The sequence below is a fragment of the Dipodomys merriami genome, unplaced genomic scaffold, assembly GCF_024711535.1.
Source record: "Dipodomys merriami isolate MVZ:Mamm:240054 unplaced genomic scaffold, mDipMer1.0.p SCAF_92, whole genome shotgun sequence".
Lineage (NCBI taxonomy): Eukaryota > Metazoa > Chordata > Mammalia > Rodentia > Heteromyidae > Dipodomys > Dipodomys merriami.
Window position 1 is genome coordinate 1,245,110 of NW_027206535.1, and position 139,888 is coordinate 1,384,997.

General features: G+C 46.8%; 5 protein-coding genes and 1 long non-coding RNA gene across 17 annotated transcripts; 3 read left to right on the forward strand and 3 right to left on the reverse strand.

Annotated features, from left to right (window-relative positions):
- The first annotated feature begins 1,036 nt into the window (after positions 1-1,036).
- Positions 1,037-10,006, forward strand: LOC138821535 (zinc finger protein 687-like). 2 transcript variants are annotated; one of them, XM_070013861.1, is made up of 9 exons: positions 1,037-1,202; positions 4,399-6,512; positions 6,661-6,839; positions 7,188-7,364; positions 7,467-7,629; positions 7,775-8,101; positions 8,196-8,308; positions 8,457-8,589; positions 8,725-10,006. In XM_070013861.1, exons 2-9 carry the CDS (start codon positions 4,416-4,418, stop codon positions 9,220-9,222), a joined length of 3,687 nt encoding a protein of 1,228 aa, XP_069869962.1. In that variant the 5' UTR covers positions 1,037-1,202; positions 4,399-4,415; the 3' UTR covers positions 9,223-10,006. The 2 variants fall into 2 exon arrangements, with proteins under 2 accessions (XP_069869962.1, XP_069869963.1); XM_070013862.1 differs by having other exon boundaries at positions 1,037-1,160.
- Positions 10,007-10,091: 85 nt separating this feature from the next.
- Positions 10,092-50,953, reverse strand: LOC138821537 (phosphatidylinositol 4-kinase beta). Of its 8 annotated transcripts, XM_070013864.1 has the most exons (14): positions 50,566-50,931; positions 49,479-49,676; positions 35,587-36,523; positions 30,375-30,419; positions 27,618-27,845; positions 25,969-26,196; positions 23,105-23,214; positions 22,183-22,287; positions 21,912-22,035; positions 18,271-18,536; positions 12,661-12,793; positions 12,023-12,143; positions 11,373-11,435; positions 10,092-10,981 (listed from the first exon to the last, which is right to left on the reverse strand). In XM_070013864.1, the coding sequence occupies exons 2-14, from the start codon at positions 49,481-49,483 to the stop codon at positions 10,800-10,802; spliced, it is 2,547 nt and encodes an 848-aa protein (XP_069869965.1). In that variant the 5' UTR covers positions 49,484-49,676; positions 50,566-50,931; the 3' UTR covers positions 10,092-10,799. The 8 variants fall into 8 exon arrangements, with proteins under 8 accessions (XP_069869965.1, XP_069869966.1, XP_069869967.1 ...); XM_070013865.1 differs by lacking the exon at positions 49,479-49,676; XM_070013866.1 differs by lacking the exon at positions 30,375-30,419 and having other exon boundaries at positions 50,566-50,930.
- A 112-nt stretch (positions 50,954-51,065) lies between these two features.
- On the forward strand, positions 51,066-100,322 carry LOC138821495 (uncharacterized). Of its 3 annotated transcripts, XR_011370161.1 has the most exons (5): positions 51,066-51,151; positions 51,412-51,505; positions 66,931-67,088; positions 69,693-70,269; positions 99,821-100,322. It is a non-coding gene; the product is annotated as an uncharacterized lncRNA (long non-coding RNA). The 3 variants fall into 3 exon arrangements; XR_011370160.1 differs by having other exon boundaries at positions 51,096-51,505; XR_011370162.1 differs by lacking the exon at positions 99,821-100,322 and adding an exon at positions 77,592-78,724 and having other exon boundaries at positions 51,096-51,505.
- Positions 61,456-69,922, reverse strand: LOC138821493 (DNA-binding protein RFX5-like). 2 transcript variants are annotated; one of them, XM_070013783.1, is made up of 11 exons: positions 69,731-69,922; positions 68,671-68,747; positions 68,546-68,576; positions 68,342-68,375; positions 67,838-67,920; positions 67,248-67,367; positions 66,961-67,084; positions 66,742-66,819; positions 66,096-66,297; positions 64,869-64,969; positions 61,456-64,532 (listed from the first exon to the last, which is right to left on the reverse strand). In XM_070013783.1, exons 1-11 carry the CDS (start codon positions 69,865-69,867, stop codon positions 63,525-63,527), a joined length of 1,995 nt encoding a protein of 664 aa, XP_069869884.1. In that variant the 5' UTR covers positions 69,868-69,922; the 3' UTR covers positions 61,456-63,524. The 2 variants fall into 2 exon arrangements, with proteins under 2 accessions (XP_069869884.1, XP_069869882.1); XM_070013781.1 differs by lacking the exon at positions 68,546-68,576 and having other exon boundaries at positions 68,613-68,747; positions 69,731-69,921.
- LOC138821494 (methanethiol oxidase) lies at positions 91,567-101,501 on the reverse strand. The gene is made up of 12 exons (XM_070013784.1): positions 101,393-101,501; positions 98,368-98,424; positions 98,103-98,215; positions 97,690-97,875; positions 96,483-96,603; positions 94,554-94,736; positions 94,145-94,323; positions 92,926-93,004; positions 92,718-92,839; positions 92,359-92,451; positions 92,086-92,204; positions 91,567-91,971 (listed from the first exon to the last, which is right to left on the reverse strand). The coding sequence occupies exons 1-12, from the start codon at positions 101,394-101,396 to the stop codon at positions 91,809-91,811; spliced, it is 1,419 nt and encodes a 472-aa protein (XP_069869885.1). The 5' UTR covers positions 101,397-101,501; the 3' UTR covers positions 91,567-91,808.
- Positions 101,502-129,931: 28,430 nt separating this feature from the next.
- LOC138821462 (proteasome subunit beta type-4) lies at positions 129,932-132,544 on the forward strand. The gene is made up of 7 exons (XM_070013709.1): positions 129,932-130,107; positions 130,252-130,458; positions 130,759-130,905; positions 131,089-131,170; positions 131,703-131,819; positions 132,196-132,284; positions 132,423-132,544. Exons 1-7 carry the CDS (start codon positions 129,968-129,970, stop codon positions 132,433-132,435), a joined length of 795 nt encoding a protein of 264 aa, XP_069869810.1. The 5' UTR covers positions 129,932-129,967; the 3' UTR covers positions 132,436-132,544.
- Positions 132,545-139,888: the final 7,344 nt, after the last annotated feature.

Here is a 139,888-nt window from a genome sequence, read left to right on the forward strand (position 1 = left end):
GGGCGGCGGGCTGCGGAGGAGCGGGTGAGTCCACGGCGAGCGCCAGGCGGCACGCTGGAACCGCAGACGGACCTGCGAATGCGTGCGGGCTAGGGGGCGGCGCTGGCCGGCGCGTCATCTTACGGTAGCCCCGCCCCCGCCCCGCCCCAGGGGGCGGGGCCACGCAGCGCGGGAAAGCTCAACGCGGATCGCAGCCTCTCATTCGTGCTGGAGGAGGGGGGTAAGAGAGCTCATAAATGGAAGTGCATGTGGGGTCCCAGCCTTCCCGGGCTTAGGAGGCGCATCGGTAAGCGTTCTCTAGATCCCTTTGGAAATGGTCCAGGCCACGTCACCTCCCCAACTTCCGGTCCGCAAAGCTGGTCCTCGCTCCAGATCCCGGTTCTTTCCACACTCCACCCCAAGCCCGGTCCAAGGTCTAAGGCAAAGGCAAGGAGCTGCCCTGCCGGAGGAGCTAACCTTCCCAGATTTTAAAACGATTCAGAGGGAAGGACGCGAGGCGTTGGTCAGCCGGATGACGTAATACTTGGGGTGGCGTCTCACTTAGGGACTACTGCACAGCTTCGCGGACATGGAGGCTTAGCTTGAGGAAAAAGGCATACACAGGCCCAAGCATCTAGGTTCCACCTGGAGTCGCTGAGGTTCTCAGAGCTCACCACCCAGAAGCGAAGAGTTCCTTAAATTTGCATAAGTGAACCACTGCTCCCAGCTTCGAGCGGCCAATAGGAGTCAGGCTCAGGAGGACACGCACCTGGCTAGTCACCCCTCCCGTCGGAAAGCCGAGAATCTGGCTGGCTTCTTCTTGAGCGACAGATCTGGCGCCCAATCGCTTTTGAGATGCTCAGAGAGGGCAGGTGGATTCTGGAGCAGCCAATGGGAAGAGGGTTCTTCAGAAGGCCTAGGCCTCTGGCCCAATGAGAATAGGAGGACTGTGCAGGGCTAGTTCCGAACGGCAGTACTTAAGACCAACCCAGCGCGGAGATGGGAAGGGCGTAGAAATGAGTGACGGAGATACTAGCCAATGGCGAGTATGAAAGCGGGCAGCACTGTCCAGGAGCGCGGAGGGAGCCGAGGGAGAGAGGAGGCCGAACCGGAGAGAAGCAGGAAGTAGCGGTGGCCGCGGGGAGGGCGGCGGCGACGGCAGTGGTGGCGGCTGCAGCAAGGTAGAAACCGTCGGGTCTCAGCCTGCACTGGGAACGGAGCAAGTAAGCGTGCCTGGGGTAAATACCCGCCCTTGGCTCCGCCCCCTGGGGGGGCGGGTAAATGCCCCCGCCCCTCCCCCACTTGGCCCAACTACACCCCCCCCCTCCGCGCTGCCCCCCTGGGGCGTCTTCTAGGAAGGCCCCGACACCGCCTTCAGCACCTGGGGCGGATGGTCCAAACTCTCAGCTTGTTGCAAGCAGTCCCTAGCCAGGTAAATGTGGAAGGAGGGCCAGGGACCCCCAAGTCCCGGCGCCCCACAGTCGTAGAGGCAATGAAGTGCAGTCCGGGGACTGCGGGCTGCGGGATGTCGCGACCTAAAATGGTGTCCGTGCCCGGGGATGGGGGCGGGGGAGCCGCGCCGGGCTCGCGCCGAGCCTGCATCCCAACTGGGCGCGGGGGAGCGCCGGGCCCGGCCGCTCTCGGGCTCGCGCCGCGGGGAGGGGGGCCCGCCGCGCGCCGGCATCACTCCGCAGTTTCTAGAACCCCCGGGTGTCCGCGCTCGGAGGGGAGGGGACGCGGTCTGAGTTGGGACAGACCCCCGTCCGGAGAGCTGAGAGTCACGCAGGGACGGCCCCCTCCCCCTTTCCCACTTTCCCGGGTGTCCCCCCCCGACTCTCTCCCCCCCCCAACTCTCAACTCCCGGGTAGTTGAGAGCCCGAGGTGCTGCGCCGCAGCTCCCGCAGGGCCTGGCCTGGCCGAGGCCCGGCTTTCACTTTGCGGCCAGTGGAAAAAGAAATGCCGCACGCCTCAGTTTCCCCGTTCGCTTTTATTCCCTCCCCCCCTCCGGTGCATCCCGTCCCCTCCTCACACCCCCAGACTTGCTCTTCGCGCCAGCCCTCGGCAGATGGCAGAGACTTAATTCCGCCCGCTGCCCAGCTTGGCCGCAGTAATCGCCCCCGGCCAGGCGCCCGCCCGGCCCCTTGCCCTTTGCGCAGCAGGCCTTGGCCCCGGGCAAAGGGCATCGGAGCCCCCACCCAACCCAACCCCCCGTCTGTTCACCCCTAACTCTTTAAGCCCCTTCTCCGTTGGCTTTTGAGGAACACCGGGAGAAGGGGGCGGGCGAGGCGGGAGCCCTGGAGACCAGCCACAGCAGCCGCAGAAAGGCCTGCGCTGTGGAGTTGGGGAGCCTCCGCTGGTTGGACGGCTGTTTGCTCCAGGTGGCGACGGGATGACCTCTAAGTCACTTGCACGCTAGAGAGGCAGATGGTTAGTAAAGGCAAGTTCGCAGGTGTTTTCTCATAGTGACCACCGGCCTGTGCTCCACCAACCCCCTTTGCTGGGGGCCAGAGTGGAAGATAGCTCAGGACTCTCCCTGGGGGGAGGGACCCAAGCAAAGGAGGGCCCTAGCGATTGATCAAGGCAAAAGCAAGCTCTTTGTTTAAACCCAGAGTCTGCAGAATTAAGTGTGTGTGTTTGGGGGGGGGGGAGAGAAGGGGGCAGGGTGCAAGGCACACTCCCCTTTCTTCCTGTAGTTGGTACCCATCTCCCCAACCCCCTCCTTGGTTTGAGCAATGCCAGCTGCCACCTGCTGGGACTATCTCCAGTTACAGTCTGAAGGCTGGAAAGAGGTGAGAAAATTGGCCCTGGGAAATTGCTCACACCCTGGACAAGGACTGTGTAAGGATGGACTTGTTCAGTTACTTCTTTCTAGATACAGAAACTCTTATGGGAGGAGGTACTCTGAGCTGGCCTCCTTGTTGATTAAGTGCCCCATAAGTTCGTGTGTGTGTGTGTGTGTGTGTGTGTGTGTGTGTGTGTGTGTGTTTACACTGGGCCAGGTAGGGAGTTGAGTTAGACTTCTTAGACTCTTGTTGCCAATGGAAGATAGAGTTTGATTTAGGAGGATAGACTTGGGGTAAGTAGTTCAGAGCAGAAATGACAGGGGAAGGGAACTAGCTTTCCCCATCATGGCAGTTGTGCTGGATATTCTTATACCCTGGAGTTTTAGCCCTGAGAGAGCAAGCTGGGGAGGAGAGAGGAGGCACTCTGGGGAAGGTAGGTGAGCAAGCAGCAGGTGTTTGTGACAGGAGAGGAGCCGGGGCCCTTTGTGACCAGGCTGCTGTCACCATTTCCCCCTCTCTGTCTTTCTTCTCTTTGTTTCTTTTTGTTCCTGTATAGCATTCTTTCTATCTTCATCTTCCTGGGTCTTTTTCTCCCTACTAAGATAAATCTTGGGATGGCTCTGGTGGCCACATGTGTCCACCCTTGACCTTACATGACCCTTGACTCTTGTCTCTGACCCCAGCCCTAGTGTGTCCAATGGGTGTTCCTTTCCAGCTCCTCTTTGGCCTCACATGTACTTGTTTGGCTCAGCTGTAATAATAGATTGTATCCTGATTTTCATATTCACAAGTTCATGTGCTTAGAATAACCTTGTGATATATCATTTGTCCCCTCTTTCAGACAGTACAAGTCAGACAGGGAAATAGCTTGCTTATGGAGTGGCCTTGTGAGAAAACTAAAGTGGAAAAATATCCCAGGTCTTGGCTTTAGTCACTGCATTTTGTATAGATGTCTTTTCAAATCTCTGTGAACACCAAATCCATGAAGAGAGTGCATTTATCCCTTGCTGATACAAATAAATCCTTAGACATCGAGCATCGTTTCCATCTTTCTCCTTAATAATACCGGTGACTAATGGTTTTCTGTGCTGAGCACAGGAGGGATGAGCTAGTTCAACCAAGTTGCTCACTGATCTCCCTCCACCCCTGTATCTTTCTTTCTTTCTTTTCTTTTCTTTTCTTTTGCCAGTTGTAGAGCTTAAACTCAGGGCCTGGGCACTATCCCTGAGCTATTTTGCTCAAAAGTGAGCACTCTATTACATTGAGCCACAACTTCACTTCCAGTGTTCTGGTGGTTTATTAGAGCTAAGAGTCTCATGGACTTTCCTGCCCACGCTGGCTTTGAACCTCTATTCTCAGGTCTCAGCCTCCTGCGTAGTTAGGATTACAGGTGTGAGCCACTTGTGCCTGGCATCTTCTATGTATTTCTGAGACTCTTCCTCTGTTTTCTCTGTTGGTCCTATGTGCCCACCCACTCACTTGATTTAGGGTTTGGCACCCAAAGCCCTCTAGGATCCTATGGTATGGTGAAGGTGTATCAAGAGGGAGGGGCTAAGTTTGGAGATCCTGAAGGCAGAGGTGTAAGGTCTCTATTCCAGGCATCTCAGTTTCTCCTTTCTCCTCTTGTTTTCATCAGGTCTGGGGCCTGACGATATGGGGGACATGAAGACCCCTGATTTTGATGACCTTCTTGCTGCCTTTGATATCCCTGATATTGATGCGAATGAAGCCATCCATTCTGGATCTGAAGAAAATGAGGGGCCGGGGGGCTCAGGGAAGCCAGGACCCAATGTAGGAAGTGAAGCTGAAGGTGCACCAGCAGCAGCTCTTGAAGATAACTCTGAAGTTCCAGCCTCTGACCACGGCCTGCCACCACAGGACACTTCTACCGTCAGCGTCATTGTCAAGAACACAGTGTGTCCTGAGCAGCCTGAGACTCTGGCTGGGGGTTCAGGAGAGGAAGAGATCCCACCTGGGGAGGCCACTAAGGAAGGGACTGTGGGGCCTTGTCTAATGCAAAATGGATTTGGTGGGCCTGAGCCATCCCTCCCAGAAACCCCCAACTCTCCAGCTCCTCCCACTGGGGATAGCTGGAAAGAAAAAACTTTGGAAGGCAAAGCTCCCTTGGATCTCTTTGCTCATTTTGGACCGGAACCAGGCGAGCACCCGGATCCCCTGCCTCCTGCACCTTCACCCTCTCAGGCTGGGGCCATGAGCCCACCTCCGTTCCCCTCTTCCTTTGAGCTAGCCCCAGAGAATAGCCCAGTCCTGGTGCCCCTTAATTCTTCCCCACCACCACTAGGGACCTTGAAACAGGAAAGCTGCAGCCCTAGTCATTCCCAGGGCCTAGCCCAGAGGGGCTATAGCGCCAAGGACACAGATGTCCCTTCCAGCACCTCACCTCCTCAGGTTGCTGGGGTGTCCTTCTTTAAGCAGTCTCCAGGGCATCAGAGCCCACCTGCTTCCCCTAAAGTTCCCAGCTGTAAGCCCTTGAAGGAAGAAGATGAGGAGCCAGTGGAAAAATCACCCCCAAGAAGTCCGCAGAGCCCCTCCAGCGGCGCTGATGCTGCAGACGAGGACAGCAATGACTCCCCTGCCTCCTCCAACTCTTCTAGGCCCCTTAAAGTGCGGATCAAGACCATTAAAACATCCTGTGGCAATATCACAAGAACCGTAACCAGGATCCCCTCAGACCCTGATCCTCCTGTCCCCTTGGCTGAAGGGGCCTTCCTGGCTGAAGCTAGCCTACTGAAGTTGTCCCCTGTAGCCCCAAACGCTGAGGGTCCAAAGGTGGTGAGTGTACAGTTGGGTGATGGCACTAGGCTAAAAGGCACTGTGTTGCCCGTGGCCACCATCCAGAACGCCAGCACTGCCATGCTCATGGCAGCTAGCGTGGCTCGAAAAGCTGTGGTTTTGCCTGGGGGGACTGCCACCAGCCCTAAGATGATTAAGAATGTGCTAGGCCTGGTGCCCCAAGCTCTGCCCAAGGTTGATTTGCGGGCAGGGCTGGGAACAGGGGGACAGAAGTTAAATGGTGCCTCTGTGATGATGGTGCAGCCTTCAAAGCCTGTTCCTGCTCCAGGCCCGGCAAGTGGCACGGTGATCTCACGGACTCAGTCCAGCCTAGTGGAAGCCTTCAACAAAATCCTCAACAGCAAGAACCTGCTGCCGGCCTACCGACCAAACCTGAGTCCACCAGCCGAGGCTGGACTGGCCTTGCCGCCGACAGGCTACCGCTGCCTCGAGTGTGGGGATGCCTTCTCATTGGAGAAGAGCCTGGCACGGCACTATGACCGCCGGAGCATGCGCATTGAGGTCACCTGCAACCACTGTGCCCGCCGTCTGGTCTTCTTCAACAAATGCAGCTTACTCTTACACGCACGCGAGCACAAGGACAAGGGGCTTGTCATGCAGTGCTCGCATTTAGTCATGAGGCCTGTAGCCCTCGATCAGATGGTGGGGCAGCCGGATATCACACCCCTGCTGCCTGTGGCTGTGCCGTCTGTCCCTGGACCTCTGGCCCTGCCCATCTTCGGCAAGGGTGAGGGGGCCATCACCGCCGCTGCCATTGCTGCCATTGCCACTGAAGCCCCTGTGCTGCCACTCTCCACAGAGCCGCCTGTTGTCCCTGCCACCTCCACTTACACATGCTTTCGCTGTCTGGAGTGCAAGGAGCAGTGCCGGGACAAGGCTGGCATGGCAGCCCATTTCCAGCAGCTGGGGCCCCCCGCCCCCGGGGCCACCAGCAACGTGAGTTGCCTTTCCCAGCCCTCCTCTGGGGTAGGGGACAGCCATACACCGAAGATAGGCTCTAGGAAGGCATTGGGGGCTTGGTCGGGAGACGTGACGGAGATTAGGGCACCCTTACCAATTTAACCTTGCTTAATCCCCTCCACAGGTGTGCCCCTCCTGCCCCATGATGCTCCCCAACCGCTGCAGCTTCAGTGCCCATCAACGCACGCATAAGAACCGGCCCCCCCACGTCTGTCCCGAGTGTGGAGGCAACTTCCTGCAAGCCAATTTTCAAACCCACCTGCAGGAGGCCTGTCTGCACTTTTCTCGCCGTGTCGGATACAGGTACCTTGTGCCCCTCGCCCCCCTGTACAGCTTCAGGGCCTCTTGTCTCAGCAGCAGCCTTTTAGATGACCTCAAGCAAAGTCCACCTCTCTATCCCTCCAGCTCTGCTAGCTGTCAGACTCAGCCCTGTGACATCATCGCCTGCCTTCAGGCATTCCCCTTGGGGATCCCCAGGGGAGAGCAGGGGACTGGGTCTCTAGCTCTTCCCTTTCTACTTTGTTCATGCTCCACTGCTGAGTCGAACCCTTTCTTGGAGTCCACCCCGGCCTAGGCGATTAAGTATGGGGTGGGGGTACGGGCTTCGGAGTGGCCCTGCCTCATCACGGCGCCTTCCGCTTCCTCCACCAGGTGCCCTAGCTGCGCAGTGGTGTTTGGAGGTGTGAACTCCATCAAGTCTCATGTCCAGGCATCGCACTGCGAAGTTTTCCACAAGTGCCCCATCTGCCCCATGGCCTTCAAGTCTGGACCCAGCGCCCATGCCCACCTTTACTCCCAGCATCCCAGCTTCCTCATGCAGCAAGCCAAGTGAGACCTGGGGAGAAAGCCTAGGGAAGAGGGGTGGGTGGGAGGGCGGGACGGGAGCAGAGCTCCCATCCTGATGTCCGCACTGTCCCTTCTGCCCCACAGGCTGATCTACAAGTGCGCCATGTGTGACACAGTCTTTACTCACAAACCCCTCCTTTCTGCCCACTTCGACCAGCACCTGATGCCCCAGCGCGTCAGTGTTTTTAAATGCCCATCTTGTCCATTGCTCTTTGCCCAAAAACGGACCATGCTGGACCATCTCAAGGTATAGGCTCCAAGAGCCAGGGGATAATGGATGCTTGGCCGGGTTGGTTGACATAGGCCATGTCTGCCATGTCTGCACAGCCTTCCAGCTGGCAAAGCCAGTCCCTCCTTTCCCATAACAGCCGCTTGCTTTGTGTCTTTCACAGAACACCCATCCGTCTGGACGGGGTGGGGAGGATACCGCTGGGAAAGGGGGTGGAGGTGCCCTTCTCATTCCCAAGACTGAGCCCGAGGAGCTGGCTGTGACTGGGGAAGGGGCAGCCCCTGCTACTGAGGAGTCTTCATCTTCCGAAGAAGAGCCGCCCAGCTCCCCCTCGCCCCCTCGCCCCACCAAACGGCCCAGGCGGGAACTGGGAAGCAAAGGTGTCAAAGGTGGGGGTGGGGGACCTGGAGGCTGGACCTGTGGCCTTTGTCACTCCTGGTTCCCTGAGCGTGACGAGTACGTGGCTCACATGAAGAAGGAGCATGGCAAGGTGAGTGGACCCCGGCTGGGCTGGGCTGGGCCAGGCAGCCCGTGGTTGGCTCCTGAAGCCTGGCTCTGAAATCTCTCACCCTCCGCTCTCCTAGTCAGTGAAAAAGTTCCCCTGTCGCCTGTGTGAGCGCTCCTTCTGCTCTGCCCCCAGCCTGAGGCGCCATGTCAGGGTCAATCACGAGGGAATCAAGCGAGTTTACCCATGCAGGTAACCTTTGCTTCCCACTCCTTTTCCCACCCAAGAACCCAGAGTACCTTCCTGCCTGCCTCTTCCTTGAGGAGGCCCCCCTCAGGTGCTGGGCCTTGGCCTTCGAGCTGTACGTGTGGTGCTATTCTGTCCTCTCCCCTCGTTCTAGGTATTGCACAGAGGGAAAGCGCACCTTCAGCAGTCGCCTGATCCTGGAGAAACACGTCCAGGTCCGGCACGGCCTGCCCCTTGGGGTCCAGTCAGGGAGTACCATGGCTCGAGGTTCTGGTGCCAGAGCCCAGGTAGGCAGAGGCCCCGTATATATTGAGACCACGGAGTGGGAGACTGGCAGGTGCAGACCCTGGTCTCTGCAAGCCAGGGTGAGGGGACCAGAGTGAGGTTGGTGGTAACGCCCAGTGTCTCCCATTCTTCTCCAGGGACCAGGAAGGAAGCGCCGCCAGTCTTCTGACTCCTGCAGTGAGGAGCCTGACAGCACAACACCGCCAGCCAAGTCCCCCAGGGGTGGCCCCGCGTCAGGTGGCCACGGCCCACTCCGCTATAGGAGCAGCGGCTCAGTGGAGCAAAGCGTCGTGGTGGGATTGAGGGTGGATGGTGGAGCCCAGCAGTGCCTGGACTGTGGCTTGTGCTTTGCCTCCCCAGGCTCCCTGAGCCGGCATCGATTCATCAGCCACAAGAAGAAACGGGGTGTGGGTAGAGCCAGTGCCCTGGGGCTGGAGGATGGGGAGGAAGAGGCTGCTCCCCCAACAAGGTCTGACCTAGAGAGTGGAGACTCACTCCTGCCTGCTCCTGGAGGCCCACTCACCTGTAAGGTCTGTGGCAAGAGCTGTGATAGTCCGCTCAACCTCAAGACCCATTTCCGCACGCATGGCATGGCGTTCATCAGGGCTCGGCAGGGGGGCAGTGGGGAGAACTAGGCCCCAGGCTGGGACTGACCAGCCCTTCCCTCTCCTCCCCCCCCCCTCCCCCAGGCAAGGAGCCTGGGTTTCACTGCTGCTGCCACCCAGTCCCTGGGCTGGGGAATTTGTTTAACATTCACATTTTGTTCAGTTTCTCCAAATCCTGAAGGAAAAAAGCTTTTGAGGATTATAGTGATTTATAACCTCCCCTCCCTCGGGTTTGGCCCTGGGGTCCTAGTCAAATGAGCCTTCCATTCCTCCTTTCTGAACTCAACACTAATTATGTTCCTGCTGCAGACCCTCAGTGTGTGGCTGAGGATGGGGGATGGGACCTTGGTAAAGTCTGCGATCAGGCACAGGAAGGACTGATGCGGGGGGCTGGGGGCGGGGTGGGGGCTGGCCACAGCCTTCCACCATTCCTTCAGGGCAGACTAGGATCTTGCTCTCCTGGCCAGGTCCTGCCCCAGCACCCTGGCACTCACGCCCCCACCCTGCAGTGCCTTTTACTTCTTTTTTCCCCCAGAAGTTCAGCGGGGAGGTTGGTGGGGATGAGTCCTGTCAAAGGGGGCCCAGGGAGAGGAGGAGACAGGCTCTCAGGAATCCTTTATTCTTGTAATAATACTAACAGTGGGAGAAAACAGGAGGGAGAAAACCAGACCATTAAAACTGCTCGTGGTTTAATCCCCACTCAGGTTGCTCTTTGTATATGACTTGGACAATGGACTTGACCGGGAGGGGGTGAGAGAGGCGGAGCGGGGCAGTCCCTCCTCCCTCCTCCCTCCTCCGCAGGGAAGAGCAAGCGTTCCACCTGCGCTGTGCTGTGTGCCGCCTTTTGTATCTTGGATGTAGTCCCCACCCCCCCAAGAAGAGAACAACTCAGATAGGACACAGGTGGCTAACTAAGGACTTTATTTCAGACAAAAATTAAAAATAAAAAATCGAGAGCCATTTCCCTGGTGTAAGGAAGGTATGAGGGGAAGGAATTCCTCATGGCTAGGCCAATCCCCTCAATATGCTGGAGGGATTGTGGTAATTCCCTTCCTCGCCGCCATGACAGGGAAGCTCAGCAACTTCAGGAACCTATGTCAGAGCCCACCTACCAAGGGGAACTCTGGCTGGGGGTCAAGTCCCTGAAGAGGAGAGTTGGGCAGCAGCATGGCCAAAGGCCAACTATAGGATCAAATCCTAAGTACCAAGAACCCACTCTTCTCCCTTTGCTGGGGCCCAGAAAAGATTAAAGATGGCCTGTGGAAAAGAGCCTCAGATCCTATCCTGGTGAGAAGAAAGGCCCTGGCGCCCCTCATTCGTCCTCTGTTCTCTGGAGGGCAGTGATCCTGGAGTCTTGTCAGGTGGTAATACTGACACCGCAGGGCGCATAGGAACCCCGGCAGGTCTGGACCCCTTGGCTGGCTCTCCCACCCCTTGGCAAGCTCTCACGGTTACCACATGATCCTTTGTATTTCTTGCCTTCTATTTCCCTTGGGTGGATGGTTGGGTAGGTGGGATTTCATGGTTTGGGGTTTCTTCGACAAGGGCCCTCCCGGGGAGGGCGCCATAGATGCCCCCCACTACTGCTGGGCCTGAGAAGGAGAGTGTCACATGATGCCGTTGGTGAGGTACTGGAAGCCATCATAGAGTTTGGTGGTGATAGACCGCATACTGCCATCCACCATCTGCTCTACCAACAGCTGGAGCTGCTCCTCAGTCATGCTCATGTGGAATCTCTCTTTAAGGTTGCGAATGGTGCTGGAGCCGTGGAAGCAAGGCAGCTGAGAGCCTGGGGGTCGGGGGACAGGGATCACAGATGGATAGAGGGAAAGTCAAGAGCGGCCACCACCAGGAATGCAGTCAGGGGTATCTTGAAGTACCTCTGCCCTCCCTTTCCCAAAGGTCCGCGGTGTGGGTGCTACTGCACTGGTGCAGAGAGCAGCAGTTGGTGGGCGCCCTTGTCTGGAGCCCATCACCCCATACTCCTTAGCCCCTCTGCATGTGAGGGCATATGGGCAGAGGAGGGATGGGAGCCCACACCATCTCTCCCCCAGTAAGGAGAGTTGAGGGAGCAGAGGCTTAGGGCCCATGGGGAAGGAAGGCTGGGAAGAGGCTCTGGAAATGGGCCCTGCACACTTATCTGGTTGCAGGACTCTGTCTACGCTATGTCTGACACTCACAGATGACCTGGGCCACCGTCATCACGGGGCCAGACGGGGATGCTCCTGAGCAACGGCGACAACCTGTGGGGTAGGGGTGTGGAGGGGAGGAGACTGGCAGTTCAGATCTGGTGTACATCTGAAGCCTTGGGAGGAAGAGGAGGAGGGCCTAGAGAAGCGGGTAGAAGAGGGCATCCTGATCAAACAACTACAGGTGTGAAGGCAACCAGGAAGTTGAATCATAAAGATGAAAAGGAGAAACTCGGGGCAGGACAGGTGAGTAGTATGAAAAGGCAGGTTGCATACCAGGGTGGCTGGGCTAGGGCAATGAGAGGTCAAAGTAGAATGGGAGGAATCTGAATTGGCAAAATGATGCAGGAGCGGGAGCCAAATGTCCAGTGCTAGACTGGGTGGTCAGAAGGACCAGAAACTCGGACTGCTCTCCCTGAGGGTGCCTAAGAAGTCCTTTCTGCTGTCTCCTTCCTCCCACCCGAGACCCAGCTCTGCCAAGGTTCTAAAGGAAAAACAGAGCACTGGATCAGAGCCAGAAATCCTCCGGTTAACCTTGAATTTTACAGTGGAATCAACTTTCTGGAAGTCCTAAACTTCAAGGGCCCCAACCTGAGTGGAATCCTGAGGCGCCCTGGGACCTGAGCCCTCCCTAGCCGCACCTTGTTGCATGATCTCCACGATCTGCACCACCTTATCCATGTGTTTGCGAGCGGCGATCAGCCCTTGCAGCATCAGCATCTTGTAGTAGTTGAACATGTCACCATTCAGGCCACCCATTACCTGGGAAGGGAAAGTCGTGTGAACAAACATGCTTCTGGTAGGTATGGACCTTGTCCCAAGGGCCTTCAGCACTACTTCCTCAGCTAGGTGCTGGCGGCTCACGCCTGTAATCCTAGCTACCCAGGAGGCTGAGATCTGAGAATTGCAAAGCCAGTCCAGGCAGGAGAGTCCATGAGACTCTTATTTGTAATTCACCACCAGAAAACCAGAAGTGGAACTGTGGTTCAAAGTGGTAGAGTGCTAGCCTTGAGCAGAAAAGCTCAGGGAGAGAGCCCAAGCCCTGAGTTCAAGCCTCATGATGGACCAAAAAATAAAGAACTAGTTCTCGGAGCAACCATGCCAACTCTTATTTCCTCATTCCCCTACAAGGGCAGGAAGCTCCCAGGAAATCTTGCCTCATCCTGACTTACTGTCATTTCTGTTCTGTTCCTCCCAAATCTCAGGGAGATCCACCAGTTCTCTTCCCATGAGAGAGAAAGACAGTGATCCTGGAGGCACAGCCTCCTTTCTGACTCACATCCACAAACTCTGTGGTCAGCTTAAAGGCTGATGTTTCAAAGCCCAGGTTTCGGGGTGAGCTGGACAGGATGAAGCCAAAGTCGATGTGGATGATGTGGCCTTCTGCATCAAGAAGGATGTTCCCATTGTGCCTGAGGAAGGAGAGGAGACACAGTAAACCTAAGGCTGGGACTTTAAGATGCAATACACTGGCCATGGGCTAACAGGCAGGGGAGTACTCATCCATGTTACCTTCCTGCCTGTAACTGGCTCCAAAGTTAGTGGTGGAAAGAAAGGAAGTGTAAAAAGAACCACTAAAGGCGGTGGGATCTGAAATTGGGATTAATAAAAAATAGTTTAAGATTATCCCAGTTTCCCAGAAATCATATATCTAGCACCCTGACTGAACCAGATCTAGTAGCAAGTCCTGAAGCAAAGGCCTCTGAGTTCCAGCCAGCTATCACAGACATTACTTTGCTAAGTGTGTGGCCTCCACACAGGACAGATTTACCTATGTTTTGTTTGTAATCCCTATCAGCCTACTGCAGAAGAAGCTCCATCAAAAGGGACCAATAATTAGAGGCAAGGAGGCTCAGTGTGTTTAAATGTAAAACAGTATAGGCATTTCAAGCAGTAAGCTCTAAATCACTTAGGTTAAAAACTCAGGAGCCAAGCCTTACAGGCCATCTGTAGGGAAAGAAGAGTTAAAGGGAGATAAATCCCAGGTCTTTGTGATTCCCACATGAACGGCCAGTGGAAAGAACAATTAACATGCTAAGCATGTAAGGCCTGGCCTATTCAGTATAACCAATCTCCTCACTGTCAATAGAGGCTTTGTTAGTCTGAGAGCTGTGTCAGAAGGCTACCTTCTGGAGTTGATCTGCCAAAAGAGGAGGGGGGTGGTAGAAGGAGAACAAGGCCTACCTGAGTCCTTCCCCCCGCAAGTTAATTTTTTTGTCCAAGGTTCCAAGACTAAGGAGAGACAGAAGATTGACACTCTACCACTTATCTATCTGTGTGTGTGTGTGTGTGTGTTCCAAGACTAAGGAGAGACAGAAGATTGACACTCTACCACGTGTGTGTGTGTGTGTGTGTGTGTGTGTGTGTGTGTGTGTGTGTGTGTGTGTGTGTGTGTGTGTGTGTGTGTGTGTGTGTGTGTGTGTGTGTGTGTGTGTGTGTGTGTGTGTGTGTGTGTGTGTGTGTGTGTGGTGTGTATAGCTAATTGGAGATAAGTCTCACAGACTTTCCTGCCCAGGCTGGCTTCAAACCATGATCCTCAGATCTCAGCCTCCTCAGATGCTAGGATTACAGGTGTGATTCAGTGGTATATGCTTGCTAGGCAGATGCTCTACCTCTTGAGCTGTGCATCCAGCTTTTTTGTTTTTTTGGCCAGTCCTGGGGCTTCAACTTAGGGCCTTGGCTCTGTCTCCGAGTGTCTCTATGCTCAAGGCTGGGACTCTACCACTTGAGCCACAGTGCCACTTCCAGCCCTTTCTATTTAGGTGAATACTGAGGACTTGAACCCAGGGCTTCATGCATGCTAGACAAGCACTCTACCACTAAGTCACACTCTCAGCACTTGCATAGGTTATTTTTGAGATGGGTCTTACTTTGAGCTTGGACTTAGTCGCCTAGGTTGTGATCCTCCTACTTGTGCCTTCACATCCATTGGTTTAGATGAGTCTTGCGAACTTTTATGCTCAGGTTAGCCTCAAACCATGACCCTCCCACCTCTATTTCAAATAGCTAGGATTATAGGTTTGTACCACCATACCTGGCTGGTCTCTCAGCATGTATTTTTCACAAATTGAAGCCTAGAGTTGATCAACTCCAATAATTTTTTTCCTCAGCTTTGTGGTGCCTAACCAAGAATAGTCCTACGCGTGTGTGTATGTGTGTGTGTGTGTGTGTGTGTGTGTGCGTGTGTGTGTGTTGGTTCTGGGGCATGAACTCATGGCCTGGGAGCTGCCCTTGAACTTTTGTGCTCAAGGCTAGCGCTCTACTACTTGAGCCATCGCTCCACTCCTTCCTTTTTGGTATTTAATTGGAGATAAGTCTCTTGGGTTTGTCTGCGCAGGCTTACTTCAAACTGTGATCCTCAGATCTCAGCCTCCTAAGTTGCTAGGGTTAATTATAGTTATGAGCCACTAGCACCCAGCTTGCTTTTTTTTTTTTTTTGCTAGTCCTGGGGCTTGAACTCAGGGCTTGGGTACTATGCCTGAGCTCTTCAGCTCAAAGCAAGTACTCTACCATTTGAGCCACAGGGCCATTTCTGGTTTTCTGGTGGTTAATTGGAGATAAAAGAGTCTCATGGACTTTCCTGCCCAGGCAGTCTTTGAACTGCGATCCTCAGCTCGTAGGCTCCTGAGTAGCTAGGATTACAGGTGTGAGCCACCAGCGCCCGGCTCCTCAGCTTGCTTATTGAGCTAGGGGCTCAAGACATAACACTAAGCTGCCGTGAAGTCAGCCTAGGCAAGAAAGTCTGTGAAACTCTTATCTCCAGTAAACTCAAAAAAGCTAGAAATGGCACTGTGGTTCCAGTGGTAGAGTACATGCCTTGAACAAAAGCAACAGCACCCAGGCCCTGAGTTCAAGCCCCAGGCTCAGAAAAAGAAAAAAATAAAAAAAGGACATAGTCCTATTATTGAGTTGGTGGCTCAGGACATAACCCTAGCTACCCAGGAGGCTGAGACCTAAGGACTGTTGTTCAAAGCCAACATGCATGGAAAAACGTATGCGATTCCATCTCCACTTAACCAGCAAAAAAAGCCAGAGTTAGAGTCATGGCTTAAGTGGTAGAATACCAATTGTGAGCAAATGAGCCGAACAAGAGCATAAAGTACTAAGTTCAAGATTGGGAATCTGCTAAATAAAAAAAGTTATTGAGTTTACTCAGTTGCCTGGCTCTTCTTCCCCAAAGGATAGACTTTCACCTTCCAAACACTTAAGAAAATCCCTTGAGGCCTGACTAATGCCAGTTTCTTTGACTCCATTTACTCAACCCTGGTGCTAAGTCCTAGGCTCTCTAGGCACTGGATTCAAAATCCTGACATTTCAGGGTCAGTTTAAAACTGAAATTGGATCTGGATCCCTGTCATCTTAGACTAATAACAACTCAAAATGGATCAAAGACCTCAATGTAAGACCTGAAACCTTGAAACTAGTATAGGAAGGAGCAGGAGAAACATTAGAATTTACTGGCATAGATAGGAACTTCTTTAGTAGAATTCCAGGGACTCAGAAAATTGGAGAGAATTGACATTGCATCAGGCTAAAGTTTCTGTACAGCAAAGGACATAGTAACTAAGCTAAAAAGACAAACTACACAATGGGCTATACATCTGACAAGGGCCTGATATCCAGAATATACAAAGAGCTCCAGGAACTAAATTCCCTCAAAATCAAAACTCCAACTAATGGGCAAGGTGCTAAATACACACTGTCAGAAGTAAGAATGGTCAATACACAGGAGGAAATGTTTATAATGTCTGGCCATAAAGGAAATGAAGACAGGCGTCAGTGGCTTACACTTGTAATCCCAGCTACAGGACGCTGAGATCGCGGTTCAAAACCAGCCTGGGGGGGCTGGGATGTAGCTCAGTGGCAAAGCGCTTGCCTAGCAAGTGCAACGTCCTGGGTTCGATCCCCAGTACCAAAAAAAGAAAAGACAAAAAAAAAAAACAAAAAAAAAAAACAGCCTGGGGAGGAAAGTCTGTGAGACTCTTCTCTAATTAACCACCAGAAAATGGGAAGTGGCACTGTAGCTCAAAGTGGCGGAGCACTGGCCTTGACTGAAAGAGATCAGGGACAATGCCCAGGCCCTGAGTTCAAGCCCCACAAGTGACAAAAACAGAATATGTGAATAGCAACAAATACTAGTGGGATATGGGGGAAAAGGGAAACGAAACCCTAATATCCTGGGCTGGGAAGGTGGCTCACTGGTAGAGTGCTTGCCTTACATACATGAAGGCCTTGGTTCAATTCCTCAGTACCACATAAGCAGAAAAAGCGGGAAGTGGCACTGTGGCTCAAGTGGAAGGGTACTAGCCTTGAGCTGAAGAGCTGAAGGGGGCAGTACCCAGGCCCAGAGTTCAGGCCCCACGACTGACCAAAAAGAAAAAGAAACCCTAATATCCTGTTGGGAATATAAACTACTGCAACTACTTTACAGCGATTTGGAGGGTCCTCAAAAATAAATAAATAACTAAATATAGAACTATTCTATGATCCAGCAATACCACTCTAGGGTATCTACTCAGTATTAGAAGTCAAGGTTTCATAAAGACACTTGCATATTCGTGTTTATTGCTATACTATAGCCAAATTATGGAGACAACCCTGATGTCTGACAATGGATGAGAGGATTAAGAAAATGTGGTATATATACACAGCAGAATTTTTCTTTTTCCTTTTTGGCAGTCATGGGCCTTGAACTCTGGGTCTGGGCGCTGTCTCTCAGCTCTTCAGCTCAAGGCTAGTGCTCTACTGCTTGAGCTGCAGCGCGACTTCCAGCTTTTTCTGCTTATATGGTGCTGAGGAATTGAGCCCAGGGCCTCATGCATGCAAGGCAAGCACTCTACCACTGAGCCACCTTCCCAGCCCCATACAGTAAAATTTATAACATCTATTAGGAATGAAATTGATTTATAAAATGCTTTGTTAAATGGCAACTCCTTTGTACAACTACTTTTAAAGATGATAATTTATTTTAAAAGAAAAGATAATACTGCGTCATTCACAGGGAAATGGATAGCCCTCAAAAAAAAAAATATGTAAAGTGAAATAAGTTAGGCTCCGAGAGATAAATGGTACAAATGGTACATGTTTTCTTTCACTTGAGGAGGTGAGATCTAAATTATAAACAAATGAAAACTTATGCTAGTTACACACACACACACACACACACACACACACACACACACACACACACACACACACAAGGTTATACTCAGGAAGATTCTAATGGTATGACTCTTCTGAACAATTAACAAATGGTTTAACAAATGAATACCAGGAACCTTAAACATGTTTTGTTGGGAAGTAGGACAGATAAATAGAGAAAGGAAAGGTGGGCAGATGGTCATTATATTCAATATACACATGTAAAATGGAATTACATAATTTAAGGTATAGGTGGGATTGGAAGGGGGGGGGAGAACAATGGAATGGGGACATTGACCAAGATGCACTATATTCATAATCTGACTTGTTGAAATTAAACTCCTTTGTACAATTTCTTGAAAAAAAAAGAAAGAAAATACATTTGTCTCTCTAAAAAAAAAAAAAAAAATTTTTTTTTCAGCCAGTAGCCGGGCACTTGGTGGCTCACGCCTGTAATTCTAACTAATCAGGAGGCTGAGATCTGAGGATCATGATTCAAAGCCAGCCAGGGCAGAAAAGTCTGTGAGACTTTTTATCTCCAATAAACCACTAGAAAACCAGAAGTGGCGCTGTGGCTCAAGCGGTAGAGCGCTCGCCTTGAGCTGAAGAGTGCAGGAACAGTGTCCAAGCCAAGTTTAAGCCCCACGACCGACAAAAACAAAAAAAAGTTTGTTCATCAATTGTTGACTGCAATTGAAGGGACAGAGGGGTCCCAGGAAAGATTAAGATGAAGGGAGAAGCCACTCACCTGTCTTTGACTTGCAGCAGGTAGCAGACCAAGCAGTAGCCAGCACAACTTTGCACAAAATTGCGCTGGGCACTGAGGAACGCCTCAGTGGTGTAACTGCCATGCTCTTGTAGGAAGTAATCAAGCAAGGAAAGCTGGGACTGTTTTTTCACTTGGTGGATGGAAACAGCATTGACCACTGGTTCAATCATGCCACTGTCGGCCGAAATCACAAGAATCTTGTATGGCTTGATCCAAAGGGGCACTCGCTCCTGTTCCCAAATGGACTGTGAGGAGACACAAAAGTACCGAGACTCTCAGCTCTCTCTAAGCCAGAAAAGCAAGCTGTATCTCCCTCCCCTCTTTCCTAACTTTCTTTCCTTTGTCACTTTGGATTCTAGGCCATCAAGTGAGTGGTCTACTGAGGGCCGGAAGCTTCGAAAGAAAGACAAGGGCTTCTCAAAGGCAGGAAACTACATGTAGAGAAATGCAAGAAAAGCTTTCATATAGATAGAAAGTCCAGAAAATACCTATCATCTTATACACAGGGAGGTTGGTACTATCATTAAACAAAACAGGAACCAGATATGGTAGGACATGCCTGTAATCCAGCATTTGGGAGGAAGAGGCAGGAAAATACTCAGTTTGAGGTCAATCTAGACCAAATGATTAGAGCTTGAATAAATAAACAAAATAAAAATCCAGCCAGTCGTCAGTGGCTCATGCCTGTAATCCTAGCTACTCAGGAGGCTGAGATCTGAGGATCGCGGTTCAAAGCCAGCCCAGGCAGGAAAGTCTGTGAGACTCTTATCTCCAATAACCACTAGAAAACCGGAAGTGATGATGTGGCTCATGCGGTAGAGCACTAGCCTTGAGCTGAAGAGCTGAGGGACAGCGCCCAAGCCCAGAGTTCAAGCCCCATGACTTCCAAAAAGGAAAAAAAAAAAATCCAGGTATGGTGCCTCCCAGCTTCTTGGGAGGTAGAGATCAGGAGGATGGTAGACTAAAACCAGCCCAGGTAAAATGTTAGTGAGACCCCATTTCAACAAAAAAGTTGAAGGGACGTGAAGGGAAGGGACGTGAAGGGTAAACAAAAGGAGGAGGCTGCAATGCTTGGTAAGAAATGTACACATTATCCTGCCCATGTAATTGTAACCCCTCTGTACAGTATGTTCACAAATAAAATAAAATTAAAAAAAAAAAAAGTTGGACATGGTGGAATGTGGATGTCATCCCAGCTATAAAGGAAGCTATTGGTATGAGGATTAAGGTTAAAGGCCAGCTTTGGGTGAAACCTAAAAGGTACTTGGGGGGGTTCGGGGGGGAGGAAGGCAACTCAGGTCTCAAACTCTTGCTTTGCTTTTTTCACTTAAGGCTGGTGTTCTACCACTTGAACCATACCTCCACTTGTGGCTTTGTGCTGGTTAATTGGAGATAAGAGTCTCAATTACTTTTCTGACCTGGCTGGCTTTGAACTGTCATCTTCAGATCTCAGCCTCCTGAGCTATATATTTACCCTGGGCTCCAGGAAGAACAATAAGCATCTTGTGATAAAAAGCAAAGTGCCTCTCAAGCAGGCAATGCCGGCTTCTAATCATCTTTTTTTTTTTTTTTTTTTTTTGGGGGGTCCGGTCTTGGGGCCTGAACTCTGGGCCTGGGCGCTGTCCCTCAGCTCTTCAGCTCAAGGCTAGCACTCTGCCACATGAGCCACAGTGCCACTTCCAGCTTTTTTCTTTTTGCTTATGTGGTGCTGAGAAATCGAACCCAGGGCCTCATGTATGCAAGGCAAGCACTCTACCACTGAGCCACCTTCCCAGCCCTCTTCTAATCATCTTGAAGAGAGAAGACAGACTACTAGACTTTAGAGAAAAATACTAAATTAATGGTTAATCAAATACCTGTGACTTGGTTCTGCTTTAACTATGCTGACCTTTTTACTCCCTGCTCCAATTCTTCCTATTTAACATGAGATAACAATCTCTGCATGTGTGCATGTGTACACACGCGCACACACACACACACACCAAGACAGATGAAGATATACTAAGTGCTGTCTTCCTCTGTCTCTCATGTAATACATCTCTGCTCTCTATCTCTTTATAATAGCTCTCTATCTCATGTTTGGTATATGTCTCTTTATTTGGTGTATGAGGGTAAGTGGCTGGACTTAATGTGGGACTCCGTGACTCTAGGCATGGAGTTCAAAACACTTGGTTTCAAAACCTCTTGAGACCCTGTCTAAAAACTTACTAAAGCAAAAAGGGATGAAGGAGTGGCAGAGCAACCACTTAAGAAGTATGATGTTCTCGGGCTGGGAAGGTGGATCAGTGGTAGAGTGCTTGCCTTGCATGCATGAGGCCCTTATGCATCCTCAGCACCACATAAGCAAAAAGAAAAAAGCCAGAAGTGGTGCTGTGGCTCAAGTGGTAGAGCTCTAGCCTTGAGCTGAAGAGCTGAGGGACAGCGCCCAGGCCCAGAGTTCAGGCCCCAAGACTGTAAACCCCCCCCCTTAAAAAAAAGAAGTATGATGTTCTGAGATCAAAACTACAGGATCATAAAAGACAGAAAAGGATTTAGGGTTAGAAAATGAACATGTTTAAGCTTGGCATAATAACACATGCCTAAGAGCCCAGCCCTAAGTAGGCTGAGGCAGGAGAATCTCAAGTTTTAGGCCGGCCTGGGTTATATAGCAAGAGTCTTTCTCAACAGAAAAAGAAGAAAAAAAGATAATAATTTAAAGAACTATATTAAACAGGTGAATCTGCTTGTAAGTGACCAAGTGATTCATGGGAATCAGGAAATCAATTTCTCCACACTGGAACCCACCACCCATTTCAGAAGTTCTGATTTTAAGGGCAAAGCCCCTGTCTTCAGTGGTCAGAAAAGGGTAGTGCAATTTACAAAAGCACCAGGAGAGGCCGCCATAGAACTATTATGGTTTCTCAGGAAACTGACCTAGGAGAAAGACAATTTGCTTTTTAGTCTGTTTCTAGTTGAGACCTGGGCAGAAGCTGGTCCCCAGTAAATGTGGGGACTAGAAGTTTGTCAAGTGCCAAGGCTTTGAGTTTAATCCTCAGTATAAGAAGAAAAAAAGAGTTGGGCGAGCTGGGCACCGGTGGCTCACGCCTAGCTACTCAGGAGGCTGAGATCTGAGGATCACAGTTCAAAGCCAGCCCGGGCAGGAAACTCCATGAGACTCTTATCTCCAATAAGCCTCTAGAAAACCGGAAGTGGCACTGTGGCTTAAGCAGTAGAGCGCTTGCCTTGAGCTGAAGAGCGCAGGGACAGTGCCCAGGCCCAGAGTTCAACCCCCACGACTGACCAAAAAAAAAAAAAAAAAGAATTGGGCGCTGGTGGCTCACACCTGTAATCCTAGCTACTCAGGAGGCTGAGATCTGAGAATCGTGGTTCAAAATCAGCCATGCAGGAAAGTCCCTGAGACTCTTATCTCCAATAAACCACTCAGAAAACCAGAAGTGGCGCAGTAGCTAAAGTGGCAGAGCACTAGCCTTGAGCTGAAGAGTTGAAGGACAGTGTTCAAGCCTAGAGTTCAAGCCCCATGACTGACAAGAAGAAGAAGAGGAGGAGGGGGTGGGGGGAAAGAGGATCTATGTGGTCATTCAGGTGGGCTCGAGTTGGGCTGAGGCCCTTCTTTTCCTTACCTGCAGTTGCTTCAACACCTGGAAGGCCAGCAGTTCCTGCCGAAGGTCATCCCCACACTTGACAATGACTGACAGGAGCCGCCAATTGGGGAGATGGCCATAGGGGGAGCCTTCTCTGATCCGCCTGTGAAGAAAGAAGAAAGAAAGTATCACTGGATAGAGTGAGGACTCAGGCTGCCTGGAAGTCTGATGGACCTTTTGGAGGCTGATAGGTTCCTGAAACCGCTTAGGAATTCTGAGAGTAGAGAGACCACTCCTTACTCCCACTCACCGTACTTTTTCCTGCCAAGGCTCTTTGAGGGCAACGGCAGAAGGGTCTTCTGGGTCTCGTTTGAAGGCTGTGGGGGTATGAGCTAGCTGTTCTGAAAGGCGCCGTCTAGTAGGAAGAAAACACATTTGTTTAGAGAAGTTACCCCAGAGCTTCAGGCCCTGTCTACGCTGGCATTCTCTGCACTAGTCCTGGACTCTAAGCACATAGATAGAAACCTATGCTGAGAGAGAGAGAGATGCATGGAAGGAAAAGCTTAATCTGCAGCACCATTTTGCTAACTTGGGCACTAGTGGCTCATGCTGGTAATCTTAGCTATTCAGGAGGCTGAGACCTGGAGGATCATGATTTGAAACTAGCCAAGGCAGAAAAATCTGTGAGATTCCATCTCTACTTGACCAGAGACCCTGAGTTGAAACACAGTTACTGGAAATAAAATAAAAATTTGGGGTATCTGGTCCTCTCTATTCCCCTACCCAAATATTGATTTAGAATGGATGTGACTCCAGAATCTCCTCCCTCCCACCTGATTCTGAGGTCCCACTTTGGGACCTCACTTTTTTTGTGTGTTGTTGGCTTCATTTACTTTTGGTGGTGGTGTTAAAGACAAACCTGGGGCCTTGCACATGTTAGACAAGCAGTCTATCACTGTGCCAGACTCCCACTTTGAGAAACACTGCTTGAATTCCTTTCTTGGCTATTCCCGCCCTTTAGAGTCCCTCTTAACATTTCATTTCTTCCTGTAGCTGTTTCAGTACTGTCTCAGCCTTCTTCAGTAATGTCTTCGCTGCCCTAAGTCAGGTGGCCTCAGGACAAGGACAAAGTAGAGAAAAGAGAAAGACAGGCTGAAAGACAAGAGAGGAAGGGGACGAAGCGGTGGCTTAGGAAGGGATAAAAAAGGAGGCGCGATGTGATCTGGCCATACCGGATATCCCCTGCTGCAATGAACACAGGTTCCTTGCTCTCCTGGCTGGTGATGCTGTCCACGGAGAACTGGGAGATGTTGTCACAGCTGTTGGTGTGCACTTCAGGGAGCTGGGGAGAGCAGGGGAGTGCTGGTCAGAGGTACTAAGCATAGAGCTCTGTCACTCTGCCTGCCATCACCACGGCATGTTCACCCCTCCCTTCCAGACTGTTGAGTAAGCCTCCCATGGTTCCGTGCCATTCTAACCACTTGCAGCTTGAGCTGCCTGGGCATGCTCATGGACCCCACAGCAGTGTTTCTCAAAGTGTGAACTACCTGTCTCAGAACTGACAGAGCAGCTTGCTGGAATGCATAATTCTAGGTCCTGCCATCCATCTGAATTAGCATGACTGAGAATGAAAATTGGAAGTCTGAATTTTTCAAAAGTTCTCCAGAGACTCCCAACATACTAAAGTTTGCAAACCACTGCCAAAGATCATAACCTGAATTCTCAGCCTCATCTTGAGTGAGAGGCCCTCAAGGTTAAGGGTTCATTCTTCCCTGTGGTTTAGAATTCTTCTAGACTAGGTTTCTCTGAGCAGTTCAATCTAAACCGATCTTATCCCCTCACTTCTCTCTTTACTCCACTGTTACCTAATGTACACCACCTTATACATATATCTTCTGTAATTTTTCTTCTTAAATATCTATGTCTAATTTCTCTACCTGAATTGAAAACTCAAACACAGAGATTTAGAGATTCGTGTGTGTATGTATGTGCACTGGTCCTAAGGTCTGAATTCAGGGCCTGGGCACTGTCCCTGAACTTTTTTGCTCAAGGCTGGTGCTCTACCACTTAAGCCACAGTTGCACTTCTGGCTTTTTGCTGGTTAATTGGAGATAAGCTTTTCATGGATTTTCCTGCCCAGGATGGCTTCCAAGCATGATCTGCAGATCTCAGCTTCTGGAGTAGCAAGGATTAGAGCCACTGGCAACCAGCTAAGGCCCTGTATAAAATCCTGCTCTGGTTCCCTATAATCCAGAATAAAATTTAAGTTTCCACAGCTAACAAGATCCTCCCTATACCATGACTCATGGCAACCTTCCTACACCATGATTCACAGCAACCTCTCCAGCCTCCTTACTCAGGGATTCTCACCTCACTCCCACAGCATGCAAATTTTCTTTCAGTTTTTTTTTTTTTGGTCGGCCGTGGGGCTCGAACTCTGGGCCTGGGCACTGTCCCTCGGCTCTTCAGTTCAAGGCGAGCGCTCTACCACTTGAGCTACAGCGCCACTTCCGGTTTTCTGGTGGTTTATTAGAGATAGGAGTCTCACGGTCTCTCCTGCCCGGGCTGGCTTTGAACCGCGATCCTCAGATCTCAGCCTCCTGAGTAGCTAGGATTACAGGTATGAGCCACCAGCGCCCGGCTTCTTTCAGTTCTTATCAGGGGCCAGGTACTGTCTTATCTTCCAGTCTTTGTATACAGGTCCTTTGTCCCAAAGCTTTTTTTTTGTCTGTAGTGGGGCCTGAACTCTCTACCACTTGAGCCACAGCACCACTTCCCGCGTTTTCTGCTTATGTGTGCTGAGGAATTGAACCCAGGGTCTCATGCATACAAGGCGAGCACTCTACCACTGAGCCACCTTCCCAGCCCCATGCCCCAAAGCTTTGTCCAGCTAATTCCTACCATGCTTCATGCATCACCAAGAGATCACTTCCTCTAGCTAATTTTTTTTGTTGTTGCTGGTGGTGGTCATGGGGCTTGAACTCAGGGCCTCTGCACTGTCCTTGAGCTCTTTTGCTAAAAGCTAGCGTTCTACCACTTGAGCCACAGTACCAGTTCTAGTTTTCTGGTTAGTTAACTGGAGATAAGAGTCTCATGGACTTTCCTGCCCAGGCTATCTTTCAACTATGATCCTCAGATCTCAGCCTCCTGAGTGGCTAGGAATACAGGTATGAGCCACTAGCGCTAAGTCTTCTAGGAAATCTTTTGACTCCAAATAAAGGACTATCTTCACCCTTGGATGGTCCTGTAATGTCCCATCTTCTGCACTGTCTTGTTCTCTCTCCTACTAGGTCATAAACTTCTTGAAGGTAGAGACCAAGTCTTTTTTTTTTTTTTTGCCAGTCCTGAGGTTTAATTCTGGGCCTGGGTGCTGTCCCTGAGCTTCTTTGTGCTCAAGGCTAGAGCTCTGCCACTTGAGCCATAGCACCACTTCCAGCTTTTTCTAAGTAGTTTACTGGAGGTAAGAGTCTTACGGATATTACTGCCCAGGCTGGCTTCAAACTGCAATCCTCAGATCTCAGCCTCCTGAGTAGCTAGCATTACAGGCGTGAGCCACCAACTTACTTAGCAGAGGCCAAGTCTTATTCACTGGCACATAGCACTCAGGTGTGGCACACAGAAATTCCTTCAGTATTTTTTTTTTTTTTTGAGACAAAGTGGTCTTGCTATGAAGCCCAAACTGGCCTTAAATTCATGATCTTCCTGCCTCAGCTTTCTGCATGCTGGGATTACAGGCATGTGCCACCATGTCCAATATAAAAAATACTTTGTGAAAGAAAGCATGGCTTGCCAGTATATGCTAGCTTAAAACAGCTTTATTTAGCAAGTGTTCAATAAATAAGTTCATGAAATTTCTCACTCTCCTGAGTCTACAAGTTCTTCCTTATCTTTAACTTGAATTCTTTCTTCAGGAGAACAAGCTCCACATGAATCTAACCCAGATCAGCTGCTCAGAGATTGTCCCTCTCACATCTATACCACTCATTTGGGCTCTTGGCTCCCCCACCAGGGAGGAGACTGTCTGATCTCCAATGTCTTGAAAGCTCCTGAAGAACAGGGGATGTGCCCTGGTATCACCACCGTGGAGCTCCCTCACCTCGACTTGTAGCTCGCCTATGTCATCCACTGACCAGGCTTCGTCGTCATTGTCATAGTTGGGCACGGTGCTGAAGCTGCCAGCCCGCTGCTCATGGGTGATACCACATTCAGGCAGATTCTCTACAGATCGTGTGCTCCGAATTCTGTTCTCGGGGATCCGGGCAGGGACACTGGTAGTGTCGAAGTTTTCACATTCAAGGACTTCCACATAGATCAGGTAGGGAGCCTAGTGGAGGAGGTAAGAACAGTATTTGCAACTTACCTCTACCACCACTTTTCTTTTTTTTTTTTTTTGTCAGTTGTGGAGCCTGAACTCTGGGTCTGGGCACGGTCCCTCAGCTCTTCAGCTCAAGGCTAGCACTCTACCACTTGAGCCACAGTGCCACTTCCAGCTTTTTTTCTTATGTGGTGCTGAGGAATTGAACCCAGGGCCTCATGCATGCAAGGCAAACACTACCACTGAGCCACCTTCCCAGCCCTCTTTCTTTTTTTGTTGGTCATGGGGTCTGGGTGCTGTCGCTGAGCTCTTTTGCTCAAGGCTAGTGCTCTATCACTTTAAGCCACAGCTTATTTAGTGGTTATTTAGTGGTTAACTGGAGATAAGACTCTCACACACTTTCCTGCCTGGGCTGGCTTCGAACCCGTGTCCTCAGATCTCAGCCCCCAGAGTTGCTTGGATTACAGGTGTGAGCTACCAGCACCATTAATGCCTGGCTTCTATCACCACGTCCTAAATCTCAATTCTGTTAACACAGTTCTTCCCATTGCCCCTTCCTAACTCTAAGCCTCATCTACCTTCATACATGAACACCATAGTAAGGCAGGAACTTGTCATATATGATCACCTATATAAAGTATTTGGGTGATGCTGGGAAGGTGGCTCAGTGGTAGAGCGCTTGCCTTGCATGCCTGAGGCCCTGGGTTCGATTCCTCAGCACCACATAAGCAAAAAGAAATAAAGTATTTGGGTGAGAGGAAAAAAAAAAAAAACAAGCTTTCCAGCTGGGCTTCAAATGACCTGATTTTGCAATTGGACCAAACTATTCCAACTAGAAATTACAACTGTGGGCCTGTCCTAAAGACAGGGCCCTAGAAGCTGCTGGGGACGTAAAGATGGGACAAAACTTGGCACAGTCCCAAGAAGGACTCTAATCTTTAATACTACCTATGAAAGAAGAATTGGAATGATGTAGTCATTCTAATCAGCACATTCAGTTACTTTTCTCCAGTGATGGGCATCCTTTTTTCCTCTCTGCCTACACTGTTCAGAAAACGTCTTAGAAACAAAACATTTCTCTACCTTCATAGTAGCTGTATCTAGATAGCCTGAGAGCTTCAGAAGAACTGAGGAAGAACTATCAAAATGAAGGTAAGGAAAGGGTGGAGAGTGCTTCTTCTAAGATATAGTTAAGAGGGAAGCTGAAAGATTAGGCTTGATGGCTCAGAAAAGCAAAGTCTAAGAAATAAGGAAGGAGGGCTCTCAGCATCACAACAGTGACGGAATACAGTCATGGTTGACACATGTACCATGAACTATGAAGGGCATCTAAGATGTTGGTAGGCCATTCTTGGGGCATATACATAAACTTTAGCAATCATGGGTGAACAGTGAAATCAGTGATAAGGTCTGAGTCAGAATCTACCTACCTTGTCCTTGGAATTGAGGACAACAGCCTGTGTGTGGGGCACGCGGACCACGTGGTGGTCAAAGCCAGCGGTGGGTAGCCAGACTCGGGCAGGGAGCTTATGGTTGAGCAGGGAGAGCTCTGAGATCAGCCGCTGGGTTTTCTGCTCTTTGGTGGGGAGAGTGGCCAGCCGTTTGCCAATTGCCATTAGGGACTTGATGAATTCTCGCTCAGGAGCCAGTCGGACAGGCTATTGAGAAGATTAAGACAAAAAAAAAAAAAAAAGATGGGTTAAAACAACAACAACAACAACAACAAACCCAACAGATATTGAAAAAAGTAGCCCACCCTCTTCAATGACTCCTGGCCAAGTAGACCAGGGCCTCTAGTATCTAGAGAATTCTGGGGAAGGAGCTAACCCAACCCTCTCGGCTTGAATTGAGAACAAGTAGAGCATTCCTTCTTTGCAGTTTTACTCCTTGGAAAATCCAAGGGATATACACTCCTTGTCTGTTAAACTTGAGGTCCTCAAGGACTGTCCTAAGGCTTTAAGACAGGCAAGGGGACAACAGGTCCTCAGAGAGAAGTACGCCTTCACTCGTCTCAGGATAGGATTGTCTCCTCATCTGAGTCCTTGGTCTGGATCCCTGTTGAAGGGCTTTGTCAGGGCCCACAAATTAGGAAAGAAAGCTCCACATCTATATTCTCCTTCCAAAGAAGGAAGGTGTTCTTCATCCAAGTGACTTTAGGTGCCTTCCATGGTACTCCACAACCATCCCACATTCTCTTAACACGAGATCAATGCACATGCACAGGATGAGAAAACTACATTAATGAGGGAATGGTGAAGGAGAAAAGAAAAAGCAGAGGGAGGGAGGAATGGATAAATGAATGGAGAAAACAGTGGCCTATTTTTAGTCTTGATGGCCCTGAAGACTGTCTCTAGTAATTCCTCCTTGGGTCCTCCTCCCCTACCTCTCAGCAACTAGGCTCCCATTTTAGCTCCCTATTGTGAGGCTGCTTATGCTAAGCACTTCAGTCATCCCCCGAAAGGGCAAAGTCAGTCTGAGAAGACAGGATGGGGAAAAAGTTGGACTTAGCTAGACATGAAGAAGGGCTCTGTAGTCCAAGTTCTTCTATTCCAAGGGGCATTTTATCAAGATAGCCACTCAACTTCCCAACCTATCTCCCCTCAGCTACATAAGCAAAATATCTCCTCCTTTTACAGGAATAGCATTGTACTCACCAGACTTTTCTTTCTCTTTCTGGATGTGCCTTGCTTACTTTTCTGATAGAGATTTTCTACCTTAACTGCGGGGCGGGTAAGGGACTTCTTTTGAAAACTGAGCAGTATACCATGTCCACTTGTGTATATAGGACAGAGCCAGGGTAGTGGAAAGAAACAGCAACTCTGTCAGCCTCTCATGACAGGAAAAGAGGGGCTGGCAGTAAGCAATGAAAGAGTGTCAGAATTAGAAATTTAGGGGATAGGGAGAAGAGAGATAAAGAAAGATAATAGTAGTGGACTTCTTTGAACCCTGGAAATATCCTGGGGGCTTAGTAGAAAAGACTGAAGCCTTGGGTTCAAGCCTCACACAAAGACAGAAAGAGACAGAGAGCAAGAGAGGGAAGGAGAAAGAGAGAGAACTATCTGAAATATCTGAGCCTTCATCCATCCATTCAGGTGGCAACCAGTCACCATCCCAAGGACCTTCCAGCCCAACTAATTCATAGCCATCTCATATTATAAAGGGCAGAATTCCTTTCCATTCTCAAATCAGCATTTGAGATGGGGGCCTCTATGTTACATGAGTATGTCAGAAATGTGACCCCTAAGTTACAGCAACATGTTTGGAAATGTGACCCCTAAGTTACAGGACAACGTTGGAAATGTGACCCCAGGCCTCTAGAGAGAGGCTCTGCCACATGGGAGGAGATAACAATCATGACTGAAAGGGGAGCAGCACAGAACATTGAAAACTGATTGGGTAGACAAATAAAATAGAAAAAAAAATAGAAAAATAAAATAGAAAAAAAAATTTTTTTAAATAGAAAAAAATCATTTAAACTCCCAGAGGGTCCAGCATTTCCTCTCACGTCTTTATCCAGCAATAAGGTCCAAGACACTGTGGGTCTAGAGGGTCAGGAGTTAGTCCAGAGGGAATAAGAAAGGAGAATGGGGATTAAAGAATACCCTGGGCAGTAAACTGGGAAAAGGGAAGAATTCAGACCTGGAAGAAATGTGGTGAAAGTTAAAAAGGAACACCAGTTGTGGGGAAGTAAAAAAAACAAAAAACAAAAACAAAACCTTCTTCCGGTCAGGTCCTGTTTGCTTTTGGAGTTGCTCCCAAGCAGCACAGGGTCTACCATTTAGAAGACTGGCTGAATACTCTGTGGTCCAATGACGGAAGCCATGGGGAAGAGTTCTGGGTGGGAGCAATAAGACCCAGGGGGTTCTGCCAAGCAGTCTTTGGCTCTAATCCAGGAGTGATTTCTACCTCTTTCCCAGCTGTTTGTTCCCGAGACCCAGGAGCTGGCATGGAACAGCACAGCATCCAGCCCAGCTGTCTCTGAGAGAAGGATCAACCCAGCCTGTCTGCCTGGGCTCCTGTAGATGCCTACAGGTCTGGGAGGGCTGAAAGGGAGAAGCCTATCTCCCAGGAATTAAAGGGGTCTTTGAACTCTAGCCTCTGCCTGGAGGCTCAGAAGACCTGGGACGGAGAGGAAATGCGGCCATGGGGGGAGCCTGCCACCCCAGTCCCAGTCTGGCCCCACTTACGGAACTGAATGAATTATCAATACTCTCGGTGCTGGAGGAGAGCTCCTGGGAAAGGGCCAGAGGGCAAAGGGAGGAAGAGGGGGCAGGGAGGGAAGGGAAAGAGACAAAGGCAAAGAATTTAGCTCCAACTTGGACCATAACTACTTCTCTTGTGCTGTTCTAATTTAGTGAAAGACACATAAACCCAGAAATCCCACTTGCCCAATTCCAGACATTTGTGGGATGTTGAAAGGACAGTTCAGAACTCCAGTCAAAAAGGCCGAAGAGACAAGGCAGCCTCTCCTTTTTACTTTATTCTTATCTATTCTTGCCTAAATGAGTCTTATTTTGGGGACTAAACCCTAAAGTCAGGCCCTTTTGGCAGTAACTATACTGCTAAGCTTCCCTGTTCTTCCTCTATAGTTACTCACGTGCTCTCAGCCAACCCCTTCTTCATGAAGATCACTGAGAGGAGACTGGACTCCATAAGCAGCATGACCCCATACTAGAATTCTTTTGAAATCTCAGGAAGAGCTAAACTTTCTTTGCCAAGTACATTTACCTCTTCTCCAATCAGCTTCTGGATCACCCTGGGAAGCCTAATCCCAACTTGAGCCTATGTGCCAAGGGCATACAAGACCCATGAACATAGAGGCTCTGGGTTGGATGCTAGAGGAAGTAAGACTAGCTCAATTTTACATCCATCAAACCTTCTAAAGCTTCCTGACAGGCTATTTCACTTGACATTGGGCATATTACAAGTTTTTCTTACTTAAATTGGACACTTTTACCTAAATTCACTGGAGAAAGCTGATTATTAGCTGGGCAGTAGCTGTCCTAGTCCTAGCCCAGGGGTACAATCTAAGCATCACCCCATTCCTGTTTCTTAGCTGGTATCAGTGAACAAAACTGAGGACAGGGATGGTACGTGAACTCTCATTCAGTAGTTCTGCAGTAGCACTCAAAGTGCAGGGCCATCTTGGGTTCTGTCCAACAAGGTCTACCAGGGAAGGGTGCAGGGGTAGTACATGCACACAAACGGCAGGAGGAGGGGGGCCTGGACAGAAAAGGCAAAGTCCTGAAAGCTCCCAGGGCAAGAAACCCATGGACACTGAGATTTAGTCTACAACCAGCATCTCAAGTATCAGCTTAATTCAGGTTCATGTTTTAAATTCTATTCTAACTGGAGGTCCTATAGTTGGGATTTGACTTGGAAAATTTGGGTTGAAGAGCGTTTGTAGGGAAAAGCCACACCTGGAAACACTCTCCTAAGGCAACAACTCTTCTACTTCAGTAGAAGTGTGAGAGAGCATGCAGGCAGTGAAGGTACCAGAATTGATGACAACATCAACATAGTAGTTCAATTTCTACACTTGATCTGTCTAGAGAAGGAACAGCAGGCAGGACATTGGCTCTATGAGCAATGCTCTGGCCGATTCTCTCACAGAAAGGTCTCAGTGGACTCATTAATAGCCTTACGGGGAAGGAGGTATAGTATGAGCTGGCCCTCTCCTCCTACTCCCTAGGCTTGAGTCACTCATACTGAGTCAGCTGCAGGGAATAAAGCTGAGGCCAAGAAGCTGACATCACACCATATCAGGCTGGAAGGCCCACTGGGCCTCTAGTGTGACATGCAGCAGATTTCTCTGTACAAAGGTTGCACTCCTGAAAAGACAAAATTGATCTGGTGTCCTTATGCGGGAAAGGGCGGAGGTGGTGCCTAAACCACTCCCTGCAACCCCACTTTATGCCAAAATATTTGTCATTTGGCTACAAATGGAAAGGAAGGCTGCCTGAACAGAGAGCCCCGAAGTGGCTGATTAAAAAAACTGCTTTAAAGAGGCAAGTTTGAAGGAGAATAGTGGGAAATGGGAGAGCTCAGTACTAGAGACGTCTCATCGTGTGTGGGAAGAGTGTAATCAAAGATTCCTCAGGAAGGAAAGAAAATGGAACCCTCTGTGAGATCTAGGCAGAAAAGAGCTGAGCAGGGAGACTCCAGCCTAGAAGAAAAGTAGAGCAGCTCTTCCCTCTTCACTGTGCTGCCACCCGAGTCGCAGGAGCAACCTACTGTGGTAGAAGCACAGGATGAAACTCAGGACCCAAAAGGAGAGCAGACATGGAGAGCATGGCACCAGGGCTCACCGAGAGACTCTACTTTCCTGAAAGTCTACTCAGGCTTCAGAAAATTCTATGCTTTGTGGGCTGGGAAGGTGGCTCAGTGGTAGAGCATTTGCCTTGCATGCATGAAGCTCTGGGTTCGATTCCTCAGCACCACATAAGCAGAAAAAAACAAAAGCCGGAAGTGGCGCTGTGGCTCAAGTAGTAGAGTGCTAGCCTTGAGCTGAAGAGCTAAGGGACAGCGCCCATGCCCAGAGTTCAGGCCCCATGACAGGACCAAAAAAAAAAAAGAAAACCAACAAAAAAAGGAAATTCTATGCTTCGTGTTTGTAATGGCTATGAGCAGAAAACTTTTCAAGAGTCACAAACTAACCTCCCTATATCCATGGTTTTCATATCACCTTATCAGTTACTACAGGGAGGAACAGTATTTTGTCCTCTATTTTCTGCTGTCTTTTCAACAGGGTTTGTTTTTGTACACTGTACAAGGTCAGTTGTTGGTGAATGAATGTTGCATGACAGGGGAGAAAAGTAAAAGAAGGAAAACCAGTTCTTTGGTATCTAGAGGACAAAGGTCTTGGTATAGATATCCTCAAAATGGAAAAAGGGTTTGGGAGAGACCCCAAAGGAAGACTCCAGTGCTTACAAGCCTGGTGATATTCACATTTCTGTCTCTCTTATACTCTCCTATTTCCTGAAGAGCCATAGTGGATTCAGGTGTCTCATTCTGCCAATATCAGACAATCCAGGAGGGCCTAGAGACTTGTAATCTTCATCTTTTCCTGGACAAGGAGCTGGGTTGGGGAAGAGTGGCAGCCAGTTGCAGAACCCTCCCCTAGAGCTTTTTTTTTTTTGCTGGTCCTGGGGCTTGAACCCAGGGCCTGGGTGCTGTCCCAGAGCCTCTTTGTGCTCAAGGCTAATGCTTTACCATTTGAGCCACAGTGCCACTTCTGGCTTTTTCTGAGTAGTTTCTTGGAGATCAGAGTCTCATGGACTTTTCTGCCAGGCAGACTTTGAACCGTGATCCTCAGATCTCCACCTCCTGAGTAGCTAGGATTACAGATGTGAGCCACTAGCACCTGGCTGGCCCCAGAGCTTTAAATACTCAGAGAATACCTGCCTGTCATCCATAATCCTGGAGCAGACGTTAGAGGTAAAGAAGAGGAACCCCAGCCCAGCAGAGGGCAAGAGAAAGCCTATGGCCTAAAGGTTTCTTAAGATTTCTGGTCCTAAAATGAGGACTAAAAAATGGATATAGCAAAAAGTCACACCTGACAAGAGGCACCAAGGAACTCACTTCTAGTTGCTCACATTCATTCTGCCACAGGCTTAAAATCTTGGATGAGACAGTTATCAAACACTATGTGCTATTAGATCCACCAGAATCTAGATTTTTCTTGCTCTGCAACATTCTTCCTTCATGGATCCTGGATTCAGCTGCTAATCTCAAACAGAAATGAAAAAGAGCCACCCATTGTGGTTCCTGAAACAGCTTGGGCTTTGTCTGTGCATGGATATGAAAGGGTAGATAGCTATAGCCGGGTCTTTCTTCCCCAATGGCCTCTGACAGCTGGGATCTAAGCAAGTAGATGGTGAGAAATAATGAAGGCAGCTCAGTTGAATGATTATGAAGACAAGATGTGGGTTTGGGTCCTGGTCTGATATTTACCAGTTGAGACACATTGGGGAAATTAACCTCAATGTGTCTTAGTTTCTTCACTGGTAAAATATATATTAAGGTTATAAGGATTAAATGTAAGGCACTTGACATAATGCCTGACACCTAGTAAGTGCTCAATAAAAATGAACACTTTACCATTATTCAATTACAATACTAAAACACATTTCTAGGCCAGGCAAGGTAGCTCAAGCCTGTAATCTTAGCCACTTGAGAGGTGGAGATCAAGGCATCATGGACTAGTCTGGACAAAAAGAAAAGTTATTGAGACTTCATGTGGACACACAATGGTGTGTACCTGTCATCCCCATTAACTTAGGAGAGCCCAGATAAGAAGCCTGAATTTGGGCCTAGGCATAAGAAGTTACTATCTGGAAAGTAACCAATGTAAAAGGGGGCTGGTGGCTTGGCTCAAGGGGTATAGCCCTTGCTCAGCAAGCATGAGGCCCTGAGTTTCACTCTGACTTCCCTCTACTTGAAAGAAATCCCATTATATCAAAAATGTGGATGGGTTGTGTCCCAGAGGCTGAGGCCAGGACCATGGCCATACACATTTTCGAACAGTGCAAGTTTCTCGTTTTTTTTCTCCCTTCTTTTCTAAGTTGGGCTGATAAGCCTGGTCAATGGAGAATCAAGAGAAGAGAAACAGCACCACTGTCTGGCTGGGATACCAGGTTACCAAACTTGCCTGTCCATTGGGCCATTTTCCCTGCTGTCTAGATATGGAGGAAGGTGGCTATAACCTATAGATGTGCTTATTTCCCTAACTGCTGCTGCAGTGTCCTGTTCCTCAGCCTTAGATCCTTCACCAGGCACTAGCTTTACTCTGCTAAGACTGCTTGTTCCTTCCCTTTGTGCTTCTCCCAAATGAAGGCAGGCAGGTAGAATATTCTGCAGATGCTTCGGTGACAAGGTATGAACCTTACTCTATGTTAACAAGAAGTATTCAGGGAAAAGGAAAAGGATTATGAGGAGTGACCAGGAAAATGATGCTGACATTCTATTTAACATCTCCCCTCCTGCAGTACACACAAACACCACAGCCCCTTTCCCCTCCCGCTGATGGCTGCCCTAATAGCTATCCTGAGTCTTAAGCCATGGTGGAAACCCTCTCCTACCATTCTCAGCAAGTAGTTAATGGAATGACAGTGAAGTTTAGTGAAAACAACTCTGGACAGAATCAGAAGGATCAACCTTCCATTAGCTATATGACCTGAGGCAAGTCACTTTATCCCTGCAGGTCTTGATTCTGCCTCTGTAAAATGAGGCAGTTGGAATACATGAATTCTAAGGTCTTTTTCCATTCTATCATTCCATGCGTTCATCAGTGAAATGAAACAGAGGAAAGGACAGAAAGGACAGAATAACCCTACATAAGACATCCTGTCTTCATGCAGTCCTCTCACGCTGCCTCTCCGTCCCATCCCCGAATTTTACCTCATCCTCATTTTCCACCTTAGGGTTGCTGGCTGTTCGTTTCAGGTTGCTGCTGAGACTTATGCTGGCAGTGGCATCTGACTTAGACCGCTGGTGAGTCCTTTTGGAGGGAGACAGCCCTGTATCAGGAGCTGGGCTCAAGGAGGGCAGCTCCCTCTTTCGGTGAGCTGGCTTCAGCTCATCTGAGAGGATCAGCTTCCGTAACTTGGTCCCACGGGAGTGTCGTTGAGTGGAAATGTGCATGTCTGAAGAGTAGGCCCCAAGCAATAGGGCACACTGGAGGGAAAAGTTAATGCTCTGGCGACAACGGTGGACAATGTAGGGCTTAATGGCATCACCCACATCCTCATCCATGTGGATGTACATGTTAAGCAGCTGGGGCAGATAGAAGTCCACATCTTCATTGCGAAAGCAAAAAAGCCGGTTGCCAATGTAGGCTTGCACTCCAGGCTCCTTGGAGTTATACAAGTATGAAATGGCCATAGAGATGTCAAACAGTTTTGACTCAAACAGCCTCAGCAGCCAAGACTGTTTGGCTGAGTTGTTCTGCCGACGCCTTCTTGCTCCTTTGGCTGTTCCCGAGGCCACAGCAGCTTCCATCTCATCTTCCTCTTCCCTGATCTGGGCAGGTGGATCATCCAGGCAACGGATCTCACTGTCCACACCATCTCCATTGACCAACTCCAGTGGGGTGCCTCTGCTGGAGATGGCCACACCTCCGTGCAAAAGCTTGACTTTTTCCAGCACCTCTTGGCAGGCCTTCTGGGCCACCTCAGGGTCAATCACTGATAGTTCCCCGACCCCCTCCGTGATGACGCTTAGCAAGGAGCCCCCATTATTCCCTGGTGGGCTAGAAGTAGGCTCAGAAGTTGGCTTCAGGGGGGCAGGCTCCACTACCATGTCTCCCATGGCTACAGCCAGACTTCGAGCTTCCAAGCTATAGCAGGATGGAGGGAGAAAGGAACAGAAAGGGAAACATACACATACTGGTTAATGGTGTCATCCACAGGTCTTCCCTTTGTCATGAAACCTTACCCAGCATCTCCTCTTTCTGTCTTCCTGGACTCCTTCAAAATCATAGGAAAAGTCATCTCCTCCCAGGAGCTTGTATCACTATATCCACTTCCAATCACCCTATTATTTTTTTCTCTCTGCATTAATTACTCACCTTGGCCCCACTTCTCAGCTTGTACTTGCAAAATGTTATGTTAGGTTTTTACAAACATAAATATCACAGGTATACTGGGAAGCAATTCTTCTCTTATTCCCTGTCTTTAACTCTGTAAATTCTTTTTTTCTTTTTATTTCTTTTTTTTTTTTTTTTGGTAGGTTGTAGGGCCTGAACTCTGGGTCTGGGCGCTGTCCCTCAGCTCTTCAGCTCAAGGCTAGCGCTCTACCACTTGAGGCACAGCGCCACTTCCGGCTTTTTCTGCTTATGTGGTGCTGAGGAATCGAACCCAGGGCCTCAGTGCTGCACGCAAGGCAAGCACTCTACCACTGAGCCACCTTTCCAACCCCTCTGTAAATTTCTTTATACCTCTTCCTCATCATGTATCTCCCTTCAAATGTTTGCATTAACCCTTTTCATTTTTTATTCAAATTTAATTTCCTATTCATATACATTCCACACTCAGGTCCTAGGCATCTCATCTTTACTTAGAATTAAAGTCTTGATATATTTTTCTAGTTAGATACTCTTACCTTTTGTCTTTAAACTCAAAGTTCCCAGTAAATAAGGGCCAACAAATACTATACTAGACTTTGCTTATAAGAAAACAGCTCTGCTGGGCGCTGGTGGCTTATAGCTGTAATCTTAGCTATCAGGAGGCTGAGATCTGAGGATCACAGTTCAAAGCCATCCTGGGCAGGAAAGTCCATGAGACTCTTTTTTTTTTTTTTGTGGGGGGGTCCGGTTGTGGGGCCTGAACTCTTGGCCTGGGCGCTGTCCCTCAGCTCTTCAGCTCAAGGCTAGCTTTCTACCACTTGTGCCACTTCCGGCTTTTTCCCTTTTTTTGCTTATGTGGTGCTGAGGAATCGAACCCAGGGCCTCAGGCATGCAAGGCAAGAGTTCTACCACTGAGCCACCTTCCCACCCCCCTCCTATCTTCAATAAAAACCACAAAAAACTGAAAGTGGAGCTGTGGCTCAAGCGGTAGAGAACTTGCTTTGAGCTGAAGAGCACAGGGACAGCGCTCAGGCCTAGAGTTCAATTCCCATGACTGACCAAAAAAAAAAAAAGAAAGAAAGAAAAAGGAAGGGCTGGGAAGGTGGCTCAGTGGTAGAGCGCTTGCCTTGCATGCCTGAGGCCCTGGGTTTGATTCTTCAGCACCACATAAGAAAAAAGCCGAAAGTGGCACTGTGGCTCAAGTGGTAGAAAGCTAGCCTTGAGCTGAAGAGCTGAGGGACAGCGCCCAGGCCAGAGTTCAGGCCCCACAACCGGACCCCCCCCCCCCAAAAAAAAAAAGAAAAGAAAAAGGAAAAGAAAACAGCTCTAAAGCCACCATCCCCAATCCTTCAAAAGCTGTATAAGCCAGGCGTGTGTGGCTCACGCCTGTAATCCTAGCTACTCAGGAAGCTGAGATCTGAGGATCAAGGTTCAAAGACAGCTGGGAAGGAAAGTCTGTAAGACTCTTATTTCTAATTAATCACAGAAAAAGCTGAAAGTAGCGCCGTGGCTAGAGTGGTAGAGTGTTAGCCTTGAGCAAAAAGAGCTCAGGGACAGTGCCCAGGCCCAGAGTGTAAGCCCCAGGAGGGGGGAAAAAGCTGTACAAATTCTGTCTGGCTTCATAGCTCTTCTTCAGTGTGGTGACAACTGAAGGATGGTGCAAAGAACCCTGGACTTGGTAACAACTATGCTAGGGTTCAAAATCCTTTCTATAATATGTAAAGTTATGCAAGCCATGTGTCTTCTGAGTTTCCATTTGCTCAACTGCCAACAGGGAAAATAAACTACTTCTCACTGTTACTGTGTAAAAGCAATAAGTTCATGTCACTGCAAGGATTTAGCACAGTCCCTGGCACACAGTGGAACGCAAATGCTAGTTGAAGCCTGGCATATACCTGTACCAGATGTTCAAGAGGCAGTGATTAGGAGAAAAACAATTTGAAGCCAGAAAAAAACAACAAAGTTGGTGAGACCCTCATCTCAATAAATAGGCCAGACATGGTCATTCAAAACTGTGATCCCAGGTATAGGAGGCAAAGGTAGGAGGACTATGGTCCCAGGCTGGCTTCAGGCAAAGATGCAGCCAATGCTACCCCAAAATAGCTAAAGCAAAAAAGGGCTAGTAGTATAGCTCATGTGGTACAGTACTTGTCTAGCAGGCATGTAGACCTGAGTTTCAATCCCAATAACACACACACACACACACACACACACACACACACACACACACACACACACACACACACACACACACACACACACACACACACACACACACACACACACACACACACACACACTGCTAGTTGAATCCTAACTACCCACAAGGTCAGTCAACAGTAAATGTGTGTGTGCACATACTTATATTATTTTATAAGAGAAGTGAATTATTCCAGGTGCCAGTAACTCATGCACATAATCCTATCTATTTAGAAGCCTAAATTCTGAAAATTGCAGTTCAGAACCAGCCCGGGCAGACAAATCTGCAATACTCTTATCTCCAATAACCCTCAAAAAGAGTGGAAGTGAGCTGGGCGCTGGTGGCTCATGCCTGTAATCCTAGCTACTCAGGAGGCTGAGATCTGAGGATCGCGGTTCAAAGCCAGCCCGGGCAGGAGAGACCGTGAGACTCTTATCTCCAATAAACCACCAGAAAACCGGAAGTGGCGCTGTAGCTCAAGTGGTAGAGCGCTCGCTTTGAGCTGAAGAGCTGAGGGACAGCGCCCAGGCCCAGAGTTCAAGCCCCACGACCGAAAAAAAAAAAAAAAAAAGAGTGGAAGTGGCGGCATGGCTCAAGTGGTGGAGTGGCTCAAATTTTTGTGAGTCAAAAAGCCAAGTGGGCTGGACCCTGGTGGCTCACACCTGTAATCCTAGCTACTCAGGAGGCAGAGATCTGAGGATTGAGGTTCAAAGCCAGTCTGGGAAGGAAGGCCATGGCACTCTTGTCTCCAATAAACCACCAGAACACCAGAAGTGGCGCTGTGGCTCAAGTGGTAGAGCACTAGCCTTGAGCTGAAGAGCTGAGGGACAGCGCCCAGGCCCAGAGTTCAAGCCCCAGGACTGACAAAAAAAAAAAAAAAAAGCCAAGTGGGAGCAAGGCCCTGAGTTCAAAACTTAGTATCAGATTTAGGGGGAATAAGCTAGCAAGCAAGAAAGAAAAGAGGGGCTGGGAAGGTGGCTCAGTGGTAGAGTGCTTGCCTTGCATGCCTGAGGCCCTGGGTTTGATTCCACAGCACCACATAAGCAAAAAGAAAAAAGCCGGAAGTGGTGCTGTGGCTCAAGTGGTAGAGCGCTAGCCTTGAGCTGAAGAGCTAAGGGACAGCGCCCAGACCCAGACCGGACCCCCCCCCAAAAAAATTAAAAAAAAAAAAGAAAGAAAAGAGAAGCTAGTTACTTATAACTCTTTTAAAATAATTTTTTAGCTGGGCGCTGGTGCCTCACATCTATAATCCTAGCTACTCAGGAGGCTGAGATCTGAGAATTGTGGTTCAAAGCCAGCCTGGGCAGGAAAGTCCCTGAGATTCTTTTTTCGTTGTTGTTGTTGTTGGTCGTGGGGCTTGAATTCTGGGCCTGGACACTGTCCTTCAGCTCTTCAGCTCAAGGCTAGTGCTCTACCACTTGAGCCACAGAGCCACTTCCAGTTTTCTGAGTAGAGATGAGTCTCACAGACTTTCCTGCTTAAGTTGGCTTTGAACTGTGATCCTCAGATCTTATCCTCCTGAGCAGCTAGGATTACAGGCTTGAGACACCAGCGTCCTGCTTTTTTTTTTTTTTTTTTGTCATGGGGCTTGAACTCTGGGTCTGGGTGCTGTCCCTTAGCTCTTCACATCAAAGCAAGTGCTCTACCACAATAAGCCACAGCACCACTTCGGTTTTCTGGTGATTAACTGGAGATAAGAGTCTAAGGAGTCTAGTGGCGCCAGGCCTCCAGGAGACTCTTTTTTTTTTTTTTTTTTTTGGGGGGGGTCTGGTTGTGGGGCCTGAACTCTGGGCCTGGGCACTGTCCCTCAGCTCTTCAGCTCAAGGCTAGCGCTCTACCACTTGAGCCACAGCACCACTTATGTTTTTTTTTTTTCTTTTTGCTTATGTGGTGCTGAGGAATCCAACCCAGAGCCTCAGGCATACAAGGCAAGTGCTCTACCACTGAGCCACCTTCCCAGCCCTCCAGGAAACTCTTATCTCCAATTAACCACTCAAAAACCAGAAGTGGGTGCTGTGGCTCAAAGTGATATAGCAGTAGCCTTGAACAAAAGTACTTAGGGACAGCGCCTAGGCCCTGAATTCAAGGCCCAAGACCAACAAAAAATAAATAAATAAAAAATGTACCATAAAGGTAATGTACAGAGAGGTTATAGTTACTTAAGTCAGGTAAAGAAGCCAGGCGCTGGTGGCTCACGCCTGTAATCCTAGCTACTCAGGAGGCTGAGATCTGAGGATCGCGGTTCAAAGCCAACCCGGGCAGGAGAGACCGTGAGACTCCTATCTCCAATAAACCACAGAAAACCGGAAGTGGCGCTGTAGCTCAAGTGGTAGAGCGCTTGCCTTGAGCTGAAGAGCTGAGGGACAGTGCCCAGGCCCAGAGTTCGAGCCCCACAGCCGACCAAAAAAAAAAAAAAAAAGTCAGGTAAAGAGTATTTCCTTTTTTTTTTTTTTGGTCAGTCATTGGGCTTGAACTCAGGGTCTGGGCACTATTCCTGAGCCTCTTTGTGCTCAAGGCTAGCACTGTATTATTTTGAGTCACTGCGCCACTTCCAATTTTCTGGTGGTTAATTGCAGATAAGAGTCTCAGTACTTTCCTGGCCAGGCTGGCTTTGAACTGTAATACTCAGATCTCAGACCCCTGAGGAGCTAGGACAATAGGTGTAAGCTACCAGTCCCTGGCAAAAGTGTATTGATTTTTGGACAATGTCGCCCCTTCCCTCACTCTCTCCCACTTGTACCTTTTTTTTGGTCAGTCATGGGACTTGAACTCAGGGCCTGGGTGCTGTCCCTGAGCTTTTCTGCTCAAAGCTAGAGCTCTACTAATTTGAACTACAGCTCCATTTCCAGTTTTCTAGTGGTTTGTTGGAGATAAGAGCCTCACAGACTTTCCTGCCCAGGCTGGCTTTGAATCATAATCCTCATATCTCAGCCTCCTGAGTAGGCAGGACTACAGGCATCAGCTTCCAGAGCCTGGCACCACTTATAACTCTTTTAGTTTTTTTTTTGTTTTGATTTTGGTCATGGGGCTTGAACTCTGGGCCTGGGTGCTGTCCCTCAGCTCTTAGCTCAAGGCTAGTACTCTACCACTTGAGCCACAGCACCAGTTTTGGTTTTCTGGTGGTTTATTAAGAGATAAAAGAGTCTCATGGACTTTCCTGCCTGGACTTTCCTGCCCGGGTTGGCTTTGAACAGCAATTCTCAGATCTCTGCCTCCAGAGTAGCTAGGATTACAGGTGTGAGTCACTGACACCCAGCCAACTCTTTTAAAACATTTATGATGATAGCTTTCTCCTGACCCAATGTCATCACATACTCCACGTACTAGAGGCAAAAAGAAATCAGGTTAAGACTTGTAAATCTAGAAGTTCTGTTTGTTTTTGTGTGTAGGATGGACCTGGGGCTTGAACTCAGGGCCCAGGCACTGTCCCAGAGCTTCTTTTGCTCAAGGATAGGATTCTACCACTTGAGCCACAGCGCCACTTCTGGCTTTTTTCTTTTTGCTTATGTGGTGCTAAGGAATCACACCCAGGGCCTCAGGCATTCAAGGCAAGCGCTCTACCACTGAGCCACTTTCCCAGCCCCTAGTCCTAGAATTTTTAAAGACAAGGAGGCACAAAAAATCATTACTCAGAACTCTCTAGAGGGACTCACAACCAGACCCCCCCCCAAAAAAAAAAAGATACACGGGTGAATCATAACTGTAATCACTACTCAAGAAGCTGAAATAAAAAATAAAATAAAAATAAGATTCACTTCAGAACGTGACCAAGGGGAGATAAGCAAGATAAAGCTGGAATGTAGGTGATTTCCAAGATCAGTGACACCACTTTTGGTGCTGGTGACTCAGGATGCCTATACTTTGAGTAGGCACATAGATTCTTTGCGTTACTCTGGAAACCCCTATTTTCTACCACTACCCTTCTAGTGTCTCTTTCTCAAAAAATGGAAATGTTAGGTATCAAGATGATTACTTCATAGAAAAAAAAGATGGAAAACTCTTATGTTCCTCAGAGATGAACAAAACAGTCTATTAAAAAACAAAACAAGGGGCTGAGAAGATGGCTCAGTGGTAGAACGCTTGCCTTGCATGCATGAGGCCCTGGGTTCGATTCCTCAGCACCACATAAGCAAAAAGAAAAAAAAAGCCAGAAGTAGCACTGTGGCTCAAGTGGTAGAGCACTAGCCTTGAGCTGAAGAGCTGAGGGACAGCGCCCAGGCCCAGAGTTCAAGCTCCACGACCGGATCCAAAAAAAACAAAACAAAACAAAACAACAAGCTGGGCACTGGTAGCTCACACCTGTAATCCAAGCTACTCAGGAAGCTGAGATCTGAGGATCGCAGTTCAAAGCAAACCCAGGCAGAAAAGTCTGTGAGACTCATCTCCAATTAACCACAAGAAAATTGGAAGTGGCACTATGGCTCAAGTGGTAGAGAGTTAGCCTTGAGCTGAAGAGCTCAGGGACAGAGTTCAATCCTCAAGACCCACAAAAAAAAAAAAAAAAAAAAAAGTTTGGGGCTGGGATGGGGTGTGGCTTAAGTAGTAGAGTATATGCTCAGTAAGCATGATACTACTTTCAGTTCAAACCCAACTACCACCAATCAATTCTTTTTTAAGTTTACATGTTTAGCAAGAAGTTCATTCCTCACTCACAGTGAGACCAAAGGAGGATACTCTTCCTCTTAGGAGAGGAACACAAAGGCGAAATGTCTATGTGCATCTGATCATATAAAATAATATTTATCAAAATGAACTTTAGGAAATGAAAACAAGAGGAGTTTGTTCTTTGTTGTTGTTTTTGTTTTCTTTCTGTCTTGTTTGTCTTTGAGGGGGCAAAGGAGGGGACACAGAAATGGAGGAATAAAGGGTGAACAAATGCAGCAGTGGTACTCACTAGACACTATGTTGAAAATGAACTACACAACTCGTGGGTGGGGATTAGAGGGGAAAACTGGGAAAGAGTGAGGGAAGGGGTGACATGGTCCAAAAAGAAATGCACTCTTAATCTGACTTCTGTAACTGTAACCTCTCTGGCACATGATCTTCATGATAATAACTTTTTTAATTGGAAAAAAAAAGTTCATTCCTGGATTTAATTTCTCTGATGCAGTTTGGGCTTGGTATTAGCAAGAAGGTAACAACTCTTTTACTATGTTCTCCTAAAATTAGGTAGTGTCCTCTGAGCGGTAGAACCAGCATGGCTGCCTCTGTGAATCTGTCTCTACTCACAACTATGTGTTGCACAGGAATAAGAAGAAGGAAGCTTTAATCATTCCCAGCCACACCTTTCTTTGTAGGGCACTCTCCTCAGAGGGCCACTTTAATTCAACTGGGACCTTTACCTTTTAGGTCTGCTTAGAAACTCATATGCTAGCTGTAATCATCCTATATAAACAACTCTTTTTCTCAGTATCTCTATACTTGGCACATCCTTCTCTTTTTCTCTACTTCAGAGACTGGTAGGTCAACAAAAACTTCAAGATGTCCACTGTTCAAAACTTAAAAGTTTGCTTAGCCTTAGATTTGATCCTCAGCACCACAAAAGAAAAACAACAAATATGCCAGTGGTGGCTCACTCCTTTAATTCTAGCTGCTCAGAAGGCTGAGATCTAAGGATTGCAGTTCAAATCCAAATCAAAGACAGGGATGTCTATAAGACTCTTATCTCCAATTAACCACCAAAAAGCAAGAACTGGAGCTGTGACTCACGTGGTAGAGTGCCAGCCTTGAGCGAAAGAGCTAAGGGACAGTGCCTTGGCCCTGAGTTTAAATCCTGGTACTGGCACAAAAACAAACCAAAAAACTTAGACATGGTCCTCAGCATCAATTCATTTATTGTTAAGAATAAGAGAAGGGCACCAGTGTATCATGTTTGTAATTCTAGATACTCAGAAGTCTGGGATCTAAGGATTGCAGTTTCAAGCCAGCCCCAGCAGGAAAGTCCATGAGACTTTTAGCCTCAATAAACCACTAAAATGCTGGAAGTGGAGCGCTGTGGCTTAAGTGGTAGAGCACTGGCCTTGAGCTGAAAAGCTGAAAAGCAGAGCCCAGACCGAGTTTAAGTTTAAGCCCTAGTACTCGTACATGTGTACACGTGTACACACACACACACACACACACACATACACACATGCAAACACAAAGTAAAGGAAAATTCAAACCATTAGCATGAAGCAACTTCTATAGTCCTCAAGGACCAAACAACTCCACACTTAACTGGGAAGCCTGGGGGAACTCTCCTTCTACATGGCATGAGAGGGGGAGCTGGGGGTGGGGGGTGGGGGGAAGGGAGCCTCCTTTGACTTAGCCTAACAGCTGGCTCCTAAGAAGGGTAAAATAAGAAGCCGGGCGCCAGTGGCTCACGCCTGTAATCCTAGCTACTCAGGAGGCTGAGATCTGAGGATCGCAGCCAGCCTGGGCAGGAAAGTCCATGAGCCTCTTATCTTCAATAAACCACTAGAAAACCGGAAGTGGCACTGTGGCTCAAGCAGTAGAGCACTCGCCTTGAGCTGAAGAGAACAGGGACAGTGCCCAAGCCCAGAGTTCAAGTCCCATGACCGACCAAAAAAAAAAAGAAACAAGGGAGTGTTCACAACTATGCCTTGTGGCTTAGGTCTAGGCAAGGTAGGAAATCCAGTCTCAGCACCAGGGATTATTATAGAGCAGAGAGAGAGCAGCAGCTAGAGACTGAACATATGTATTCTGTGGGACTGAGCAGTTAAGTACATGTCTGCAAAAGGGAATTCTACCACTTAACCTAACTTCCTGATCCTCATCCTCAAAAGACTCTAGGCAAATAACCTTCTACTGCCTTCTACTAAACAACTTACTGAACTGGTCTTTCTCAAGACAAGATGGCAAAGAGTCCCAAATCAAACCCCTGCCTTAGTTAATCACCATTCTTCTCTTCAAATTTTATTCTATGGACTTGATAAATATGAATTGTTTTAGATCAGTCTCAATGTTTTTATACATTCCTATATTTTCACACAGTGGTCTCTCCCCCTCTCTGTTCATTACTATGTAATCAAGGCTAACCTCAAACTCACCATGTAGCCCAGGCTGGCCTTGAACTCCTAAGTCTCCTGCCTCAGACTCCAGAGTGTACTACTACAGCTGGCTCATAGAATGACCTTTAAGAGATCATCCTGAGCCAGGCATGATGGCATTTTCCTGTGATCCAAGCACTCTGGAGGCTGAGGGAGAATAGCAGACCGCCATATGGCCTCACCTAGGCTATCTAGTGAGTTCAAGGCCAATTTGGGCTATGTAGTTAAATTCTCTTCTATTTAAAAGGTCCTTTGAGATGGATCATGAAAGGTGAAAAAAAAAAAGGGGGGGGAAGGTACAAATATCTTTATCCTATTAGGTGGGTACTGACTAGATGGTTAGCCAGGTGTGTAGCAATGCATAGCTGTAAACCCAGTTAAGGTAGAGTTCAAGGTCAATCTGGGCTATAGAGGAAGACCCTATTTCCCAGGGGAGAGGGGTGGAGAGAAAGGAGAGAGAGGAAAGAGAGGACAGAGAGGAAAGAGAGGAGAGAGAACATGAGAGGATTTGAGACTGTTTAAAGTTAATGAAAAAGATGGGGCTTGGAAGGTGGCTCAGTGGTAGAGTGCTTACTTCGCATGCATGAGGCCCTGGGTTCGATTACTCAGCACCACATAAACAGAAAAGGCTGGAAGTGGTGCTGTGGCTCAAGTGGTAGAGTGCTATCCTTGATCTGAAGAAGTTCAGGGACAGTGCCCAGGCCTAGAGTTCAAGCCCCACAACCGACAAAAAGAACAAAAACAAAAAATAAAGTTAATGAAAAAGAGGACTGGGACAGAAGGTAAATGTAGAGCAATCGCCTACCATGAATGAGGCTCTGGGTTCTAATCCTCAGTCGTTGTTCCCCACCCACCACCACACAGTACAGTTAATAGAAAAGAAAGTTCAGGGGCTGGGAAGGTAGCTCAGCAGTAGAGTGCATGCCTTGCAAGCATGAGGCCCTGGGTTCGATTCCTCAGCACCACATAAACAGAAAAAGCCAGTAGTGGCGCTGTGGCTCCAGTGGTAGAGTGCTAGCCTTGAGCTGAAGAGCTGAGGGACAGCGCCCAGGCCCAGAGTTCAGGCCCCATGACCGGAAAAAAAAAAAAAAAAGAAAAGAAAGTTCAAATATATTATTTAAATTTACACAAGTGTCTAAAAGAAGAAATAACATGATTGCATAAATAACAGGTATAAAACCTCTAAAGTTAAATCCACTTTTGTACCAATGAGTCAAGAAATCTCAAACACTGGGCTGGGAATGGGGCTTAGTGGTAGAGTACTTGCCTAGTACACATGAAGCCCTGTGTTCAATTTCTCAGTAGCACATAAATGGAAAAAGCCAGAAATAGTGCTGTAGCTCAAGTGGTAGAGTGCTAGCCTTGAGCAAAGAAGAAAAGAAGGTCAGGGACAGTGCCTAAGAGTTCAAGGCCCAGGACAGAGGGCGGGGGGGGGGGGGGGGGGGAGGCCGGGGGCAGAGAGGGAGGTGAGAGGAGAGAGGGAAGAGAGGAGAGAGAGAAAGAGAGAGAGAGAGAGAGAGAGAGATTCCATATCACCTTAGGCTGTTTGTTTGGCTATTGAGAAGTTCCTCTCATTTCTTAATGTTTTAATGTCTAATTAAAACCTTCTCTCGCTCTCTCTGCCAGTATATTGGTTTGTTGTTGTTTTTTGGTCATGGGGCTTGAACTCAGGGCCTGGGTGCTGTCCCTGAATTTTTTTGCTCAAGGCGAGTGTTCTACCACTTGGAGCCACAGCACCACTTTCAATTTTCTGGTGGTTAATTGGAGATAAGAGTCTTATAGGGACTTTTCTGCCTGGGCTGGCTTTGAACTGCAATCCTCAGATCTCAGCCTCCTGAGTAGCTAGGATTTCAGGCATGAGCCACCAGCACCTAGCTCCAGTATGGTATTTTCATCTAAGTGTCTCACGCTTGCTCAGCTTGCTTGAGCCATAACTCTACCCTGGCTTTTTGCTGGTCTCTATCTGAGATCCTCTGGACCTCAGCATTTTAAGTAGTTAAGATTACAGCATGAGCTACAAGTGCTCTGCTTCAAACCTTTCTTTAAAGAGGTCTCAATCATCTTTCCTTTTTGGCTTCAATGGTAAATGTGGAGAAAAAAAAATCCTCCATTTTCCTTATAGTTACTCAAAGCTAAGCAGTCAAGCAGGCTCAAGCCCCACCAGGAAGCAGACAAAGGCTTACCCAAGGCCCCAAAAAGTGCTAGCATTAGGGGAGAGGGCATTCCCAAGCTACAGTAGGTAGGGAGGCAGTGGTCTCAAGGTAGTAAAGTCAATATTGAATCAGGTTAAGGACTCTGTGCAGGGCTGTGAAGCTTGTATAAGTAGATTCCAGCCAGACAGCCCAAGCCAGCTCTTAGAACCCCTGATGAAACTGACAGATGGCAACGGAAGCAACCTATATGCTCACCTTTCTCTGAACTGTTCCTCCCTTTTGCAAGTTCCAAATGTGCTTAGACTAGGCCTTCTCTTATCCTATGCTAATTACTGAAGGATCCTCCCAAACCTCTTCCCCAAATGAAAGAAAATCTCAGTTTGTTCCTTTGGATAGTGTTCAACGAACATATTCTCATGTGGTGTGAACCTAGCTGAGAAGGAAGCAGAGACACTAGGGGAAATATTTCTGGTTACGATGCTTCTAAGGAGTAAAGCTTCTTCTATAAAGGGTATGATGAGCAGACTGCACTCTGGCTAACTAGGGCATAGAAAAAGGAGAAGTGAGATGAAGTGGCATAACTACTTTCAGATGGGACTAGAATTGGAAGATGAGTGGAACTTCATGTGTCCTCTTCACAATCACAGGCCAAGAGAGATGGAATACAACTAGTTTCCAATCCCAAGTTCTCTTTCCTAGCCAGTTTCTTCAAAAAGCTTTTCCACAAACACTTTCTACCCCCAAAGAATCTGGATTTATGAGCAAGAGGAATGGCACAGGTGGTCAGCAGCTTAATGCACAGGGTTGACGAAAGAAGCAAGTCAGGAGCTTGTGTTTCAAACTTTCACTCATGGTTATAAACTGGAAAGACTGAGATGAAGGAAAATTCTCAGGATGACAAAACCACTAGCAATAAATGTCTTTTGTCTGAGAACCCAGAATGTTTTATAAACAAATAAACCAAGCCGAATTCTTCTCCCAACCCACATCCTGCTATTAGCCTATTACTGCATTGATGCTTATTGAGTGGGCCATTTTTACAAAAAGACCATTCTAGAAGTTAAGTGAGGAAGTTATATGCTGAACCCAGGAGTTCTGATTCTGAATGTACAAGCTCTTTCCATTGTCTGATTTTTTTTTGTCCCATTTACCCCCATCTACCCCACCCTAAACTTGAGCTCTTATGAAATCAACCAAAACTATTCTAGTAAGCCTCAATCAGTAAACTGATTCCCCTTGCATCTTGAAAGGGGGTGGGAAGACACTCTATTCTGGGATTTATTTAACACAACCCCGAAATAATCCAAAACAAAATTTCTCACAACCTCATTCAGTTTCCATGCAGGCCTGTTCATCCCTCCTAGTGGCTGCTCCTGAGTAGTCAACAAAGTGTAATCTGATAGGGACTTCTTCAAAACTTGCTCCATCCTCCAGAAACACCCTTTTGTCCAGAAAAGCCTGAGACAGCTGAGGCTCCCCCTCCTCCCAACACATTTTCTTCTTAGTTCAAGGTTTAGCTGATCCTGAAATAAGTGGTATTTGGAGATAAAGAGTGTGACAAAGAACACATAAAAGCCACAGGAAAAACAGAACCAATTGACACAAAGATCAGCAAAATCCTTGAAACTACGGGGAGGTGTCAAAGTTGGAAATGGGAAGGATCCAAAGTCGGATCTTTCTCTTAGGGGAAGGAACCCTCAGAGGGCTGGGATTGAGAAGGGGGAAAAGGAAGCTAGATGGCTCCAGGGATCATAAAACCCTCTACAGAAGGTGAGGGTTAAGGTCAAAGTAGAATGTAAATGGTACTTTGGAAATGATGACAAGGGCCTGAGATCAATGAAGGAGAGAGGCATGGGCAATTCTTGGAAGCCAGGAGCTGGGTGGGTGGGAGACGGTGAGGTAATGACATCAGAAGCAGCCTAGGATAAGGGGGCTACAAGCTTTTAGTTCCAGAAAACGGGAACTCCGTGCAGAGGGCGCACAGATTTTGGTGGAGTGGGGCAAAATAGAAAAAGCGATAAAGGCGGAGTCTATGGAAAATGTTTGGGGCAGAAGCACAGATGACGGAAAAGGACAAACAAAGATGGACCTTCTGGAAGGGATCTAAGGTGGGAAGGGTTCACGACGGGAAAAATAATTAGGGACGGAGGCAATGAGGGTAAGAAGGTGCGGGGGGGGGGGTGGACGGGAATCCTCGGGGCCGAAGGAGGGGCTAAACAGACGAGGAATCCAAAAAGCAGAGGAGGACCCCCGCCCCGAGAGCAAAGGGTGGAGGGCAGGGTGCAGCTGCCACCCCCAGGGCAGTTTTGTGGTCGAACCCAGGTGGAGGGAGGCTTTGCGGGACAGGGTGAGAGCGCCCCACCACCACCACCACACGGGGCAAAGGTGACTCAAGGGGCAGGAGTCGCTTACCTCCTGGGGACCCCTGCGGAGGGGGTGCAGGCGGTCGGGGTCGGGCTGCCGACACCGCCGCCTCAGCAGCAGCGGCCGCTCCCGGGTTCCATTGGCCGCCTGCGCTTCCCTGACAGCGGCCGCGGCGGCTGCACCAGGCCCCGGCTGCGGGGCTGCCCACGGCGCTGCCTGAAGGGGCCTTGATGCTGCCTGAAGTTGAACCCTGCTCCACAGTCAGGATCAAAAGAATATGTACTGATAATAATAATAATCACAATAGTATTTCTCCAGCAGGTCTTGATGTAAGGTTTTCCGGAACTCAAGCCTTTCTTCCCGGGATTTGCTTTCTTACTTCCCCGACGCTCAGGACCCCCACCGATCCTATAGTAATCTGAGTCAAATGAGCTGCCCAGAATGTGCCTGTTCAAAAATAGAAAAGGGGGCGGGGAAAGGATAGTTGGAATCTCGGGAGGGAGAGGGAAGGGCGGGGCTTACGGGGAGTGGGCGGGGCCAATGTTTGAGAGGCGGACCTGAGGCGGGGGAGGATTTGCTCGACTAAGGAAGCCGAGAAGGTGGTTCTGCGAAAGGAACTGGATTAGGTGGCCGGGTATGGGCGCCCTCTTAGGAAAGAGGGTCTATAAATACAGAAACATGTAAATACTGTGTAAAGGAGGCTTTTGAGTCAGCTACAGTTACAGGCTACTGTAATTGAAACCGGGGACTTTCCCTCCTCCCTAATCCTACTTCACTTCCTTAGTAAACCGGACTCTGGGATCCATGCCGGAGGGGCCAAAAAGGAGACGGGAAAGACCAGGGTGGGTGAGGAAGACCGTCACCCTTACTGCTCTTTCCTTATTCATCTTTAAGGGCAATGCCACGATTGTGTTTCTTCTCGCTTCCGGAATGTTACAATTTCAGCGGCCGTGGTTCTGCCTCCGAAGTCACTCCCTGGCTGGGAGAGGTGAGTGAAATGATAAGGACGGAAATCCCTTCTTTCTAACGAAAGCCACCACGGCAAAAGACTAAATAAATAGACAGACTGAACTTCTGGTTTTGATTTTGCGTATTTGTTGATTCGCACTGATAATTGAGAGACTTCTTCCTCCTCAGAACCTCTATCCCAGTGTCTTTGCTAAGGGATTTAAGTAACATCTATTCCCCCCCCCCCAGAATCTTATCTGATGATATTTTACACTGAGGGTAGTTATTTGGCATCCAGATCTTGGATGCCATCATCTTCTTTGCCACTGCCAACCTGATAACTGATATAACCTCTTAAACTCAAGTTGTTTTTTTCCTTTCCGTTTAGAGGCCAGGCTGGTCTAGAACTCCTGGACTTAACCGATTCCCTTACCTTAACCTACTTAGTAGCTGATGCTACCACCACATATCATCCACCCCAGGCTTGAACGTCAGTTTCTGTGTTTGCAAAGTGGATGCAGTAATATTAACAGCTCACAAAGTTTTGTGAGCGTCAAGAGAATACAGATCAAAGCCAGGTGCCAGGGGGTTCATGCCCGTAATCCTACCTACTCAGGAGGCTAAGATTTGAAGATCACAGTTCAAGTTTAACCCAGATTTGGCTAGCCAATTAATCAGTAAAAATGTGGAAGTAGATCTATGAGTCAAATGATGGAGCACCAGCCTTGATCAACCAGTACTGGTTAAAAAAAAAAAAAAAAGAATACTGTGGCTATCGTGACTTAGATTGTAGATATTAAATATTGGATATTACACAATAAAAAAAAAAGAACCTCGGGGAAGGGCGGGAGGGAGGGGATGGTAGGGGGAAAACAATGGAGGGGGTAACAATGTTCAAGAGGAAGTGTACTCATTACCTCACTCATGTAACTGTAACCCTCTGTATAGTATCTTTACAATAAAAAAAAAAAGATGAGTTAAAAAAATATTGGATATTATACAGCAGAATAATAAAAGAGGAGAGCACATTCTGAAGGCCAAAAAGATTGTAGAAGAATAGAACTGGAAGTTTATTCAAATCATAAGTACAAGGCAAAAAGGTACACTAGGTTGAAGCAGGAGTATAGTAGTGAAAGACAAGCAGAGAACAGGTGCCAGAGACAGTTTCAGTTTGTCATCACATCTGCAGTGAGGCATCACCAGTCCACCTGTTAGGATCAGCAGCTCTTGGCCAGTTTCCAACTAGTTGTTCCATGAGTATCAAGGCAAAAATGTTTGCTTTAGCCTAAAATGCCTCATATCCCCTTAAGGGGTAGAATTCACAAAGGCCACAAGACTAACCTTTTTTTTGGTGGGGGGGGAGTCAGTCATGGGGCTTGAACTCTGGGCTTGGGCGCTGTCCCTGTGCTCTTCAGCTCAAGGTGAGCGCTGTACTGCTTGAGCCACAGCTCCACTTCCGGTTTTCTAGTGGTTTATTGGAGATAAGAGTCTCACAGACTTTCCTGCCTGGGTTGGCTTTGAACTGTGATTCTCAGATCTCAGCCTCCTGAGTAGCCAGAATTACAGGCGTGAGCCACCGGTGCCTGGCTAAGACTAACCTTTTAAGACATTGTAGAAAGAGATGGGACCACCTTTCAATAGTAGGTAGATATTGTTGTTTTTTTCAGTACTGGGAATTGAACACAGGACATTGAACACAGGGTCTATTCATACCAGGCAAATGCTCTAACACTTGAACTACACTCCCCAAATCCCCTTTTTTTAGACATTATTTTTTTAAATTTTTTTGTTGGTCATGGGGCCTGAACTCTGGGCCTGGGTGCTGTCCCTCAGCTCTTCAGCTCAAGGCTAGTGCTCTACCACTTGAGCCACAGCACCACTTCCAGCTTTTTCTGCTTATGTGGTGCTGAGGTATCTAACCCAGGGCACCATGTATGCAAGACAAGCACTCTACCACTGAGACACCTTCCCGGGCCCACCCCGACCCCCAATCCCCTTTTTGATGGCATTGGGATTGGGATTTAAAACTCAGGTTTTGTGCTTGTTAAACTTGAATCATGCCTCCAGCTCTATTTTTCATTGATTATATTAGGATAGACCTGAGCCACAATCCACTTACTTTAGAGTTCCCATCATCTCTGAGATCACAGATTTATGCCACTACATGCAGCTTTCCTCTGTGGAGACATTGTCTTGATTACTTTTCTGCCCCAGCTTGCCTGGCCCTGCAGCCTGCCAAGTTTCAGTCTTTCATATAGTTTTATGTGACAGGTGTGTGTGCCCAGCTATGAACTGAAAGGGGTCTTATGAACTTTTCTTCCCCTGCTGGTCTTAAAACCAGGATTCTCTTGGTTCTCAGCCTCCCATGTAGCTTCTTTTAGGTTTATTTTATGTTTTTTTTGGGGGGTGGGGGAGTGTGGGGAGCAGTCCTGGGGCTTGAACTCAGGACCCGGGCACTGTCCCTGAGCTTCTCTGTGCTCAAGGCTAGTGCTCTACCACTTGAGCCACAGCGCCACTTCTGGCTTTTTCTGCTTCTGAGGAATCGAACCCAGGACTTCATGCATGCCAGGCAAGCACTCTATCACTAAGCCATATTCCCAGCCCAGTTTATTTATTTTATTTTATTTACCAGTTTATTTTGTTTTTGAAATAGGGTCTTACTGACTTTGCCTGGGCTGGCTTTGAACTCTTTTTTTTTTTTTTTTTTTTTTTTTGGTCCAGTTGTGGGGCCTGAACTCTAGGCCTGGGCACTGTCCCTCAGCTCTTTAGCTCAAGGCTAGCGCTCTACCACTTGAGCCACAGCACCACTTCCGGCTTTTTTCTTTTTGCTTATGTGGTGCTGAGGAATTGAACCAGGGCCTCAGGCATGCAAGGCAAGCGCTCTACCACTGAGCCACCTTCCCAGCCCAGCTTTGAACTCTTGATCCTATTGCCTTTGCTTCTTAAGTAGCATAATCCCATTATAGGTGTGCTCAGGGTTTGTTTTAAATGGTATTGATTTGAACTGAGAGCTTTGCACTTAGGCAGGTGCTCTACCACTAGAGCCCTTTTTTTTTTGCCAGTTGTGGGGCCTGAACTCTGGGCCTGGGCGCTGTCCCTCAGCTCTTCAGCTCAAGGCTAGCACTCTACCACTTGAGCTACAGCGCCACTTCCGGCTTTTTCTGCTTATGTGATACTGAGGAATTGAACCGAGGGCCTCATGCATGCAAGCACTCTACCACTGAGCCACCTTCCCAGCTCACTAGAGCCCTTTTTGCTCTGGTTATTTTTTTTTTTTTTCCTGGTCATGAGGTTTGAACTCAGGGTCTGGGTGTTACCCCTGAGCTCTTTTGCTCACAGCTAGGACTCTACCACTTTGAGCCACAGCTCCACTTCTGGTTTCTGGTGGTTAATTGGAGATGTCTCATGGACTTTTCTGCCCAGGCTGGCTTCCAACCATGGTCCTCAGATCTCAGCCTCTTGGATAGCTAGGACCCCAGCATGAACCACAAGTGTTTGGCTAAAATGGAATACTATTATTTTTCCCATATTATGTATAAAAATAGAACATGTGTTATATGAAAGTCTTCAACCCATGAACTTATTTTTTTTTATTTTTTCCAGTCCTGGGGCTTGAACTCAGGGACTGGGTACTGTCCCTGAGCCTGTCTGTTGCTCAATGCTAGTGCTCTACCACTTGAGCCACAGCCTCACTTCTGGCTTTTTCTGTGTAAGTGGTACTGAGGAATCAAACCCAGGGCTTCATGCATGCTAGGCATGCTAGGCTACTACTAAGCCATATTCCCAGCATATATGCCTGTGAAGAAGCCTCTTGTCTTGGTGGAAAAGTATGTATGTGTGTGTCACATTGATTGTGAGGAGGGCAGGAAAGTACAAACAGGATAAGATAATGACATTTGTCTTATTTAAATTTCATCAAAGGGCTAGGAATGTGGCCTAGTGGTAGAGTGCTTGCCTAGCATGCCTGAAATCCTGAGTTCAATTCCTTAGTACCACATAAACAGAAAAAAGCCAGAAGTGGGCACTGTGGCTCAAGTGGTAGAGTTCTAGCCATAAGCAAAAAAAAGCTCAGGAACAGTGCCTAAAGCCCTGAGTTCAAGCCCCAGGACTGGCCCAAAAAATAATTTCATTAAATATGGGAAAGAAATTGGCTTACTGGAAGACTAATAAAATTATAGGACTTATATCATGCCATAACTACAATTATATGTTAAACACCTTTGTGGCCAAATAAAAGCCAGACATGGTTGTACACATCTGTGATACCGCACCTATAATCACAGCTACTAAAGAGGCTGAGGCAGGAGTTACATGTTTAAGGCCAGCCTGAGCAGCTTAATGGGACCCTGTAATAAGAGTAAAATGAAAAACAAAGGGCTGGTGGTATGTGTCGGTGGCCCGGTGGCAGAGTGCCTGTCTATTATGCAAGGCCCTGAGTTCAATTTACAAAACTAAAACAAAACAACAAAAAATAAATAAAGTCCTTCCCTAACCATAGATATTACAAGCTTTTTTCCCCAGTGAAATGAAAAGAGAGTTAACCGTTTTTTCCTTACAAGTCCATGAAAGAAACTTTAGCCCATTTAATAGAAAGTGAGCTTCAGAATGGTTAGTAATTGCTTTTCCATATTGTTTTACTTCAGCCCACAGTAAGAGATATATTTTATATCATGACCACTGAAGAGTGATACATAAACATGTCTTAATGAATTTTATGAAATACTCTATGTGTGATGCACTTTGATATTTTAGATTATTATTAATTTATTTATTTTGTCAGTTGTGGGGCCTGAACTCTGGGCCTGGGAACTGTCCCTCAGCTCTTCGGCTCAAGGCTAGCGCTCTACCACTTTGAGCTACAGCACCACTTCCGGCATTTTCTGCTTATGTGGTGCTGAGGAATCAAACTCAGGGCCTCATGCATTCAAGGCAAGCACTCTACCACTGAGCCACCTTCCCAGCCTGATATTTTAGATTCTTTTTTTTTTTTTTTTTTTTTGGGTCCGGTCGTGGGGCCTGAACTCTGGGCCTGGGCACTATCCCTTAGCTCTTCAGCTCAAGGCTAGCGCTCTACCACCTGAGCCACAGCGCCACTTCCGGCATTTTTTCTTTTTGCTTATGTGGTGCTGAGGAATCGAACCCAGGGCCTCAGGCATGCAAGGCAAGTGCTCTACCACTGAGCCACCTTCCCAGCCCAGATATTTTAGATTCTTATTTCACTTTTTAAAAATGCTGTTTTGCAACTTTGCTAAACTGGCTAATGTTCAAAATCATATGGTAATGGTAAAACTAACGTTTGAATTCATGCTCTTAACTATAAGAAAATCTCCCTTCAGCTATTTCTTTCTTTGTTATATCACAAGCTGCTGTGAGCATGTATTTAAAAATCCTGTGAGTGGGGCTGGGAAGGTGGCTCAGTAGTAGAGCACTTGCCTTGCATGCCTGAGGCCCTGGGTTCGATTCCTCAGCACCACATAAGCAAAAAGAAAAAAGCCAAAACTGGCACTGTGGCTCAAGTGGTAGAGTGCTAGCCTTGAGCTGAAGAGCTGAGGGACAGCGCCCAGGCCCAGAGTTCAGGTCCCACAACCAGACCCCCCCCCCCAAAAAAAATCCTGTGAGTTGCCGGGTGCTTGGCTCACACCTGTAATTCTAGCTACTCAGGAGGCTGAGAGCTGACGATCACCGTTCAAAGCCAACCAGGGCAGGAAAGTTCGTGAAACCCTTATCTCCAATAAATCACCAGAAAAATGGAAGTGGCACTGTAGCTCAAGTGGTAGAGCGCTAGCCTTGAGCTGAATAGTTGAGGGACAGCGCCCAGGCCCAGAGTTCAGGCCCCATGACTGGACCCCCCCCCCCAAAAAAAAAAAAAAAGAAAGCTAGCCTTGAGCTCTACACGTACTTAATGCCTTACCTATGTAACTGTAACCCCCCAGCTCATCACTCTTTCAATTAAAAAAGACCCTATGGAAGGCAGTAGTGACCTGGGGATTGTGAAGGGGCAGAAGTCAGGAATGTGGGAGGGGAAGCAGTAGGTACTCCTCCACAATCTTAAATTCAGCTATTCATCTAATAAACTGAAGGTTGTTTCAACTATGCAGAAGTAACCTGTTTCGTCTTCCATTTTAACAATAGGGTGCATGAGACTACTTTAAATTCCACACAAATCTCAAAATCATCCAATGGTCTGGTATTCCAGTGAATAGAGATGTCCCATCCCCAGTCATGGTGAGGATATTTCCTAGGTAGCTTCTATATATCTTATTACCAGTGATTTCTTTTTCCCTATGCTGATCATTTCTAATGTCAGCATCAGGGTCAGTCCCTCATCTGCTCCTACATGGATAATGTCAACAGCTCTAGACTCCAGTTCTCCATACACTAATACCAACTTCTCACTTTTTAAAAAAAATTCAGTTTCTTTCAGACAACAAATAACTATAATGCTAGGTGCTCTTCCAGTTTCTCACTATTGTCTGTTTGGGTTTTTTGGTCGGTCGTGGGGATTGAAGTTGGTATGGATGCTGTCCTTATGCTCTTCAGCTCAAGGCTAGAGCTATACCTCTTGAGCCACAGCGCCCCTTCCGGTTTTCTGATGGTTAATTGGAGATAAGAGTCTCTTGGGCTTTCCTGCTCAGACTGGCTTTGAACAGCCATCCTTAGATCTCAGCCTCCTGAGTATTTAGGGTTACAGGTGTGAGCCACCAGTGCTCTGCTTGAGCTTCCTTTGCTCAAGGCTAGCATAGCACTCTACCACTTGAGCCACAGCGCCACTTCCAGCTTTTTCTGTGTATGTGGTAGTGAGGAATCAAACCCAGGGCATCATGCATGCTAGGGCAAGCACTCTACCACATTCCTAGCCCTCACTATTGTGCTTATATATCTCTCCTAATCATGTCTCTCCTAGGTTACCATACCATGCCACATCCCCACCATTTTCTAAAATGCTCTACTAGATTTCACTTTACCTCCAAGCCTTAAGTTTTCCACAAAGCCTTCCCAGATTTCTCAGCTCAAATTGATGTCCCTGCATTTACAGTTCTCTGAGAGTCTCAAAACAGTAGCTCTTACTCTTTTTCACCATATGCCTATGTTATTTTTGCTTTTCAGGGCCTTAGTGCAGTCTGAGCTTCTTTTTACCTTTTTTTTTTTTTTTTTGGAAGTTGTGGGCCTTGAACTCAGGGCCTGGGCTCTGTCCCTGAGCTCTTTAACTCAAAGCTAGCGTTCTACCACTTGAACCACAGCACCAGTTCTGGTTTTCCAGTGGCTAATTAGAGATAAGACTCTCACAGGGACTTTTCTGCCTGAGCTGGCTTTGAACTGTGATTCTCAGATTTCAGCCTCCTGAGTCGCTAGAATTATAGGCATGAGCCGCCTGCTTTCTGAGCTTCTTTTTGCTCCAGGCTAGCTCTCTACCACGTGAGCCACAGCTTCACTTCTGGCTTTTTGATGATTAATTGGAGATGAGAGTCTCACAAACTTCCCTACCTGGGCTGGCTTGGAACTGTAATCCTCAGATCTCAGCCTCTGAGTAGGTAAGATTAGGCATGAGTCACAAGCACTGGGCTTATCTTTGCCTTTGCTTTATGAACTAGACTTGACCTTCTAACTCCTATTTACCTCTACCAGCAAGATACCTTTTTCACCTGAGTGCTATTCCTCTGCCCTACACAGCCCTGGGTGCATGGAACTCATACTCTGTGTGATCATCATTAACTTCTCTACCTTCCCACCTAGAATGTTTGAAGACAGAATCTCAGGAAGCTGCTGCTGTAAAGCAAGTGCCAAACATTTAGAAAAACAAAGGAGAAAATGTTATAACTTTGTTAATAGATTCCTAGCAGCATGAATAATATGGAGCACTCTCCCATTAAAATACAAGTACCTTCTGGGTCAATTATAGCAATTGCATAATTGTTACCACTTTGCTGAGCTAGTTAAAAAAGGGAAAATACTAACAGAGAAAAAAATATGTATCATTAAGCTGAAGGCTTCACAAAAGATGAGCAACGTGGTAGAACCAGGTTTGCCTTGAGGACAAATGCCTAAATCAATGTTGTGAATTCTGTAAACCATGGATCAGCTAAGTAAAGGGTTAAAAACTTGGGACTCCTAAATTAAATCTGGACTTTCACCCTCACCTCCAACCCAGAGCCACAGACATGCTGGACAAACACTCTGCCAGTGAGCTATACCCTCAGCCTTCTAAACCTGGACTGTATTTTTTTTTCCTTAGTGGTACTGGGGTTTGAACTCAGTCCCTTACGATTTCCAGGATGGTACTCTACTATTTGAGCTATGCCTCCAGCCCTGTTTTTGCTGGTTATTTTGGAGATAGTGTCTAGCAAACTTCTAGGGTAGCTGGCCAGATTTCAGCCTCCTGAATAACTAGGAGAGCTAGTGCCTGGCTTAACCCTGTACTCTAGGAAGAGGCTGAAACAATCCCAAGTAAGGGGCACAACCTGGTGAAACTTAAGTACAAATTCTTTTTTTTTTGGGTCCGGTTGTGGGGCGTGAACTCTGGGCCTGGGCCCTGTCCCTCAGCTCTTCAGCTCAAGGCTAGCGCTCTACCACTTGAGCCACAGTGCCACTTCCGGCTTTTTGCTTATGCGGTGCTGAGGAATCGAACCCAGGGCCTCATGCATGCAAGGCAAGCACTCTACCACTGGGCCACCTTCCCAGCCCCAGTACAAATTCTTTCTAGAGGAAAACACCCTAATTTGGGCCCTTGGGTTCCCACAACATTAAACACAGTATGTGTTCAAAACCCTAAGATAAAATGTAGGTAGGCACTGGTGGCTCACTCCTGGCATCCTAGCTACTCAGGAGGCTGAGATCTGAGGATCACAGTTTGAAACCAGCTCAGACAGGAAAGTCTATGAGACTCATATCTCTGATTAACCACCAACAAGCCTAAAGTGGAGCTGTGGCTTAAGTGATAGAGTGCTAACTTTGAGCAAAAAAACTCAGGGACAGCACCCTGGCCTTAAATTCAAGTCCCAGGAGTGGCACACACACACACATGCACGCACGCACGCACACACGCACACACACAGAAGACAACAAACAAGGAAACAAGTTACTATAGGCAAACGTCAGCAGAAAGCATTAAAACAGATTTAGACTTCCAAAATAACTTACAGAATATAAAATAATCCCAACAAATTAAAAAAAAATTTTTTGGTCAGTCATGGGGCTTGAACTCTGGGCCTAGGTGCTGTCCCTCAGCTCTTCAGCTCAAGGCTAGTGCTCTTACCACTTGAACCACCTTCCCAGCCCCCCGCCAAAACATGCCACTAACAGCTTTTTTCTTTTTGCTTATGTGGTACTGAGGAATCGAACCCAGGGCCTCATGCATGCAAGGAAAGCGCTCTACCACTGAGCCACCTTCCCAGCCGCCCCCCCCCCCCCCCCCCCCGCCAAAACATTTTTAACAAGATAAAAGCCTAAGTCTCCAAGCGCTGGTGGCTCACCCCTGTTATCCTAGCTACTCAGGAGGCTGGGATCTGAGGGTCACACTTTGAAGCCCACGGGGCAGAAAACTCCAATTGAGACTCTTATCTCCAATTAACCAATCAAAAACTGGCTCAAGGCCAGGTGCCAGTGGCTCAGGAACGTCTATGAGACTCTTATCTCCAATAAACCACCAGAAAACTGGAAGTGGCTCTGTGACTCAAGTGGTAGACCACTCACCTTGAGCTGAAGAGCTGATGGACAGTGCCTAGGCCCAGAGTTCAAGCCCTACAACTGACAACAAACAAAACTCCCCACAAATTTCTAGCAAATTGATTAAGGGGAAAAGGCGGCACAGGTTAAACAATAGAAATGAAAAGGATCTGACTACTAGAATATTAGAACTTCCTGTTAAATTTTTTAAAAGACATGAAAAGCACAAGAATATTGGAAAAATCACTGTCTAAACTGACTCAAGTTTAGACTCAAGTCTAAACTATCTATAGTTACTAAAGAAATTGTACCAATTATTCCCACAAAGAAACCTAAGACTTGCATAGCTTTACAAGGTTTTACCAAAAGTTCAAGAATAGTTCATTTCAGTCTGTTGTAAACTTTACTAGAGAATAAGACAAAATTTGACAGTCCCCAACTTAGAGGTTTACAGACCAAAAGGACCATCTTAGAACTCTTTTAGAAATTCTGCTACAAAGGCACTAACATGTACAAGAATGTTCATAGCAGCATTATATAATAGCACAAAGTAGAAACAGCTCAAATATCCATTGACAGGTATGGTAAAGTTGTGCTTTATGTACTTAATGGAATATTATACAGATGAAAATGAATCACAATTTTGCAACAGGGATGAATTTTAGAAACAATGTTAAGTGCATGAAAGCAAATGTCAAAGGATGAAATGTAACACTTGTAAAGCTAAAAAACTAAATACATTCTTAAAAAATATTATACATATGGTTGAAATACATATAACAAGTGATTTATAAACATAAATTAAGGACAGTGGTTACCTCTAAAAGGGGGGTCTAGGGTGGGGCAGGGATATAAACATAGTATTTCTAATGCTTATATATATATATATATATGAGTGATGGGTCATAGGTACTCATTTTATTGTTACATATCATAATTTATTCATGTTACATATATTCTTTATAGATATCAAATATCACGTTATAATTTTTTTAAAAATCTGGGGATTTTATGGTGGAAACACAAATGAATGCCATCTCCCTGAAAGAAAGAAAAATCTGTATTTCTTGGGAAGAGCCGAGACTCCCTGACAGATGCTCTCTTACTTAGAGGACAAAGGAGGTCCTCAATAAATAAGGGCTGGTTTACTGCTTTTCCCATGGACATACCCAGAGGATCTGGATCTCCTTCCCACCTGAGCTCCCTGACATGAAGGACCACCTCTTTCTGTACAAGCAGCCTAAACCCCACAGATTCAGCCTGACACATGGATGACAAGAGACTGACACCTGGTGGATACAGAATGAATTTAATGAAATAACTAGGAAGTAATCTCACTCTACTTGGTGAAAGGGGCAACAGACTGGGGGATAGGGAGTGAGAAGAACGTGTAAGTTCAGAAAAAGAGAAGAAAAAAAAGGTCTGTTTCTGAGATGTAGGTGGGAAAAAAAAGTATGTGTTAATAGGTGAGGATGAAGAAAGTCTCCAAAGGAGAATGACTTCCTTCTCTCTCTTCTGAGGCCAGATCAAGTGGAAAGAAGCTATAGCTGCGTTAAGGGAAATGCCAAGACTGAAGGGAAAAGGCTGTAGGTCTAGCTGATCTAGACTTACCAAGCTTAAAATGCATGCACCTGGTAGTTGTTGAAGGCTGTTAGCTGCCTCCCAGAAACCCCTGGCCCAGTTTTCATCTGTGGAATCTGATCTCAAGGAGGCTGATTCTACCCTTTTCCCCTGAAGGTGTGGCATAAGCATAGCTGCTTACCATCCTCCTTGCCACACTAATTGGTCAGGGGTGGACATGTGACCAGGCTGGCTTAATCAGAGTGAGTCTTTTGCTAGGATATCTGGCACAATGATACCCTCTCTTTCCAATTGGTCATAAATGGGCAAACATGTAATCTTAGGCATGCTGGCAGCTATGAGGTGACCAGGGCTTAAGATGGTTTACATTAGGTGGAGCAGTGAGACCAAAAATCAGGTTTTTGGAAGGAAACATACTGATTTTGCCAGGTCTAATTTCGCCTAGAGCCAGCACTACCTCTAGACTTTCAGTTACATGAGCCGATAAATGAGTCTGAGTTAGGTTATGGTTGAAAATCAGGAGATCCTTAGCTATACATTCATCATACTTACCCTTGCCTTCCCAGAGGAGAGCAAAGGGATCCAGACCAGAAGGCCACTACAGATTTGTGTTATATGAAAGTCAAAGTATTGAGCTAGAAAGGTTAAAAGCAGCCACCAGGCTCTATGTAACACTGGGTGACTCAGCTGTCTATGCAGAGGACAATGGATTCCCTTAGGGAAATAGCCAAGTAAGAAGCAAGTGCAGAGAAAGGCCTCTAGCAGGCGATCAGGTAGTTAATATGTAGATCTAGCCACTCTTCCCCACAGGTCTATCAGGGGGGTGTTGCTTTAGGATCTTTCCGCTCATGGGTTAAGGATCTTTGAAGGACATGCCCCTTGAAGCCTTTTCCCTGCACTGCAGTGTCTGCCTCTCCTTTTACAAACTGAAGAACCTCCTTGTGGCTTCTGCTGCCCTTGATTACACTCACTTTTGGGGGAACAAGAGCAATTTTATCTTCTGTTTCTTTGGCTTGCTGCAAACTGGGGGCCCTTCCTCCTTTGGAACCAGCAACATCTTCCTGACCAAGGGCAAGCGCTGCCCCTTGCACAGCCTCTCCTGCTGGCCCTGGCATCTCTGACTCTCCAGCTGAGTTGCTTTTCCCTCCTGAACTCCACTTCTCCCATGATAACCTTGAGGCCTGGGCAGAGTCCATGGCAGCTGCTGACTTCTCAGGGGTGGAATGTCTTTCCCCACTTCCACCAGACTTCTTTCGAGGGCGCCCACGTTTTCTTTTGGCATCACTTACTGTATCCTCTGTATCCTGCTTTGCTGCTTTAACTGCTGGGTCCTGCCCACTGGCCTCACTTACTGGTACTTCAGCTGTCCTCTTGACAGCCTTGTCATGGGGTCGTGGGTTACCACCTATGCCTACCTCTCTGTTCTCTGTTCCCTGAGACTGAGTAAGTCCCCCAGCTGGGGCTCGCCCTGGGCCTGGCCCAGACTGAGGTCCAGGTCCAGGCCCAGGCAAAGCAGGAACAGTTGGTAAGAACATGTTAATGATGGGTACCGCTGCTTGGGGTCCTCCAGCCCTACTGGGCAGAGGTAGTGTAGCCACTTTCAGTGTGCTTGAAGAAATCTTGGGGGCCAGGATGGGTGAAGAGACTTGAATTGGTGGAATCAGTGCTCGAGGGGCCCGGGGAAGGAGCAGAGGCAGCCGGGCTACTAGGGCATTGACCTGTGGGTTACTGGGTGCTGAGGCCGAGCTCTCAATTACACTCTTCTTCCGATCACCACGCACTGGAGGGCTAGCCCCTGCCCGGGCTTCCAGTTCCTTAGGAGGCTAAAAAGCAAAAGAGATGATCACAGTAGGGTTCAAAGAATGAACGTGGAGGCTGGGAACATGGCTTGGTGGTAGAGTGCTTTGCCTGGCATGCATGAAGCCCTGGGTTCAATTCCTCAGTACCACATAAACAGAAAAAGCTGGAAGTGGTGGTGTGGTTCAAGTGGTAGAGTGCTAGCCTAGAGCAAAAGAAGCTCAAGGGCAGCATCCAGGCCCTGAGGACTGGCAAAAAAAAAAAAGGAATGAATGTGGAAAGAAATGTAGGCATTTGAGGCACCAGAAGAGAAAAAGTAGGGGGCTCACCAGGGAAAAAGTTAGAGGCATCAAGTTCCTTACCTGAGCTGGCCTTTCAGGTTTCTTATGGACTCCACCTTCCAGATTCTCTGCTCCATTCTTGGATTTAGAATACCTTTCCCTAGGGGCGGGTTCATCCTCTTCTGCCAGAGGTGTAGAAAAGGTAATAGAATGAGGGTGAGAATAATACTGAAGAATGAGAAGACTTTGCCCTGAGGAGACAGGGCAAAGCAGGTTGTCAAAGCATGTCTACAAAGGGACTCTAGGAATAGAAGGCAATCTGAAGTGTCCATTCTGATATACAAGATGGACTTTAAAACTGAAGTGTCAGGGCTGGGAAGGTGGCTCAGTGGTAGAGCGCTTGCCTTGAATAAGCCTGAGGCCCTGGGTTCAATTCCTCAGCACCACATAAGCAAAAAAAAAAAGCTGGAAGTGGTGCTCAAGTGGTAGAGCGCTAGCCTTGAGCTGAAGAGCTGAGGGACAGCACCCAGGCCCAGAGTTCAGGCCCCATGACCGGACGCCCCCCCCCCCCCCCGCCAAAAAAAAAAAGCTGAAGTGTCCATTCTGGTATACAAGAATGTGAAACCAGGCATGTCATGGTGCCTGCCTGTAGTCCTAGCTTCTTTTTTTTTTTTTTTTTTTTTTGGTCGGTCGTGGGGCTTGAACTCTGGGCCTGGGCGCTGTCCCTCAGCTCTTCAGCTCAAGGCGAGCGCTCTACCACTTGTGCTACAGTGCCACTTCCGGTTTTCTGGTAGTTTATTGGAGATAGGAGTCTCACGGTCTCTCCTGCCCGGGCTGGCTTTGAACCGCGATCCTCAGATCTCAGCCTCCTGAGTAGCTAGGATTACAGGCGTGAGCCACCAGCGCCCGGCTAGTCCTAGCTTCTTAAGGGGGCTGAGGTGGGAGGATCAATTGAGTGCAGGAGTTGGAGAGTAGCCTGGGCAACATAATAAGACTCATTTAAAAAAAAAAAAGTTGTGCCAAATGCTGGTGGCTCATGCCTGTAATCCTAGCCACTTCGAGGCCAAGATCTGAGGATCACAGTTTGAAGCTAGCCAGGGCAGAAAAGTCCCAGTGAGACTCTAATCTCCAATTAACCACCCAAAACCGGAAGTGGCACTGTGGCTCAAGTGGTAGAGCACTAGCCTTGAGTACAAAGAGGCTCAGGGAAAGCGCTCAGGCCCTGAGTTCAAGCCCCACAACCAGCAAAAAAAAAAAAAAAAGTTGCAAGTGGTTGAGAATTTCACATACATGAGAAGGTCCACTCACCAGTCAGTCCCATGGCCTTAAGCACATGGGCATGTACAGATCGGGCAGAGATGAGGTGCTGCTGGAGCAGGTAGCGGGCGACTTCAACAATGGAACTGAAGGACCGTTTCAGGATCCGCTCTGCCCAGTCACAGGTCAGGGCACAGGCGGCCTCTACCAACTCATCCGGAGGTGCTGGGGTTACTTCTGGGCCCATTTCTGGCTGTAGTGGCAAAAGATGCCCAATCACATTACAAACGACAGAACCCTTCCCCTGACGCTTCTACTGACCAAAGCTGAGACCAGACTGAGACCATCCCAACCCAGAAATCCACAAACTCTTTTTCCCTTTCCTTCAGCTATAGAGGAATCAGAAGGATACCCAGAAGCAATGTACAAATGACCTAGACTTTGTCAGCCCTCCATACATGTTCTAAAGCCAGGTATCATGGTGTATACCTGTAATCTCAAGTTACCCAGGAGGCAGAGGCAAGAGGATCTTGAATTTGAAGCCTGCCTAGGCAAAAGTAGCAAGACCTTGTCTCAAAGACAAAAACAAAAGGGCTGAGAGCCCAAGTGGAGTGTACTTGCTTAGCATGTGCAAGGCCCCGGGTTCAATTCCCAGCATTCTAAAAAGCCTGGAAAGAAGAATGGAGTTGTTACTTACACTTTCTGAACCCTTTAGGTCAAGTCCAGGCAAGGGTGGCATAGACACCAAGGTTTTCCTTCGTATACCACTGTAGCAATATCTGATGCCAAGTTAAGGAGCAGCTAACACTGGGGCACTCCAGGCCCCTTAAAGGACAAATTAAGCCATTTTCACCTGGCCCTCCACATCCTATGATTTCCTCCCCAGGTCTTCAGGTCCCAACCTCTCCAGTCAAGGATATTTAGATTGGCCCCGGCCACCAAGTCTTCGGGCCTTGATGTCAGGAAAGATCTCTCTGATGATTTTGCCGAAGTTGGCTGTGCTGAGTGGGCGGCAACAGGCAAGACTCTCACAATACTTCCTGAGTGAGTGAGGGGCAGATTGCAAGATACTCAGAGGAGGAGGCTATGGGTGGGTTATGAGAGTCCCTAGAGATCAAGTGTAGGGGAATCATTCAAGAAGTCAGACTCTAGCAAGGTAGGGGGCTTTGCAGGATTAGTCCTATGCCCACCCCCTCCACCCACCGATAAGCATCATAAACGCTCTGTTTTGGCAGACAGGTGTCCGTGTGCTCTTCCAGGTGGTTGCGGATCCACCTGTAGGCATACATATACTCTTCATTGCTGAGTGTACTTGGCTCTGAGCTGCAAGAGAAGTTATAGAGACAAGCATTAGCAAAAGGCCAACAGTTGTCCTGGTTCTTCCCCAACTACTATTTCAGTAATACTGAACCAAATTAGTCCACCTGGAATCCATCTTTCCCTGCTGGGCAAGGGTAGTGGATCTTGAACTCAGGATCTGCGTGTTGTCCTTTAGCTATTTCACTCAAGGCTGCCACTCTCCCACTTAAGCCACAGCTCCACTTCTGGTGGTTAATTAGAGATAAGCATCTTCTAGATTTTTCTTGACCTGGCTGGCTTTGAACAGAGATCCTTAGCTCTCAGCCTCCTATGTAGTTAAGATTAGAGGTGTGAACTACCAGCGCTCAGCTAGGGGCCTTTTTCTTGGTCATAGATAGCAGCTATGTGTTTTCCTACTCTTCCTGCCCCTTCACAATGGGACTGTCTCTAAGAATCAGAGCCTCTGACTTTTAAAACTCTGCCACCAAACCAACCTTTTGTCTCCAGTGCTGGGCCCTGAAGGTAGCTGAAGGTAGAGATAGAGCTTGTCATTGTCCGAGAATTTCTGTACATCTTGCTGAGGTAAGAAGGAAGAGGAGAGAAATAATAAGATGCAGAAAGACCAAATCCATGTTTTCTTGATCCTTATCATCTACGTCCTGATGATTCATAGGTTGTCAGACTATGTCAGAGGGAACTCAAATGACTTGAGGCAAAGTGCTCACTGTGGCTTATGGAACCCTTATGGACTATCATGGAAAGAAAGGGAACAGCTCTGATTTTCTCTCTTCAGGCCTTCTAAATGAGAGGTCAGAGAAGGATGACAGATGATGTGAGATGCTCACTGTCAAACTGGCAGCAATGTGCAAAGCCAATTACCTTCTGCTGAGGTGGACCACACTGGCTCTCCTACATGAACCTTTCATTTACCCATCCCATCCCACTGCCCTCATCCCACCAATGATCTCTCTAGATTGCCCTCATCCCAATGTGCTTACCAGAATTCCCTCTACTTTGTTCTGCACGGCTTTGCTGTAGAGAAGAAGAGAAAGCTAGAGGTCATGAGGTTTTCCCATCCCTGTATCTGTTTTCTGTTTGTTGGTTTTTTTTTTTTCCCTCCCAACTTGGGGAAAGGACTTAAGTGCCTAGAGGAGCTCAAGAATTGCCAGCATAGCAGAGTGTTCTCGTACCCCAGTACTTACCTGATGGGAGGCAATCTGTCTCCAGAGGGGTCTGGAATAGGATTTGGAGATGGGAATGAATACTTACGAAATAGTACCCCGGAGCCTTTGAAGAAGTGTGGTAGGTTCCCCAGCATCTGTACCACCTTGGGGGGGCCTTGCCCCAGTCTTAGGGCTCTTAGCATCAGGCTCATCTTCTGCCATTCCTATATGAAAGCTACAGCTGAGAGGGGAGAGGGTATTAAGATTTAACTCACATCAGCTGTCCCTTCCTCTGAAGACCCCAAGAAAGGCAAAAAACAGAAGTAAAACTGCCAGATTTCCCTAGTGGGGTTTCCCTCCTCACTTACTCTTTGCCTTCTCCAAAACTTAGAAATTAGCCCACTACTTTGCCAGGCCCATGTAAACCCAAAGCCATCTCTGCCCTCTCTTTTCTACCTGTCCCCTTTCTGTAGTCTTCCAAAGGAAGAAATAAGGGGGTTGGGGAATCTACATTAGAAAGAAATTTCCCCTTCCTTGACCCTGTCCTTCTCTACCAGACAAAATAAAGTTCTCCAATTCTCTTAATATACTCCTTAACCGTAGATTATTTATTTATTTTGGCCTGGGAGGTCAGAAGGGATATGAACATATTCGGTACACACACACACACACACACACACACACAGAGCCACCTCCACACACACAGCCACCTCCACACAGCCACCACACACACACACACACACACACACACACACACACACACACACACACACACACACACACACACACACACACACACACACACACACACACACACACACACACACACACAGAGCCACCTCCAAACTGGGCCCAAGTTCTGCGCGACTGCTCCTACGTCATCACCCCAACATCCCATCTTGATGTGCGCCCTGACCTCCCTCCTTGGCCCCCTTCCCCATTCAATCACCACCACCCCCGTTGCTGCAAAGTGGAGGGGGAGGAAGCGCAGAGCGCCTGGAATGAGGTGTAGGAATCTCGGTAGGGGAATGGGGAGGGGGAGGCACGTGCACACGGGTGAAGAAGCTGTTGAAAATACAGCCCAAATCTATTATTATTATTAATAATTTATTTTCTTGCTCTCCTCCCAACTCCTGTGTGCCCCCCCACCCCCACCCCTACCTCTGGACAACCGACTTCCGACAAGAGCAACAATCAAGGAGAAGGGAGAAAAAGAGAAACTACCTCGCAGCCACCTTCACTCCAGCCCAGCCCTGCCGTCCGGGCTCGGCGGCGGGCTCGTGCGTTGCTTTATTTTCCTTTTTCTGAATGGTTGTGAGAGCCAGGGTCTGCCCGGATACACGGCCGGCCTGCTCGCTCATTGGTCGTTGCAGCCACCCGGAGATGAGAAGGCGCGGGAGACTCGCACGGGCGGCCGCTAAAGTCTGCCTGGCAACAGCAGCTGATTGGTCAGCACGGGAGGGAAAATCCAAAGTTGGTCTTCTTGGAGTCAAGAGGGGGAAGTCGGGCTAGGGCTTCGGTTAGAGCTGGGGTCCGTGTGGGACTGACGACGGTCCCCCGAGAGGTTCTTAAAGGGACCGCGGGAGGACGAGGGCCCAGGGGTGCTGGGCTCGGCTTCCCTGGGGAGCTTTCTCGCCTTTTTTGTTGTCGTTTCCGGTTTTTGTTTTTGTTTTTGCCTTCGGATGTCAGACCTGCTGAAAGAAACAATAGACAATCACGGGCCGGAATGATGGACGTTCATTATGAACTAAAACTCTTCGGAGGTAAAACAAGTGAACCATGCCGGGTCCCCCCACTCTGCCCCCCCTCTGCTCCCCCCTTCTGCCCCCTCCACGCGCGGTCTGCAAATGCCTTCACTGGCCCAGCCCTCCAAGAGGGGAGGCCTCCGACCTCCGCAGTTGTACTGCATTAAGCTAAAGTGCCCCCCCCCCCGAGAATTGGTTTCCGGGTGTACTTTATTTCCTCCCAAAGAGTTGCTAACATATTGGCACCCCACATTTCTGCCTTGTTTCTGAATCTTGGAATTTTGGGGGTCTCCCATGGAGGGGGGGCACGTGCTGGAAGTGCCCTTGAACTTGTCACGGGGGGGGGGGGGCGATGGGGCATGGGGGTGGTGTTCCCTGAGCTTCTCAGTTTCCAAGCAAAAGATGCTTGCATGGAAATGCAGGCATGATAAGAATTTCAGGGAGGCTGACCAAAAGGAAGATCTCAAGGTGGAAGCTTTAGCAAAATCACCTACCCCTAGAAGGTCCTTCAGCTATCACCTGGCCAGGCCATGAGTTCTTAACCTTCTTAGTTAAGACTTTTATTTTTAAAGGTCATAAAGTAGGTGAAAACGATGGATCTCTTCTGTGAAAACTGAACAAGAAGAGCACATTTTGTGTGTGATTTCAGAGTGGTCGTGGACTCCAGGTTGACAGGCTCTTGAACCATGAACCACACTCACTATATGGGAGTTTGATCTTGTACTAGCAAGATCAAAGGTCTATAACTTGAGCAAGATTACTAAACTGTTAGAAATGCACTACCCTCCAGTGTCAGAAATGAAGAGGCACACAAGAGATGTAGGCAATTTCCTTTTGCACAAAATGGTGCAATGCCATTACTCTACCGAGAGCTAGGCAGGCACACTGTGCAGGGCAGTTTCCTAGGCTTTTATGCCAATCCAAACTCCCTCCTTGTCAAGAAGTTAGGCTCACAGTCTAAGTACAATTGATTACCAAGGTTAGAAAGGGAGCCATTCTTTAATTTCTGTCAAAGGTTTACTTCTTTTTTTCCCCCCACTTAGCAATTATAGTGTATTATTTTAACTTTTTCAACACAAGATTTAGCTCCCTAACATGGCCAGCTTGTAACAATCAGTACAGATAACAGATACAATTGAAGTAAATAAAGGGAATAGTGAAAGACCCCCGTCGGCGTGGGGTGCCCTTCGATCTGAAGAGACCCTTCCCCAAGGAACAACGAGACCACTTGTGCGGATGCAAACAGCAAGAGGTTTATTCGGGCATGCCTCGGCTCCCAGGTGCACTCAACCTCGAGATCCACAAGGTTCGGGTTGAGTGTCTGGGAACCGGTTACACGGGTACCCGGGGCGACAAAGTCTATCGGGAGACTTGCGCGCCGAGTGCTTGAAAGCACCCTCTTTTTATGGACAGCAGAAGCAAGGTTACAGAAGCGAGATGCTTGGTTACAGAATATTGATTGGTTAATTTCAAATTACGCTCAGGGTGGGGATTGGTCAGGTTAAGCTGGCCAGATGGGGCAGGTGGGGTTGGGGGAAAGCTGACGTGTCGGTACTTGCCCCGGCAAGTCTGTGCTGGTCGTCATGCACCGAAACTGTTCGTTCCCTAATTTTGACAAGTGATTTATTACCTCCTGACCTACCCTGCCATTATAGCTAAGTTTTACAGGAAGGGACGGGAGGGTCGGCTATTTTTCAGGAATGCCTGGCTTTAGGGCATGTAATGACTTGCCTGTGTCCTGCTTCGCTCTCTTAGGTATGCAGGGGAAGGGGCAGCAGTTTTCCTTAAAGGGCTCAATGGGGGGCTCAATGGGTGAACATATACTGGAGTCTGGGGTCTTTTCATTCCCCCATTTTCTTTTTGCCTGAATGAAATCCTTCATTCAACTGGAGATCCCTCCGTTAATTTAAGTTGATGATATTGTTGGGTTAATACTAGGGCCTGTACGACCGATAGGCGGTCCTTTACAAATTGCATTAAGCGATTTATGATGCAAGGGCCTAAGGTGAGGGTTAACAAGAGTAGTATTAGCGGTCCCATTAAGGAGGATATTAAGGTAGTGAACCTTGGGGACCGGTTCCATAATCCTTCGTACCAGCCTTGTTGGGATGCTGACTCTTGCTGTCTTTTGTCTAATCTTTCTTTGAGTTTGTCTAGGGTCCTGACTCCGTGTATCAATTTTATACCAGCTGTACTTGTAAGCTCCAATTTTAAGACATACTCATACCATTTGCGACATACTTAAACTTTCTGAGGTTTGTCTTAAAGACAATCCTTACTTTTCAAATTTCCCCAATTCTCTTTCCAAGGCTTTCTTTACTTCCTTCTGTCTTTACAATTCCTTTCCCAAGGCTTTCATTACCACCCTCTTTTTTACAATCCCTTGACCATCTTTGTGGCTGTAGTTTAAAACTGCCCAATTTTTCCTTTGGCTTGCGGAACCTTTATCTTAGAACAGCCTTAAGGCACCACCGTGATGCAGAAGCTTGCTAGATTTTAAGGCTAAGAGTATTACCTCTATTGATAACACACTCAGGTTATTACCATATCAGAGTCAAACTAGGCTGTGAACATAAAGTGGATTTCCAGTTACTATGCACTGAAGTGCCTAAAACAAGCAAGCCAGTGATATCCTTGTCCCCAATATCCACTGTGGGAAGAGAGGGTTTCTGGATATCACCCAAAAGAATGTCCCACAAGATCTTAGATTTAGCAGCTTTCAACCAGGAAGCCGACTCAGGTGATGGAATCAAGCAGGAGTTCCTCCAGGTGACTGTCAGGCCTTTACCCATTACGGTGTACAGCAGCAGCAGCAGCAACCGGAACAGCAGGGTCTCTCAGTGGCTCCAAGGGACTGTCGTCACACCTCATGCTGGGCTGTAAATTCCTACACAGACTGGTTAAAGATACATTGCCTAGGCTTGGCAGGCTTTGATCCTGCTGGTTTTTAAGATCTTTTAAACAATAGCTCAGGACAATTTACCAAAATCACAACTTTTTACTAACCAGATATTTTTGTAAATAGACACAGAAGGCTTAGTCTTGTAACCATCTCTGACAAATGCAGTCTCCACACCTTGCACACCTACAACAGTTAACACTATTTTTTATGCCCTTATTAAAAATTATTTTATCTATTTTGCCTCATTTTTCCAAAACTGACTCTGGACTCTTGATCTTAAAATGGGGCTAGAAGGGCGAAGGTCCATCTTCTGTAACTTCTTCAAGCTGACTTTAGGGGCGTTGATCTTACCTAGCCAGGAGCCTATAACCTTACAAAGAGGCCATCAGGGTTAGAAGTCATTAAGAACAATATTTAACTTTTGACAACTGCACAGACCTTTTCTCCAGCTATAGCAGTATAGCTTGTTTAGCACTCTGGTTTGTAAAAGCATCTTTCTGGATGACTTAGGAATGTGATCTCTAGTAACCCTAACACAATGCCTGAGTTACCTTTGCAGGCCTTTAGACAGATATCAATAGAAACACACTCTCAGGTTTACAAACTTTTTCCTGAGAAGATGAATTTCATGTAACTGGTGTCAGCTCAATATTACCGCCAATTAGAGCTTTTGGCACATAAAGGGGTTAAGATTTAAACTACCCCCCACATTTTATAACATTAGCTTTTTACTATCACCGAGGACTGGCAAGTTCCTGTCCCTTACAAGGTAGTCATGAACATTAGGCATGCTTCCAAACTATCTTCCTATGACCTCCCGGCTCTGACCAGTTTTGAAGGGCCACACACAAATGACTCTAGGATCTGACATTTCTGCCATCCAAGCAGTGGCTTACTGCCTCTGGATGCTCCACCATTGCTTTTGTCCCAGGAGTGTCTTCTCTACATTGGGATAAATGCCTCATTGGCATTTTCCTTAGCTGGTTGCTGGACTTGAACTCAGGGCCTGAGCACTGTCCCTCAGCTCTACAGCTCAAGGCTAGCACTCTGCCACTTTGAGTCCCAGACTCGGGGCTTGAATGCTGTCCCTTAACTCTTCAGTCCAGGGCTAGTACTCTGCCACTGTGAGTCCCAAAGCATTTCTGCTTGCTCTTTCAGCACTCTGCTGGCTGAGTAGAGGTGACAGTCTCACAGGGACCTTTTTCTGCCCGGGCTGGCTTTGAACCAGTTTGCAGATCACTGAGTCTTATAAAAGGCCATTTTACTCCAATTAAAAGCAACAAGGTGGTCAACATAGAAGTAGCTTTTAAGCATGCACTTACCTGACACTTATTAAGAGTCAAAGTTACATCTGACAAACTGTAAGAATCCTCTGTGCTTTGCTTTGGGCTTGCTGGAAACTTAAAAAACCTATAAGAGCAAACTAGAATAGCAATCATTTTGATAATCCTATTTTTTTTTTTTTTTTTGCACATTGAGGCCAATGTCATAAACTTTATATCAAAAAAATCCATTCCTAATTTTTAAAGCCTCTTATTAATCATTTTTAATATTTTATACTTTAGTTTTCATTTGCATTTTGAAAAGATCCCTTGAAATCTTGAGGCCAAGTGTCACTCATTGTCTCTTGGCTGCTTGTTTTAAAACAGACACACATTAAAAATTTTAAACTCAAATGACAATTTTCCTTAATGCAAGAATTACAATCACCTTTACTATACCACAAAGCTAGATTTAACATCTTTATAACTTTTAAAAACATCCTAATTGTAGAACATAATTGAAAGTAAGCCACATTATACAAATAATTTTTACCCTCTTTTTAAGGCCTTCCTAATTTTAATGTTAACACATCCAAGGGAAAGTTTTAGCAATACTAATCAGATCATCACATCATTTATTTTAACCATCATGTTTTCAGTGCCTATCTGCAGGGAAAAGAGACAGAACAACGATGGGCCACTTGGCCCCTCCTATGGAATAGGCAGGCACACACCCAATCTGACTCTTTAGGGTTAGATGAACTGCGTTTGTGCCAGTTTGCCTCATCATGCTTGGACTCCTCCCAGGGCCTGTCCCACTGCATGACCAGCTGAACTGCACTTCTGCTTGTTCACCCTTCACCCCTAAAGATAGGTCTTCGGTTGGTTTCTAGGTCTTCGGTTGGTTTCTAAGTTTTTCCCCGTCTCTTCTCTTGGTTCTCAAATGAAATACAGTTTTAGGTAGACAGAACAGGTAACATCTTTGACAGTGTTAAACTAACCTTTACATTTAAATTTTTAATATTTATCCCAAATTTTAGCCAAGGGAATTAAATCCCGAACTGCCAATGCATTTTTGTTAAGCCAGATAACTTGATTACAGTATAAACAGTCTTATGCATTTTAAAACATTAGTTTTTAAAATACCAGATTTTTTTTAATTTGCAAGTTAAAGAACCTTTTAAAAAGCCATTTAAAACAATGTGAAGATTTTTAAAAAATTTTTGGTAATGTCCAAACCTCATAACCTTTTGAAATTTAAATTTAAATCACCCAATTGTTACAGCATGCTGACAATTTTTTTTTTTTATCTTTGAACACGTTCACAGACACACACAAAACACACAGATCTTAAAGCGCGCAAGAATCAAAATCAGTTGTACGTACACTTTCTAAAGGTTTTAAACAAAAAATTTAAGACAGTATTTCTTTTAGAACTAGGTACCTTTGTTGTGCTTCATTTTCACAGAGCTTGCTTGTTAGCAAGGCTTTTGAATCTCTTCTGAGTTGGAGGAGGGCTGAGGGAGGGAGTCACCTAAGACTAAACTGGCCTGATTTTTTTTTTAACCCAATTTTAGACAGAACTAGCTGAAAAGTCCAATCCAGGTACACAGCCTTCTACGCCCTTACCTGTCCTCCAGCAGCCTCCACTGGGAGAAGGTGCAGCCTGAGGCTTGAAGGGAACCAAACTAGCCCAGTAACCCTCCATGCCTCGCGGGGAGGGTGGGCATAGCAGGTCTGTGACCAGGCCCAGCTGAAACTTTTATTCCCTCAGAGATGTTTAAATAAATAAATAACAAAAACATAGATAAACACAAAAACCAAGGATCCACATTTAAAACTGGTACCAATTTTAAAAACAGAATTAGACAAGAACTGAAGGCTGAGTTGGGGACTAATGGGCCCCAGTTTATCCCTACCGGAACTCTGTGCTGTTCTCACTCAGCAAGCTGAATCCAGAGTCTGCTGGGTGAGCCTGCCACACTCACCCAGAACTTTCCTACCCCATAAAACAAACACACTAAAGTTAACAAGACAAACATGTGGCCACAAAGACAAAATCAAGTCTCAGTGAATGGGGCGACATCTCACCACCATTCACTTACCAGGGGACTCAACCCCCCTACTCACCTCCGGAGGATTTTTCTCTTAGAGTCCTGCAGACGTTGACCCGGGGGTCTTCCAAGGCAGAGGCGAATTCCCAGTCATCTTGGGGCAAGGGAAGGAAGTCCCTAGCGGCCTTTCCCTCAGACTGACAGGTTCTCCCCCACGCTCAGACCCCCCGAGCCAAGGCCCGAGGCTGAGATCTAACTGAGGCCACCTGCAGATGGTCAGTGGCAATTTCATAATTGACAAACAAGCAAGTTCCCAAAACCTGACAATCTCGGCTCAGGCTGTGACTTCCAGTGATCTATAGTCAGACTTAAGGGGGTTGTTAGTTGCTGCCCCATCCCTTTAAGGACAACAAAACAGACAACAGAAACAATTAACACTAAACAGAAACACAAAAACAGACAGGCGCCAAACAGAAAAAGCGACTTCAGATGGGAGTGGCCGACCATGGCTAAACTCCCCGGGAAGGAGAGAGAGAGCTGAGGTTGGGAAATTGGAGAGGGAAGGAGTGGGGGAGAGAGCTGAGGGGCAGATGGAAGGGTTAAGGGGGTAGGGATTTGGGGGTAGGGTTTCATCCACGGGGGAGGTTCTAAAATAAGAGCTTCCCAAGTAACAATATAAGGGACCTGGTCTGGGTGTCCGTGTGGTCCCGGGTCCATAACTTTGGCCTTGATCTGTAAGGCAATGGTTAGGTTAAAGGTTCCTTCACGTGGCCAGCCACAGTTGAAAGTGGGCCATTCTGATGAACAAAAAGTTATCCATTTTCTTTTTTTAACTTCTACTGAAAGATTGTGAGCTGATGTTTGCACATCCCTCCAGTTCTGTAAAGTAAGGTTAAGTGGTGTCGCGACAGTTTGTCCCATTTTAAAACTGTTAATGAACACAAAAACAATACAGACAACAATACAAACGACAATACAGACAACACTTGGCTTCGCTGCGCGCTGTTGTTAATAAACTGAAAGCAAAACCTGATAGAGACCTGTGTAGTTTTAACTTAAGGTTTAACTTAAGGAATAACACAAGACTATTCACAGTAACACACTCTCCCAAATTTTCCACAGCGAAGGCAAAGACAGCAGATCAACAGAAAAACAAACCACAAGGGCAGAAGCAATGCAAGCAACCAAAACTCTACAACAAACAACATTACAGTTATAACTGGTCACGTTACTTTGTCGCTGCGCGGTTTCGACAATCAGCCGAAGGCAAAAACCAGGCGGAGACTGTTTTGAGAGTCTGGATCTCTCGTCTCCTAGGCAAATCACGCGTCTAAAAGAGGACTGAGTTCCAGATGGGCCACTTTTTCAGGCCACCCTGATGAGCCACTTTTTCAGGCTCCCTGACGGGCCAATATTTCAGGCCACCCTGACGGGCCAATATTTCAGGCCACCCTGACGGGCCAATATTTCAGGCCACCCTGATGAGCCACTTTTTCAGGCTCCCAGAAGCCCCCAGGACGTCTCCTGGGGACCGCGGTCGGGAGTACGAGCTCGTCAGCTCCTCCACGGGTCCGCCTGATACAGACGAGAACGGCCGAACTCACCAGATTCGCAAGCGCACAGAAATTGGCCACACGAGACTTCAGACAGCTTACAGGCAACACACAGACAATACACAGACAATACACAGACAATACACAGACGCTGGCCAGCTTACCTCCCGAAAATGGGTCGGTGGTCCCTGGGTGGGGGTCTCTATCCCGGACGAGCCCCCAGAATGAAAGACCCCCGTCGGCGTGGGGTGCCCTTCGATCTGAAGAGACCCTTCCCCAAGGAACAACGAGACCACTTGTGCGGATGCAAACAGCAAGAGGTTTATTCGGGCATGCCTCGGCTCCCAGGTGCACTCAACCTCGAGATCCACAAGGTTCGGGTTGAGTGTCTGGGAACCGGTTACACGGGTACCCGGGGCGACAAAGTCTATCGGGAGACTTGCGCGCCGAGTGCTTGAAAGCACCCTCTTTTTATGGACAGCAGAAGCAAGGTTACAGAAGCGAGATGCTTGGTTACAGAATATTGATTGGTTAATTTCAAATTACGCTCAGGGTGGGGATTGGTCAGGTTAAGCTGGCCAGATGGGGCAGGTGGGGTTGGGGGAAAGCTGACGTGTCGGTACTTGCCCCGGCAAGTCTGTGCTGGTCGTCATGCACCGAAACTGTTCGTTCCCTAATTTTGACAAGTGATTTATTACCTCCTGACCTACCCTGCCATTATAGCTAAGTTTTACAGGAAGGGACGGGAGGGTCGGCTATTTTTCAGGAATGCCTGGCTTTAGGGCATGTAATGACTTGCCTGTGTCCTGCTTCGCTCTCTTAGGTATGCAGGGGAAGGGGCAGCAGTTTTCCTTAAAGGGCTCAATGGGGGGCTCAATGGGTGAACATATACTGGAGTCTGGGGTCTTTTCAATAGTTCCAGGAAATATCTGTCACAATACCAAACTCACTTTAGTTTGACAGAAAAGAATACTTTTTCTTACAAAATGAATGGTTCTGTGTGTGTGTATGTGTGTGTGTTTGTGTGTGCATGCACGCATGTGCACACGTGCACACGCACCCATACTAAGGCTTGAACTCAGGCCTTCAAATTCTAGCTTGGTATCTTCAGCTCACCATTTGAGCCACACCTCTACTTCCTACTTGTTGCTGGTTAAATCTCACAGAGCCAGGTGCTGATGGTTTATGTCCTGTCATCCTAGCTGCTCAAGAGGCTGAGATCTAGCTATCCAGGATCAAAGCCATCCCAGACAGGGAAGTTGGTGATACTTTTATCCCTAATTAAACTGCAAAAAGCTAAGTTAGTCCCTGAGTCCAGTGACAGAATTCAAGCAAGACACAAAACATAATGAAAGTGATAGGAAAATTTATTCGGAAAGGAATATGACAGAGAATGGAGATTTTTACATGGCATGATGCCACCAGAACACAACAGTTCATCATCAGCTATCTTCATGAGTGGTAGTTTTAGATACAGGAAGAATTAGGGGAAGGGAACAAAAGTATGCATAGTTTAAGAATCCCAGTTACAGGTGGGTGTTATAATCCTACTTATTCAGGAGGAGGCTAAGATCTAGGATCGTGGTTTGAAGAGAGCCCTGGCAGGAAAGTCCAAAAGACTCATCTCCAATTAACCACCAAAAAGCTAGAAGTAGAGCTATGTGTCAAGTGGTAGAGTGCTAGCCTTGAGCAAAAAAGCTAAGGGACAGCATCTAGGCCCTAAGTTCAACCCCCAGGACTGGTATTAAAAAAAAAAAGTCCCAGTTACCAATATGTCCTGGTTGGTCTTTATCTCAGCTCTGGTTCTCCAGGGTTTCATAGGAGTTGTTACATAGAAGTTGTTACCGCTGTCATCATTTGAGGGCTGTAGTCTGATTCCTGTAAGATGATTCCTCCCCCTCCATAGTTGTCATTCAGTCTGGGATGATCTGTCTTACAAGGGTCTGCCGTTCCTTACTATCGGTCAGTCCTGTCTTTCTTGGAGCCCCAAAGGTGATTGCAAAGTGACTATAGAAGGAATAGATTAGAATAATGGAGGCAGAGATGCCAGGCTTTTCTCTTGCTTTTAGTCAGTTCCTAACAACTGAAACATTTTAAGTGCCTCTTATAAATACATTCTCCATAGACTGAAAGCAGTTGTCTCTGGAGAACATCAGCATTCACCTTTGCAGTTGTGAGCACTTATTGAGATTATCTGTGAGGAATGCCTTTCCCTAGGTCCAGTCTATAGGGCTGAGGTCACCTGTGGGTTGACAAGTTGTAATTACAGGTCAGTGTTTTCTCTCAGAAGACTTGTGATCCCATCCTCCAGTTGAAGTTTTCTTTGTATCTCACCATCACTCCTGGTTAGCTGCTTCCTATCTTTGAACACCTATGTCATGCTCACAGCAACTTTCTGAAGTAGGTAACATTACTGTCTCCATGGTACAAATAGGTAAGCTAAGATTCAGAGAGAAAGGGCCTTGTGTCCTGTGACATAAGTAGTAGATGACTATGTAGAAGGTGCCAGAGTCAGGAATTCAAGACAGGTAGTTTCCAGAGACTGTTCTTTCCAACATGTCCTAGACTGCATGTAGATGCATTTGGATGGCTTATGTACAAATATGGGGAGAAAGTAATGGAAAATTTACACCAATGTTTGGTGTAAATGGGAATATCGAACACTTTGCAAATAGAGTTTTGGGTAAGTTTTTCTGCTGAAAGATTTGCAAGGAACAAATGGCTCCTTTGGTGGCTTACACTATAATCCTAGTAATTCTGGAGGCTGAGATCTGGAGGATCATGGTTCAAAGCCAGCCCAGGTAGAAAAGCCCACTGGATTCTATCTTCCAAATAACCAACAAAAACACAGGGCTGGGACTGGAGGTATAGTTCGAGTGATAGAGTGCTAGTTCAATGAGAGAGGCTTTGAGTTCAATTCCACTAAAAAATAATAGTAATAATAATAAAACCAGATTTCTAGGGAACAGGGAATGATTCAAAGTTTTATTAAGAGGAGAGAGTATCACAGATTATTTTGGCAACACTCTAGAAGTAAAAGTTGAATGGGGAAAGGCTATCATTGATGCCAGGTATCATACCACAAACTGAGAGACATAAAAATAAATAAGTTGCGCATAACCCTAAGAATTGAAAAGAAAATATGGCCAAGTGCTGGGCTGGCTTGTGTCTGTAATCTGAGCTACATGGAAGGCTGAGACTGGGAGAATTGTAGTTCAAGCCCTGCCTGGAAGAAAATTCAGCAGACCCCTTTCCCAATAGAGAACTGGATACAGTGGTACACCCATGCCATCCCAGCAGTGACAGGAAGACTGAAATAGGTAGATCTTGCCAGGTGAGCACCTGGGTAGGAAGCTACTCTGTCTAGCATAAAAAAGGGCTGTGTGGCTAAAGTGGTATAGCACCTGTCTAGCAAGCGTGAGGTTCTGGGTTCAAACTCTAGTACCATCATAAATAAATAAAAAATAAATGAATAAAGCTGGGTGCCAGTGGCTCATGCCTGTAATCCTAGCTACTTGGAGGCTGAGATTTGAGAATTGTTCGGAGCCAGCCCAGGCAAGAAAACCTGTGTCTTTTATCTCCAATAAACTACTCAGAATAGGCAAGAGGTGGCGCTGTGGCTCAAGTGGTAGGGTGCTAGCCTAGAGCAAAAGAAGCTCAGGGACAGCTCACAAGCTTTGAGTTCAAGTCCTAGGACCAGCCAGGAAAAAAAAAAAAAAAAGAATAAATGAATACATCATCACAATAATGACAAATATTTTATGTAGCACTTCCTATGTTCTGAGAATGGGCAGAGGGCTCATGGGTATTACCTATTATCTCATGGCAACTGTATCAGAGGCATGCTATGATTACCCCCATTTTACAGATGCAGAGATAGAGGCATTGAGGTTGATAATTAGCCCAAGGCTACACAATGAGTAGGCCATGGAGCTGGAATCATAATTTAGGCCATCTAGATTCAGAATTTTTTCCTTGGCACTACTGTACAATGCCTTCTTATATTGACAAGTTATTGAACAAAAATGAAGGAAAATATTGATGAACTTAGAGATATTATTAGGAACACATGACAGAGAGCAGAAAGAAGGGGCCAAACAGGGAGTAATGACCTACCTCCCAAAGCTAGGCCCCAAGGTTTCTAGAATCTTCCCCAAAGTGCCACCAGCTGGAAACCAAATGGGAGGCAATTTCCTATTCAAGACATTGCATGCCTCTGTGAATGGAATGTCTGAGAATGATTCTGCAAGTCTGGGTGAAAATGTCAATAGAACTTCCTCTTTGCTCTGGGTGAGTAAACTAGCCCCTTTGGAGCCCGGCCACGATGGTGTGAGGGAGCCAAGCTGTCACATGAAAAGGCCATGTGTCCATGTTCTGACCATAGTCCCAGCGGAGGCTGCACGTGACAGGCAGCAGGGGTGGGCAGACATGTGAGCGAGAGAGCCAGCAGACAGTTACTCCTCTAGCCTTTACACTGCCCCACGGCGAGCTGAACAAAGGCCAGCTGGTCCCACTGAACCCTGTCCAACCTACAGATGTATGAGCTAAAAAGAATGTCATTGCTTTAAGTGAGTCAATTTTTTTTTTTTTTTTTGCCAGTCCTGGGGCTTGAACTCAGGGCCTGGGCACTGTCCCTGAGCCTCTCTATGCTTAAGGCTAGCACTCTACCACTTGAGCCACAGTACCACTTCCAGCTTTTTCCATTTATGTGGTTCTGAGGAATGAAACCCAGGGCTTCATGCCTGCTAGGCAAGCATTCTACCACTAAGCCACATTTCCAGCCTAAGGGAGGCAATTTTGAGGTGGCTTTGTGACACAGCACTAGATCGTTGGAACTCTATGAATTTACATTTTCACATTGCTTTTAGAACAATTGATAAAGTTTCAACAGAAACTCCTAACTCTGCAGAGATAAAATTTTGTTTTGTTTTGTTTTTTGTTTTTTGCCAGTCCTGTGGCTTGAACTCTAGGCCTGGGCACTGTCCCTCAGCTCTTCAGCTCAAGGCTAGCGCTCTGCCACTTGAGCCATAGCACCACTTCTAGCTTTTATCTTTTTGCTTATGTGATGCTGAGGAATCGAACCCAGGGCCTCATGCATGCAAGGCAAGTGCTCTACCACTGAGCCATCTTCCCAGCCCTGTTTCTTTTTTCTTTTCTTCTTCTTTTTTTTTGGCCGGTTGTGGAGCCTGAACTCTGGGTCTGGGCACTGTTCCTAGTATTCTACCACTTGAGCCACAGTTCCACTTCCGGCTTTTTCTGCTTGTGTGGTGCTGAGGAATCAAACCCAGGGCCTCATGCATGCAAGGCAAGCACTCTACCACTGAGCCACCTTCCCAGCCTTCCCTGAGCTTCTTTTATTCAAGGCTAGCACTCTACCACTTGAACCATAGTACCACTTCCAGCTTTATCTATTTCTGTGGTACTGAGGAATTGAACCCAGGACTTAAGCCACATTCTCAGCCCTTCAGAGATAATATGTTTAGGAAATTATCCTCCTATACTCATTTCCATGTTCTTACAAACACAAGATTTTTGTTGCCGTGGTGGTTGAGTTTAATCCTAAAATGGAGCTGGGCACCAGTGGCACATGCCTGTAATCCTTCCTTCTCGGAAGCTTGAGATCTGAGAATTGTGATCTGAAGCCAGTCTGTGAGACAATTCTGAAAGACTCATCTCTAATCCACAAGTGGAGGTGTGATTCAAGTGGCAGAGCACAACTTGGAGCAAAAAAGGCTAGTGAGAGCATGTAATCCCGAGTTCAAGCCCCGGTACTTGTGCACACTCTCACTCACATGTGCACACCCACACCTACACACCAGTGGGGGCAAGGGATAGGGAATTATCTCAATGCTAGAACACTTGCCTAGCATGTATGCAGCCCTGGGTTTGATCTCCAGTATCCTACTCTATCATACATATAGTTACACCTAACAGTACACAGGATAATTTGTATGTGTTCCTGAAGGTCAGGTAGTGTTCAGAGTAGAGACTGCTAGCCATTAAAACCAGTGGATCAGGGTCAAGATTCCTAATAGCATTCCAGAAAGATGGCCAGGAGAGGATAGTTAGAGCATGCAGCTGGTCAAACGAATACTTGGAAGATGCAAAGTAGGGAGGAAGGGAGGCAGGTTTGCAAAGAGGAGGAAGGAGTTCGTCATCCCCAGGATGAACAGTTACCTAAAGCCTTCTTTCTTTCAATACTAGCTGGATGACAGCATGTAAGAGGGCCATTCATGATTACAGGACCACTGCTGGATGGGCTGCAGTTCTCCAAATTCTCTCTCAAGTTCTTAGGATGATCCTAAACTTGGCACACTCTAGAACCTTCCCCATGGCTTCACAGGCCAACTTGTAGAGCTGGCCATGGTGCTAACAGGAGAGTCTTTGTTAGTAGCAGGATCAGCTCTGTTACTCTTGTTTGTCTAGCCTGGTGCTGGTATATTGAGGGTGTTGTTTGTGGTGCAGCAGAAAGAGATGGTGGGGTGGGCAAAGCAGACCTTACATAGATTGTGGATGACTACAGTGAGGAGAGCATCTCTTGGTTTTGGAGTGTCTGTCTTTATGATGTAGGCCGGACAGAGATGAGACCAGGATCTGCATGAAGGTGAACAGAGTTTCTGTTTGAAGTTTTTATTATGGATTTTTTTGGGGGGTCCGGTCATGGGGCCTGAATTCTGGGCCTGGGCGCTGTTCCTCAGCTCTTCAGCTCAAGGCTAGCCCTCTACCACTTGAGACACAGCACCACTTCTGGCTTTTTTCTTTTTGCTTATGTGGTGCTGAGGGATCAAACCCAGGGCCTCATGTGTGCAAGGCAAGCGCTCTACCATTGAACCACTTTCCCAGCCCTGGATTTTTTTCTTGTTGTTGTTGGTTGTAAGGCTTGAACTCAGGGCCTGGTCTCTGTCCCTGAGCCTGCTCAGGACTAGCACTCTACCACTTGAGCCACAGTGCTATTTCTGGCTTTTTAGTTTTGTTTATTGGAGATAAGAGTCTCATGGACTTTCCTGTCTGGGCTGGCTTTGAATCATGATCCTCAGATCTTAAACTCCTGAGTAGCTGAGATTTTAGGCATGAGCCACCAGTGCCTGGCATTACGGAGTTGTTTTTTTGTTTGTTTGTTTGTTTGTTTTTTGGGTCCAGTCGTGGGGCCTGAACTCTGGGCCTGGGCATTGTCCTTCAGCTCTTCAGCTCAAGGCTAGCGCTTTACCACTTGAGCCACAATACCACTTCTGGCTTTTTTCTTTTTTCTTTCTTTTTGCTTATGTGGTGCTGAGGAATCGAATCCAGGGCCTCATTCATGCAAGGCAAGCGCTCTACCACTGAGCCACCTTCCCAGCCCCATTACGGAGTTTTTTTAAAAGTATAAATTTTATTGTATACATTTAAGATATACATGCTATGGGATATATAGAGACAGTTTTTTACTTATTTTATTTTTTAAAAAGGTTTAAAATCTAGGCATTTGGCTCTCTGTTTAAATCCCAGCTTTCGAGGAGTATGGCCCTAGACTAAAACATGAGACTCTATCTGAAAAATAATCAAGACAAAAGGGTTGGAGGTGTGGCTTAAGTGTTACAGTGCTTGCCTAGCAAACTTGAGAGCCTGAGTTCAAAATCCCAGTACTGCCAAAGTTTAAAAAAGCTCTCTTTTAGCCGGGCGCTGGTGGCTCACGCCTGTAATCCTAGCTACTCAGGAGGCTGAGATCTGAGGATCACGGTTCAAAGCCAGCCCGGGCAGGAGAGACAGTGAGACTCCTATCTCAAATAAACCACCAGAAAACCGGAAGTGGCGCTGTAGCTCAAGTGGTAGAGCGCTCGCCTTGAGCTGAAGAGCTGAAGGACAGCGCCCAGGCCCGGAGTTCAAGCCCCACGACCGACAAAAAAAAAAAAAAAAAAAAAAAGCTCTCTTTTTATATAACCCTATGTGATTATCACACTTAAATATATTAAAAATAAAATCTTAATATCATCCTACATACAGTGTTCAATTTTTCCCGCTTTTCTTGAAAGATGAATTTCTTTTCCAGTAATTTGAAATTGGGATCAACAAAGTTTACATGTTGCATTTAGGTTTTGTTCATCTGTTTCTTAAATCTTTCAAATCTGTAATCTGACTTTCTCTATTTATATGTTCAGAAAACAGATGATTTGCTCCATGGAATTTCCTACATTCTGTATTTTTATTATCATATCTGGCAATGTAAAATAATGGCTGTTTTATGGATTTTTAAGGAAAAATTAGAAGTTTATTCTGAGTCATTCATCAGTGGAATCTTGGCCTGGGAACAAAGATTTAAATTGACCTTCAATGACAGGCTCCAATATAGAAGAGGTGGCTTGAACTTTTGTAGTTACAGAACAAAAGGAAGTCCTAAATCAATTCTATGGGCCAGAGCATGAGGTAGGCAGGCTAATCTATAGGTTTTAGTTGTTATGGCATTCTTTGTTGTTTGTTCCAATATCAGGGCTTGAACTCAGTGCCCTGCCCTCTCATCTAGCCTTTTCCTTCAGGGCTGGTGCTCTGTCCCTTGAGCCAAACCTCCACTTCTGGTTTTTTGCTTGTTAATTGGAGATAAGGATCTCTCAGATTTGTCTGCCTGTGCTTTGAACCATGATCCTGAGATTTCAGTCTCTTGAGGATTACAGGCCCTAGCTACCAGCATCTGGCCAAAGGCAAACTTTTTTTTTTTTTTTTTTGGTCATGGGGCTTGAACTCTGGGACTGGGTGCTGTCCCTCAGCTCTTTAGCTCAAGGCGAGCACTCTACCACATGAACCACAGCTTCAATGCTGGCTTCTTTTGGTGGTTAGTTGGAGATAAGAGCCTCACAGAGTGGATCTGGGAAGGTGGCTCAGTGGTAGAGCGCTTGCCTTGCACGCTTGAGGCCCTGGGTTCGATTCCTCAGCACCACATAAGCAGAAAACAAACAAACAAAAAAACTGGTAGAGTGCTAGCCTTGAGCTGAAGAGCTGAGGGACAGTGCCCAGGCCCAGAGTTCAGCCGGCGACCAGACCCAAAAAAAAAAAAGAGTTTCACAGAGTTTCCTGCATTAGCTTTGAACTGCAATCCTCAGATCTCAGCCTCCTGAGTAGTTAGGATTACAGGTGTGAGCCACCAGCACCTGGCCTTGAGTTTTTTTCTTTTTTTTTTTTTTTTTTTTTTGGGTCTGGTCGTGGGGCCTGAACTCTGGGCCTGGGCGCTGTCCCTCAGCTCTTCAGCTCAAGGCTAGCACTCTACCACTTGAGCCACAGCGCCACTTCCGGCTTTTTCTTTTTGCTTACGTGGTACTGAGGAATCGAACCCAGGGCCTTGAGCATGCAAGGCAAGCACTCTACCACTGAGCCACCTTCCCAGCCCGAGTTTTTTTCTTTATGTTCTATTTTTTTCAGAATAATGAGATGATATCCTAACATCTTCCAAAGATGATTAATGAGAGTTCTGTGTGAGTGTTATCACAGTTTAGGATTTTAACATATTTATGTATTGCAATCTCTTTGTATATTACTCTTTTTTATATCTAGTTGTTCCATTTTTGGCCAATGGATACTTCTTCTAATTGTCATATGTGTTACTTTATATTTGGAGATAATAGACTCATATACAGTTGCAGGAATTTATACAGAGTGATCTCATGTGCCTTTTACCCTGTTTCTACCAGTGGTACATATTATGTAACCTTAGTATAATAGTACAATCAGGAAGTTGATTTAGTCTACTGAACTTAGATTTTACCACTTTTATAAGCTCTCATTGTGGGTATATGTATTTAATCCTGTGTAATTCTATTGTAGACTTGTGTAACCAACTCTTTAGTTATCACACAGAAGTTTCCCCTCTGCTATCCTTTAAAAGACTTATTCACGTCCCACACCACTCCCATCCTGAGCTCCTGACAACCACTACCCTTGTTCTCTTATTCTATGACTCTCTCGTTTCAAGGGTATTATAAAAATGGGCCTGGGGGTATGGCTTCAATGGTAGAGCACTTGTGTAGCAAGTACAAGGCCCTGAGTTTAAACCCTAGTACCTTAAATAAAAAAGCTTTATAAATGGTATGGTAGTTTTGGGGTTTTTTTGGGGCCGGTCATGGGGCCTGAACTCTGGGCCTGGGTGCTGTCCCTCAGCTCTTCAGCTCAAGGCTAGCGCTCTACCACTTGAGCCACAGTGCCACTTCCAGCTTTTTTCTTTTTTCTTTTTTTGTTTATGTGGTGCTGAGGAATTGAACCCAGGGCCTCATGCATGCAAGGCAAGCGCTCTACCACTGAGCCACCTTCCCAGCTCTAGTATGGTAGTTTTTTTTTTTTTTTTTTTTTTTTTTTTGGGTCCGGTCGTGGGGCTTGAACTCTGGGCCTGGGCGCTGTCCCTCAGCTCTTCAGCTCAAGGCTAGCGCTCTACCACTTGAGCCATAGCTCCACTTCCGGCTTTTTTCTTTTTGCTTATGTGGTGCTGGGGAATTGAACCCAGGGCCTCAGGCATGCAAGGCAAGCGCTCTACCACTGAGCCACCTTCCCAGCCCCTAGTATGGTAGTTTTTATATGAACTTTACCACTAAGCCACATTCCTAGCCCTTTCATTGCTATTATAAAGGTGATATAGAGAGGGTCACAGTTATATAAGTTAGGTAATGAGTATATTTCTTTTTGGACAACGTCACCCTTTCACTCTCTCTCAGTTCAAATCAATTTTTAGGTTTGGGAATATGGCTTAGTGGTAGAGTGCTTGCCTAGCATGCATGAAGCCCTGAGTTTGATTCTTCAGTACCACATAAACAGAAAAAGCTGGAGATGGCACTGTGGCTCAAGTGGTAGATGCCAGCCTTTAGCAAAAGAAGCTCAGAGACAGTGTCCAGGCCCTGAGTTCAAGCCCCAGAACTGGCAAAAAAAAAAATCCCTACTTTTTAGAGTGATTGTTTCTTTTTAACATTTTCACCAACAATGTATGAATGATCTCATTTCTATACATTGTTGCTATTTCATATCATCATCATCATCATCATCATTATCATCATCATCATCATCTCTTTGATGCTAGGGGGATTGGACCCAGAGCTGTACACATGCTAAGCATGTGCTGGACCAGAGATATAAGTACAGCCCCTCTCTCTCTCTCTCTCTCTCTCTCTCTCTCTCTCTCTCCCTCCCTCTCTGTAATCCTCCCTCCTCCCCCCCCCCCCCAGCATGGAATATTGCCTAACATGCTCTCCCTCCTTCTGTTTTGTTTTTGTTTTTTGGCCAGTCCTGGGACTTGAACTTTGGACCTGGGCACTGTCCTTGAGCTTCTTTTGCTCAAGGCTAGCACTCTACCACTTTAGCCACAGAGCCACTTCCAGCATTTTCTGTTTATGTGGTACTGAGGAACTGAACCCAGGGCTTCGTGAATGCTGGGTAAGCACTCTACCACTAAGCCACATTTTCAGCCCACTAGTGTTTAATTTTCTGCTGTTGAGTTTTGAGAGTTTTCCATGCATTCTGGAAGCAGAATATGTATCTTTTGTCAGATATATCATGTGTTTTTAGCTGTAACCCAATTGTCTCCAATAGTTTCCCTGAGCTGAGTGCTGGAGCTCATTCTTTTTTTTTTTTTTGGGGGGGGGGGGTCCGGTCGTGGGGCCTGAACTCTGGGCCTAGGCGCTGTCCCTCAACTCTTCAGCTCAAGGCTAGCACTCTACCACTTGAGCCACAGCGCCACTTCTGACTTTTTTTCTTTTTGCTTATGTGGTGCTGAGGAATCGAATCCAGGGCCTCATGCATGCAAAGCAAGCACTCTACCACTGAGCCACCTTCCCAGCCCCTGGAGCTTATTCTTGTAATCCTAGATACTCAGGAGGCTAAGATCTGAGGATCACAATTTGAAGACAGCTTGGGCATAAAAGTCCATAAGACTCTTATCTTCAGAATAAACAGCACAAGGCTGCAAGTGGAGGTATGAGTCAAGTGGTAGAGTGTCAGCCTTGAATGAAAAAGGCAAGTGAGAGAAAGGCTCTGAGTTCAAATGTCAATACTGGCAGGTACCTACTCACTCCTCTATGCCCAGGGGCATAGGGAAGACTCTATCTCAATAAAATAACCAACATATAAAGAAAGGTACAAATGGAGCAGTTCACTCTAGTGCCTGTCTAACAGATGTAAGGCCTTTAGTTCAAACTCCAGTACTGCTAAAAAGAAAAAAAGTGAGGAGAGAGAAAGAGAGAAAGAAAGAAAGGAAAGAAAAAAGAAAGATAGAGATAGAGAGAAAGAAGAGGATAGCAGAGAGAACAGAGTTGTGTTTAGTTGGTTTTTTGTTTTGTTTTGGATTTGGTTTTTTTCTGAGATTTCTCTCATTGGCCGGCACTCTACCACCTGAACCGCACCTCCATACCCCAGAGTCAAGTTTGAATGCCTGATTTAGGCAAGGTTCTAAAGCACTGTACAGGTGAAGGCAAAACTACCATGTCCATGTTAGGCTGTTTACCTTGGTGTTCCCAGACCTCCTGCAGGGTCATGTTCCTGTATTCCAAGTGGGAGATAGAAACAATAGAAAGTTCTCCCAGCAGTCTCACTCATGGTAGAAATCATTTAAACTACCTACATGAGAGGTCCAGGGTGTGTGTGAAGATTCACATTGTATTCCTTTAGAGGTGTTAAGATTTTAGTTCCATTAAAAGAATGCATGCACAGAAATGGAGGGACAAAGGGCCAACAAATGCAGCAGTGGTGCTCACTAGACACTATGTTGAAAATGAGCTATACAACTTGTGAGTGAGCTAGGAGGGAAAAACAGGGAGAGAGCAAGGGAAGGGGTGACAATTGTCCAAAAAGAAGTGTAGTCGGGGCTGGGAAGGTGGCTCAGTGGTAGAGTGCTTGCCTTGCATGCATGAGGCCCTGGGTTCGATTCCTCAGCACCACATAAGCAAAAAGAAAAAAGCCAGAAGTGGCGCTGTGGCTCAAGTGGTAGAGCGCTAGCCTTGAGCTGAAGAGCTGAGGGACAGCACCCAGGCCCAGCGTTCAGACCCCACAACTGGACCTCCCCCCCCCAAAAAAAAAGAAAATGTAGTCATAGCTGGGTGCTGATGGCTCACGCCTGTAATCCTAGCTACTCAGGAGGCTGAGATCTGAGGATTGCAGTTCAAAGCCACCCTGGGCAGGAAAGTTCATGAGACTCTTATCTCCAAGTGGTAGAGTGCTCTCCTTGAGCTGAAGAGCTCAGGGACAGTGCCCAGGCCCAGAGTTCAAGTCCCACGACCGACCAAAAAAAAAAAAAAAAGAAGAAGAAGAAATGTACTCACTATCTGATTTATGTAATTGTAAAACCTCTGTACATCACCTTTATAATAATAAGCATGAGTTTTAAAATAGGGTAGAAATACTAATTGACATTCTCTGTCCTCAGGTCTCCTTGTGGCAATCACACTTCAAATTATTAAGTTCTATATGATCCCCAATCTTAATTGAGGTGTCATTAGCATCCCTGGTGTGAAGTAATCATCACTGACTCCCTTGGAATCCTCTCCAGGTCCCTCCATTCAGGAAAGGATGGGTGAGCAGAAGAGGAGTCAGGTGTCCCCAGAGACAAGACAATCTGAGAGTAGTTTATTTCCCAGTGCTTCTGAGAGCTTGTGTAAAAACAGCACAGTGAGCAATGAGCAACAGTGGTCAGGAAGGGAGATGGCATTTGACATGTTTGGAACGTCTCTGTTGGCTTTGGTGGGGCACACTGCCCCAGGTCAGGTTCAAGAGCAAGCAGAGTGAAGCCAAGCTCATCCTCCAGTGGAGGCTGAGGATGTAGAAGAAGAGGCTCCAAGGTCAGACTTCAGATCCAAATGTCAGAGGTGCAGTCACCACCTGGGTAGCGGAGTTCATGGGCTAAGGCTGGGCCCAGGGGCTCCTTCCCAAAGTCCACCAGGAAATTGGGGTTCAGCTTCAGGCCTCCATTTACTGTGTCTACATCAATCTGCAGCATCACAGAGCCTTCCCTGGTAGAAAAAGGAAGGGGGTAAAGGATGCTGAGTTATACAGGGTGGGTTCCTGGAGACAGGAGTCTTCAGGAAGCCTCTGGGAAAGGACGGTGGGAGAGGTGAACCTCTCACCTGATGAGGTCGGGGTAAAACTGCTTGTCCCACGCACTGTACAGGGATGTGGTGAGGTAGAGACGCTTGCCGTCCAGGCTAAGCTGGATCATCTGAGGGCCTCCAGGCACCCGTTTTCCCTGGGCGAAACCAAGGGTTAGACCACAAGGTAGCACCCAGATCTGAGGAGGGAACTGCAAGCAGCACCCACATCCCCAACACATGCTCCCAGGTGCCCTACTTCCTCCTGGAGCAGTGGAGGCAAGGGGGGCCTGCAAAGGGGACAGTCCTCACCTTGACCACCAGTGGCTCTGGCTGGCACTTCAGTTCCGGATCCTCTAGCACTTGCACAGGGCCTCCCTTAACAATGCTGCCCCCAAGGAAGATCTGGATGTGGGGGGGGTTGCAAGGGACAAAGTGGGGGACCATCATGAGAGGCACAGACATGGTAGGAAGCAGCTTGCCTCTGGGAGGGCCCTTCACTCTTACACACATCCCTTTGTCCCCCCTGGCTTCCACCATCCTGAGCCTGGTTCTTCCCTTGGCCTACAGTTATGCTTTACATGTTCCTCCCTCATCCTCCTCCAGCTCCTTCACAGCCCTCTTTCCATCGCAGACTCCTCCCTCCTCCCCTTTTCTGGCTCAGTCCCTACCTGTCCCGCGAGGCGGGGCTGGCGGGGGTTGGAGATGTCATACTGCCGCACATCCCCGTGCAGCCAGTTGCTGAAGTAGAGGAAGCGGTCATCCAGTGACACCAAGATGTCGGTAATCAAGCCTGGGAAAGTGGGTTCAGGTGCTTAAAGACCTCTTGCTTCCCAGGCTGGAATCAAGCTTCTGATTCCACCCCTCCTAAGCACTCACCTGGCATTTCTGGCAGCAGCCAGCCCTTCACTTTCTTGGGCGGCACCTGAATCACCTTCTCCACTGACCAAGTACCTCCCTACAGCAGAGAGTGGAGGGTGGGGTTAGGAGGCAGAGAGAGGCACCCATCAGTCAGGAGCTAGGAAGAAGCCTGTAGAAGCAGGGTCTTCTTGCCAGTAGGGTCTCCTTCCTTAAGGCAGGAAAGTGACTGCTTCCCCATGACATGGCTGGCGCTTCTTGTCAGAAGTACCTGACATACAAGATCACTAAATTGTTTGTGAATCAGCCTAATAATATGGTCAGTTGGGCTTCAAGTGTGCTTTTCTCGTGTGACAGTATTAGACTCAGGGCTTCATGCCATCACCTGGCTTTTTTGCTCAAACCTGGCTTCAAGTGTACTCATGTTGAAATGTAATCCTCATTGCAAGGCCATATAAGCCCCTCCAAAGCATTTGGTCCACTAGGTAGACATGTAAGGTTTCTCCTGTGCTTGTTGGCTGTCTTCCTGTATTGATCATTATAAGTATCCAAATGGCCTTTGGCAGAGAGATGGTCCCCCATCTCTGGGGGATGGTTAATGGGTTATTTCCTGCATGGGTTTGTTATAAAGGCTAATTTTTCTCTTATACATGCCACTGTCACCAGGTGGTGTCCTATGCTGTCTCAGGACTAGCCCAAGTGCTGGTGGCTCACATCTGTAATCCTAGCTACTCAAAAGGCTGAGATCTGAGGATCACGGTTCAAAGCCAGCCCAAGGAAAAAAAGTCTATGAGACTCTTTCCAAAAATGGAGCTGTATCTCAAGTGGTCGAGTACTGTCCTTGAGCACAAAAGCTCAGGGATGGAGTTCAGACCCTGAGTTCAAGCCTCAGGATCATGTGCCTGTGTGTATGTGCATGCAGATGTATGCATGTGCACGTATACACACACATAAACACACACACACACACAAATCACCACTAGTAAGAAAGCTCTTACCAGATACCCCTCCTCAACCTTGGATTTTTCAACCTCTAGACTCATGAGCCTCTATTCTTTATTCCCACGTCTGTGATATTTCATTGTGGCAACAAAAAACAGACTCAGATGAGTCTGGCACCAAGAGAAGGGCATGTGGCCTTGTTTTTGTTCCTGGAGAAGCCTGAGCTGGTAGAACCAGGGAGCATGGGCCCTGAAGCCTGGGCACAGGTGCTGAGCCTGCTGGGAGGGGCATAAGTCACCTCATTCTTGTAGAAGTGCTGGATGGTGGAGCTGAGGGCACAGCCCACAAAACCCTGGGCAGCGTCTGGGTTGTGCAGGAAGCGGACCTCCAGGGGAATGAGCCCATCCTTCATAGGCAGGGTCTGGATGATCTCATGGCGCTGCCAGTCCCACACGTGGATGCTGCTTCCATATAGTCCTGGAGTGAGGATGAGACCCAAGACTAGTCTCAGAATCAGGGCCAGAGGGCAAAGACTAGGGCAGAGGGTTGGAAAATGGGTTCAGAGGACACAACCAAATCTACCATTACTCCAACAGTCTGTATCTATAGGAGGGGGGAAAGAAGGCTGTAGGTCTAGAGGGGTATTTGGGAAAAGAAACAGAGGACATGGGCCCAAGGCTCCTGCCAGACCCTGGGGTGGTTCTCACCTGCCTCCACATGAGCTGGATTGAAGCCATCTTTTAAGACATTAGGAGGTGCCCATTCGGTGCTGATCATGACATTGTGTCGAGGCTGGTACCAGAAGTCATAGCCCATGGGTGCGGCACCCCCAGGCCTCTCCCACGTCCCCTTCACCTCAAAGGTCTCCCCGTCCAGGAGCACAAAACCCCCTGTGCAGGGAAGAAGGAGGCCAGTAAGGTCGAGGGCTTTTCTTGCCCAGTTTCCCCCAGCCACAGCAGAGTTTCTCCTAGAGTCTAAACTGCCCTCGGCTCCCTGCATTTCCCGCCCCCCCCCCATAGAGCAAATATTTCTTTGTTGCTCAAAAATATGTTGCTCCTTTGCTGAGTATGTTATGGTTCCTTGATACATCTTTGCAAATACAACCAGCTGTCTATTTGTAGGCTTACTAAGTTACTCCTAGCTTACTAAGGTTGTATCTTTTCCATCTGGACAAGGTAGTCAGGTGACATCTAGTGCAGAGCCATTAGCTGGAATGGAGGTCTCTGGTGAAATCTGAGAGAGGCAATACACAGTGGCAATTAGGACATAGACTCTGAAGCCAGAAGTGAAGTGTGATGGTGCGTGCCTGTGATTCTGACACTCAGGATGATCTTACAGTTTGAGGATAGCATGGCTCTCAACAAAAGAATAAAGGAAAAGCTGGGGGTGTGGTCTCCTGTTGAGCCAGGAAACCTTGTATTGAAAACCACAGTACTACCAACAAAGGAGTGATTCGGGAGCCAAATTGCTGGATTTGAGTTCCAGCTCTGTAATTTATTGGCTGGGTGACCTTGGGTAAGTCACTTAACCAGCCCATGACTTCATTTTCTCACCTGCAAAATGAATTTTAATGGCACCTACCTCATAGGTTCTAGCTGGTACACAATAGACATTTTATAAGTGTCAGTTTTGATCGTGACCATAAATGAGATAAAGATTCTCAAGGACTGAGAAACTTGCCTATAACCCACAAAGGTTGGTATTAAGTGTCTGTATTTTCTGGGGCCATGTCTCCATGTGTATTTCTCATAACAGAACTTTTTTTGTGTGTGGTAGTACTAGCTAGGGTTTGAACTCAGGACTTTGTGCTTGCTAGGCAGTTCTGAATCACTGGAGCTACTCCTCCCATCCTCTTTTGCACTAGTTATTTTATTTCATTTTTTTGTCAGTCATAGGTCTTGAACTCTGGGCCTGAGCACTGTCCCTCAGCTCTTCAACTCAAGGTGAGCACTCTACCACTTGAACTACAATGCCACTTCTGGTTTTCTGGTGGTTAATTGGAGATAAGAGTCTCATGGACTTTCCTGCCTGAGCTGGCTTTGAACCATGATTCTCAGATCTCAGCCTCTTGCGTAGCTAGGATTACAGGTGTGAGCTACCAGCGCCTGGCTACACTGGTTATTTTTGAGACAAGGTCTTACTTCCTGCCCGGGTATGACAGGTGAGTGTTAACACATCTAGCTGTGTTTGTGATGGAGTATCACAGACTTTTCTACCAAGGTTGGCCTACCCATAACCATCCTGATCTTAGCTTTCCCTGTAGCTTAGGATAATAGACATGTGTCATTGTGCCCAGCTGTTGATTGAGAAGGTGTTTTTCAAACTTTTCTACCAAAGCTGGTCTTGAACTGTGACCCTCTAATCTCAGCCTCCTAAGTAGTTAGGCTGGCAGGTGTAAGCCATCTGCATCCAGCCCATTCTGGCTATACTTCTAACTGAACCCATCAGTCAAAGTACATCTTTGTAGGAATAACAGATACAACTTATAAAACATTGGATGGGCCTCGCCAGCTGGCTCTCCTCCAATCTCTATCCCATGGCCCCCCAACCTTGGGAACTATTTCCCACATACAAACAACCCCCCCCCACCTTCATAGCTGCAGACGTTTTCACAGGCTCACAGTGCCAGCAGATACCTTTGCCATTGCCGTTGGGATCTCCCAAGGTGCTGATCATCACTTCCCCACTGGCCAGGCAGTGGCTGGTGTGCAGGTAGCTCAGGTCACATTTAGCTTGTACCTCCTTGGCCTCGACAACCTAGACAGGGATGTAGAATGGGGTCAGAACATTACCTAGCCTGGAGTCCCCATTCTTTATCCCCATACATCCCTATTTTGTTGGCACTTTTCCTTTAAAAAAAAATCAAAGGAGCCATGTGCCAGTGGCTCACACCTGTAATCCTAGCTACCCAGGAGGCTGAGATATGGAGCTTCCCAGTTCAAAGCCAGCCCAGGCTGGAAAGTCTGTGAGACTCTTATCTCCAATTAACCACCAAAAAGTCAGAAGTGGAACTGTGGCTCATATGATAGAATTCTAGCCTTAATCAAAAAAATTCTCAGTGCCCAGGCCCTGAGTTCAAGCCCCGGGACTGGTACATGTACGCGCGTGCGCGCGCACACACACACACACAAATAGAAGGAAATTTCAACAACAACAAAAAGGAAAAAAATTGAAGGAAATTTCAACAACTCTGTTCCTACAGGTACATGGTACAGATTCAATCTGGTAACTTCTATAACAGCAAGGGAAAGTCAGACTGCTAAAGATGTCCTCCCAATGGGGTAGATGCCAGTGTTAGCTTTGTGTTAAGAGGAAGGTCTGGGGGCTAGAAATGTGGCTCAGTGGTAGAGTGCTTGCCTAGCATGCGTGAAGCCCTGGGTTCAATTCCTCAGTACCACATAAACAGAAAAAGCTGAAAGTGGAGCTGTGGCTCAAGTGGTAGAGTGCTAGCCTTGAGCACAGAGAGGCTCAAGGACAGTGCCCAGGCCATGAGTTTAAGGTCCAGGATGGGCAAAAAGAAAAAAGAAAAAAAAAGAGGAAGGTCTGAAGGCTCCAGCTCAGGGAAACTCTGAGCTCTTAATTGGGTGTGTGGGGTTGAGGGCCAGGGAGAGACAACAAACTGGATCTCTTCTTTCTCTGTAAAAGAAGTCTCTTCCCTCTGGCATTCTGGCTGAACAACTGGGTGATGCGAGATCAATGTGCCTAGGTAACTCTTCTCCAGACTGCCCTCCCCCTCCCTGCTGCTGAGCAAGACCCTGTGCCAGAGTGAGCAGCAGCCTGGTTAGGGGTGACTTCCCGCCCTGGGTGGTTAGGGTCTCCCAGATGGAAGAGCAGAGGACATGCCTTGTGCAGCTTCGGGGCGCGGGGCTCAGAGCCCACATCCACCACGTAGATGCGGGAGGAGATGAGGCAGGGCAGCACCAGTTTGTTGCGGGACTTGGTGCTGTCCCCGAAGCAGCTGCTGCAGGTGTTCCATCCTGAGTGATGCAGCTCGTCGTTCAGGTGGGGCATGGGGAGCCGGTGGATGACCTAGGATGGAGGGGGCATGGAGGGGGTGCTCTTTTGGAAAAGGTGCCCCCCCCACAGGCTGGATTTCAGCACTCCCCTTGTCCCATGGCAGGGGTGGGGTGGGGTGGGGGCAACCTTGTGCAGTGAATGCCGAGAACAAAGAAGGATCTAGTTAAGGGAGGGAAGTCTGCTGGCACCAGGCCTAGGGGTGGAGTCTCACAGATGCCAACATCCCCACCCTGCCTCACCTGGCTATACTGGGGAGACATGGGGTCCACATCCACTGTAGCCAGATAGTCCGGAGCCTTGGTGCCCGTGTTTCGGTAAATACAGGGTAGGTAGATAATCTCCTCACGGGGTCCTGGGGTAGAAAGCAGCCAGTAGGGATGGTAGGATAGGAAAGGATGGCAGTCTTGTGTGGGTCAAGGGAGGGAAGCCAGGCCTGAGGTTTTCCAACCGTAGCAACCATGGGGTCAGTGGAGGGTCAGTGGTGCTCAGACATTGGGCAGTTACCTTTCATGGCCTCCAGAGGAGTGGGGTAGCCAGGGCCACACTTGGAACATTTGGTAGCTGTGGAAACAATGGGACATATTGGCAGGGGGCCTGCTCAGGAGGATGAAGGCTCTCTTTCCTACATACCTGGCAGGCTTGGGCAGACCCAATGCTGCCCAGGTCCCCACTCCAGCCCCCCTTCCTGCCCTTCCCTACCCTGTGAGGGTGTGGCAGAAGAGCTGGAAGGTCCAGACCTGAAGGTGGATAAATACTCTGGTAGGGCCTAGGAGGCAAGCCCAGCCAAGCACAGTAGGGCTGTGCTTATGCCTACTATTATGTGCTATAGTTACAGCCACAACTCACGTCCTAACAGCCTATTACTGCCTAGCCATAGGAACTTGGGCAAGTTACCTAATCCCTGGCCTCAATTGCCACTTCACCTATGGAAAGAGAATAATGAGACTAGCACATGATATACTAGGTGTAGTAGTGCTCTCCAATAAACCCAGCACCCGGGAGGCTGAGGCAAGAGGATGGAGAATTCAAGGCTAGCCTGGGCCACATAGCAAGACCTAGTCTCAAAAACATAAGGATTAGAGATATAGCTTAGGGACAGAGCACTTATCTGCCATATGCAAGACTCTAGACTAATCCCTAGCACCATAAAACAAAACAGGGCTGGGAAGGTGGCTCATTGGTAGAGTGCTTGCCTTGCATGCATGGGGCTCTGGGTTCGATTCCACAGCACCACATAAGCAGAAAAAACCGGAAATGGTGCTGTGGCTCAAGTTGTAGAGTGCTAGCCTTGAGCTGAAGAGCTGAGGGACAGCGCCCAGGCCCAGAGTTCAGAGTTCAGGCCCCACAACTGACCAAAAAAAAAAAAAAAAAAAAAGCAAAAAACCCACAAAGAGTTCTAGAAGGCTTTAGACAAGGTGGGGTAGTCACGTATGTAGCCTCCTGCAGCCTGCTTGGAGCTGTTCTTAGGGAGCAGTATTTAGGGAGAAAGGAGCATGTTGAGCTTGGGCAGGGCAGGGCAGGGCAGGGCACCCCTGGCTCACATCTGTAATCCTAGCTTCACCTGAAGTAGAAGTATGGCTCAAAGGGGTAGAGCACTAGGCTTGAGTAAAAGGGCTCAAGGGACAGCACCCATGACCTGAGTTCAAGCCCCACAACAGCAGGGGGGCGGGGGGGGGAGCTCAGGGACAGCAGCCAGACCCCCAGTGCAAGCCCCATGACAGACAAAAAGGAAAGAAAAGAAAGTAGGATGGTAGGGTGTTGGAAGGTGTTGGGCTCAACACCCTCTACCAATACACTTCCACTGCAGGGCCTGGCATACTTCCTGCTTCTCTCTCTCTGGTCTTGAGCCAGGCTCCTGACCACATCCTGGATTATATAACTGATGGGGGACAGGGTGGGGGGCGGTCAAGGCTAGGTGTCCTCAGTCCACTTTCTCTCCCCTCCCCTCCACCTGTAGGGGAACAGCCCACTCAGAACCTGGAGTCTGGGAAGAAAGGTCATGTTGACCCACTGGACCAAAGTTGCCTCTGAAGGACAGTGGCCAGGACCCTAAGCTGGGAAGTTTAGGACCTGCCAGGAGGAGGAGCTGAAGGACACACTGGGGAGACTGTTTACTGCAGGCCAAAAGAAATCCAGGAGTGGAGTTCACAGGATTTGGCACCAGCTCGTGCCAGGTCTCATGGCCACAAGTGAGAATCCAGGAGTAGCCAGAGTGGAGCCTTTACTGGTGCCTGAGAGCCAAATAACTTCGGAGACCAGGAGGCAGCAACAGCATCCGATTCCAGAAGCCTGGCTTCCAGTTCCACTTTCTTTCATTTCCCCAAAGGAGAAGATAATATAACCAACCAACTTATCCAGATGGATTTTTACCAAACATAATCACAGCACTTTTCTAAGTAAGAAAATACAAAAAAGAAATGTGTAGAAATATGAATTACAATGTAAGCAAAAGTTTTTCATGTGGCTGAAATAAAGATTGTAAAAATATGAGTAGGTTGCCAGAGGAGGGAGAGTGTATTAGGCAATATTCCATGCTGGGGGGAGGGCAGCGGGGAGGGAGGGAGGGAAGGAGGGAAGGAGGACGAGAGAGGGGGGGAGAGGGAGGGAAGGAGGGAGGGAGAGAGCAAGCAAATACACCAGTCCCAAGAATTAGGGATTTGGGAGGCTTGTTGCTATAGCAGGGCTTGGCATGTAATTCCAGGAGGAGGGGAAAGAAGTTGCTGGAAACAGGAGGGAGATTTATAAACAAACACTATAACGAGAGTGAGAGAAAAGTAAAGGTGCCATGAAAGCTCTTTTCACAGCATCTCCCCAGCAGCTCCGTCCCTCATCCCTCTCAATCTTCCTTAAGGTTAGACCCTAAGGCTACTCAATTGCAGGGAGTATCTTCATCTCTTCAGTTTCTGGGGGTTACAACTGCCCCCCCCCAGCATCTCAAGCAAGGTCTTTGCGTATTTTGACTTCACAATAAACCCAGGGAAAGCTCAGTGGGTTTTCTATGCCAGCCCAGAGAAAAGCCAGCTCCAAGGGGATAAAGAAACAGGTCCCCAGGGAGCAAGCGAGGGTGGAGGTTGGGGGACTCACTTTGTTCCCAGTGGGGACTGGTAGTATGAAGCAGCTAGAGACCCAAACCCCAAAGGCTGGCATTCCCTACAACCCTCCCAGCCAGAAGCCAGCGTAAGGCTAAAACCAGGACTGTCTATGAATCCCCCCCTCATTTGCTCTAGGAAGCCCCTCTTCCTGCTGAATGAGCAGGAGAAGCCCAGGACCACCCTTCCCAGCCATCCCTCTGCCCTTCTTCAGAACTTGGGCTAAGCTGGTGTGTGTGAGCTGTCTAGGTTCGATGAGTGATGAGTTGTGCTTTGTGTAAGCATGCATACATATGCAGATGCACCTGTGTGTGTCTGTGGTACAAAGATAAGTCCAGCTCTTTCTCCTCTAACTGCTCCCTCCCCGGTTTGGGGTCATTTCCATAGGGAAGACCCTTCAAACTAGGGGCGGGCACAGGGTGGGCAATGCATAGTCTTACCCATGCTGCTGCTGGCTGATCCAATTTGGTCCTGATGGGTTTGCCAGGAGTGGGCAGAAGCCAGGTGAGGTGAGGCAAGCTGTCCGGGTGTCACAGCTGGGCTGTGTTGTGGAAGGGGCAAAGGGAGGGAATTTATACAAGCAGTTAGGGAGGTGGGGTGAGGCGAGGGGAGGGACTGGGCTGCAGTCCAGGATGAACTTCCCAGGGCAGCTGGCCAGAGTGAGCTCAAGCAGCCTGGCCACTAGTGTTTGAGTTCAAGGGTGTGTGTTTGTGCGTTATGTGTGGGAACCTGGGCACATGCATCTAGGTCTGTGCCTTCAGTGGGTACCTGGGCATTGCATTTGGCATTTGTGTGTGTGTGTGTGTGTGTGTGTGTGTGTGTGTGTGTGTGTGTGTGTGTGTGTGTGTGTGAGTGCGTGCGCGCACATGCGCACTCAGGCGCACGCATGCTCCTAGGTACCTATGTGTTCCTGTGCATGTGCATTTGTGTAGATACCTACATGAATTCTATCTGTGCTTGCATGTGAACTTGTGCTTATGAGTGACTGTATGTCTGTGTGAACATACCTACGTCTGGATTTGTTGTTTGTGTGTGACTGTATGCTTGTCAGGTATTAATGCTTGTGTAAGCATATACACACGTTTGTGTGTCTCCAAATGATCATCTACGTATTTGGTCGGGTCTCTTGGCACTGTGGGGAATTCAGGACTGTGAGCCCAATTGTCCCTCTTTCACAGCCAGGGTCTGTTCTGCCTTATTGTCCTATTTCAGACACTGATGCTCCAGAAGACATAGTCTTTCTTAGCCAGGACTGTCTTCCTCAACTTTCTTCCTGCCCCAGCTGTCCCAACAGAGCCAGGCTTGAGGGTGGATTCAGGTTTTGCTTTTCCCAGAACCATTCAGTTTGTTTGCCCCGAGCTGAGCTTTGAAGTACAAGAAAGGAGGCAGTGGCCATTATTATCTTCGATTACCCTCGTAAAGCTCGGGAAGTGAAAGTGGAGTGCCTCCCCCTCATCTCCCAGTCCAGTGCCTCAACAGGCCCCAGGGGCTGGAGGGCAGAGTCTGAGGAAAGATTAACACATGCCACCGTTCCTAGCCCAGAAGCTGTGACAGTTAGAAAACCCTCAGGGTCTTTGTCTATCTTGGAAAAGTTCAGCTACTTCAGCCAGAAGACTCAAAGAGTCGAAGAGTCCGTGACTATCCAGATTGCATACCCTCCTGGAGACAGCCCGTGACCACTGCTTGCAGAACAGCTGGGTACAAGGCAGGTGTGAGGCCTGATCCCGTTAACTTCCTCTGAGGCTGCCCTTCCTGAGAAGCCAGTGGTGGAAGGTTTGGACCAGAGATAGGACAAGAGAATCCTCCCAAACTAGTTTCCACCTTAGACCCAGGGGCCCCTTTCCTCAGCACTGGCTGCTTGCCCAGGGAAACCCCTGTCCCCACTCTGGAGGAAATCTGCTGACGCCGTGTCTGCAGAAGCTGCTTTCATCTCCTTGGATGAAAGCTCTAATATGAGGCTTTTATTGGATAGGGAAAAGGGTACAGTTTGGGCTTGAGAGCATTGCCAGGAGAAAGGGCGAGAGGCCTTCAAGGGGACAAATGCAGCTTATAGAATGCTTTGTGAACCACTTGTTGTTCTGGTGCAAGAAGTTAGAGTTCCACTAACAAGCCTAGACCTTTCTCTGTCTGTCTCTGTCTGTCTTTCTTTCTCTCTCTGTCAGATAACTCAGGCCTAGGCACTGTTCTTAAGCTTTTTTGCTTAAGGCTAGCACTCTACCACTTGAGTCACAGCTCCACTTCTGGATTTTTGGTAGTTAATTGGAGATCAAAGTCTCACAGACTTCCTGCCTAAGTTGGCTTCAAACCTTGATACTCAGATCTCAGCCTTCTGACTAGCTAGGATTACAGGTATGAACCACCAGTGCCCAGTGAGGAATCTCTTTGAACTAAAAACTGTATGGGGGCTGGGAAGGTGGCCCAGTGGTAGAGTGCTTGCCTTGCATGCATGAGGCCCTGGGTTCGATTCCTCAGCACCACATAAGCAGAAAAAAAAACAAAAAACGGAAGTGGCGCTGTGGCTCAAGTGGTAGAGTGCTAGCCTTGAGCTGAAGAGCTGAGGGACAGCGCCCAGGCCCAGAGTTCAGGGCCCATGACCGACCAAAAAAACAAAAACAAAAACAAAAACAAACTGTATGGATCACTAATATAAATTTATTGTGTCCAAAAAGGAAGGAAAAAGCCAGATGCTGGTGGCTCATGCCTATAATCCTAGCTCTCTCAGGAGGCTGAGATTTAAGGATCACAGTTCAAAGCCAGCTGGGGCAGAAAGTCTGTGAGACTCTTACCTCTAATAAACTATTCAGAAAAGGCCAGAAGTGGTTCTGTGGCTCAAGTAGTAGAACACCAGCCTTGAGTATCTAGGCCTTGAGTTCAAGCCTCAGGACCGGCATAAAAAAAATAAAGAAGGAAGGAAAGAAAGAAAAGGAAGGAAGAAAGAAAGAGAAGGAAAGAAAGAAAGATGGGTTATAGTATTTCCAAACTATAGTGAGGCTCATACTCAGGGGCTAAGATATGAGGATGGCAGTTGGAAGTCAGCCAGAGCAGGAAAGTCTGTGAGATTCTTATTTCCAACTAACCACCAAAAAGGAAGACGTGGAGCTGTGGCTTAAGTGGTAGAGTGCTAGTCTTGAGCAAAAAAGCTCAGGGATAGTGCCCAAACTCTGAGTTCAAGTGCTAGTACTGGCACAAAAACAAAACAGAGAAACCAAGGCCTTGGTGCCTGGTGTCAATCTTCTTGATTCCTCTCAGTATATGATCATGTACTCATCAAGGCGGCTGGAAATGTGGCTTAGTGGTAGAGTGCTTGCCTAGCATGACTGAAACCCTGGGTGATTCCTCAGTACCACATAAACAGAAAAAGCCAGAAGTGGCACTGTGGCTTAAGTGGTAGAGTGCTAGCCTTGAGCAAAGAAGCTTAAGGACAGGCCCTGAGGTCAAGCCCCAGGAAAAAAAAAGGAAGACTGTGGTGGCCTGAGCAGAACGCTTCCCTTATTCCCAATGTCCCTCAATTCCTCTTGGTTCTGCCCTCTGTCATCAGTGTGTGTGTGTGTGGGGGGGGGGGGCCCACGGGCTTATATTGGGGCTTGAACTAGGACTTTGTGCTCATGATTGGCATTTTTACTCACAGCTGGAGCTCTACCACTTCTAGCCAACCTCCACTTCTAGCTTTTTTTCTGGTTAATTGGAGATAGGAGTCTCAGATTTGTCTGCCTAGGCTGGCTTTGAACTGTCACCCTCGAATTTGAGGTTCTTTTTTTTCTTTTTTTAAATTTGAGGCTCTTGAGTAGCTAGAATAATAGGTGTGATCCACCAGGGCCAACTTCTTATCTATCATTTTTACCATGCAAGGTCATAATGATGCCATCAAAGTCAGTCTTATAGCTGGGTGCGGTAATACATCTGTGATACCTGCTACACTGGGGCACAGGGCCCATCAGTCAAAGTACATCTCCCCCCTCCCCCCCCCCCCCCCCAGTCCTGTGGCTTGAACTCAGGGCCTGGGCACTGTCCCTAAGCTTCTTTAGCTCAAGGCTAGCACTCTACCACTTGAGCCACAGTACCACTTCTGACTTTTTCTGTTTATGTGGTACTGAGGAATCGAACCCAGGGTTTCAGGCATGCTAAGCAAGCATTCTACCCCTAAGTCACATTCCTAGCTCCCAAAGTACATCTTAGTAGGAATAACTTATACAACTAAAGTTATTTGCTAATTTTTTAAAAATATTGGATGGAGCCAGGTGCTGGTGGCTCACGCCTATAATCCTAGCTATTCAGGGGGCTAAGATCTGAAAATTGGGGTTCAAAGCCAGCCTGGGCAGAGAAGTCTGTGAGACAGAAGACCAGAAGTGGCACTGTGGCTGAAAGTCGTAGAACACCAGCCTTGAGCAGAAAAGTTCAGGGACAGTGCCCAGGCCCTGTGTTCAAGCTCCATGACTGACAAAAACAAAACAAATCAAAACAAAACACATATGAGATGCTATTTGAAAAATAAAATAAAAAGGCCTAAGAAAAGGAAAAAAAAGCGGGGGCCTGGATGTGTGTCTTAAGTGGTAGAATACTTGTTCAGCAAGTTAAAGGTTCTGAGTTCAAACTTCAGTACTAAAAAATAGAAAAGAAATCAATTTCTCACATGCAGTTGACCTAGAGGGGAAGCCTTGTGGAGATGACTCCTCGCATATACCATCTCCCTGGTCTCCTGGCTATTTTCACTCATCCAGAATCTCTGGCCTTCCTCCTCTCCTAAGGTCTTCATCTCCTACCTTCTCTCTCCTGCTTTTGGCTTGAGGTAGCTCATCATGTAAGATCTGCAAGGGAAAGAAATCCCATTCCCATGCTCTTAACACAAGTTCTTTTTTTGGGGGGTCCGGTCGTGGGGCCTGAACTCTGGGCCTGGGCGCTGTCCCTCAGCTCTTTTTTTTTTTTTTTTGAACTCAGGGCCTGGGCACTGTCCCTGAGCTTTTTATTTTTTTATTTTTTATTTTTTTTATTTTTATTTTTGTCCAGTCGTTGGGCCTGAACTCTGGGCCTGGGCGCTTTCCCTCAGCTCTTCAGCTCAAGGCTAGCGCTCTACCATTTGAGCCACAGTGCCACTTCCGGCTTTTTTCTTTTTGCTTATGTGGTGCTGAGGAATCGAACCCAGGGCCTCACGCATGCAAGGCAAGCGCTCTACCACTGAGCCACCTTCCCAGCCCCATTAACACAAGTTCTTGAGCAAGGCACTGGTGACTCACACCTGTCATCCCAGCTACTCAAGAGGTTGAGATCTAGGGGCTGGGAAGGTGGCTCAGTGGTAGAGCGCTTGCCTTGCATGCATGAGGCCTTGGGTTTGATTCTTCAGCACTACATAAGCAAAAAGAAAAAAAGCCGGAACTGGCGCTATGGTTCAAGTGGTAGAGCACTAGCCTTGAGCTGAAGAGCTGAGGGACAGTGCCCAGGCCCAGAGTTCAGGCCCCACGACTGGACCCCCCTACCCCCCAAAAAAAGAGGTTGAGATCTGAAGATCACAGTTCAAAGCCAACTCGGGCAGGAAAATCTATGCAACTCTTCTCTCTAATTAACTACCAAAAAGTTGGAAGTAGAGGTGTGGCTCAAGTGGTAGAGTGCTAGCCTTGAGCTGAAGTGCTGACACACACACACACACAGAGTTGGGCAGCAGCTGCTAAATCCTGAGTTTGTTTGGCAGGGTTGAAGGACTTCCTCTCCAATCTGATTTGCCTTTCCCTAGCAGAAGAAGCGGAGCAAACTGACTCAGGATTCACAAATAGGAGGCGGTGGCCAGGGAACATTCCATGACCTTTGTGTGCCACCACCAGGCTGGCACCCTTTCCCTCAGAGCAGTGTGTGCAGAAGGCTGGGCTAGGTGAGGCTCATGGGCATTTTTGTAGTTCAGTCTCAAGAAAGCATTAGAGGAGGCTGGTTATTAGGCTGGTGATTGTGTAACTGCTGCTCATGAACTTTGGCCCTGTCCTTTCCTTCAACAGAAAGTGGAATGTGGACTATGGTGTGTGTGTGTGTGTGTGTGTGTGTGTGTGTGTGTGTGTGTGTGTGTGTGTGTGTGTGTGTGTGTGTGTGTGTGTGTGTGTGTGTGTGTGTGTGTGTGTGTGTGTGTGTGTGTGTGTGTGTGTGTGTGTGTGTGTGTGTGGTGGGAGGAGGGAACACTGTTGGAAGTCAGGCTTCTGGGGGTGCCTCTCCTTTTTACTCACCCTTAGCCAGATTTTGGGGGCTTCTTTCAACAGATCTCAAATCTGTTAACAGAGATGGTGGAAAAGTGAGGAAAAACATGAAATCCAGTGAAGAGAAAGGAAGGAGATGATGAAGTTACTTTCCACTGGATACTTTGTGGCTCACATCAGTAATCCTAGCCAGCTTTGAGCATAAAAGGTAATGGACAGTGCTCAGGCCTTGAGCTGAAGCCCCAGTACTGGCACAAAATAGGAAGAGGGGTGAGAGGAAGGAAGGAAGAAAAGAAGGTAAGAAGGAAAAAAAGGAAGGAAGGAAAGAAGGAAGCAAGGAAGGAAGAAAGGAAGGAAGGTAGAAAGAAGGAATGAATGTAGGTAAGAAGGAAGGAAGGAGGTAAAGAAGGAAGGAAGGAAGGAAGGAAGGAAAGAAGGAAAAACCAGTTGAGGCTAGCACTACTGAGTTGAGTACTAAGTTGGGTTGAGTATCAGAGGATCATATTTCCAAGCAAGCCTGGGCAGGAAAGACTTTGAGACTTTTTAAAAAAAATTATTATTGTGAAAATACCGTACAGTGGGGTTACAATTACATGGGCAAGATAATGAGTACATTTCTTTTTTTTTAATTTTTTTTTGAACTCTGGGCCTGGGCGCTGTCCCTCAGCTCTTCAGCTCAAGGCTAGCGCTCTACCACTTGAGCCACGGCGCCACTCCGGCGTTTTTCTTTTTGCTTATGTGATGCTGAGGAATTGAACCCAGGGCCTCAGGCATGCAAGGCAAGCGCTCTACCACTGAGCCATCTTCCCAGCCCCAGTGAGTACATTTCTTATCAAGCATTGTTGCCTCTTCCTTTGTTTCACCTTCCCATCCCTTCCCATCCCCCCCCCCCAAGACTTTTTTTTTGTCATTCCTGGAGCTTGAACTCTGGGTCTCTGTGCTGTTCCTGTGCTCTTCAGTTCAAGGCAAGCACTCTACCACTTGAGCCACAGCGCCACACTTGGTTTTCTGGTGGTTAATTGGAGGTAAGGGTCTCACAGGGACTTTCCTGCCCAGGTTGGCTTTGAAATTCGATCCTCAGATCTTAGCCTCCTGAGTAGCTAGGATTCTAGGCATGAGCCACTGGCACCTAGCTAACCTTGAGACTCTTATCTCCAATTAACTACCAAAAGCTGGCAATGGAGCTGTGACTCAAGTGGTAGAGTACTGGTCCTGAGCAAAAAAAAGTTAAAGAACAGCTCCTAAGCTCTGAGTTCAAGCCCCAGTAATGGCACAAAAGGAAAAACAAAATAACAAACAGGTAGAGAAAGGCATCAGACTTATCCCTCAAACTGTCAATGCCTTCTTATCATCTTAAAAGAAACAGTCGAAAAGTCAGGAGACCACAGGCCAGGCAACTTACTTCTGTTCCCATTGCAGTGATAAAACGCTAACTACTCCAGAACTCCTTCAAGGAGATAATGGTCAACCAGGTCTAACTGCGCATATTCTTCTCACCCTGCACCTCCAATTCTCCCTATTTAACTAGAAGCCAGTGTCTATACTCCTGAAGATGGCTGAAGATGTACTATAGTGCTGTCTACCCTTTGCTGCTATGTAATAAATCTCCTTTCTCTGCTTTCCACTGTGCATCTTTATGGGAATGAGTGGCAGGACCTAACTTAGAACGCCTGAGCTTTGGGCCTGGAATCTCAAATCTCAGTTTCAAAATCTGGGGAAACTGAGTCTGAGAAGGGCCCAAACTGCTGACAGATGGCAGAGCTGGATTCTCAGCTCTGGATTCTCCCCCGACACTAGAGCTCAGAGTTTTGTTTTGTTTTGTTTTATTTTGTTTTGCAGGCAATGCAGGCTGTTTTGGGTTTTGCTTTGATTTGTTTGGTTTGGGGGGAAAGGAAAGAAAGGAGGCGGAAGAACTGGAAGGAATGACAAAAGCCATGGATTTTGTTTCTGGGAAGTCCCAGGACAGAGAGGGGGAGAAAATGAAGGAGTTGTGGCTGAACTCAACAGTGAGATCTTCATGGAGGAGGCAGGGAGGAAGGAGAGACCCGAGGCTACAGAAAAGGGGCTGAAAGGATATACACACCAAGTGCTAGTCACCTTAAGAGAGGGTAACAGAAAGGGGATGATTTTCCATTAGGTAGGTAGATAGATAGATAGATAGATAGATAGATAGATGTAGTGTGTGTGTGTGTGTGTGTGTGTGTGTGTGTGTGTGTGTGTGTGTGTGTGTGTATCCTGAAGCTTGAACTCAGGGCCTGGGAACTGTCCCTAAGCTTTTTTTTTTTTTTTTTTTTTTTATGTCGGTCGTGGGGCTTGAACTCTGGGCCTGGGCGCTGTCCCTCAGCTCTTCAGCTCAAGGCGAGCGCTCTACCACTTGAGCTACAGCGCCACTTCCGGTTTTCTGGTGGTTTATTGGAGATAGGAGTCTCACGGTCTCTCCTGCCCGGACTGGCTTTGAACCGCGATCCTCAGATCTCAGCCTCCTGAGTAGCTAGGATTACAGGCGTGAGCCACCAGCTCCCGGCCTGTCCCTAAGCATTTTTTGCTCAAGGCTGGTGCTTTACCACTTGAGCCATAGCTCCATATCCAGCTTTTTCTGAGTAGTTTATTGGAGATAAGAGTCTCATGGACTTTTCAAGCTACAATCCTCAGATCTCAGCCTCCTGAGTAGCTAGGATTGCAGGTATGCACCACTGGTACCTGGCTCATTATGTTTATTTCTTTGTGGCTTCTTCTTATCTCTGGGTTGCAGGACTATCTTTGGGGTAGTCTGACTTTCAATTCCTAGGAGCATGGCTTGGTTTTATCAGAAGCATACCTCCCAGTGGGTAGCACTGAGATGAGCCAATGGCCTAATGATAAAGGAAGATATTTTAAAACCTAACTGTTGGCTGACGTGGTGGTGGTGGTGGTGGTGGTGGTGGTGGTATAGCTCAGTGGTAGAGCACTTCATGCGTGAGACCTGAGCTCAATTACCTGTATCACAGTAAGAGAAAAATCAACTGCATTCTTCTTGACTACTTTACCTTTTTATTTTCCCCCAGTGTTGTGGATCAAACTTAGGGCCTTTCCCATGCTAGGCACACATTTTACTACTGAGCAACACTCTCATGGATTCTACTTCTTAAAAAGAGAAGAAAATAATAGAGAAAAAGAGAGGTAACTCTCTTTTTGTAAAAAAAAAAATATATATATATATACAAAAATATGCCAGATAACTCTGGCTTATGCTTGTCATCCTAGCTACTTAGGAGACTGAGATCTGATGATTGAGGTTCTAAGCAAGCTTGAGCAGAAAGGTTCATGAGACTCTTATCTTCAATTAACCACCAAAAAGCTGGAAATAGAGCTGTGGCTTAAGTGGTAGAGTACCAGCCTTGAGAGAAAAAGCTAAGGGACAGTGCCCAGGCCCTGAGTTCAAGCCCCACTTCTGGCACATACACAGACACAGACAAAGACACAGACACAGACACAGACACACAAATAAGGATATAATGAACTCTCTGTCACATTATCATATCTTCAATAAAAAAAATCACCATGGGGCTGGGAATGTGGCTTATTGATAGTGTGCTTGCCTACCATGCACGAGGCCCCAAGTTCGAGTCTTCAGTTCCACATAAACAGAAAAAGCCAGAAGTGGAGCCTTCACTCAAGTGGTAGAGTGCTAAACTCGAGCAAAAGAAGCTCAGGGGCAGCACCCGGGCCCTGAGTTTAAGCCCCAGAACCTGAAAAAGAAAGCTGGGCACTGGTGGTTCACGCCTGTAATCCTAGCTACTCAGAAGGCTGAGATCTGAGGATCATGGTTTGAAGCCAGCTCAGGCAGAAAAAGCTGTGAAACACTTATCTCTAATAAACCACCAGAGAACCAGAAGTGGAACTGTGGCTCAAGTGGTAGGATGCTAGCCATGCGCTGAGGAGCTGAGGGACAGTGCTCAGGTCCAGAGTTTAAGCCCCACCAAAAAAGAAAAAAAACAAAAACAAAACAATATTCCTCAGTGGTGGAGTGCTTGCCTAGCATGCATGAAGCTCTGGGTTTGATTCTCAGTACCACATAAACAGAAAAGGCTGGAAGTGGTGCTATGGCTAGCCTTGAGCAAAAGTTGCTTAGGGACAATGCCCAGGCCCTGAGTTCAAGCCCCAGGACCAGCACCAAAACAACAAAAAAAAAATATCAAAACAAAAACCAGTTCACCTATCTTGTTCCATTTGGATCTCATAGACTTCCTCCATCCTGAATTTTTCAAAACAAGTCCTAAAACTTATTTTCTGCGTTAATATTTTAGTATTCGATTGTACCTATCTCTTCAGAAGATAATTCTTTTTAAAACACAGTGATTATACCTAAACGAATTAATAAGTCTTTACTATAGTCAGATAGTCAGGGTCAAATTTCCCCTGTTGTCTCATAATATTTTGTCTTAGTTGTTTATTTGAATCCAGTGTAAAGAGATCTATAACTTTCTCTTATCTTTTCTGACAAATCTTGTATGTATCTTTAGAGTACTGGTAAGAAAGAGTACTGTAAAGAAGGGCCAGTCTCTTGTTATACATACAATGGATGGGCAGAGAAGGTGCAGTGGGTTAGAGTGCACAGGTAGCCAGTAACTTTGGTTACAGGGGCAAACACAGGTAAAAAGTTTGCCATTACCAACATCCTCCCTCCAGCCTTCCTCCTGTGCCAAGCCTGGCTCCAGAAGAACTGGAACAAAAGCCATAAAATGGCTTTTATGCAATAGTCTGCACCTTTGCAGAGCCCTACTTGGCTGGCACTCTCTCAGTGAAGAGCCCTGGCAAGAAAGAATTACATCAGTCTTGGTTAATGGCCCAAATTAAACCATCAACCCTCCTAATAAAGTTTCCATTTTGAACATGTTACAAAACTGAAAATATCCAAAGGGAAAAAAAAGAGCTCTTCACTCTGGTGCTGGGATGGGCCTTTGGTCCCTGGAGTCATTTCCTGAGTTACAGTTTCTCTTATGAAGGCTCAGTATGGACAGAAACGAATCCTCTACTTCTCAAGGGGATCCCAGGACCACCACTTTCTCATCTCAGCAGCCGGATGCTACCTGTGAAGAAAGTAGAGGTCCTTCTTCCAGTGTGTTGAAAACATAGGACTCTAGAGACCTTGGGGACTTGTCCTCAAGTCTACATGGAATCAGGAGGTTGCTGGGAATCTTATTGCCAACCTCGATTTGTTCAGCATTCACTATGCCATTTTAGTAGCTGGCTTCCACTAAGATCTCTCCAAGATTGCTGTTGACTCAGAAATACTAAAAATGCTCATGGAATGGGGTAAGGAATGTGGTTTAGTGATAGAGTGCTTGCTTAGCATGCACCTGGGTTCGATTCCTTGGCACCATGTAAACATAAAAAATAAAGTTACCCATGTAATTGTAACTCCTCTGTATGGTATTTTCACAATAAAAAATTAAAAAAATTTTTCACAAAAAAGCCAGGCTCCGGTGGCTCACACCTGTAATCCTAGCTACTCAGGAGGCTGAGATCTGAGGATCCCGGTTCAAAGCCAGCTTGGGCAGGAAGGTCTGTGAGACTCGTAGCTCCAATAAACCACCAGAAAACTGGAGGTGGCGCTGTGGCTCAAGTGGTAGAGTGCTCTCCTTGAGCTGAAGAGCCCTGGGTTCAAGCCCCACAATCAACCCCTCCCCCCCCAAAATTCACAAAACTTTAAAAAATATGCTCATGGGAAATGAATAGTGTGGTGAATAGTGTGGGACATGGGAGCCCTGAGATTTCTATTTCTTTCTTCCTTTTTTTTTTTTTTTGCCAGTCCTGAGGCTTGTACTCATGGCCTGGGCACTGTCCCTGAGATTCTTTTGCTCAAGGCTAGCACACTACCACTTGAGCCACGATGCCATTTCCAGCTTTTTTTTTTTTTTTTTCTGTTTATGTGGTACTGAGGAATCAAACCCAGGGCTTCATGCATGCTAGGCAAATTCTCTACCACTAAGCCACATTCCCATCCTGAAGCCCAAGATTTCTTGTCCCTACTGTGAAAAACCAAAGTTTAAAAGGTCACACATGTGATCCTAGCTACTCAGGTGGCTGAGATATGAGAATTGTGCTTCAAAGTCATCCCAGGCAGAAAAGTCTGTGAGAGGGTTAGGATGTAGCTCAGTGGCAAAGCATTTGCTTAGCAAATGCAACATACTGGGCCTGAACCCCAGTGTGGCCAAGCTGAGCAAGCAGGAGGCTCCAACAACAACAACAAAAGTATATATATATATAGATATAGATATAGATATAGATATATAGATATATAGATTGATTGATTTATATGTTCATGGAAAAGAATTTGTAGATATTCCTTTATACAAATGTAACTAACAGACATTACTTTGGAAGATTTGTATTGTAAGGAGCAATTTTCATTTCTCTTATTTTCATAACCAGTTATATACTCAAATTTTATATTAAGTTTGACATGCATGCATAATTTGAGAATTGAAATAGTGAAATAACACAAAAAATAATACAAAAAATGTTGTTTATTAAATTTAATAGTTAAGATCTAGTGGTAGGCCAGGTGCTGGTGGCTCATGACTGTAATTCTAGCTACTCAGGAGGCTGAGATCTGAGAATTGCCTAGTTCAGAGCCAGCCTGGACAGACAAATCTGAGATTCTTATCTCAACCAGCAAAAACTCAAAGTGGAGGAATGGCTCAAGTGGTAGAGCTCCAGCCAGGAGCAAAAAAAGCCAAGCAAGAAAATGGAGTTCAGAGTTCAAGCCCCACTATTAAGCATACATGCACATGTGCATCTGTGTGTACACACACACACATACACACACAATCCTGGTGTTGGTAAGAATATGAAGGACAGACAAACTTTTAGGACTGATAAGATGTCAATTTATGCCCTACTAATAAGGACAATTTGCCAATACTCTCTTGGAAATTTAAACCAGGAATACTATTTTGCTAGGAATTCTAGGATACAATCCTACAGAAGTACCTACACAAGCCGGCAAGAAATAGGTAACATAGTAACAACTATTACTTGTTAAATGCTTATGTCCTAGTGCTGTTCTAAGCACTTAGGGACAAAAAGAGAAATGAACCACACCTGTCTCATGACAGCTGAGTAGGTACTTAGTGTGTTTAGGTACTAAGTATTTAGGTATTAACAGCTCTAAATTCTTTAGAGATGTTTGCCCCTCTTAATCTTTATGAGTTTGAACAATTCTATGAAGTAAGCACTCTCTTTAAGTCCAATTTCCAAATAAGGAAGTTACTGCATAGTAACTCAAAATCACACAGCTGGTAAACAGCAAAGTTCAGGATTTGAATCTAGGCAGTCAGGTGTTCTTTTGTTTTGTTTTTTGCCAGTTCTGGGGCTTGAGCTCAGAGCCTGGGCACTGTCCCTGAGCTTCTTTTGCTCAAGGCTAGCACTCTACCACTTGAACCACAGTGCTACTTCCAGCTTTTCTGTTTATGTGGTTCTGAGGAATCTAAACCAGGGCTTCATGCATGATAGGTAAGCAAGCACTTTACCACTAAGCCACATCAAGCACTTTACCACTAAGCCACATCAAGCACTTTACCACTAAGCCACATTCCCAGCTGCTGTTTTGTTTTTGTTTTTTTGTCAGTTGTGGGGCTTGAATTCAGGGCCTAGGTGCTATTCCTGAACTTTTTCACTCAAGGCTAGCACTCTGCCATTTTGAACCACAGTGCCACTTCTAGTTTTCTGGTGGTTAATCCAAGGCAAGAGTGTCACAGACTTTTCTGCCTGGGCTGGCTTTGAACTGTGATCCTCAGATCTCAGTTTCCTGAGTAGCTAGGATTACAGGCATGAGCCACCCGGCTTTCAGGCAATCAGTCTTAAACTGTGAGTCTATAACCCCTGCAATAAGTTGTACTATCTTCACAACAGCCCTTGACCCAGATGTTTTCTTTCTCTCATTGTTCTTGTTTATTGTTTTTATAGTGTTTGCTGGGAGGCAAAAAGCCAAATACACTTCCCTTCTCTGGAGTCTTTGCAGAAAACAGCCAGCTGTGACTGTCCTTGGACATCTCCAGCTGTGTCCCCTGAGGACTCTGACCCAGAGAAGGAGGGGAGGTGGGGAACGGGCTTTGGCTGATGGTGGCAGGGGCCTGGCAGTGTTGCAGAAGCCCAGCCTGCCAGTTGGGGCTGGAGGAGGGGAGAGGCACCCTTGGACTGTGAGGGGCACAGTGTCCTCTGAGCGAGATCTTGCATCTGGAAAAACTCTCCGGCTGTTTCCAGCTGCATTCCAACCACATCTGCCTCTGGGGTCTTATGACTCAGCCAGATCCAATAGTGCCTAGCAAACTGAGGTGATCTATGAGACTATGGCAAGCAAGCCCCAGAGAAAGAGAGTGGCCAAGGAATTGTGAAGCGGATCAAAGCCTAACCCACATAGCAAGAAAAAAAAAGTAGCCAGCCTTCAGGCTGGTAGCTCATACCTAATGTCAACCTGCTCAGGAGGCTGAGATTTGAGGATCCCAGTTTAAAGCCAGCTGGGGCAGGAAAGTTCATGAGACTCATCTCAAATTAACCATCAAAAGGCTGGAAGTGGAGCTGTGGCTCAAGTGGTACAGTACTTAGCCTTGAGCAAAAAAGCTAAGGGAAAGTAAAAGAAGGAGTGACATTGTCCAAAAGAGAAATGCACATATTACCTGCATCACTAAACGGTGGACCCCTTCCGTACAACACTATAAAATAACAATAAAATCATGTTTAAAAAAAAAAAAAAAGCTAAGGAACAGTGCTCAGGCCTAGAGTTCAAGGCCCAGAGAAAATAAAAATATAAATTAGCCATTTGAATGCTTCTAGGTTCCAACAAGAATCTAAGCAGAGGGCTGGGAAGGTGGCTCAGTGGTAGAGTGCTTGCCTTGCATGCCTGAGGCCCTGGGTTCGATTCCGCAGCACCACATAAGTCAAAAAGAAAAAAAAAAGCCAGAAGTGGCGCTGTGGCTCAAGTGGTAGAGCGCTAGCCTTGAGCTGAAGAGCTGAGGGACAGCGCCCAGGCCCAGAGTTCAGGCCCCACAACCGGACCCCTCCCCCCCCAAAAAAAGAATCCAAGCAGAGGACTATGGGATGGGGCACCAGGTGACAGTGAAACTGAGACCTTTTCCCAAATCAGGGATAATTTGATCCCCCTGGAAAGCCCAGGGATGCACCAGTCCGAGAGTAGGTCATCTTCAGGTAAACTGGACTGAGCCTGGGAACAGGCTGAGGGCAGGAGGAAGCTGCCAATCTTCCCATAAGCAAGGTGGCTTGTCCCCACTTTGCCTTGGTTTACCAACAACCTCTCCTTCCTCCATCTACTGCAAAGAGATTGAGAAGCGGTCATGCATGAAAGAGATCAAGAAGGAAAAAAAAAATCATTCTATTCTGGCTTTCTGGTGATTAGCTTTGCACCATGATTAACCAGCCTTCTCTTGTTTGAGTTCCAGTTCCACCAGTTACTAGCTAGATGAATGTGGGCAAATGATTCCACTCTCTGCACCTCAGCTCCCTCCTCTCCACAAGAAAAACAAAGAAAATGCCTACCTTTGTAGCTTGTCTCCACAAAGAGAGGATAAGGTTGCTTCACTGAGCTGGAATTAGAGGGACAAGTAGCTGGCTAGTTTTTTCTCGTCAAAGCATGGGATGAACAGGTAGAAAGGAGGGGGAGAGATATTAGCTAACAGCTCCATGACTTAGAAGAAGTGGTATCACTGTTACACAGCGGGGTCCAGGAGTTGGATGGGGATAACCCAGGGCAATCCCCAGGGACACTACCTATGTCCAGTAGTTAAAGCTAACAGGAGATCAAAGTAGCCAAAATAAGAAATCTAAGAGTTTAGAGCCTCCTACAGGAATAAAGGCTTAGCTTAGTCCACAGGAAAGACCCCTGGCTGCCTGAAGTCCTGGTCTTGTAACCCATAGTTTAAGAGGTAGCCCAAATTACCTGGGCTCAACCCTAAGGGTTAATAAATGCTGGCTGTGTACCTCTCTCTTCATTAGTTCCCACATTCGTTAAGTGGGGGAGGGCAATAATAATTCATACCTCAAATGTTAATTGTGAGAATTAAGTGGTACTTTTAATGCACTTTGTACAGGGTCTGGCATGTAATAAACACTATATAAATGTAAGTTATTAGTAAGGTATGGAAATCAGAAGTAAAAGAGGAAATACCAACTGTATACAGCCTCACGGCCAATTGTGAAAATGAGAGCCGTGAGCGCAAACCTGAACAGAAATGCCTGTGCTAGTTCTATTTGTAACAGCCAAAACTGGACATAAACCAACCCCGATTCCTCTCAACATGTCATCGAGGAAACCAACTGTCTGTAATACATCTACATGGCTGTTACATGGCTATAGAAAAGGACAAATACCCAGATGAGTCTCCAGATTGGCATGTTGCATGACGAAAGCCTAGTGTCGTATGATTCTCAAAGTGACCAAATTACAGTACTAAGAACAGATTAGAAGTTGACAAGGGGATATAAGGGAGGGAAGGAAGCAAATCTGGTCATAAAAGGCAAAATGAGAGATCCTTGTGATTAAAATGTCTACCTTGTGCTAAGTGTGTGCGTTTGTAATTCCAGCCCTTGGGCAGCTGATGTAGGAGGGTAGAGTTTGAGGATAGCTTGGACTACCTAAAGTCAAAAAGAAGGAAGGAAGGAAAGAAGGAAGTTAGGGAAGAAGGAAAGAAGGAAGGGAGAGAGGGAGAGAAAAGGGAGGGAGGAAGGAAACAAGGGAAGAAGAAAAGAAGGAGAAAGGGAGGGAGAAAATAATGATATAAGAAAAAAGAAAAGGCCTGGGAAGGTGGCTCAGTGGTAGAGCGCTTGCCCTGCATGCATGAGGCCCTGGGTTCGATTCCTCAGTACCACATAAACAGAAAAAACCGGAAGTGGTGCTGTGGCTCAAGTGGTAGAGCACTAGCCTTGAGCTGAAGAGCTGAGAGACAGTGCCCAGGCCCAGAGTTCAGGCCCCACCAAAAAAAAAAAAAAAGATAAAAGAAAAGAAAGAAAGAAAGAAAGAAAGAAAGAAAGAAAGAAAGAAAGAAAGAAAGAAAGAAAGAAAGAAAGAAAGAAAGAAAGAAAGAAAGAAAGAAAGAAAGAAAGAAAGAAAGAAAGAAAGAAAGAAAGAAATAGAAAGAGTTTGTCTCTTGGCTAGATTGATGACAAAAATCTCAGTTGTAACATTGTACCAGAATTCTGCAAGATGTTACCACTAGAAGAATCTGTAAAGTGTACGTTGGCTCTTTCTATATTAATATTTATTTTATTTTATTTTATTTTTCAGTCCTGAGGCTTGAACTCAGGGCCTGCACACTATTCCTGAGCTTCTTTTGCTCAAAGCTAGCACTCTATCACTTGAGCCACAACGCCATTTCCAGCTTTTTCTGTTTATGTCGTGCTGAGGAATCGAACCCAGGGCTTCATGCATGCTAGGCAAGCATTCTACCACTAGGCCACATTCCTACTCCCTATAGCATCATCATCATCATCATCATCATCATCATCATCATGATTTTGTGCCAGTCTTGGGACTTGAACTCAGGGCTGGGCACTGTTCTGAGCTTCTTTTGATCAAGGCTAACCCTGTGCCACTTCAGCCACAGCTCCACTTCTGGCTTTTTTTGGGGGAGGGGGTCTGGTTGTGGGGCCTGGGCGCTGTCCCTCAGCTCTTCAGCTCAAGGCTAGCGCTCTACCACTTGAGCCACAGCGCCACTTCCGGCTTTTTTCTTTTTGCTTATGTGGTGCTGAGGAATCGAACCCAGGGCCTCATGTATGCAAGGCAAGTGCTCTACCACTGAGCCACCTTCCCAGTCCCCCCCCTCCTTTTTTTTTTTTGATGGTTAATTGTAGATGAAAGTCTCATGGACTTTCCTGCTTTCAGGCCAGGTTTGAATCATGATCCTCAGATCTCAGCCATCTGGCTAACTAGGATTATAGGCATGAGCCACTGGTGCCTACCTTGTATCATTTCTTACAACTGCCTGTGAATCTATAATTATCACAGCATTTAGAAACAAAGGACTTGGGATGTAGTTCAGTGGTAGAATGCTGGCCTGGTATATGTGAGACTCTGAGACTCTGGGTTCTATCCTCAGGACTGGAAGAAGGAGAAGGAGGAGGCGGAGGAGGAGGAAGGAGAAGAAGAAGAAGAAGAAGAGGAGGAGGAGGAGGACGAAGAGGAGGAGGAGGAGGAAAGGAACCGGCTAGGTCTTAGGTCAGCAGTAGAGCTTAGCAGCTGTGACGCCCTGCTTTAAAGGGCTAGCACTTCTGGGAAAAAAGAGGAACCGTGATTTCTGCCTTATTTTCTTTCTTACTGTGTTTTAAGTTTGTGCACATGTGAATTTTAATAGAATTTGCTAAGTTCTATGGTATAACTCCTCCCATGGCTAGTTTCCAGCTAATATAATAGCACGATACCGTGAACACAGGATTGGGAGGACCGATGCACAATTAGGAGCTATAAACTGGTACAGGGCAGCAAAACTTTGTTACGCTAATGGTTGGTTGGTCACAAGTTAGAAAAGGTAAGCAGGATATGGTTGGTGCATGCTTATGATCCAGCTACTTGGGGAACAGCGGCAAGAAGACTATGAGTTCAAACCCAGCCTGCTAAATAACCTAGAGGCAGCAAAAATCCTATCTCAAAAGCAAGATAAAGACTGAGAATCATGGCAGGGTGCTGGTGGCTCACATCTATACTCCTAACTACTTAGGAGGCTGAGATTGGAGGATCAGGATTCAATGAAGCCAGCCCTGGAAAAGTCTGTGAGATTCCTATCTCCAATGAACCAGCAAAAGCCTAAACTGGATATGTGGCTCAAGTGGTAGAGACTTGAGTGAAAAAGCCAAGCCAAAGTGTGAGGTTTTGACTTCAAACCCCAGTACTGATACACACACACACACACACACACACACACACACACACACACACACACACACACACACACACACACTGAGGGATAGGGTAGAGAAGTTGAATAGTAAGCATGAGATCATGAGTTCAAACCCTAGTACCACAAAAATAAGTAAATAAATAAACATAAGAAGACTGGGAGCGTCGTATTTGAGGGATATTTTGGTTTGTTTGTTTCCTGTTTGTTTTTAGGGAGGAGGGGTAGCTTGATCTCAGGATCCCCCTTAGCTTTTTCACTCAAGGCTAGTGCTCTACCACTGGAGCCAAGCTCTACTAGCTTTTTGGTGGTTAATCGGGGGTGAGAGTCTCACTGACTTTCCTACTGGGATGGCTTCACATTGTAACTCTCAGATCTCAGCCTCCTGAGTAATTAGGATTAGAGGTATGAGCCACTGGCACCCTGATTCAGTCTACTCCAGTTTTGCAAAAAGTTTTATATTCCCCTAAAAGTCTTAAATTTTATCAAATTCTCTTTCTGTTCCCATTAAAAGAATTTTCTTGGGGTGACATTGTCCAAAAAGAAATGTACTCATTACCTGACTTATGTAACTGTAACCTCTTTGTTTTTTTGTTTTTTGTTTTGTTTTGTTTGTTTTTGGGTCTGGTTGTGGGGCCTGAACTCTGGGCCTGGGCGCTGTCCCTCAGCTCTTCAGCTCAAGGCTAGCGCTCTACCACTTGAGCCACAGCACCACTTCTGGCTTTTTTCCTTTTGCTTATGTGGTGCTGAGGAATCGAACCCAGGGCCTCATGCATGCAAGGCAAGCGCTCTACCACTGAGCCACTTTCCCAGCCCACTGTAACCTCTTTGTATATCACCTTTATAATAACAAATTAAAAATTAAATTCAAAAATTCTTTTTTAGTTGGGTGAATTATAGGACAAATTACTATTTAATACGCTATTGGATTCAACTTGTTAGAATTTCGTTGCTTTTGTAACCTAAGCATTTCTTTTTTTCTTTCTTTCTTTCTTTCTTTCTTTCTTTCTTTCTTTCTTTCTTTCTTTCTTTCTTTCTTTCTTTCTTTCTTCCTTTCTTCCTTTCTTTCTTTTCAGTCTTGGGGCTTGAACTCTGGGCCAGGGCACTGTCTCTGAGCCCTTCAGCTCAAGGCTACTGCTTTACCACTTGAGCCATAGCACCACTCCTGGTTTTCAGGTGGTTAATTGGAGAAAAAAGTCTCATGGACTTTCCTGCCCAGGCTGGCTTTGAACTGTGATCCTCAGATCTCAGCCTCTTGAGTAGCTAGGATTACAGGCGTGAGCCACCAGTGTCCCATCCTAAGCTTTTCTTAAACTTTCCTTACTCAAACCTTGGTGACTGTTTCTTGATTAAGAGCCATGTGATGTTAAGGAAGCCAAAATATAATAAGATAACTTGAGAAAACTGGACATCCATATTCAGATTTCTAAAGCCAATCCCTGTCTGTCATCTTGTACTAATATCAATTCAAAGTGGATCAAAGATCTCATGTTAAGACTGTGACACCTTGAAACTACCACATGAAGGAGTCCGGTGGCATTAGACCTTATTGACGTAGGCAGGAATGTACTCTTAATGTGTTAATTGAAACCCCTTTGTCCAACTATTTCAATATAATTTTTGTTTTAAAGAAAACTTGACTGTCACCAACGCTGAGTCTCAAGTAGATCTCTTGGTAGGCGGCATGTTGTAACTGCCCTTCTCCTCTCCAATCTTTGCTTTCCTTGTTTGATTTTGAAGGAATTTGGGAAAAATCTGAAAATTCCTTACCACACAGGGATACTGAGGCTGGACACGGAGTTTCCTCTACCCCTTCCAGAGCCTGGAGTTCAGGAGTTCATGAACACTTGAAAGTGGGACACAGAGGAACAGAGGAAAGAGCTGGATGTGTAAACTATTTGTTTTCTTCCTGGCACTCCTGGCAGCTGAGGTGCTCAGAGGTGGGTGGGTAAGGCCACTGGTCAGAGAGAGCATGTGTTAAGAACATGTGCCTGGGCTGGGAAGGTGGCTCAGTGGTAGCGTGCTTGCCTTGAATGCATGAGGCCCTGGGTTCGATTCTTCAACACCACATAAGCAGAAAAATCCAGAAGTGGCGCTGTGGCTCAAGTGGTAGAGTGCTAGCCTTGAGCTGAAGAGCTGAGGGACGACAGCGCCCAGGCCCAGAGTTCAGGCCTCATGACTGACCAAAAAAAAAAAAAAACCACACAAAAAAAACATATGCCTGCTTTTCAGAACAATAAAGTGAGTCTGGGTATGTGCATTTCAAACAGGTTATTGATGCTATTAAAAATGTTAGTTGGAGCCAGGCGCTGGTGGCTCACGCCTGTAATCCTAGCTACTCAGGAGGCTGAGATCTGAGGATCGAGGTTCAAAGCCAACCCGGGCAGGAGAGACCGTGAGACTCCTATCTCCAATAAACCACCAGAAAACCGGAAGTGGCGCTGTAGCTCAAGTGGTAGAGCGCTTGCCTTGAGCTGAAGAGCTGAGGGACAGCGCCCAGGCCCGGAGTTCAAGCCCCATGACCGACAAAAAAAAAAAAAAACGTTAGTTGGAGCTGGGCACTGGTGGCTAATCCTACCTACTCAGAGATCTGGGTTGGGAAGGTGGCTCAGTGATAGAGTGCTTGCCTTGCATGCATGAGGCCCTGGGTTCTATTCTTCAGCATGATATAAACAGAAAAAGCTGAAGTGGCACTGTGGTTCAAATGGTAGAGCACTAGCCTTGAGCTGAAGAGCTGAGGGACAGCACCCAGGCCCAGAGTTCAGGCCCCACAACCGACAAAAGAAAGAAAGAAAGAAAGAAAGAAACATATGTTCTGAGGATTATGGTTTGCCAGCTCAGGCAGGAAACATCTGAGAGACCCTTATTTCCACTTAACTACAAAAAAAAAAAGAAAGAAAGAAAAAGAAAAGATGGAAACAGCTGTGGCTCAAGTGGTAGACTGCTGGCTTTGAGCAAAATTGCTCAGGAGCAGTACCCAGCCCAGCCCAGCATGCATCTCTGCATCTCTCCCTCCCTCCCTCCCTCCCTCCCTCCCTCCCTCCCTCTCTCTCTCTCTCTCTCTCTCTCTCTCTCTCTCTCTCTCTCTCTCACATACACACACAAACAAAACAAAACAAAAATATGTGTGTGTGAGCCAGATGCCAGTGGCTCATGTCTGTAATCCTAGCTACTCAGGAGGCTGAGATCTAAGGATCATGGTTTTTAAAGCCAGATTGGGCAGGAAAGCCCATGAGATTCATATCTCCAAATAAGTGGTAGAGCACTAGCCTTAACCTAAAAAGCTCAGAGACAGAACCCAGTCCAGAGTTCTAGCCCTAGGACTGACATATACATACATACATACAAAAAAAAAAGTTTGGAGCTGTAGGTATAAACCCAGTGGTAGAGTGCTTGCCAAAAGTAGCCCAGGCTCTGGATTTCATCTCTAGCACCACATAAAGTATGTTTACAAGTGTGTGTGTGTGTGTGTGTGTCTGTGTCTGTGTCTGTGTTTGTGCGTTGCTGGAGATGGAACTCAGGACCCTCTGAATACTACTGAATTATATCCCCAGTCCTTAGGTATATTTACCTACCAGATATTTTACTAAATTCTACGTTCTTATGGTTTAGTCCTTTAGGATTTCTAGAACTACAGTAATATCTGAATGTAAACCTGATTTTTTTTTTTCAAAAAAATTTTTTTTTTTGGTCATAGGGCTTGAACTCAGGGCCTGGGCTCTGTCCCTGAGCTCATTTGCTCAAGGCTAGAACTCTATCACTTGAGCCACAGCTCCACTTCAGGTTTTCTGGTGGTTAATTGGAGATAAGAATCTCACAGACTTTCCTGCCTGGGCTGGCTTCAAACCCTGATCCTCAGAATTCAGCCTCCTGAGTGGCTAAGATTACAGCATGAGCCACTGATGCCTGGCCCTTTCCTCAAATTTTTATGCCACTTTTGGGGCTGGGAAGGTGGCTCAGTGGTAGAGCGCTAGCCTTGCATGCATGAGGCCCTGGGTTTGATTCCCCAGCACCACATAAGCAAAAAAAAAAAAAAAAAAAAAGAAAGAAAAAGAAATTTATGCCACTTTTTCACTTTCTTGTCTTCTTTCAGCTCCATAGAGGCAAGAATGTTATGATGATGATGATGATGATGATGATGATGGTGATTACTATTAAGTCATTGCACAAAGAAGTTACAATTCTATATGTTGGGTTTGAGTACAATGCATCCTGATCAATTTTACCCCTTCCATTTTTCTCTCCTTGTTATTTGCTCTCCCATCCTTACCTTCAAGTAAAGTGTTGTAGTTCAATTTTTTTTGGGGGGGGTCCGGTTGTGGGGCCTGAACTCTGGGCTTGGGCGCTGTCCCTCAGCTCTTCAGCTCAAGGCTAGCGCTCTACCACTTGAACCACAGCGCCACTTCCGTTTTTTTTCTTTTTGCTTATGTGGTGCTGAGGAATCGAACCCAGGGCCTCATGCATGCAAGGCAAGTGCTCTACCACTGAGCCACCTTCCCCAGCCCCTGTAGTTCAATTTTTACATTATGTGCAATGAATATGAGTTCATTTGCTCAACCTTCCTCACTCCAATCCTATGCCCACTTTCTCATTGTTCTTCTCCTCAAACAAGTTACTGCTTCCTGTTTTTGTTTTTTGTTTTTTTGCCAGTCCTGGGGCTTGAACTCAGGGACTGGGCACTGTCCCTGAGCTTCCTTTTGCTCAAGGCTAGCACTCTACCACTTGAGCCACAGTGATACTTCCGGCTTTTTCTGTTTATGTGGTACTGAGGAATTGAACTAGGGCTTCATGCATGCTAGGCAAGCATTCTACCACTGAGCCACATTCCCAGCCCCTGCTTCCTGTTTTTTATTAAGCTGTTCATTAGTTGTTCAGAATTACACCTTTGGATTCCTTCCCTAGATGTACCATCCTTTAGTCAGTTTGTTTGTGTGTGTATGCAGAAAACCCCTACATATGTTACCATGTGTGCTTGTATTTTACTGGGTCATTTTGTTTTGTGTGTTTACACGTATTTGTAAACATACTTTATGTGGTGCTAGAGATGAATTCCAGAGCCTGGGCTACTTTTGGCAATCACTCTACCACTGGGTTTATACCTCCAGCTCTACAAGCTTTTTTTGTTTTTGTATGTGTGTGTCAGTCCTAGGGCTTAAACACTGAACTTGGGTTCTGTCTCTTGAGCTTTTTTGGTTAAGGCTAGTGCTCTACCACTTGAGCCACAGCTTCACCTCAGCCTCTTTTTTGGTGGTTATTTGGAGATAAGAATGGCATGGGATGGGGCTGGGAAGGTGGCTCAGTGGTAGAGCGCTTGCCTTGCATGCATGAGGCCCTGGGTTCGATTCCTCAGCACCACATAAGCAAAAAGAAAAAAAAGCTGGAAGTGGCGCTGTGGCTCAAGTGGTAGAGCGCTAGCCTTGAGCCTTGAGCTGAGGGACAGCGCCCAGGCCCAGAGTTCAGGCCCCATGACTGGACCCAAAAAAAAAAAAAAAAAAAGAATGGCATGGGCTTTCCTGCCCAGGCTGGCTTCAAACTAAGATCCTTTAGATCTCAAGGCTTGAACTCAGGGCCTAGGTACTGTCCCTGAGTTTTTTTGTTTTGCTTTGTTTTGATTTTTGCTTAAGGCTAGTGCTCTGCCACTTGAACCACAGCTCTAATTCTTGCTTTTTTTTTTTTTTGGTGTTTAATCGGAGACAAGAGTTTTTGTTTTGTTTTGTTTTGTTTTGTCAGTCATGGGGCTTGAGCTCTGAGCCTGGTTGCTGTCCCTCAGCTCTTCAGCTCAAGGAGAATGCTCTACTACTTGAGCTACAGCGCCACCTCTGGCTTTTTCTGTGTATGTGGTGCTGAGGAATTGAACCCAGGGCCTCATGCATGCAAGGCAAGCACTCTACCACTAAGCCACCTTCCCAGCACCGAGACAAGAGTTTTATGGACTTTTCTATCCTGGCTGGCTTTGCACTGCGATCCTCAGATCTTAATCTCCTAACTAGGATTATAGACAAGAGCCTCCGGCAACCAACAATGCTTATATATTTTAGACCTAGCTTCCTATATGAGAAAAAACATGTGAGACACAAGAACTTTTTTTTTAACACTTACCAATCACAAACACCATTTTCCCTTGTACATAGCAAGACAGTTTCAAATAGCTGAGCTAATAGGACTGTCAATTGCTATAAAATTAAAAATGATTCTACATATCAAACTGAAATGGAAAGTATTGTCAATATATAAACCACTAGCAGACCTCTGACACAGCCAGCAAATTTATTGTTTATTAAAGTCATATAAAAGGTTTGACAAGGTGCACAATGGAATGACACCATTGGCTTATTATAAATCACAGTAAACTACTAGAATATAACAATATGGTTCCTCTCTGGGGAGGATTATAAAGGACAGGATCTTTTCAATAGGTTAGGCTGGTTAGAGAGGCAAGAATTTTTATTCACTGTCATATCTTTATATATAAAACAGCTGAGAGAGAGGAAGCACTCAATCAATAGCTAAAGTCTTCAAAATGGCACTGAACAATTATGATGATTGTGAACTTACTTGGTCCTTTACAGAACCCCAGGCCATTTACTGAAAAGGCCCAGTTATTGGGGAACAAGTTATGGAGGCAACATCCTTGAACATGCATGAGGCCCCCAAATTCAATCTGCAATACTGCAATAAATAGAAATGACTACAGAAAATTACATTCCTGGGTGGAAATTTTTAATATAAAATGCCAATCCTTTCAAATGGATAAGTAATTCATTTCTATTGAGTATGAGAAATTATTTTATAGTTCATATGGGAAAATACATGCATGAAAATTGTCAAGAAAATGATAAAAACATACTAATATTTGGCATTATTGTTTTACTTTACATTAAAATCTATTACAGTCAGCAACAGTAGTGCACAGCCATAATCCTAGCACTTGAGGCTGGGACAGGAGGATGGAGTATTTGAGGCCAGCCTGGATACAGTGAGACCCAGTCTTAAAATAAACAAGCAAACCAACCACAAAAACACCTATTATAAAGTAACTGTGAAACAGAGCTGTGGAGTAGATCCTACAAACAGATTTTAAGTATATACAAGATCTATTTGACTACAATGGGCAAAAGAAAAGGTGGTTTAGTAACACAGTATTGGAATAACTGTGTATTGCTTTGGAAAAAAATTAGATTCAGACTCTCAGAGGATACACAAACATTAAAAGAGAACAAATATCCAAAATTTCAAAGTAAATCGAATAAAGTATAAAAATTGCCAGGAAGCAATCTATAGGCTATATGAAGGTATCTTATTCTTCATCAGAAAACTGGAAATGAAAATACACAGAGAAGGCTGGGAATGTGGCTTAGTGGTAGAGTGCTTGCCTAGCATGTATGAAGCCCAGGGTTTGATTCCTCAGTACCACATAAACAGACAAAAGCCAGAAATGGCGCTGTGACTCAAGTGGTAGAGTGCTAGCCTTGAGCAAAAGAAGCTCAGTGACAGTGCCCAGGCCCTGAGTTCAAGTCCCTGGCCTGGCAAAAAAAAAAAAAAAATACAGAGATGTTTTTTACTATAAGATTGGCAAGAGGCGGGGGGGGGGGGGGGGGGGGGGGCGGGGAGGATTTGGTGGAGGGCCAGGGGAGGATGGGAAGGGATGGGAAGGGATGGGAAGGGGAAACAAAGGAGGAGGCTACAATGCTTGATAAGAAATGTACTCATTATCTTGCCCATGTAATTGTAACTCCTCTGTACAGTATTTTCACAATTAAAAAAAAAAGATTGGCAAGAATTGCAAGGCTGATAATATGCAGTTGACTTGAGAGTATGGGGAAAACTGAATGCTCTGTGCACGATCATGCCCCATAGATGAATATAAATTTGATTTCATCTTTCTTAGTTTGCTTGGACTGCCAAAACAAAATACTACAAACTGAGTGGCTTGAACAACATGTTCTTTTCTCAATATGTTTATTGAATTCTGGAAGTCAGAAATCCAAGGTCAAGTCCAGTGAATTGGCTCTTGGTGAGGTTTCTTTTTCTGGCTTGTAAATAGCTGCCTTCTTTCTGTGTACTCACATATTTGACTATTCAGGGTCTATTGTGGTTTCATATTAATTTTAGGATTTTTCCCCTATTTTTGTGAAGAATGCCATTGGCATTCTAATTGGAATTGCCTTAAATGTACAGATTACATTGGGTACTGCAGATATTTTAGCAATATTATTTCTCCCAGTCGATGAACATGGGATATCTTTCTACTTTTTTATATCCTCTTCAGTTTTGTTCACCAAGGTTTTATAGGTTTTTGGTTTGTTTTTGGTGTCAGTCTTAGGGATTGAACTCAGGGCTTGGGTGGTGCAGTCCCTGAGCTTCTTTTTGTTTATAGCTAGGGCTCAACCACTTGAACCACAGCACTACTTTCAGCTTTTTCTTTTCTTTTTTATTTTATTTTATTTGTGAACATACTGTACAGAGGGGTTACAATTACATGGGACTTTCAGCTTTTTCTGAGTCTGGGCTTAGCTTGAAGCAATGGTCTTCAGATCTCAGCCTCCTGTGTAGCTAGGATTACAACCGTGAGCCATTGGCACCTGGCTATAATTTTTGTTGAAGAGATTTATTCATTTCCTTAAGCTTATTCTTACGTAATTTTATTTTTATTATTATAATGAAATTACTTTCTTGATTTCTTTTTTCAAACAGTTTGCTCTTGGCATATACAAACATTTTTTTTCCCCTTTTTTTGCCAGTCCTGGGGCTTAAACTCAGGGCCTCGGTACTGTCCCTGAGCTTCCTTTGCTCAAGGCTAGCACTCTACCACTTGATCCAAAGTGCCACTTTTGGCTTTTTTCTGTTTATGTGATATTAAGGAATCAAACCCAGGGCTTCATGAATGCTAGGCCAGCCCTCTACCACTAAGCCACATTACCAGCTCACACTACTGATTTTTGTCTGTTGGACTGTTCTATGGTAGATCCAGGTATGAGAACAGAGAAGCCACCACTTAAAAGGCTGAATTTAGAGTCTTTATTGGAGCACTAGCTGACAGCAGGGGGACTCCTGTCACAAAGCTATTGCCCTGAATACAACTAACACATGGCTTATATAGCCCACAAGGTGCATGGAATTAATCTTTTTTCTTTTTTTTGTCAGTCGTGGGGGTTGAACTCTGGGCCTGGGCGCTGTCCCCGAGCTCTTTAGGCTCAAGGCGAGGGCTTCATGCCTGCTTTGAGAAAGAGTACAGATAAAGATAATCTTGGATTTGTTGATGTATATCTTGATATGGATTTATTTTTTTTCCCCCTGATACTATAGTTTGAACTCAGGGCTTCATGTTTCCTAGAAGCCCAGAGCTCTGCTACTTGAGCTGTGCTCTTAGCCCCTCCCGCCACCCCCTCCCCGCAGCGAGAGCTCCGTGTGTGTGGTGTGTGTGTGTTTATTATATACGGCTGTATATATACCGGGCTGATGGAGGTATTTTGACAATGATCTAACAGGAGGTGGCTCCTTCACACCTGTCCTTCTTGGAATCAAGTGTTAGAATCCTCAGATCGCCAGGCGCTGGTGGCTCACGCCTGTAATCCTAGCTACTCAGGAGGGTGAGATCTGAGGATCCCGGTTCGAAGCCAGCCCTGGCAGGAAAGTCCGTGAGACACAGGTCCAATTAACCAAACACCGGAAGTGGCGCTGTGGCTCGAGTGGTAGAGCGCCCGCTCTGAGTTCAAGCCCCAGGACCGGCAAAAAAAAAAAAACCCCATAAACCCAAACAAACGAATCCTCCCTCAGACCGACTCCCAACACCCTGCGTGGAGACGCGACCGTGTGGCGGCGCGACCGCGCGACTGGCGGCGGAGGGCGTGACCTCAGCAACATGGCGGCGGGAAGTGGCTTACCGGAAGGAGAAGCATCCCTTCCGCTTCCGCCGGCGCACGCGCTGTCATTCTCCCCCGCGACCGTGACTAAGATGGAAGCGCTCTGGGAGTCTCGGTGTGGCCATTGGGCCGGGGGTCCGGCCCCGGGACAATTTTACCGCGTCCCGTCTGCCCCCGGCCCCCTGCTGGATCCGGCCTCGGCGCACGGCCACTCCCCCCTCACGCGGACTCAGTAAGTTCTGCGCCCTGGCCCGAGGGGCGCGGCCGGGCCTCGGCCTCCGGCGGCCCCGGGGACGCGCGCGCCGCCCCGCGGCCTGGGGCTGCCCGGCGGAGCCCCCCGCGCCGCCTGTCCCCAGCTGCGTGTCTCCTCCTCCAGGAACCCCATGGTGACCGGGACCTCGGTGCTGGGCGTTAAGTTCGAGGGCGGGGTGGTGATCGCCGCGGACATGCTGGGCTCCTACGGCTCCCTGGCTCGTTTCCGCAACATCTCGCGCATTATGCGAGTCAACAACAGCACCATGCTCGGTGCCTCCGGAGATTACGCCGATTTTCAGTATTTGAAGCAAGTTCTCGGCCAGATGGTGTAAGTCGTCTGGAGGACTCGGAGTGGGGACACCCCCCCCCCCCCCGCGGGCCTTCGCAGTTGAGAGGATCGCTAGGGTTAAGAAAGCAACAGAGGAGCTGGGTTTTGTTTCTGTCGGTCGTGGGGCGGAAACCCCACACTGAAAGAAATCCCTTTGTAAAATTAAAGCCAGTACGTTTTGAAACGCGTGAATGTGTTTTGGCATTCAGGCGTAGCCAAGGAGATTGACGGGAGCAATTTCTTTTGGAGGTGGGTGGAGATCCCAGCCGTTTTCTCACTCTTACAATCAATTCCTTGAAGGATCGATGAAGAGCTGTTGGGAGATGGACACAGCTATAGTCCTAGAGCTATTCATTCGTGGCTGACCAGGGCCATGTACAGCCGCCGCTCCAAGATGAACCCTCTGTGGAATACCATGGTCATTGGAGGCTACGCTGATGGAGAAAGGTTGATTTGAATTCAAATAGCTTCCCTGAGCTCCCAACCTGACCCACCTGTGTGTGGCCCTTTGTTTGTTTTTCCCTCCCCTAGTCAACCCCTCTTTCAACTCATACCACACATACACAGCTAAAAAAGAACACAAAACTCTTTAAGATTACATGAGTTATTTGATCTCTTTTGCCCTGCTAGCTTCCTTGGTTATGTGGACATGCTTGGTGTGGCCTATGAAGCCCCTTCACTGGCCACTGGTTATGGTGCATACTTGGCTCAGGTAAGTAGCAGGTCTAGAGGTGAGGGGGAAAGGGAGAAAAAAGGAGGTTTCTTGGTATCTGAACACAGTAGATACTTTGGTTCCAGTGACAAGGTGAGGTAAATAAGTCAGTTGATTGATACACAGACCAAATGTTCTAAAACTTCCCTGGTGGCTCACGCCTGTAATCCTAGCTACTCAGGAGGCTGAGATCTGAGGATCTAGTTCAAAGCCAGCCCGGGCAGGAGAGACCGTGAGACTCCTATCTCCAATAAACCACCAGAAAACCGGAAGTGGCGCTGTAGCTCAAGTGGTAGAGCGCTATCCTTGAGCTGAAGAGCTGAGGGACAGTGCCCAGGCCCAGAGTTCAAGACCCACGACCGACCAAAAAAAAAAAAAAAAAAAGTGTCTTAGTAGCCAACTTCATTTTGGTGAGACAGTAAGTAGGGAAGCTGTCTTTCCATTTAATGTACTTGTTTACACAGATGTTGGTGACAAATAGCCTATAACTTAATCTGTGATATCTCCTGTGTTTATCCCACCATCTCCCTAGCCTCTGCTTCGAGAAGTTCTGGAGAAGCAGCCTGTGTTGACTCAGACCGAGGCCCGAGAGCTCGTGGAACGCTGCATGCGAGTGCTGTACTATCGTGATGCGCGTTCTTATAACCGGGTGAGGAGTGGTATGCAAAAGTTCTGGGAATCTAATTGTTAGGCTGTGGATATATACATATTTTTTCTTGCTAGTCCTGGGGCTTGAACTCGGGGGCCTGGGCAGTGTGGTCCCTGAGCTTCTTTTGCTCAAGGCTAGTACTCTACCACTTGAGCTGTAGTGCCACTTCCAGCTTTTTCTGTTTATGTGGTACTAAGGAATTGAACCCAGGGCTTCGTGCATGCTAGGCACTCTACCACTAGGCCACATTCCTAGTCCCAGGCTGTGGATTCTTGAATTCCTAGGTCTCTCCTCTGTGACTGGAAGATCCTCTATTTAACCAGGCCTAAGTGACTTCATTTAAGGAAAAACATTTCATTGGATGTTTTCTTTTCAGTTTCAAATTGCCACTGTAACTGAAAAAGGTGTTGAAATTGAGGGACCCCTATCTGCAGAGACCAACTGGGATATTGCCCACATGATCAGGTGAGTCCCTTGGTTTGCATTAAGCTGACCTTTTTTTTTTAAAGGGTTCAAGCAGAAAAATTCTCTGGCTGGGAGGGTAGAGCTTTTAGGAATTGAACCTTTTATGTTTCACAACTGTGTTTTGCTTTTTCTTTGTAGTGGTTTTGAATGAAATACACTTGCCTTATCCAGAGTTGAAGTTTTGCTTTTCTTTTCCCTTTGGACTGGGCTAGTTCAAAGGTAGACTTTCCTTCTGTAAAATAAATCAGTCTTGTAAAGTTTTTGCTGAGTGGTTTTATTCTCTCTGGATCACACCAAGACCACACTACCCAGTACAGCCATGTGCCAACTTTCTTGGTTAGAGAACCCTTAGATTCCTTCACCTAATATAGAACTCTTTCTACATGAAAATATAGGCGAGGACAGTCTTCATGACACTATACTATAGGCAGTTTTTTTGGGGTTTTTTTTTGGGGGGCCTGAACTCTGGGTCTGGGTGCTGTCCCTCAGCTCTTCAGCTCAAGGCTAGTGCTCTACCACTTGAGCCACAGTGCCACTTCCGGCTTTTTCTGCTTATGTGGTGCTGAGGAATCGAACCCAGGGCCTCAGACATGCAAGGCAAGCGCTTTACCACTGAGCCACCTTCCCAGCCTACAGAGGCAGTTTCTTATAGAAGCCAGACAAATTTGTATGGGTAACTTTTTTTTTGTTAGTCGTGGGGCCTGAACTCTGGGCTTGGGCGCTGTCCCTCAGCTCTTGATCTCAAGGTGAATGCTCTACCACTTGAGTCACAGCGCCACCTCCAGTTTTTCTGCTTATGTGGTGCTGAGGAACTGAACCAGGTCCTCATGCATGCAAGGCAAGCACTCTACCACTGAGCCACTTTCCCAGCCCCGGTAATACAATTTTATTATACCAGTTCTGAGGCTTGAACTCAGAGCATGGGCATTCTTCGTTTTCTTGCTCAAGGCTAGTGCTTAATCACTTGAGCCACAGCGCCACTTCTGGCTTTTTTCTTTTTGCTTATGTGGTGCTGAGGAATCAAACCCAGGGCCTGAGGCATGCAAGGCAAGCGCTGTACCACTGAGCCACCTTCCCAGCCCCTAGCTCCACTTCTTGCTTTTTGTTGGCTAGTTGGAAATGAGTTTCATGAATTTTTCTGCCTGGGCTGGCTTTGAACTGTGATCCTCAGATCTCAGCCTCCTTAGTTGCTAGGATTACAGGTGTGACATACCAGTGCCCAGCTCATAACTTTTTTTTTCATCAGTCCTGGGGCTTGAACTCAGCCTGGGTGCTGTCCCTGAGCTCTTCAGCTAAAGGCTAGCGCTCTACCACTGTTTTCTGGTGGTTAATTGGAGATAAGGGTCTCATAGACTTTCCTGCCCAGGCTGGCTTAGAACCAAGATCCTCAGATCTCAGCCTCCTGAGTAGCTAGGATGACAGGCACAAGCCACCAGTGCTGGGCCATGGTAACTAGCTTTTGTGTTTAGAAATTATTTTCCCTTTGCTGCATCATAAAGGAATGCAGACCTCCCGGCGAATGCTGGCTGCAGACTTAATTTTTTTAAAAAAATCATAACAATGTCAAAGACACAGGGTGTGTCTAAGTAGAGCTGCTCTTTACAAGGAGACTGCCTAGAAGTGGCACTCCAACCCACACCAAGTCCAGACTCACTCTTCATACAGGGAATATGAAGCAGTATATAAACATTTAACCTAAATGTCTATAGCTTGAATTTAAACTTCTAGCACTGTAGAAAATTTTGAAGTATTGCATCAGGGAAACTTAAACTAAAAATTATCCTTCACCCTCATTAGAATGTCTACTATAAGAACACACATAGTGGGCTGGGAAGGTGGCTCAGTGGTAGAGCGCTTGCCTTGCATGCCTGAGGCCCTGGGTTCGATTCCTCAGCACCACATAAGCAAAAAGAAAAAACCCGGAAGTGGCGCTGTGGCTCAAGTGGTAGAGTGCTAGCCTTGAGCTGAAGAGCTGAAGGACAGCACCCAGGCCCAGAGTTCAGGCACCACGACCGGACCAAAAAAAAAATTAAAAAAAAAAAAAAAAAAACACAGTTTTAACTTGTATAATTTTAGAGCTTTGCTATTTATGAGAAACACTGATGCAGAATCACCTAACTCTACTGCCTGCTTGTTTTAAGGGAGGAAAAGGTATGTGTTCATTAGAAAGTGGAAAATACAGCTGTAGGGTAAGTCATCTGCATGTCAGCCACATGCCTTTGCTGGAATGGTTTTAAAAATGAGCACCTCGATGCTTTTTGTGAGGATGGGGTGGGGATTTGCTGGTACTGGGGCTTGAACTCCCATCTCACACCCATAGCTTTTTCACTCAAGGTTGGCATTCTTACCACTTGAGCCACACCATCATTTCTGGCTTCTGTTTAATTGATGCTAAGAGTCTCTCTGATAGCCGGGCACCAGTGGCTTATGCCTGTAATCCTAGCTACTCAGGAGGCTGAGATCTGAGGATCGGGGTTCAAAGCCAGCCTAGATCTCCAATAAACCACCAGAAAATTGGAAGTGGTGCTGTAGCTCAAATGGTAGAGTGCTCACCTAGAGTTGAAGAGCTGAGGGACAGTGCTCAGCCAGAGTTCAAGCCCCATGATGGACAAAAAAAAAAAAGAAAAAAGAAAAAAAAGTCTGATATGTCTTCCTAGGCTGACTCTGACCCTTGACTCTCAGATCTCGGCCTCCTGAGTGGCTAGGATTATGTGGGTGTGCCATCCCTGCTTAGCCATTAAGTAAGTCCTGTCCAAACCTTTTAAGAAATGGGTATAGGCAACAGCAAACAAGTGAACTAGTAAATTTAAGCAAGTAACTGAACTTTCAATTGAAAATCACACATTTAGTCAACACAGAAAGTAGTCAATAAATACGTGTTTATTGATTAAACTGAATTATAAAAAAACAGAACAAAACAAAAAACTTCCTTCTACCACTAAGCCATGCAGGCGGAGTCCACAAAGACAACTTCCCTGGCCAAAACCCAGTTGATCCATTGCTGATGATCTTAGAAAAATTTACCCATCCAGAAAGTCAGAGTGCAGAGACAAGGAACCCAGCTCTGCTAAGGCTGTGGCTGCTGCAGAGACTACCAAAGAGGAGGATTAGGGTGTAGACAGAAGTGACCAATCAGTTCTCCAAATTTCTCAAAAGCAGAGGGTTGACTTGAAAGTTCAGTCCATTAAAATGGCATTGGGCAAAAAGCTGGGAAAGAGAAGCCCAGATGGATCCTTCGTTCAGTTTTCGGATGCCACGGGTTGAAAGCTGGCCAAGCTGTTCTGGAAGGGAATGCTCCAGTTCACTATATTATAGTGTGCTGGGTGTTAAAAAACAAAAACAAAAAACCAGCAGGGAGAGGATCTGGTGGTAAATGTCACACCTACCACCAGTGTGACATCTTGAGCATCTCCCAGGCTGAAAGCCTACAGGGTCACCCTAGGGTTTGGGGGAATTTATAAAATTTTTCCGCTCATTAAATGTTCCACTTATGTACATTTTAAAGATGAACCATTTACACGCTTGTGCAGGTTGCCTCCTTGGCTCACAGGAGGAAAACACTGTTGAAAGCCTCAGGATGGACAGAAGAATGGTGTAGCTGTGGGAAAGGTAGACTTGGTTATTTTGCTCCTTTTCTCTGTATGGTACAGTACATTTGGCTTATAACTGAATTTTTTTTGTTTTTTTTTTTAAAAAAAAGTCCCTCATGCAAATTGTAGAAAAAATTTTCCTTCAAGCTGGCAGTGAAAAATAAAGATTCATATTTTTTTTTCTTTGTGCACACTCCCATGTTCTTCTTTGCATCAAATTCTTCTCTAAGCATTAAGAGAAATAGGGGAAAGCCACAGGTAATAAACAATTTGAATAGGTTACCTGTCTTTTTAAAGTTCAGCACTTCAAGTTTATGCAATTAGTTCGTGGCTGTAGGATCTGTGATCCCTTGAACAGGCATGCTGTCCACTGAACAGGATGGAGTTCAGAAAGCAGGGACTGCTCAAGGGCTTTGCAGGGTGAAGACACAAACTCTGGAAGCGGCTTCCACCCTCACGCTCTGATGACCTCGGTGCCTCGGCTAAGGATATGTGTGCTCCTTTGTCCAGAGGGATGGGCAGTGTAAGAATGGGGCAAGGAAGGGTTCAAGGATCTCCAAGAGCAAAAAATAGTTTTGTTGGACGGAGGATGGTGAAGAAAGGACAAATCTATTCATTCTGGATGATTAAGGGTGGTTTCATGCATTTTTAAAGCCACAATTTCAGATCTAGAGCTGTTGAAACCAACATCTCGACAGGGAAATTAAGAAAAAGAGAAGGAAGAAGAGTTCAGTGGTTTTTTTTTTCCTTGCATTTTCATTTTTATATAAAAGTGTTAAGACCACAATGAAAAAGTTTATCCATATATATAATAAACCAGTTTGAACTACATATTTTTGTCTTTCCCATCTTCAGAAATGTTCTCACATTAACAATGGTTATTAGATAGTATCATGCCCAAAGACTGGCCACACAGTTAAACGAACAAAAAACCTGGAAGTACTATGATACAGTTGAGGTAAAGGGGGAAACAAAACAACATTCACCCACAAAGGGTTTTTTTTTTTTCCCTTGATTTTTGTCAGAAAAATACTGAACACAGTGATTTAAATTTAGAAACGTCACAAAAGCCTGTTTTTAGCAGAAGTGAATGACCAATGGGGTCAGATCCTCGGCTCAGAAATGATCACTATTGATTTCCTAATCACAAATTCACAGGGAAGTGTAAGTCAACATCAGGGGAAATGACATAAAATTAAAAATATAAACCAAGTACCCCGCCTGGTATGCCCCTTTTCCCCTAAATCCCTCTACCCTCCCTCACTTTCCCAACCTGACTCCACACTCATGATCCCACACTCAGATTTCCATGAGGTCTAAGTCAGCCTCCTCAAAGCCATAGAAAGACTCTGTTTCACTCTCCCCCTCAAACAGCTGGTGAAGGCTTTCAGGCTCAACTGTCTCTTCAGGAGATGATCTGAGTCGGGGAGTAGAAGCTGAGGGTTCCTCAGACTGTTCCCCACTCAGCTTTAGCTGCTCCTCTAGGGAGGCAATGAGCTCCTCCTGCATGTCAGCATTGCGAGTAGGTGAGTTAATGTTGCCATCAGGGCCCGGCAGAACACTAGCCACAAGGAAAGACCGCTGAACTAGCTCTGGGCAGTCTCCAATGACGCCCAGTACCTCACTCAGCCAGACTAGCACTAGCTGAAGCAGGACATCAGAATCACAAGCAGTGTCTGCCATTTCCCGAGCCTGCTCCTTCCACTTTTTGTGCAGAAAGTTCTTAACAGTCCGTTTGATGCATACATCTAATGGTTGGATTTTGGAGCTGCAACCTGCTGGGACCACTGCAGGCAAAGTGCTAGAGGCACTCAGCAGAGCCAGTACCTCTTCAGACAAGTGAGTGCGATGACAGTCCATCACTAGCATTCCCTTGCTGCGCTGGCAAGCTGTGTGCTTCCTCCACACGCGAGTTGACCACAGCTCCATGATCTCATCGTCACTGTAGCCACTTTCCTTCACTTCTAGCAATATAGAGTCTGGCACGTTAGCAGGCTGATCTATGTGTCCTCGATAGAAAACCAGCGTGGGGAGGATCGTGCCGTCTGCCAGAATGGCTAGCACTACATCACACCAAGGTTCCCCGGTGCCTACTGTCTGCAGGGCATTCTCCTTGCGGTCATCACTGCTCAGCACCTCTGTATCCAGGAACAAGGAGATCTCATCGATAGCTACAATCATAGACAGGGGTAAGTCCTGGTTGTGAATTTGCCTCTGTACAAATTCAATGAAGAGTCCTGCATTTTCTGCTACATCCTTTGGTAGGGTGTGAGCCACAGCTCGCCGGGCATGGGGAGTCAGATGGTGCCGCAACATGAAGCGCACAGCCCATTCATAGGAGATCTTAAACCCCCCCTCCAAAGAACGTCCTATTTTGGTGGCCTTCTGGAATAAGGTCTCCTCATTCACAGGGAGCTGCTGTTCCCTTTGGGTCAGCACCCACTCAGCCAGTTTCTCCTCTGCCTCAAAGCTGAGGTATTTGCCCTCTAGATTCTCCCCCTGGGAGGCCTGGAATCGGCGAAGCCAACGCCGAATACGTCGCTGGGGGTTTCGGAAGTGTTCAGCTGCCTGTTCTGTATTGCAGCATAGGGCAAACAGTACTACTCGAAGTTTCTTCACTGATAGCTGCTCTTTCTTGCCAATTCCACCATTACCTCCACCCCCTGATGCTGCCTCAGGTTCCTGGGTGACTGGGCTGCCTTCATCCTGGTCATCAACATTCAGACACTTGGTCCCCTCTGGGGCCAAGGGTGGAAGGGCTAAAGGCTGCGAGTGAGTGGGGGTTGGTGGCGGGGTTGCAGTTGAGGCTGGTGATGGGAGCGCTTGAGCCACAGGCAATGGGAGCTCTTCAGGCTCAGCTGGCATGGCTCCCGCAGATTTCACAGTGGCAGCTTTGTTAGGTGGGAAAGAAAGAGGAGGGTACATATTCTTCAAGTTCCGGTCGTGCACTCGGTCACGTGTCTGACCATGCCTAAAGGGTAGGTAGGAGAGCAAAGAAGAAAGAAAGATAAGTTAAACTAGGAAATTTAAATAGTAGTAAAAGAAAGAGCAAACACACTGAAAAACAGCAATTAAATCATTAAATGAGAACTTGTTACCTTGAGTGAGATAGCCAATTGAGTCCTAGGGAAAAGGAAAGAAAAAAAAAAAAAGGTTAGATCAGCGAAGAGTCCTCCGAAAGATGGTCCTAGTATACTCCGCAGAGTGCCTGCTAGTCCTATATACACTTCATGTTCAACTGTGTCTAATTTAGTGCAGTATATCTAAATAGTGAATGGGTGACATTGGAGAAGAATGCTCCTGCTTATAAAGAATGTCAGGTATCTTTTTGTTGTTGTCGGTCTTGGTGCCTGAACTCTGGGCCTGAGCACTGTCCGTCAGCTCTTCAGCACAAGGTGAGCACTCTACCACTTGAGCCACAGAGCCACTTCCGGCTTTTCTGCTTATGTGGTGTTGAGGAATCAAACCCAGGGCCTCAAGCGTGCAAGGCAAGCACTCTACAACTGAGCCACCTTCCACAGCCTCCTTTTCTTTCTTTTTTTTTTTGGACAAGTATCTTTTTTGCCCATCTCTCCTACTTACCCCGCGGCAGGATACTGCTGGATCTGTGGGAGGGGTTGAAAACCAAATGCTTGGCCATGGCATCTCCCACAGAGGTAGTAAAGGTACATGAAGTGCAGGCCAGCTTGATTCCACTGGAAAGAGTTAAAGTGGACATAAGACAAATATGGCAATGACACCAGAGAAACACCAGAGAAAGTTAAAATTTGAGGCTTTGTTTTTTTGTTTTTGTTTTTTTTTTGGTCGGTCGTGGGGCTTGAACTCTGGGCCTGGGCGCTGTCCTTCAGTTCTTCAGCTCAAGGCGAGTGCTCTACCACTTGAGCTACAGTGCCACTTCCGGTTTTCTGGTGGTTTATTGGAGATGGGAGTCTCACAGTCTCTCCTGCCCGGGCTGGCTTTGAACAGTGATCCTCAGATCTCAGCCTCCTGAGTAGCAAGGATTACAGGCGTGAG

Bases quoted from the DNA above. Each gene is read 5' to 3' on its own strand.
- LOC138821535 (XM_070013861.1), top strand. From the start codon at position 4,416: ATGGGGGACATGAAGACCCCTGATTTTGATGACCTTCTTGCTGCCTTT. The intron at 7,365-7,466 runs GTGAGACCTGGG...TCTGCCCCACAG, and splicing joins TTCCTCATGCAGCAAGCCAA to GCTGATCTACAAGTGCGCCA. The intron at 8,309-8,456 runs GTAACCTTTGCT...CCCTCGTTCTAG, and splicing joins AAGCGAGTTTACCCATGCAG to GTATTGCACAGAGGGAAAGC.
- LOC138821537 (XM_070013864.1), bottom strand. The intron at 22,036-22,182 runs GTGAGTGGGAGT...CTTTCTTCACAG, and splicing joins CCTTGGCAGGAAAAAGTACG to GCGGATCAGAGAAGGCTCCC. The intron at 18,537-21,911 runs GTAAGGAAAAGA...GTCTCCTCACAG, and splicing joins AGGTGTTGAAGCAACTGCAG to TCCATTTGGGAACAGGAGCG.
- LOC138821493 (XM_070013781.1), bottom strand. From the start codon at position 69,867: ATGAGCGAGCAGGCCGGCCGTGTATCCGGGCAGACCCTGGCTCTCACA. The intron at 68,376-68,612 runs GTAAGTATTCAT...TCTTCTCTACAG, and splicing joins AGGCTCCGGGGTACTATTTC to CAAAGCCGTGCAGAACAAAG. The intron at 64,533-64,868 runs GTAAGGAACTTG...TTTGCTTTTTAG, and splicing joins AACCTGAAAGGCCAGCTCAG to CCTCCTAAGGAACTGGAAGC.
- LOC138821494 (XM_070013784.1), bottom strand. The intron at 94,737-96,482 runs GTATCTGCTGGC...TTCCCTGCACAG, and splicing joins TCCCAACGGCAATGGCAAAG to GGGGTTTTGTGCTCCTGGAC. The intron at 93,005-94,144 runs GTGACTTATGCC...TCTCTGCTGTAG, and splicing joins AGCACTTCTACAAGAATGAG to GGAGGTACTTGGTCAGTGGA.
- LOC138821462 (XM_070013709.1), top strand. From the start codon at position 129,968: ATGGAAGCGCTCTGGGAGTCTCGGTGTGGCCATTGGGCCGGGGGTCCG. The intron at 130,108-130,251 runs GTAAGTTCTGCG...CTCCTCCTCCAG, and splicing joins TCCCCCCTCACGCGGACTCA to GAACCCCATGGTGACCGGGA. The intron at 130,906-131,088 runs GTTGATTTGAAT...TTGCCCTGCTAG, and splicing joins GGCTACGCTGATGGAGAAAG to CTTCCTTGGTTATGTGGACA.